The sequence below is a fragment of the Tympanuchus pallidicinctus genome, unplaced genomic scaffold, assembly GCF_026119805.1.
Source record: "Tympanuchus pallidicinctus isolate F22 unplaced genomic scaffold, pur_lepc_1.0 scaffold31, whole genome shotgun sequence".
Classification (NCBI taxonomy): Eukaryota; Metazoa; Chordata; class Aves; order Galliformes; family Phasianidae; genus Tympanuchus; species Tympanuchus pallidicinctus.
The window spans coordinates 13,814,485-13,956,990 of record NW_026294749.1 but is presented as its reverse complement, the minus strand read 5'-3'; the positions used below and the strand labels follow the sequence as shown (position 1 = coordinate 13,956,990).

General features: G+C 39.2%; 3 protein-coding genes across 11 annotated transcripts; 2 read left to right on the top strand and 1 right to left on the bottom strand.

Annotated features, from left to right (window-relative positions):
* Positions 1–20,847: 20,847 nt before the first annotated feature.
* On the top strand, positions 20,848–88,409 carry SLC12A7 (solute carrier family 12 member 7). 5 transcript variants are annotated; one of them, XM_052697664.1, is made up of 25 exons: positions 20,848–21,067; positions 38,671–38,765; positions 40,099–40,221; positions 42,882–43,028; positions 43,746–43,800; positions 48,412–48,542; positions 49,746–49,987; positions 52,464–52,675; positions 56,795–56,962; positions 58,252–58,350; positions 59,023–59,080; positions 61,233–61,407; positions 62,682–62,800; positions 63,181–63,279; positions 65,384–65,503; positions 68,465–68,569; positions 71,505–71,673; positions 74,254–74,449; positions 74,754–74,923; positions 75,055–75,186; positions 77,119–77,226; positions 80,519–80,635; positions 82,363–82,544; positions 87,390–87,523; positions 87,927–88,409. In XM_052697664.1, the coding sequence occupies exons 1-25, from the start codon at positions 20,950–20,952 to the stop codon at positions 88,016–88,018; spliced, it is 3,366 nt and encodes a 1,121-aa protein (XP_052553624.1). In that variant the 5' UTR covers positions 20,848–20,949; the 3' UTR covers positions 88,019–88,409. The 5 variants fall into 5 exon arrangements, with proteins under 5 accessions (XP_052553624.1, XP_052553622.1, XP_052553623.1 ...); XM_052697660.1 differs by lacking the exon at positions 80,519–80,635 and having other exon boundaries at positions 20,850–21,067; XM_052697661.1 differs by lacking the exons at positions 20,848–21,067; positions 80,519–80,635 and adding an exon at positions 21,679–21,700.
* Positions 88,410–95,781: 7,372 nt separating this feature from the next.
* TRIP13 (thyroid hormone receptor interactor 13) lies at positions 95,782–109,583 on the bottom strand. Of its 2 annotated transcripts, none has more exons than XM_052697694.1 (14): positions 109,256–109,583; positions 109,047–109,149; positions 107,319–107,484; positions 106,901–107,030; positions 105,124–105,179; positions 103,625–103,715; positions 102,070–102,142; positions 101,198–101,261; positions 100,811–100,897; positions 98,842–98,948; positions 97,660–97,813; positions 97,366–97,478; positions 96,562–96,631; positions 95,782–96,090 (listed from the first exon to the last, which is right to left on the bottom strand). In XM_052697694.1, exons 2-14 carry the CDS (start codon positions 109,136–109,138, stop codon positions 95,995–95,997), a joined length of 1,299 nt encoding a protein of 432 aa, XP_052553654.1. In that variant the 5' UTR covers positions 109,139–109,149; positions 109,256–109,583; the 3' UTR covers positions 95,782–95,994. The 2 variants fall into 2 exon arrangements, with proteins under 2 accessions (XP_052553654.1, XP_052553655.1); XM_052697695.1 differs by having other exon boundaries at positions 109,348–109,583.
* Positions 109,579–133,862, top strand: BRD9 (bromodomain containing 9). Of its 4 annotated transcripts, none has more exons than XM_052697682.1 (17): positions 109,579–109,684; positions 110,485–110,705; positions 112,681–112,813; positions 113,279–113,339; positions 114,291–114,435; positions 117,226–117,336; positions 118,166–118,278; positions 120,442–120,574; positions 122,402–122,477; positions 124,644–124,739; positions 125,146–125,278; positions 126,081–126,192; positions 127,754–127,792; positions 128,180–128,251; positions 129,494–129,596; positions 131,096–131,263; positions 132,911–133,862. In XM_052697682.1, the coding sequence occupies exons 1-17, from the start codon at positions 109,612–109,614 to the stop codon at positions 133,009–133,011; spliced, it is 1,890 nt and encodes a 629-aa protein (XP_052553642.1). In that variant the 5' UTR covers positions 109,579–109,611; the 3' UTR covers positions 133,012–133,862. The 4 variants fall into 4 exon arrangements, with proteins under 4 accessions (XP_052553642.1, XP_052553641.1, XP_052553640.1 ...); XM_052697681.1 differs by having other exon boundaries at positions 118,163–118,278; XM_052697680.1 differs by having other exon boundaries at positions 118,103–118,278.
* The last annotated feature ends 8,644 nt before the right edge of the window (positions 133,863–142,506 follow it).

Below are 142,506 nucleotides of genomic sequence, written 5' to 3'. Positions count from 1 at the left end.
TCTCAGGCACATCACTACCAGACTTTCAGCTCCCACATCCCACAGTATCAACAGCCAAGTTAGTATGCTCTCTCGTGGTCTTTGCTTAAATTGTTGTAACAGATGCATGGGAATGCTGTTAGACATAGTAACATATGTGCAGGAGACCATTCTTTGGGTGCCAACCCTACTGTCTGTCCTGGATTTTCTTTGTCTTTTGTGTTATCACTGTCCTTATTTCTATAGGAGCTCAAGTTCCCAGATCCTCTAGTTAAATTTTAGTTTGCTTGGCCTTCTTTTTATTCTTGGTTTCAACTTTCAAGTAGGACCCAAGGATCCTGCTGATACAAGTCCTTTTCCTTCTAATGACATGGATCTTGATTTCAAAGGGAAGTTCCATTTGAACGTAGCACAGTTTGCTCTGTCAAAGATGTAATCTTATTTTCCAGTCATCTAATGCAAGGTTTCAGAAGTTCATTTTCATCTTTTAATTCCCCCTCTAAACAATGATATGCATTAATAATGAGAAGCAGCTGCCAGATGCTGCTATTATCCTTCCTTTGGTTGCCAAAAATCTTGTCCTAATTTGTTCAAGAAGACAGCCAATTTTTGCACAGTGTTTAACAATGAGATTGCTGTACCTTACAGGTCACCATTCTTCAACAACCTGAACAGCACTTAACCACAGGGAAACCAGGCTTTCCCCCAGGGGATCCTCTTTCAGCATATTTAGGGTTCCAGTGACCATCCAACACGTAATCTTTTCTTTCTAGGCAATCCCTGTACAGCATCAACCTAGCCCAAATACAGCAGCTACAGAAATGAAATAAAAGACTTACTTACCTTTTTTGAAGACCCCAAGTAGGCAAGAATCTCCAGCTTAAGATCCCTTTACCTCCACTGCCAGCCCTGGTCTGGGAAAGGACAGATGCTGACTCCGCCCCTTCCAGTCATTTAGGGATATTGCAAACACCTGAGCTCCCCTGGGTTGGCCCTGCCTTCCCACCAGGTGCTCAATCACTGTTTCAGGCTGTGACTTGCCTTTCTGTTACACTTGGTCGCTCTCAATGACCAGAGGAGTACCATGTATTGCCACAGGCTTGGTGCGTACGCTTTGACAGTGTAGGGTTGATTTGCTCAAGGTACAGGCTAGGCCTGCAGTAGTCCACTCACTGTATCACAGAATGACCTGGGTTGGAAGGGACTTCAAGGATCGTGAATCTCCAACCCCCTGCATACCTGGCCCCTTCAGGCTGAAGGAGGTGACTTATATAGTCAATCTGCCGTCTCTGCAAGGGTTTGTGTCCTCTGGCAATGTGTCCATCATCTCCAGTAGTGGCTTTGGTTGCATTCTGGCACAAACTTCACAGTTGTGATATACCTGGATGATACCTGACATTTGGACAGGCAGTCTCCATGCTTTTACTGTTATCTGCATTGTCTTTTTGTCTGGCATGTCACAACTTCTTGTGCAACCAGCAAGCAAAGCTCTCTGCAGGTGAATCTTCTAGTCACCTGACCCAAGCCACTTCCTCATTTCCAGGTTACTACAAGGCCCTCAATAGACTGCCCAGCTGTCTGTGCAGATGTTCAACACCCCATCACCTGGCTCTTGGGTTAAAATCATCCATGCTGCTCATAATTCAGCCCACCAGCTTTGCCCATCCCCTTCTTCAAACCAGATTGTCTCAGTTGAGGAATGGTATGCAGCTACACACCATTTACTTGGATTTCATCTGCTGGGCTCATCCATGTACCAGGCTTTCTCCGGAATCAGATATTTCCCCTTTTGTAGGGGACTCTTCTCTGGTGGAATGATGGAAACCTCCTGGAGTGCATCACTGGGGTATGTCACTGGGCCAAGTGTTTTCTGCAGTTCTTCCTTCAGTGGCAAAGAGGACAAACAGCTGTGTTGCCCCAGATAGGCAACCCAGCATGCCACCATTTGAACCTGGGCCACTCTTAGCAATATGGGCCAAATCTTTCACCCACTCCTGACTAAGCAGTGTTGTTTTTACTATTACCTCTGCTGTTTGTGTTATTGGTTCTGCCACCTGCAGTATGGAATAGGTAGCCAATAAATGCTACTCAGTCATACTATATTTCTCTTCTGCTCCTTGCCATAACTGAGACCAAAAACTAAGAGGGGTATGAACAGAACCCGGTGCTGCCACAATCCCCAACCGAACCCTTCCTGAGTCACATGTACATCCAGTTTTGTGGGGAGAATTGGATCAAATATATTAAACACCTCTGCTTGTTTAACAACTAACTTTGCCTGATGAAAAGCATCCTTTTCTGCTCATTTCCGATGCCACAACTGGCCTTTCTTGGTTAATCGATATAGAGGTCTTAAGATCTGCACAAGGCAGTGTGGTTCTCCAGTATCCCAGTATGCCCAGAAATTCCTCTAGTTGTTTCACTGTGGTTGATACAGGGAATACTTGAATTTTATCAATAATAGCATTGGGTAAGGCTTTAGTCTTTCCAAATAACTCTGAAGAATTTTACTGACAGTTCAGGCCCTTGGACTTTCTATGCACTGGTAACCCATCCTTTCTCCTGCAGGTAAGCAATGAGGAGCCTACCGCTTTCTCCAGCACTTCTGAAAAAGAAGAGGAATAAACAATATAATGATGTAGTTTTACATCATTAGATTTATCCCATTCTGCCAAATCATGTGCCACCAAATTGCAGCAGAAGTTTGGAGAATGCACGTACCCTTATGGTAAGACCTGGAAGGCCTACTGCCTACCCTCCCATTAAAGGCAAATGGGTCTTGCAATTCGTCAGCAATTGCATTGCCAAAGAATGCACTGGCCAGATCCAGGACACAATGATAGGTCTCCAACTCTGTACTCAATATGTCCATGAGGGTTGCCAGAATGTCCTGGCTGATAGATATAGATCCTGGCCTGATAGATAAAAGACAGTTTCACTAGAAAGTGTATGCTAAGTTTATCTAGGTAATAGAAAGTTTATGCAAACATGAAGTGGGAAGGCAAAACACATTATTTTGCATACGTTAAAACTATGAAATATTTAAATGAGTCCCTCACTCTGTCATAGAATCATCATAGAATCATAGAATGGCCTGGGTTGCAAAGGAGCTCCATGCTCATCCAGTTCCAACCCCTGCTGTGTGCAGGTCACCAACCAGCAGCCCAGGCTGCCCGGAGCCACATCCAGCCTGGCCTTGAATGCCTGCAGGGATGGGGCATCCACAGCCTCCTTGGGCAACCTGTGCCAGTGCATCACCACCTCTGGGGGAAAAACTTCCTCCTCATATCCAACCTAAACCTCCCCTGTCTCAGTTTAAAACCATTCCCCTTGTCCTATCACCATCCACCCTCACAAACAGCCGTTCCCCCTCCTGTTTCTACGCTCCCTCCAAGCACTGGAAGGCCACCATGAGGTCTCCCACAGCCTTCTCTTCTCCAAGCTCAACAGGCCCAGTTCCCTCAGCCTTTCCTCACAGCAGAGCTGCTCCAGCCCTCTGCTCATCTTAGCATCAAGAAAGGCCTTTTAATGTTACAAAGCTGTTCTGTTAAAAGTTTGTTGGTCATTGTGAGAGATGATTTATTTCTTTTTCATTAAGAAAAGAGGAGAGGTAGTAATGCCACAGTTAGCCCTTCACATCAGTGACAGAACTATAATTTTCATCATTTTTCTCAAAATATAAGGAAAGTTGAGTTCTTTATGAGGTTGCAGTTTGGCCATAACACCTACTTCAAGGGACAGAAAATAATAACATACCTTGGCAACCCAAATATAACTTCTGCAGCATCATCTGTCTTTTCTATCTTTATCAGTACTGACAAGTTCTTCTGGAAATATTTACTAAGATTTTGAGAGCTAAACCAATAAGCTAAAGAAAAATACACACTTTTTCTTTTCAAGGCCAACTATTTTTAAGAGGTCACCACCAAGCAAAGATACAAAAACAACTTTATTAGTTTCACTGTAGATGCGATGCACTCATATGAATATCAGAAAAAATAGAGAAAACTTCTATCCCAGTGTGACAAAATATTTCCAGCAAAAATAATAATTGTTTTCTAGTTACCTACATTTAAAAAAGATAAATACATGAACATTCTAGTTCTCTGCTAAGAATTAATAATCTGAAACACTTCTGGGTGTATGCACTGAGGGACCATGTCTATATCCATGGATTACCGAGTCTGACTTCAGAAAATCATTGCCACATGAGCAGCTAGGGAAAACAGTGGCCTCTTGTTTATGCTCTACATGTTTAAAGTAAAATTAAGCAAATTTCCTTGGTTCAGGCCATCTTCCTTGTTGCAAAATAGGTGATATTCCATGACGATTTACAAGGCTATGCTCAGCACCCAACCTTTGCAAACAGCATCCCACACTGTTTAGAAAACAGCTGAGGGTGCAATGAGTGTACAGCACAAATCGGCACTCACTTCTGCATTACAGCACATTTATTCCTGTAGGGCAAAATCAGCCAGTATTGAAGAAAAGCTGTGCAAACAAGTGCTAGTAGATGTGTAAACAACAATTCTAAAACAAACCAGTATTTCTCAGCCAGTAAATTTGCAGCACACAATATCTGTGTAAAAGTGTGATCAAAGTCTATATAGCAGGATAGCAGCCACAGCATTTCATGTTTTCCTGGAACCCACCACAGCTACATTTGCTACTGATTTACAGTTACTATTATTATTTTTTTAATAAACTGAAACCTGGTTCTTGTCTCCATGCTCTTTGATGGCCAGAAGATGTTGTTCTGGAATCAGTTGCCTCTGTACTTCTTCCACAGCTGAATAATTCCATTTATTTCTTAGAATCATAGAATCAGTAATGTTGGAAAGGACTCCTAAGATCATCAAGTCAACTGTCAGCCCACTACCACCATGCCACCAGACCATACGCAATCAAGCTGTCCAACTGTAGTTTACTGGAGGATAGTATGGCATAAATGGGTCAGATATACACTATTTATGTTAAAAAAAGTAATCCACTGTGACTATGCATTCTCAACTGTTGTGAAAATTATGGAGCTTTTTTTAAAGTAAATCTAATATAGATATAAGTTTTTATACTTATTTGGCTGGTTTAATATATGAAAAAAAAATTAGTATCTAAGCATGATATAACATAATTTTAGTAAATAAGCAAATTTGAGTTTGTAATTGTAGCCACTGCTCTAGGTTATAGGGAGGTTTCATTTACATTAGGCGTTCCGTATCAGTTTGCAAGTTGAATTTGGCCAACTTTCCTAACACACAAAAGATATTTCCTCCCTTTATTGAGAAATAATTGGACAGTTTGTCACAGAAAAAGTGTAGTTCATAGAACTTCATTGTTGTTTCCGACTTTGTTTTACAACTCCTCGACTGAATAGAAAGACAGCGCCCAAGGAAAAATACTGCAGAACGAGGTCTCTCACTCACATACATAAAAGTGAACCTCCCAGAATCTCTTTATAAGCAGACACATATATTTACAGTTATCTTTGTGTGTGTTTTCAACTTGTCTGCATCACAGCTATTGACAGAGAAGCATAACAGTAATTAATGGAAGAGAGATGAACTGTAACAAACATCTCAGGATTTTATGATCAGCATTTGGGAAGAAACTCTTTTTTTCTCCTTCTTTGTTTTTATTAGTTTTTTGAATTCTCAGACGTTAGTTCTGTAATCTACAGAAGCTGTAAAATTGATAGATTTATGTGTCACTCCTAAACCACTGTGGAGTCTACAGACAGATGAAATATTCTCATCTGATGGTGATGGACAAGTTACAAGATAAAGTAATGTTCAACCAAGAGGAATCCTTGACATTATGCACACACACACACGCATGGCCAGAATAGAGGAAGCACACTTACTTTCTTGTTAACACCACAAGCATATTGTTTGATTCAATCCATACCTGATTTCAGTTTGCAAAATTTCCTTAATGCTGGTGTTTAGGATACTTGACACATGAAGAATCAGACTGTTTGCACCGGCAAACTGCAATTCAGACAAAGCTGAGAAAACCCTGATTTTGCACATCCACTGAGTGTCCTCATCTAGAAGACAGATTGAACAATATGGCATGTAACTGTCAAAAGTTTTTTAATTAGAAACAGAAGGAGCATGCTTACTTTTAGCATAACAACTTTTTACTTAGTACTTACTGTACTTCTTCAGGCTGATTCTAAACATTCCTTGCTTGAGGGGATTCAGCTGTGCTGTTCTCATATCCCAAAATAGTAACCTACATGAATACGATAGAAGCTAGGCCCTATTCTTTCTACTGTAACTACAGTACTGTGCAGTAGGGAAGTCAGGAGTCGTTCAGGAAGGGTGTATATAAGGAAACCAGACAGTACTGCTGCTCAGCAATTAGTGGTTCTTAATGGGCAGGAACTGCTGCCAGCATTAAGCATTCCTTCCTTCAGAGGAAAAACAATTGCACATTATGCATTGTTTTGTTCTTTCTTTCTTTTTTTTTTCTTTTGCTAAGCACTCTGTGTCAGCAAAACAATAAAACACAGTTAAAGCAAAGTAGTATATAGTAGGAAAGTATTATTGTAAGTCTATCAGTCTATTGTACTATTGTAATGATTTTACCTGCTATTCATTTGACTGGGTATTGCTCCTTGAATAACTCAATATGAGTTTCTAAAATGTTCTCCACACATATAGAGCATAACAGAACTTTTACAACAAATTTAAACCTTGCAACCTGGCAATGATTAATCTGCAATATCACTGCTTAAAGTCTATAGTACTGTCTCCCCTGACAGAAGCTACTGAGAGAGCACAGAGGCTATTCATTTTGTCAGAGGCTGGGGGCACAATTGCTTTAAAGACTTGAATGATGAGTGAAAGCCAGTGTTTCCCACAGTGCAGAGGTTTAGCAATGGCAAAGAGGAAGGGACATATGCAAAAGTTAAGCCACTGTACTGAGCAAACATTGGTGTTGCTACCTTCATCTTACAGACAAGTTTGTTCCACACTTTTTCTTTTACAAGAGTGGTTTTAAGATGCACTGTGTGACTTTGCTTCTCTGTAGAGTAAAAGTTACCCAGATAAAAAAAGAGAAAGAAAACAATAGCATGAAACATGGAACGGGGCTGTTATTAAAGAATTTATAGAGAGGGAAAGAATGGAAAATTTAGTTCTGCAAGAGATGTGAAACAATACAAGGAAGAACAAAAATTAAGACTCTGAAAGCTCCAAGTCAGCAGTGTTCGACTCACCAGAACACGAGTTGGCCTTTTTCATAGGAGGGGTTGATCTCATTCAGTTTCATCATCAGAAAAGATGGGACATGTTACAATTCACATTCCTTTAGTGTTTCGTGTAGAACACAATGAACTATTGGAACTTGTACCATGGTGTCCACGCAACACACCATACTGATAAAGACAGGCAAAAGTAGAAGGGAAAAGAGTGCATGTAGAGGCTAAAGGCAAGAAATAATATACTAAGCTTTTAATTTCCCCATTTTCTTACAGAGCAAATTCTCTAATTTGGGCTATCAGAAATAAAAAGAAACAAATTTAGTTTGGGAAGGTCCTCTGGCAGTGTAGCTTTCTATACTAGTGAAAAACACCACAGGTACATCATGCTTCCAAGGGCCTTGTCCAGGCAAGAATCAGGGAATAGTGATTTCCCTCTTTGGGCAGAAAGCAAAGTACTGTAACAAGGCTGGCAGGGCGAAGAACTTCATAGCCAGGGCCTGATTTCACAATGTACAAGTGAGGCAAACTGAAATCAATGAAGTCCATAGCCAAGCATAGCTGTGATGGAACTGTAAGAAAATACACCTCTGACATAGATCAGGTAGGTATCAAAAGTCCAGACCTGAACTTAACTGGAGACCCTGGACCAATGGCACGTGCATGGTTGCAACCTAGGTGTTGTGGGTCAAAGCAATTACAGCCTATTAATGCACTCAGGTTCCTGCAGAAAGTTTTGGGTATCACTCAAGATGGAGAAGGATGGAAGCAGTAGATTTCTTTGTCGTGTTTCCTCATAAATGAATTATTAGGTTAGAACAAGATCACTTCTTAAACAGCCAGCTTTGCTGGCTGAAACAAATTAAGCTGAGTCTCAAAGTTGCCTACTGTGGCCTTTTCAACTATCATACTGAACAATTCAGCAACTTTATGCAGAATTCCTCAAATTAGAACACAATATGTTTTTTTCTTTCCATGTTTCTTTGTAACTTCTAACTGTTGAGACTAGATCTTAGGATAATCAGATCTCATTTAGGAAGTTTCTCAGCCTGCTTCTCCTCCTCTGGCTGACATGACTTGCACTTTGGAAACTTCTATACTGACCAATCTCAGCTACTGTGAGTAGAAAAGGACAATCCCTATACCAGGCTCCAATGTCAGAGAATTCCACATGAAGAACACTGCACTGTTGGCAGTGACTATCTGCAACAGTTGTCATAAGCTTCTGTTTTCATGTGTTCTGACTGCAAGGCAGAGGCACAGTCCAATACTTTGCTTCAGATACAGAAAGCTACTGCAGCATCTCCACAGACACCCTATGTATGAACACCTGGGCAATGGAAACACTGACTCTCTAGATGTCCGTTGTGAAGTGCTAAATTGAACTGTATTCTAAGTGCTAAACTGAACTGCATGATTACAGAGTTAAAAGACCATAAAGAATTGGCTGATGGCAGTGTGACGTTCCTCCTCATAAAAGAGAGTTGTCAACTCAGGAAATAAAAAGCACAATAGCTGGCTTTCAAGTTAGCCACAGGATGAGAAGGTTTAGCCTTCTCATTAGAAGTCAACTGTCAGATTGGAAAAATGTAATAGTAAACTTGAACTACACTGCATTGTTTTTAGAGTTATTGTTCCCCAAGATCACAGAATTGCAGAGATTGGAAGTGACCTCTGGGAATCAAGACAAAAGCTCTGCTAAAGCAGGTTCCCTACAGTAAGTGCATAGGAAGGTGTTCAGTCAGGTCTTGAGTATCTCTAGATAAGGAGACTCTACATCCTCACTAGGAAACCTGTTCCTGTGCTCAGTAACACCCACTATAAAGAAGTTCTTCCTCATGTTTGTATGGAATTTCTTGTGTTAGAGTTTTTGCCTGTTGTCCCTTGTCCTGTCACTGCACACCACTGAAGAGTCTGTCCCATCCACTTGTCTCCACCACTTTATATGTTTTTAAAGTTACGAGATCACCTCTCAGCTTTCTCTTCTCCAGACTGGAGAGACCAGGTCTCTCAGCCTTTACTTACAAGAGAGATGCTCCAGGCCCCTCATCATCTTTACAGCTCTCTGCTGGATTCTCTTTAGAAGATCCCTGTCTTTTTAAGCAAGTAGCCCAGAACTGGACACAGTACTCCAGATGGGGTCTCACCAAGGCAGAGTTGAGGGGTAGGAGAACCTTCCTTGACTTGCTAGCCACAGTTTTTTAATGCACCTCAGAATATTGTTGGCCTTCTTGGCCACAAGGGGAACACTGCTGGCTCATGGCCAACCTGTTGTCCACCAGGACCCACGAGTCCTTCTCCATAGGCCATCTTCCTTTCCAGCAGGCCATCCCCCTAACCTGTACTGATGCATGCAGTTATTCCTCCCCAGATGTAGGACACTACATTTGTTGAACTTCATAAGGTTCCTCTCCACCCAACTCACCAGTCTATCCAAGTCCTGTTGAGCAGTGCCATAATCCTGTTGTATGTCAGCCATTTGACTCAGCTACATATCTTCAGCAAAGTTGCTGAGGGTGGAATAAATGCTTAAATGAGCTTGGAAGAATCATAGAACCATAGAATGGCTCTATGACCTTAAAGATCATCTAGTTCCACCCCTCTGCAATGGGCAGAGTTGCCATCCTCTAGATCAGGTTTCCCAGGTGTGAATGGACTGTCTGACCGCCCAAAGGTACCTTCTGACCTACAGAAGAAGTTCAGTCTGAACTGAAATGATCCTTGGTGTCACGTGCAAGGCTGCAGTTGCAGTAACCATACTGAAGACAGTTAACTTTGGTAACCATCCAAAGACCTGCATGCAGAACAAACCGTACGGTATATGGAAATCACACTGAAATGACGAAAGAACTCGGGAATGGTGGGAATGACCATTGCCTCTGCAGGGATGCCTGCAAGGTCCTGAGCCTACTGATCCCATACCTTATGGCTAATTGCACCAATCTCCTGGTGGATTGGTATATATGCAGTAAAACACTTAAATGCTCACTTTGGCTGATAATGTGCATGAACATGTGTTTTGTGCCTCATCCTCTATTCCAAACACGCTGATACACCAGGATACCATCCAAGTGGTACTTAAAATGTCAACTAACTCTCTTGGGTCCCCTTTCCTTCCAACGCTCTATCAAAATAAATGTTTGTTTCCTGCAGTCCTGATCCTTCTGATGTACTTATGGCAGCGTGCCTGTATGTGTCATTCCAATTATAAGCATTTCCTCCATCACCTATTATTGCAATCTTTGTCACTCACAGCCTTTGCTATAAAAGTCCAAAAATAAAAGTGTCAGAGCAAATCCTAATTTGAATTTGATACCAAACCAAATCAAAAGGGCTGTAATACTAGAATAACCATTGAGACATATAATCTTGTTCTGCAAAACTTAAATGTCAAGATTGTCTTTCCTTCAAAACATGATTATCATTGTCCCGGTTTTAGGTGGGATTAACTTTCTTCCTAGTGTCTGGTATGGTGCAGCTTTTTAAATTTAGGATGTAAATAATGTTGATAAAGCACTGATATTTTGTTGTTACTGGTAAGTACTTCAACTAACTGAAGGACTTCACAGCTTCTCAAATTGCTCTCGCCACCCAGGAGACTGTGCACAAAAAGCTGAGAGGGGACAAAATCAGGACAGCTACTCCAAACTGGCCAAAAGTATCATTCCATAACATATGACATCACATTGAACTATAAAACTGAGGAGGGTTGGCAGGAGGGTTGCCAGTGCTTGAGAACTGCCTGGGCATTGGTCAGTGAGTGATGACCAATTACATTATGCATAACTTACTCTGTACATTCTTTCATCTTCATTACTATTATTTTGTCTTATTCAACATTTCAATAACCCATAGGACAAGATGAGTAAATATTTATATTAGAGGCCTCATCAAAATCGTTTTATCAGATGTTTTACATTTATAGCATACTGATTATTAGCCTTAATTTAACCCTTTTTTATTTCATGTCAAATTAGATTTTTTATACTTTCACATCTCCTTACATCTGTTTTCGGATTGTTTATTTCTGAGTGCTGAATAGAAGATTCCATCTAAATCAGTTTTGTTAATAAGATTAATGTCTTCTAAGTAGGTTGCTCCACAAGTAATGCCTCCTATTTGTCTTCATGGGAACTATAACAAATGCAAAAAGTGTAACAACACTGTTTGATAGAGCAAATTTTCAGCTACATAACGCTATTTTTCAATGTAGTTACCAACATTAGCTATGTATTTTCACCAGTGATGAATGAGAGCCTGCATTCCATGCTCATAAAAAAAACAGACCAGTGGAGATGACCCACTGTTTCACAGATCTTACGATGTTGCTGCTAGAAAAATGTTGCCCACACAGTCCACCTTTCTTTGGTCTGAACAGGAGGAAGCCAGAAGGGAATAAATCCAGAATATACAGTGGGTTTTGTAGAACAGCCCAGGCAAGATTGACAATGTGCACCATGGTCTTCAAACTGGTATGGTACCTGGCATTACCATGTTGCCAGAGAAAATGACTCTTTTTTCATGAGCCTGATTCTGGAAATTCAAGCTTTCAGCTTCATCTGCATTGCGATGTAGTGGTCAGAGCTGATGGTTTGTCCAGGTCCCAGGAAGTCCAGAAGGATCACCTCCTTCCTATCCCAAAAGACAGTGCACATCATTTCACCCACTATAACCCTTTGGTTTGCAAAGGTGACACCATGTCTCATCACTGGTAATGACATGATCCAGGAAATTGTCACCCTCAGCCTTGTGTTGGTTCAGTGGGTCCTGACAAGCTTTCCTGCAGTGTTCTTTCTGCTCCTGTGTAAGCATTTGTGGGACCCACACAGTGAAAAATTTGTAATATTCCAAGATTGACACAACTGTTTCCAAAGCACTCGAGCCAATATTCAGCTCTGTACCCAGTTTCGTTATCATAATCTGATGATTCACACAGATAAGATGGCTGAACAACTCTTCATTTTCATGGCATGACTGCTGTGCATTAATTACAGAGCAGCTTTCATAAACGTCCACCTGGATCTGCTTGAATTAATGGTGTGCCTGCTGCGTTCATAGCATCATAGAATGACTTGGGTTGGAAGGGACCTCAAGGATCATCAAGGTCTAACAACCCCCTGCTAAAAGCAGGGTTGCCAGCTGCTAGATGGAGTACTAGATCAGGTTGCCCAGGGCCCCATCCAACCTGGCCTCCAGGCATGGGGCATCCACTACATCTCCAGGCAACCTGTTCCTCACCAATCTCTCTGTAAAGAACTTCCCCCTGACATCTAATTGAAGTCTCTTCCCATTTAGTTTAAAGCCATTCTGACTTGTCCTATCACTATCTACCCATGTAAAAAGTTGATTTTCCTCATGCTTATAAACTCCCTTTAAATTTTGGAAGGCTGCAATTAGGTCTCCCAAAGCATTCTTTTTTCCAGGATGAACAAGCCCAGTTCCTTTAGCCTGTCTTCATAAGAGAGTTGCTCCACAATCACAGTGACTAGCAATAAAAGAAAAGAAGGGACTATCTTGTGACTTACAAGCTGTTTTATCTTTCCCTCTAAATGGAAAACGGAAACAGAACAGTGAAAGTCCTCTGGGATGTGTAGTTTTTCTCTTCTGAGAACCAGGTACACGGAAATATCAACAATCCATGGAACTGGAGCATTAACTCCAGTCCCTGTGCTCTACATGATGTTAGGATGCAGAATACTGATTAAAAAAAATCAAACATAAAACAATGACAGGGTGTGGTGAGGGACCATGTCAGAGGCCTTGCAGAAGTCCAGGTGGATGACACCAGTTGACTTCCCTTTGTCCACCCATGCTGTCGTTCCACCATAGAAGGCCACCAGATTGGTCAGGCAAGACCTTCCCTTGGTGAAGCCATGCTGGCTGTCTTGGGTCACCTGCTTATCCCTCGTGTGCATTAAAACATCTTCCAAGAGGATCCGTACCATGACCTTCCCAGGCATAGAGCCTCATGCTCACTGGCCTGTAGTTCTCCAGGTCCTCCTTCCTCCCTTTCATGGGAGCAATGTTTCCCTTTTTCCAGTTCCTGGGGACTTTGCCTGACAGCCATGACTTTTCAAATATGATAGACAGTAGCTCGGCAACCACATCAGCCAGCTTTCTCAGGATGCTGAGGTGCATGTCACCTGGCCCCATGGACTTGTACACATTCAGTCTCATGAATCAGTCTTGAACTTGCAATGCCCTTACAGTGGGAGAGAGTTTGCTCCCCAAATTCACACTGAGAGGTTTATGTTCAGAGATGTGAGAATTCTAGCTGCCAGTGAAGATGGAGGCAAAGAACTCATGGAGTACTTCAGGCTTCTCTGTATCTGTTGTAGCCAGATACAGAGAAGCCTGTTTTTCCATTTAACAAAGAAGGTATCCTCTCTTCAGCCTCTCTCTTCCAACCTATATACTCATAGAATCCCCTCTTGTTGTTTTTAACATCCTTCACTGTCACAGTTATCTTTAGATCTAAGTGGGGACACCAGGCCCACCCGTCTGGAAAAGAAGAGAGGGGAAAAATAAAAGTGTTAACAGTTTACAGGCTGTCTGGCCAGATCCTGTGACCAATGGCAGGGGACTCGTGGGCCCACACTGTGGGAGAGGGGAGTGAGAGAGGGAGATAGAGAGATGGAGGGAGAGAGAGAGATGGAGAGTGATGGAGAGAGGGAGAGGCAGACTGACCTGCCAGGACCTCCACCTTTCTTCCTTGGGTGCAAAGTATGATGGGGAAATGCTGCTTCTCCCCTTGCCTCCAAAAACCAAACATCCAAAAAATGGCAGTCCACGGACCATCAACTCTTCAACTCCCACTGCTTTATATGATGTTCTGATGTGAAATACTGAAAGAAAAAAAAACAAAAAAAAGCAAAAAACAAAAAAACAAAAAAAACCCAATACCACGACATTCCACCCCTTATTCCACATCACTCCATCATGCTTGACATATATTTATATACAAACAAACCGTAATTAACATGCATTACACACACACATATCTATATACATATACACATGGAATTACTGACTGCACTTCCCCAGCATCAAATTCCCTTGTGGCACACACTGAACATCCCCGTTTTATTGCATCACCCACCAAGTGGACCTAGGTCCCTGAGCAAAAACAGTTCCATGGAGAGGTCTGCCCTTCCCAGAAGCTGGAAGGACCCCAACTGCTTTTCCCAACATGCTCTTTACCACAGGGACCTTATCTCCCTCTACAGCATGTAGGGAGCTGGATTGGATAGAACCAATCTGATTGATCCTCTAGCGTTGACCAACCAGGTGGCCTCTGCCAAATGCTTCTCCCAGTGCTTAAATGTTCCGCCACTCATTGTTTTCAACATAGTTTTTAACAATCCATTTTATTGTTCAATTTTACCAGAAGCTGATGCATGATAGGGGATATGATAAATCCACTCAATGCCATGATCTTCAGCCCAAATATCCACAAGTGAATTTTTGAAATGAGTTCCATTACCTTACTCAATACTTTCTGGAGTGCCATGTCACCACAGGACTTGTTTCCCAAGACTGAATTTGGTGTTTTGGGCAGTAGCATGAGGTACTGCATATGTTTCAAGCCACCTCCACCACGGTAAGCACATAATGTTTACCATCATGAGTTCGTGGCAAGGTGATGTAATCAACCTACCACACTTCCCCATATTTATACTTTTGCAATTGCCCTTCCCCCCAGAGACGTTTCATCTTCTTGCTTGTTTAGATGTGGCACATATGTCACAGTCATTAATAACCTGTGCAATAGTGTCCATAGTTAAATTCACCCCTCTGTCTCCAGCCCACTTATATATTGCATCTCTTCCTCGATGGCCTGGGGTCTCATGGGTCCACTGAGCTAGAAATAATTCACCCTTGTGTTGCCAGTCCAAGTTCTTTTCCACAGACTCCAAGCAGGACCTTTCTCTCCAGCAGCAGTACAAAGGATGCTCCTTACATCCTGTCCCATTCAACACTTGCTCCAAGGCCACGGCATGGGCTATCTCCTGTTTAATCTGATCAAAAGCCTGCTGCTGCTCAGAGCCCCACTTAAAATTAATCTTCTTCTATGTCACCTGATAAAGAGGGCTTACAAAGAGGCTGTAGTTTAGAACAAGAATTCTCCCAAAGCCCACTGCACCCAGAAAAGACTGTCTCTCTTTCTTGCTAATGAGTGGAGACACAGTAGTGATTTTGTTGATCCCATCTGCTGGGACATGATGATGCCCATCTTGCCATTTTACTCCTAGGAACTGAATTTCCTGGGCAGGTCCTTTCACTTTGTTTTGTAGCAAAACCAGTACGAATTTGGATTATTTGCTCTCCTTTCTTGAAAACTTTCTGCTGTATTACCCCACACAATGCCATCAATGTACTACAGGTGCTCGGGAGCACCGCCCTGTTCCACTGCAATTTGGATCAACCCATGTCAAATGGTTGGGCTGTTTCCACTCCTGGGGCAATGGTTCTAGTTATACTGAACATCCCTCCAGATGAAAGCAAACTGTAGCCTGCATTCTGTGGCCAAAGGAACTGAAAAGAAGGTGTTAGCAATGCCAATGGTGGCATACCATTTGGCTGCTTTTGATTCCAGTTCATACTGGAGTTCTAACATGTCCAGCACAGCAGCACTGAGTGGGAATGTGCCTTCATTCAGACAGTAGTCTACCATCAGCCTCCACTCTCCACTGGCTTTACACACTGGCCATATGAGGCTGTTAAAAGGTGAGTTTTCCTTCCCCCCCCCTCTGAGGACAGGGCCCCTATCTTGGTTATCTGCAGTAACTGGAGCAATTTAATTGGGGGTTGATCTGTTTTGCAATTCTCACTTGTGCTTGTTGTGCAGAATTGGGTTTTTTATGCCACTTCTTCATGTTTCCTCCATGTTTACGGAAGTAACTCTACAAGGCAGCATGCAACATAGATTTACTACTGTAATTTGCTCAAGCAGGAAGACATTTGCATTTGATAGCTGAGATTTTAATCAGTTTGATCAGCTCCTTCAGCAGACTCTTGATCATCTTGATCTTCATCAGGTGTTTCTGATACCACCATGAGTTCATCACAATTAATCAATAGAGACAATTCCTCCAACATACCATCCTTTTTTTTCTTCATTATTTTATCTATCATCTTACCCAGTTTATCTAGTCTTTCTGTTACCTGGGAAATGGCTGATATGGAGGCATGGGATGGTGGTAATTTTTGTTCAAAGTTTTGAAGCATAACAATCAGTTCAAAAACTGGGGTCTTCTTTGTTGGTCCTCATCAAGGACCCTATGGAACATTACTACAAGTATACCAGCGTATCTTTCCAGTGCTGTTCTTGTGAGTTTCTGCCATATATCAGATGTACTCCTAACTCTCTCAGGATCATGGTGGGTTGTTAGGAACAAACATGGGGTCATACAACATCTGTTGTTTGGGGCCATACAACAGCTGTTTCTCTCAAATACTGGATACAACAACTGGATTCAACAGTATTCCACTTTCTCATCTCAGGCTCCAGATCATCTGTGAAGGGATATCTTTCCTTCACAGCTAGTGACACTCCTTCCCAGAGGGTGACAACTCCATCCAGACATCTACTGATTCCTCTGTCAATAGCTGAGTCTCTGGCAAAGCTTCCCAGTTGATGAGCTTTGTTGCAATCTAGAAACACACTACTGGCCCTGTTGTCCCAACACCAAAGCAGACAGGTGACAATAGTTTTGTTTGGCTGCCATACGAGCTCCTTTCATGAGCCTTAGATTTCACCCATTTTCAGGGATCTATGAGTAGTGGTAACAATGGCTTCCTCCTCCTCACTTTTATCTCCACGTCTCTTAGTTTTTTCTGCTGCCTTTCTCAATTATGGCGATTTTGGGACAGGCCCCTCACCTGGATCTTCCTCTACTTCTTCTTTCCATTCTAGATTTGATGACACCCATTTCCACTTCTGCCCCTCCACAAGGGCAACTGACATTGATACTAGTGCCTCCTGTGATTGGACAGGTTTGACTCGAGATTTACCCTTTTGTTTTGCATCTCAGCTTGGAAACTCTCTTTCTTCTGTATAGATTTATATAAAGCTCAGTAAGCACAAGCCAAGCTCGTGCTTGTTTGTAAAATTAGCTACTCCCTCTGTATAGGTACCAGCCAAATATCTCCATCAGTGCCCTTAATTGGTTATACATACATGCAACTCTGAAACTGAAAATGATGAGCCTAATAAGAAACCAGTAAGTTCCAAGAAACATAATGGTCTTTAATTCTTTATATAATGCTCTTAAAATGAAGAACAGATTCATTCACAGCTGGCAGTTGCTAGAAAAGGAAGACTGCACTGACTGCACTCGTACAGTGTCCAGAGTCTTGAGAGTCTAGAGTCTTGCTGACTGTTGTGATGAGGAATACTAACAGAAAACCACAAAACCGCAACACTCACCAAGTTCCATCTGTGTCTTGTCTTTCCTAATCCCTTATCTGCAAGTCTGGACAGCATCCCTGTATTCTTCCCAGGTGTCACACTCTTGTTTCCACTGTGTGTACCTGCCTATCTTTACCCTCAGTTTGACCAGCAGGCCCTTGCCATGCCATGCTGGTTTCCTGCCTCCCTTACCTCCTTTCTTATTCTGAACATCCTCAGAAATGGAACATTCTCAGACAGGCATCCTTAAGGAGTAGCCAGTTTTGTTCACCTCCTTTGTCTCTAAGGTCTTCTTCCCAGAAGATCTCATTCAACAATTCCTTCAACAATCAAAAGATCTCTTTCTTGAAATTCAGGGCCCTGACTCTACTCTTTGCTAGTGCCGTGTTCCTCAAGATCATAAACTCAGCCAGGGTGTGGTTGCTGCAGCCCAGGCTGCCTTCAATATCAGTATCTTTAATAACCTCCTCCACATTAGTGAACATCGTTTCCAGTAACGCTTCACCTTTTATTGGTCTGTCCAAAATCCGAATCAGAAAGTTATTGTCAATGGATTCCAGGAGTCTCCTGGATCACTTGCAGCTCACCACGTTGTCTTGCTAGTGGATATCTGGTTAGTTGAAATCACCCATCAGGATGAGAACCTTTGAGTGTGAAACTTCTTTCAGCTTACAAATGAAGGCTTCATCAAAAGGCTCCTCCTGAACAGGCAACCTGTAGTAGAGCCTGACCACCAACTGTCCTCTATTGGTCCTATCCTTAATTTTAACACACAGGCTCTCTGCCTGTTCCTGGCTCTTTCTCAGAGCTCCTCCACTCCTTAACACAGAAGGCAATGATTCCACCCACTCCTCCTACGTTGCCTATCCCTTCTAAAATGTGGTGGTGTTCCAGTTTTGTGAATCATCCTACCATGTTTCCATGATTGCAGTAAGATCAAAATTTCCCAAGTGCACCACGGTTTTCAGCTCCCCTCTCTTATTTCCCATCTTGCCAAACAAAAACATTGTGGTGGTCCAAAGCAATATTGTCACAAGTTGAGAGATTTGGGTTTTATTTATATATATAAAAACTCTGATGTAATATTTCATGAATTATTAGTTAATGATGTAATGCATCGTTCCAACAGTGTGCATTTTATACACAGATCCGTACAATGTCTTAATCTCATTCTACCTTTGCTCTTCTTTCATTTCTCATTCCTAGAAGGATACAATAAAGATGATCTAGTGTTAAACCTGGCACGTATTGCAACACTATTTCTCTCACGCTGGTTGAAATGAACAACAAAGAAAAAGAAAAACAACTTAAGAATAGAGTTTCTTTTCCCATTCTCTGGTTCATATTGGGCAAAAGGAATCCGGGCGCTCAGAAATCACAGCTCTCATATGACAGAGTATCCATAATTGGAGATAATCCACAACCCTGTTTGATCTTACCATTCTTTATAGAATTACACTTACACTTCATCATGTGGATCTCCATGTTTACAACAGAATGGAGCTTTAAAAGAAATTGGTTCCTCTGTTCATTCAAAAGTTGTTCGTTCCAAAGTTTCTTATTTTTTGGCTCTTGACCTTTCCTGAACGTAGAAATTGTATCAGAATTAAATTGAATCAGAATTAAACACCACAATCCTAATTTCTCACCACTCTACCATCTGTGATAAGGTTTTTATGTACGTCATTGTACATGAGTTTCTTTGTTTCTTCCAGTGGAATTCTTAAGCACCAGATGGATGGTACTCAAAAATCACCAGTTAGTTACTTCTGATTTTCTTTTCAATGCTCATGCATGATTCTATGGACATTATTCAGCATGTTTTGAAGAGAGAGTTATAATGTTTATGTATTTTTGATAATTACATTTGTCAGTATAATTTATCATTGTTTCTGGTTTCTTAGTATCACTAGTTTTGATAATTACCTGTACCATGATGAAATTAAACTAAAATGTGCTCCAAAATATCCTTGCCTCTGCAGTAAAATTAATAACACTGTGAATCTACTGTCAATAACAAAGGCAGTATTCCACTCATTTTCTGGAGTTTGGAACAACACAGGGGAAGGACGTTCCTAAGACAGTTGTTTTTCACGTAGCTACGTTCCCATTACTGTAGTTATACCATAGTTTGAATGGGGGCAGATCTACCAAGACCATACTAGATATCCAGCTGTTATGTCTCTTTCTCTCTCCTTTCCTTGCTATGAGCCCTACTATCTCCACATCTGTGACTTCACTATCATTTTGATGGCCAGAATCAATTTCCCACCCACTTCTTTGGAGGCCTCTACTCAATCACTGCTTTAGGTAGATATCCCACTGAGGCATGCGACCCACAAACCTATCTGAGTCCTCTTACAAAAGGCATTGGTATGTACTGACGGAATTCTTCTGCTCTGTTACAGAACTTTGCTGGGAAAGGAGAAGAGCAGAAGAAGAAAAAAAAGGCTCTAGTTTCCAAACCTGCTTTTGCCACTTTTTCCCTGCACCGGGAAGGAAGTTTAGGGTAATCGAGAGCTACTGCTCATCGCAAACGCTACCTCATGAATATTTAATTTTTTGATAAGCCCATCCACTGATTCCTGGAGTTTGCTTCACCCTGGGTCAGAGCTTATATGCGCACTCTAGTATGGATGGTGGAGCCTTCCGCTGTCCTCTGAAACCGACAGCTGCTGTGTAGAGCAGATTTCTAGGAACCGTCTACATCTGACAATTCCGTAGTGTGCAGAGGACTTATTTTGTCTAAAAGTATCCAAAAGCTGATCTGCTAAGCTCCTGCTTAGGACTCGTGCATGGTGTCATCCCTTAGAGGTTCAGCGCCCTACAGCCTGGCCCTAGTTTCCTTTGGAAGTTAGCCTCTGTCTGCTGCTAACTGAGAAGCAACAGCCTGTCAGCCCTAGTGCTGCAGGCACGTACGGAAGTCAAGATACGACAAAGGAGAAGGAGCTTTTTCGTGCCCAATAGCCATGGCTAGAAAGCAAACAAACGAAACTAAATAATCCAGTTTATCTTCCAAGCACTTGGCCAGACACACCCTCCTCACGCCGCTTTCGCAACGGCACTCGGCTGGACCTATTTACCCTCACCGACACCGTATCTCGCCTTCGTTTCCCCTGCGGCGCACCCCAGGCGGCCCCCGCCGTTCGCACGACAGCCTCGGCCTAAGCGCTTTCGGCCGAGGAAAGGGGCGGCGGTAGCAGGAGGTGGAGACAGGGACTAAGCCACCACCTCCCGCCGCCCGAGGAAACGGCTCTCACGTGAGGGAGGCGGTAGCGCCGAGCTCACCCTGCCCGCTACCTCGGAGGAGGTGCTGCCGAGTCCCCGGCTCCGCGTGCGGCTCGGCGGCGCGCCAATGCCCACCAACTTCACCGTGGTGCCGGTGGAGGCGCAGGGCGGGGAGCGGGACTCGGCGGAGCGGGATGCGTGGCGACAGGAGGAGGAGGAGGAGGACAACAGGGACCGGAGCTGCGGTGAGAGAGGGGAGCGGGGTGGTGGCGGCGGGCGCTCGGTGAGGGCAGCGCCGCGTCTCCGCGTCAGGGGCAGCGACGCTGCCGGGCGGTCGAGCGGGCCGAGGCTCTCCCGGGGGGCCCCGCGCCGGCTGCTGGGGCGGATACGTTTCCTTTCCGTAGTGGGTGGCGTCCGCTCTGCCTACGCAGGTGAGGCAGTGCGCTTCGGGAGAGGGTGAAAGTCCAACGCGAGAGGCGGCTGGGAGCTTCTGTTCGCGCGCTGCTGCACCGCCGCCGGCTGGGACGAAGTAGCAGACCCGGCTCAGCTCGGAGCGGCGCTGCGGCCCGCCGAGGGCAGTGAGCGCCTGGTCCGCCTGCTATCGCCTGCTCAGGAGAGCAGGAGGAACCAGCGCCGCAGGCAGGGTGGAAGATGTGTCTCTCCTTAAAAGTCAAGTCCTGTCTGAGTATGCTAGAGCAAGAGGCAGGAGGAAAAGTTTCAGGCCGTGGAGAAAAGCGTAATCGTAGGTGGTTTGTTTCAGGGCCAGCCGTGTGCCTTTCTGCCAGCATCCGTCTCTCATTAGGCGAGGTTTTTGCTGCCTGGCAGTGCTGTGGTAGGAGCCTTGCCTTCTGCTAGGCCTCACCCCTGAAGTTGCGAAGGTGACCAGAACAGAGCCTGAGGTGAAGCTTTGTAACGTTGTAAGCAGGACGGTCCTCAGGGCAGCCTGTTTGGCGACAGGATGAACATTTGTCTACAAGCAGCGGTGGGTTAAATAAGAGCTTTTCTCACTCAGGCGGTAAGGCTTGTCTAGGGAAGCAATAACTCTTCCTTCAGCTGAGGAACTTCCTCTTTGCAGAGCATGTTGCAGCAGCAGTTCCAAGTATGGTCCCTGAACTGCTGCTAGCAGTATGAAGACTCACTGAGTCTTACGTGGTAGTTTGGACACTGCATTACAGTCAAAACGTGTTCTGAGCCCAAGTTCAGTAAGGGAGACTAAATGCTCTACTCAAATTCACGGGCTGAGGAAATGAGCAATGTATGTAATGTTTCTTGAGGTACTGTATGGATGTGTGTACTGTGTAAAGCTGTGATGCATAAGATTGTTAAATTAATGCTTTGTAATCAAATAGTTATCCATAGCTCATTCTCCTGAGAACTTAATAAAAAAAATAAAAAAAAAATCCTAAAATACAAGCTTTGTTATTGGCAGCTAAAAGGTAGAGTGATTAAGCCCATCTAAAGGCTTTTGCTAAACTGCAAGAAAACAAAACTCATGCAGTGGGGAAAAACATGCTTCTCCTGTTCTTGAAGGTGAGCTGAATGAGTGCTGCAAAAATACGATGATTGCTAGAGTTGTAACAAGGTGTGGGGAGGATACAGTGAAGAGCGGGGATGGAAATAAGAAAAGAGGTGGAATGGTACATTCCTCTTCAGATTACCCGTGGTTTATATACCTTATATGATTTTATTATTTAGGCTATCTAGAATTTTATGTTTTAGTTGAATTAGCTGATGTAAAAGGTGAGTAATCATTCTGGAATTGTCTTGTCTGCAGCAGTGGTTTCTTTTGTGTTTGGGTTGGGTTTTTTTTTGTTTTTTTTTTTTTTTTTTTTTTTTTTTTTTTTTTTTCTTTTTCTTTTTAATTGTTTTGGAAGGAAGCAGAAACAGACTGTAAGCCATTGAATCAGCAATAAAATATTCCTGGTGACTTATTATCAAGATACTTATCAACTGTTCTGTGTACTTATTCAGGCATTCTCTGCTGATAACCTATGTGATCATAGAGTAAGTTGGGATTTTCTTACTGTATTTTCTTCACTCCTTTGTGAATGTATGAAATTCTGAAATATTGTTTTTGTGTGATCCCTGTACATCTTTGAAGAGGGGGAAGTTTAGGTGAGTGGCTATTTGATTGGATTATAGTACTTACTAAGATAGGATTTGTGAGGGGCAAAGTGTAGAAATTGGTGTATGAATTGAAAGACAGAAGTGAAGGTTGGAGCCTTCCATAACTACAAAGTAGCAGGAGGAATTTGTATGTGCTTGTGTTGTTCAGTGTCCTTGTAATTCCATACAAGTGAAGGAAGAGTAGTTAGGGAATAATTGGTAAAAGCAGGGAAAAAGGAGGAATGTACTGCAATAAATGAAGTTTTTTGAGAGTTTCTGGCTTTCTTCCCTTATCTTTACATGTATCAATAGTGAATGTTGATCAATTTCCAAGTTTTGACAGATTTATACTAATTTGTTTTTCATTAGCCATCCAACATATCAAGTATTTCAGAACATAACTAGCATCCTCTGGTATTATTTACCTGGTAATAACAGTGTCTTATTTACAAAAGAATATGATAAGTAACTCCTACAAAAATTCTTAAATTGAAGACCTTCAGTTACAAGGAGTATCAGTGACAAACCTGCTCATCTTCAAGTAAGCTATTAAAAAGCACACCTTCCCCTCCCCCTTACACAGTCAGGAAAATGGCATGTCATTTTAGGCACTTTATAAACTGGCAGTAAAGTCTACTGCTCGTAGGCATATAATCTCTTGTTTATTTGTTCCTGAACTAATCGTAAAATCAAGTTAATACTTGTCAATCCCTCTTCAGATCGCTTATGATTTTATAAAGTCACAGCTCAATCCTGTCACCTTATGAACTTAATGCTAGAAACTGTTAATACGATTTGTCAAACTATGATCTAACCACCTCTCTACTCTGAGTACAACATATATGTCTCCTGTTTTCTTATCCAATTATACATTAATGGCTTATCTGAGATCTCCTTTTTGATTCTATGGCAGCTTAACTTCCTTAAGCATGTTCAGTGAATGACTAGTTGTTTTGTCAGATTGTATCGGAGATCCTTGCAGACTGTATAAATTGTATTTCCATTACGCACATGCTGGTTGATTCTCTCCTTTAGCTCCTTTTGCTTTGGGAAACAGTGTCCTTTTACAGAAGCCATTGGTTGCTTTCCCCTTTACCCCTGGAATGTTGTGTAATACAACTCTGAAATTGAAAATACTATTCCTGCTGCAGAGAAATGCATACAAGACACTTGGTCTCAGACACCATTGTTAAGTATAGGAGTCATCTTTGCTTTGAGGGGCATTGGCCATCCAGATCATCTCCTGACAAGTTTCTAGCTCTGCCATGGGACTCTAATTGATCCATTCACGTTTCATAATGATTGGAGCTATGTCAATGCACGTGTTCCTGCTCTGTTAATAGCTACAAGGGGAATTGTTTCCACCTGTGCAACCAGGGCTGGCCCTGCCCCTTTACCAGGTTCAATCACTGGTTCAGGCTGTGACCTAACAGTTCCCATACGAGTGTTTCAGAACATGAACCAATGGCTGAGCATATCAGGGTCAAGCTATCCTTTGCAGTCTGGTTCATAATTGCAATTGTGACATTTACTGTGATGCTGATATTATTTCCCATTGAGTGGATACAGTTTTTTCATCATGACTTAAAGAATCTATAGTCTTCAATTATCGTAAGAATTATAGAATATTTAGAGTTGGAAGGGAGCTTTAAAGGTCACCTAATCCACCTCCCCTGCCATAAACATGGACATCCCCAGCTAAATCAGGTTGTTCAGGGTTTGATCCAGCTTCGCCTTGAAAGTTTCCAGGATGGGGCATCCAGCACACCTCTGGGCAGCCTGTTGCAATGCCTCACCACCTTCACTGGAAAAGACTTTTTCCTTATGTCCAACCTGAATCTACCCTCTTGAAGCTTGAAGCCATTTCCCCACATCCTATCACCACAGACCCTGCTAAAGAGTCTGTCCCTTTTCTATAGCTCCCATTTAGATACTGAAATGCCACAGATCAGGTCACCTCACAGTCTTCTCCATGTTGAACAGGACCAGCTCTCTTAGATGGTCCTTACAAGAGAGGTGTTCCATCCCTCGGATCATTTGTGGCCCTCATCAGGAAGTGCTCCACCAGGTCCATGTCTCTTCTGTACCAAAGATTCCACGTCTGTACACGTACTCCAGGTGAGGCCTCACCAGCACAGAGGGGCAGGATCACCTCCCTCCACTATGCTTCTTTTGATCCTGTCCAGGATATGGTTGGCTATCTGGGGTGTGAAGGCACATTGCTGGCTCATGTCCAGCTTCTTATCCACCAGTACTCCAGGTCTTCAGCAGGCCTGCACTCAATCATTTCATCCTCCAGCTTGTATTGGTAGTGAGAGTTGCCTCAACTCAGGTGCAAAATCTTGCATTTGGATTTGTTGAACCTCATGTCAACTACACCGCACAGCTTGGTGTCATCCTCAAACTTGCTGAGAGTGTGCTTGACCCCACTGTCAGGGTCATTAATGAAGATATTAAAGAGTGTTGAGTAAAGAGTATTGATCCCAGCACTGACCCCTGTGGGATATGTCCTTCCAGCTTCTTTTGCAAGAAATATTTGAAAGTCCATCATAAAATGTCACTGAAGAACAAGATACGGTGATAATTCTTCAGTGACACCAGAACTCCTTCTGCTTCTGTCTCTGTTGGTTTTCCTGGCAAGCCATGGACCTTGGGGAGAATAGAATAAGTATTTAATTGGCACTGAAAGAGGCAAATCTGCCCTCCATGGTGAAATACATACCATATTCCTGTCCTGTGTCAAACTTTCCACTTGGACGAGGCATGTCCAGGCCTTTTATACTAAACCCTTTAGCCTGATATTGATGATTGAATAATTATATTAGGTATCAAAGGGGGAGTTTTGATCTGCTGGAGTGACATAATTAAGGTCCCCTTGGTAATGAAAATTGGAGTGTGTATTATAATTTCAGATGGCCAAGTGCCAATTTACTTGTGGTATTATCATTCATTTCCCTTCTAATAATTCCCACCGTGATGTAAGTAAGCCTCACCATTTTGGCCCCACTTGCACTTCCCAAAGTCATCTTCTAGATTCTTAGGGGCAGGGAGCAGAAGATTATTTATCACTCCAACTGGGCATCTCAGTTGTATGTCACTTCTCTTAATTTGGATCCTAAGTGGGGAGGCCCAAGTTGTTTGTAACATGCGCAGGATACTGGGTCTTTCATTCAGATCTCTCAGCGTTTTGTGTAGTCTCTTAGTCCATCCCTGCAAGGATGAATGGCCTTTAAAATGCCATTATGCTGCTCTATCAGTTGCACTCACGTCAGATTATAAGGCAGATGGTACTGCCATTCAGTGTTATTTTCCTTGGCCTACTTTCATACCATTGTTCCTATAGAGTGCGTATCCTAGTCACTTTTGATGACCTGGGGAGTCCTGTATGCTCCCATCCATTTAGTTAATGCCTTGACAGTATGGACTTGATTTGCTTTTGGCACTTTTGGATAAGCCTATGTTAATCCACTTGTGTCAATGCAGGTCAAGGCATATCTAGCCCTTTCACATAGAGGGAGAGGGCCTGTGTAGTTGTTCTGCCGTCTCTGCAAGGGGTGGTGCCCTCTGGCAAGATGTGCTGTTGTTTCTGGCAAAGGTCTCAGCTTCATCCTGGAGCATGCTTTGCGTTCTTGACATGCCTGGTTGATATCTGACATTTGAACAGGCAGTCCCCATGCTTTTACTGCTGCCCATGTTGTTTTCTGCCCAGAATGTTACAACTTCTTATGTAGTTACTGGTTGATGTTCTCGGCTGGTGAATCATCTAGCCACCTTATCCAAGCTACTGTGTTGACTTCATCATCAAGAGTCCACTGGAGGGCCATAAAGATGATAAAGGGCCTGGAGCATCTCCCCTGTGAGGACAGGCTGGGAGACATGTGTCTGTCCAGCCTTGAGAAAAGAAGACTGTGAGGAGATCTCATTAATGTTTATAAATGTATTAAGTGTGGGAGAAAAAGGGATATGGCCAACCTCTTTCCAGCGGTCTGTGGGAGCAGGACAAGGGGAAATGGCCATAAAGTGGAGCATAGGAAGTTTTGCATCAATATGCAAAGGAACTTCTTCACAGTGAGGGTGGTAGAGCACTGGAACAGGCTGCCCAGAGAGGTTGTGGATTCTCCTTCTCTGGAGATATTGGAGATGTTCAAGACCCGTCTGGATGCCTACCTGTGCAACCTGATGTAGGGAGCCTGCTTTGGCAGGGGGTTTGGACTCTATGATCTCTGGAGATCCCTGCTAGCCCCTACAATTCTGTGATTGTGTGATCATTCTCCAGTGACTGCGTGGGCTGGTGTCTGGATACATGGTAGGTGTGTACAGTTCTATGCCTAACCACGTCCCATGCATCCAACCATATGTCTCTTCTCCAGATTGGTCAGGTTTGGGCAGTCCAATCCTGAGTGGCCCACTGTGCAATCCAAAACGTAAATCCTCAGTAGACTGTCCAGCTAACCATGCAGATGTGCAATGCACTGTCACCTGGTTCCTGGGTTATAAACATTCACATTGCTTTTAGCCCCCTGGCTACTCTGTCCATGCCCTTCTTTGAACCAGATGGCCTCAGTTGAGGGATGGTATGCAATTGCTTGCCATTTAATATGATTTCCTTTGCTGGACTCATCCGTGTACCAGGTGTCTTCTAGGATAGGATATTTTTAGGACAGGATTTCCCTCTGGTGGAGCGATAGTGGTCTCTTCAGGAGCATCACTATGGTACATCACTGGGCCTAGTATCTTTTGTAGCTCTTCTTTTAATGGTGAAGACAAGTGACTTGACTTGAAGTGACAGACAGGCAACCCAATGTGCCTCTGTCTGGGCTTGGGCCATCCCTGTCTTAGGAGTATGCAATTTATCTTTTACCCCCCTTGAATAGGTAGTGTTGTTTTTACTGCTGCCTTTGCTGTTTGTGTTATTGGCTCTTCTGCCTGCCGGGCAGAGTACGTGGCCAATAACTGTTTTTCAGTTGGGCTATACTTTTCTTCTGTTCCATACCAAACCTGACACCAGAACCCTGACACTGCTGCAATCCCCATTCAAACCCTTCCTGGGTTACGTGCTTGTCTAATTTGGCAGGTAGAGTGGGATTGAAAATACTAAGTGCCTTGCTTGTTTGATGGCTGATTTGGCTTGCTGAAAAGCATCTTATTCCATCTGTCCCTTATCTCACGATTAGCCTTTCTTAATTAGTCTATACAGAGACCTCAGGATTTGTGCAAGGTGGGGTATGAAGATGTTGACTGTTTACAGGCTGCTTTGATCCGGTTCCATGACTGATGAGGTGTGGAGACCCACAGACCCATGCTCCAGGAGAGGGGGAAAAGGGGAAGGGAGATGGGCAAAACAGTGGCAACGATCTGAGAAGGAAAGCTAATTTACTAAAAAAGATAGTGGAATGCAAGATAACACAATGTAATACAGTATGATTGGAATTGAAGCTAATAAATCATGTAAAATGAGAATGTCCAAAAACCAAAGGCCTTACTCTAATACTGAAAGTGAGATGGGTATGGAGCACAGATGCTGCAGAGACAAGCAGAAAGGGAAAAAGGACATCTTGTGATTTATGAACAGTTTGATCTTTCCCTCTGAATGAAAAATGGAAACAGAACAGTGAAAAGTCTTTTGGGATATGTAGTTCTTCTCTTCTAAGACAGGCGTACCCAGAACTATCAAAATCCATGGAACTGGAGAGTTAACTCATTAGTTCCCATAGCACTACATGATGTTATGATGTGGAATACTGATAACAAAACTCACAAAACCATGACAAATGGTTGTCCAGTATCCTAGGGTGCCCAAAAATTCTTGTAGATGTTTTGCTGTAGTTAGTATTGGAAACATCAGTATCTTATTCGTAATGGCACTGGGTAAACTTTTGTCTTCTCTGACCAGATGACTCCCAAAAATTTCACTGATAGTCTGGGCCCTTGAACCTTTTGTGGATAGATAGCCTACCCTTGCTCTCATAAGGTAGTTTGATAGTGAACCTACTACTTTTCCAAGTGTTTCCAAAGAGGCAGAAATTAGCATTAAATCATCAATATAATGATATAATTTGATGTTATCTAGTTTATTCCACCCCACCAAGTCACAGGCTACCAAATTATGGCAGTAAATTGGTGAATGTATGTATCCTTGTGGTAGGACCTGAAAGATTCACTGCCTGCCCTTCCATGTGAATGCAAATTGGTTTTGTGATCCTTTAGCAATGAGGATACTAAAGAACATGTTAGCTAAGTCTAGGTCACAGTAGTAGGTTTCTAGCTCCATACTTGATGTGTCCAGGAGGGTGACAATATTGTGTACCATGCGAATTGGGATGGTGACCTTATTCAATTCTTTATAGTCTACTGTCATCCACCAGGTCCCCTCTGGTTCCTGTACGGGCCATGTAGGGGAGTTGTAGGAGCTACGTGCTGGTCTGATGATCCCCACTTTTTCCAATTCTTGTATTGTTCAAGAGATTTCTTCCTGACCTCCTGGGATTTTATATTGTTCTGTATTAGTGATCCGGCATGGCTGGGACACCCAAATGCTCATGCTTTGCATAGCCCTGCAGAATTGACTGTACTGACTGGACAGCAATACTCCTAATTCGTAACCTGAACTCTCCAAAATTAGTTTGGAGAGTCAGTCCCCTCACTTTATCTATGCCTAATATCTATTCTATCAATACAGGAATATAGTTTGTACTCCTGAGGAGGTAGGCATCTAACACCCAATTTTAATGAGGTTTGTGCCACAGGAATCATTTTTCCCCCATACTCTCCTATAATAGCCCATTTACTGGAAACTTTACGGGTCACCATGGACTATAAACATCTCAGCTCCCATGTAAACTGTTGCCATTTCTCTTTGTATATTTTTGGGGGGACAAGCATATTGCCAATTTGACGTAGGGCCGCTGTTCCTCTTTGGAGGCCCTAATCCTCAGGTGACCATGCCCCCTCTTCAAGCCATGAGTTGAGAAATCTTTTGGAGGCCCAGCTGTGGCTGCTTGGGCCCCCAGGGACATTTTTTAGATTCAGTGTTGGGGTGTCTTCTAGCCTCTGTGCCTGTGAAGGAATCTTTTTTTATAATCCTGATATCTTCCCTCTTAGTGGGTGAGAGTGTAAATTGTTGTTTCTCTGTTGTTAATTGCCTCCACAGATCTAGGAGGACATGGCTAGGTCGTTTTTCAATCTTACTAAACTGTACCTTGGCCCGTATGAGGTTATGCCACATTTGCCAGGAGTGGGGCTGTTGAATTATGGCCTCAAAGGCCACCAAAAGATTTAAGATCACTATAAATGTCCTATAGCAACGGGGAGGGAGCTTACTGTAGAATCAAGTCTCTCATACCTGCAAGTGAATTTGACCAAGTCAGGACTCTCAGAAGAGTCCTCATAGCTTGCTTCTCTCGTACCTAGCTCCTTAATTCCAGAGCTCTTTCATGGAATTTCATACCCCACTATGGGGGGTTTATCTGTATTATTAGGCCGCATCAGTCAACAGGCTGCCATAATCCATTGAATTAAAGAGTGATTTTCCTTGTTGTATATGGCAGTCATATAATCATTGTTTTAAGGCTGGTTGTGTTGTAATATATGCTAGCTTAGGAATTTTGAGGCCATTTACTACAATTCTTTCAGCTTCCATATCCCATAGCCTTAGTAGCAAGACCACTACACTTCTCTTGGCCTCTGTTGGAAATGCTGGGCTAGATCCATTCATTGGTTTGGCTGTAGTATAAGGGAAACTGTAACATGCATAGCTATTTGAGGGGAATTCAGTCCTCAGGTGGTACACTCCTGGCCTTTCTTGTTTTTTTTTTTTTTTTGCATGACTATAGGATGGATATCTAGCGGGTCCAGTTCTGCCAGGGCCTCTAGTTCGGATTTTTTTTTTTTAACAGATCTTTCCAATATTGTTAAGGCCATAGTTCAGATTTTTTTAAAATAGTTCTCTTTTCCAATATTGTTAAGGCCATAGAAATCAGATTGCTCGTGGTCCCCTTTGCTTGCAGTGGACAGGGCCCTGACTTGTGGTTTTGGGCCAGTTTGGGTGGCCTCATCTGTAAGCGCAGCAAGTTTATGCTTGTGCTGTTTAACTCTATCATGTAGTGAGTTATTTTCTTCCTCAAGATTTTGTTCTGAAATATTTAGGTGATTTAATGCTGTTAACAGAGGCCATGCTACAGTAGAAGCAGCCAGCTGCCTCTTCTTGTTTGTCGTAATTCTTTTTTTCTAGGCCCTCAATCTAAGCAGCCATGAAGGCGGAGGAGCTGGCAGTGTTTCCCTCATCTCTCACTGGGCTCCATTTTTCTATAATAGAAGCCAGCGCATGCCATGGAGAGACTAGGAATCCCAAATGTGACTGAGTAGCTCTTTCCCCACGGGGATAGATTTCCCCCATCCCAGACATCCTGCTACACCTTCTAGGAAAGCAATTGTAAGTTAGTATTACCTTTTGTGGGTGGCTCTTATTTTCTTTTTTCTTAATTAGTTTCCTTAATTAGCTATAATCTTTAGCTAACTCACAGCAATCAAAAATAAACAGTGTCCAGCCTGTTTAGGAAATCATTATGGGAGCCTTTCGATGGTGACAGTTTGAGTGGTAATCTCTTTAGAAAACATTTATTTATTTATTATGAAAACTAATATGTATCTAAAGAAAAAAAATCACATTCTCTCTTTGGAAGAAGAAAGGAAACATTCAGTTTCTTGCTTTGTGAAGAATGGGAAGTTTGCCTATTGTCTTTTCAGACTGAGAAAGGGAATTTTATAGCATTCCTCAAAAACTGCTGACATGACTGGTTTTGTGCAGCTGCTTAGCAGCCTGTGTGTGGAGGAGGCTGTTGAGGAGAGTAAACAGAAAGTGACAGGAGGTAAGATTTGTCAGCATCAGTGAGTTAAAGCAGGTCTTGTAAGAGGAACTTTAGGAAATGTTCCTGGAATGGCTTTCAGTGCTTTCTGGCCTTTCCACAGGTTGTTGGTTTTTTTATGCAGGTGCTAGGATCGTAAGGAAAAGTAGATTTCTGGTGTGATTAAAAGATTACGCCACAGGAAATAGTACGTTGTAAGCAATGGAATCAATTCAATGAATTGTAACCATTTATATGAAGTTGCTTTAGGCTAGTATAGAATATATAAAATTACACAAACTAGAAAACATTGATATTGATATATCTAATTTGAAAGAGAATTAACAACTTAGAAAAGAGGGCTTAAAAGGAATCTCTTTGCTAAAACAAGTGTTTTGAAATGTAAAAAAGAGCTTGCAAAATCATTATGATTATATATTAAAGTGTTTTATTCATCTGCTACATCTTCAGTACCCTGCACTTGCTTCCTCCGTAAAAGTAGTGTTTAGCAGCTATATGTGCTGAAGACATATTCATATGTACTTGATGCATAAACCAGCTTTTTTGACCATGGATGAGTCTTTGGAATAGGTTGCTATTATTTGCTGTTAACATTTACTGGAAGCATGTTCAAGTGAATTTATTTAATGGGAAGAAAACCTTAAGCTGCATTTATTATTAGGTAAAGACATGGGATTTGAGTGACTTGATCCTGCCCATTTCACTAAGCATAGTATTAATTGCTGACGGAAATCCTTCAGCTTAATTCTGATCAGTGGGTTCTGTGACTGTCATGTAGTTTGACTGTGTCATGTGCCTGTTTCACACTGTGTGAATCCTTAATGAGTTGTTGCAGGATTAATCCAGTACTAGTAAGAAACAGGATTTGAGGTCTTACACAAAGCTGGGAAGAAGCAACCATCAGTTTGTTTCTCTTCTTGATATGCGAAGAATCATCAGAGAGGAATTATTTGATTTTCCTTAATTATGAATGAACGAGATAATGAAGACAGTGGGCAAAATCCAAGTGAGTCTCTTTAAAACACGGTACCATAGGTCTATTGAGTATTTTACTGAAGTAGCAGATTCTGTACTTCCTGCTGCCTTGTAAAGAATTGATTAAAATTTTACAGCGTGCTGTCATTGAAATTACACTGTGCTTATTAAAATAGCTGAGGGAAAGGGAAATAGGGAAATTAAAACTTGGGGATGCAAATAAGGTGAGTGGATATAGTATTGGAATCCTCCATTACGTAAAGGGGTTTACAAGGAGCTTAAATACGTTCTGTTGTGCTTTTCAAGTTAATTTAGATAAATTGTGCTAGCCATTAATTGTTATAATGTCGGAAATCAATGATTTATTGAAAAAATTTAAACAACTCCTTATTAACAAGTAAATTGTAAATGAAGTAGATTGCACTGAATTTTCAATCTCATCCCATGTAAAAATTACAGTAGGCAGGATGTGTTCAAACAAGGTTACTGATGTCTTCATAGTTTGAATTAAAGTAAGACAGTGACTTTCAAAAGTTTGAGTCTATTTTACTACTCTTCAGTATATTTCAGTAAAATGTATGTTTTTGGAGTAGGAAGGGTAAGGAATTATTTTTTTAATATTATCTGAGTCCTTCTTGCTAATTAAAAAAATACAATTGGACATGTAGAAAGTAAATATGTATGAGATAGATGACAGAATTGTACTTTTTGCCACAGGTAATTTTCTTGAATATGACATTTTGATATTTCATATTAAGTGACTTTTAAACCAATTTTTTTAACCTTAAATTGTTTATTTATGTTAACAGTGGATTTACCCCTGTGCAAACAGGACCTCTGTGTTTTCAGTTTGCAGTGGCTAGACTGTTCTTAATCTGGCCCAGTACTAATGTCATGATTACACTACTTAAGTTTTTGTTAGGAAAGGGACATTTCATTGTATCTTGATAATCAGAACATATTCCAGCATGCATGGGCTGTGCTTTTGAGTTGCTATTTTGGAGCACTTTTTTTCTAGTTTTCAAAATCTATGCAAGCTTTTTTCTCTCCTCTCCTCTCCTCTCCTCTCCTCTCCTCTCCTCTCCTCTCCTCTCCTCTCCTCTCCTCTCCTCTCCTCTCCTCTCCTCTCCTCTCCTCTCCTCTCCTCTCCTCTCCTCTCCTCTCCTCTCCTCTCCTCTCCTCTCCTCTCCTCTCCTCTCCTCTCCTCTCCTCTCCTCTCCTCTCCTCTCCTCTCCTCTCCTCTCCTCTCCTCTCCCCCTCCCCTCCCCTCCCCTCCCCTCCCCTCCCCTCCCCTCCCCTCCTCTCCCCTCCCCTCCCTTGTAGTGTAACAAGAGATACAGGTGCTTGCTCACTGGGGCTTGTTTGGACAAAACGTATTTGAATATGAAGTCAAATAGGAACATTTTTTTGAGTGTGAGCAATAAAGAGCAGGTATAGTGTGGAACAGAAAGGATTTAGGGATCAGGCTGGAATAGAATAGCACGAGCTTGGTTTAATGCTGTGTTAAAGAGGGCTGGCATGATCCTTGGAGTAGAAAGGTGATTATTATGCTTCTTTAAATAGCACAGTTGAGCCTAATATTAGAAGGCTGTACTTGGTTTTTAGAGCTTGAATTTTTCTTGCATGTCTTCCCTTGCATGTTGTGTTTGGAAGGTGTATTAAGAAATTACAGCAAAAATTTTGAAAAAAGCCAGGTTAAATTAGAAATAAGGAAAACTTCTTTGAGATTTTTCTGCTGATTAAAAATCCTTAACCATCATCACCATCATAAAACTCTGCAATTTTTATTTCAAGTCTGAGAACACTAGGGTCAGATCTTAGCATGCTTTCTCAAAGTTGTTCTGCCTAATGCAGAAATTCTGCAATCTTTGGAAACATGGGAAAAAAAGATTAGATGGTCTAATATTTTTTTTTGTCCTTCATCTCTTGAACAAGCATCCAAGTGCAGATTCAGGACAGTCCAGCCAAGATTGATAGTGTGCTTCACAGTCTTCAAACTAGTATGAGGCTAGTCTGTTCCTGTGTGAGTATTCATGGGAAACACCTGGTGAAAAATTTGCAATATTTCAATGTTGCAAATGAATTTCCAAATTGTTTCCACAGCATTGGAGCCATTATTCAGCTCTGTACACAGTTCCCTGCCCATAGTCCACCAATTTGAGTAGATGAGTCATTGAACCACTTTCATGACCTGACTGCTGTGCATGGCTGTCCACAACGTGGCTTGTGGCTTCACATCACTGTCATCACTGCTGAAATGCACAACCTGTGGCCTCAGTATACCAACATAAATAGGCTGGTTTGGGTTGGAAGGGACTTTTAGGATCATCTATGTCCAATTGCCCTGCTATAGGCAGGGAAGGGGAATATGCCCACAAAGGTAGGAAAAGCCTGAGCTTATTTTGTCCCTCACAGTGGTGGACGCAAGTCTAACTAAGCTGCTGACTTCAGCTCTGAGAGTGACACAGAGAAACCAGAGTAGGCACAGGATCTCTGAACATCAAGACTAACAGTTTTGTAAGAAGGTATTTTGATTGTAAGAAGGTATTCTGATTGTCCTATGGGCAAAATAAAGAATCATTGTGCTTTGATGTTGTCAAGACCCTTTGACCTGGGCCTTATCTTCATTCTGCCTCTGGAGAAATGAAGGAGTGGAGGAATGCAGACATGAGCAGAACTAACATCCATCTCTGCCTGCCATCCCTGAGAACCTCCTGCTTTGTTCCTACTTATCTTTCTCTCTATCCACCTGCCTCCCACCTGCCTTTACACAGCTCCACCTGGTTCCTCCTGCCAGCAGAGCTCGGCACACCTTTGGCAGCAATGCCGCTTCTGCTCTTCAAAGCAACAGTAAGAGGAAGGCAGAGAAGAGGATCCTGCTCTGACAAATTTAAACTAAAAGACCCCAGCAGCGATCTGTTGCTTTGCACAGACATTACAGCTGCAGTCACCTGGCCTCCTGTTTTGCTGGCTGTTGTGCTAGGAGAGTCTTCACAATTTTGTTTAGAAGCCAAGGGTACAACTGTAGGGCTCAAGTAGTGGCTGCAGGGTTGATCTGGTGGAGGGGCTACACAAGGGCCCCTCTGTGTTCCTGGGGGATTTCATATGCCTCCAGGCCCTGTGCAAGCAGGGGGCCTTCTCTCAGGAGAGAGTGGGTAGCCCATGGCTTCTTTGTTTTCCATAAGCATTTAGCTAGTGTCAATGAATGTCAATGGGCACAATTTTTTCCATACAATGGAATCAAATTATGCACTTTTGCTTCACACGCACTTCCAGGTCAGATGCCATTTTCTCAGACTGCCTCTCTGCTGTCAGATACTGCAGGGCAACAAAATGTAATGGGATATGGAAGGGAATACGAATTTGATCCAAGTGCATTTTACCCTTCAAGACAAATACTTTGAATACAGGCCTAATTCCAGCGTATGTTTTATTTGTTGTATGGAAGCGTTAATGAGAAAAGGTTTAATGGCATTCACAGTTATAATGTTAGGGCTAGAACTTCAGCACACAGCCCTGGGTCATTTTGTAATTTGTGTGTTATGATGTATCTGCTGTTGGAAAAGAGCTTAGTATGTTAGGGAGTAGAGTGATACAGTAGGTATAATTACTTTTCTCATAACTTTATTAGAGAGGCATGGACAGGTGCAATGTTGGCTGGAAATGCTGAGGAAAAAAAAAAAGAATTTGAGGAATTGAAATCCTGTTTTATGTTTTTCCATTTGAAGTTTGAAGGTGTTTTTGACAAGACTTGTTTGTTAGAGATGATATTCTGAGTTTTTTCTTACTGGAACAGAACCAAGAAACAGAATCATAGAATCACTCAGGTTGGAAAAGACCTTCAAGATCATCAAGTCCAACCACAACCCAAGCATACTACCCTCACTCTAACAACCCTCTGCTAAATCGTGTCCCTGAGCACCACATCCAAATGGTTTTTAAACACATCCAGGGATGGTGACTCAACCACCTCCCTGGGGAGCCTATTCCAATGCTTAACAACCTTTTGTGTAAAGAGGTTTGTCCTGATATCCAACCTAAACCTCCCTGGTGAAACCTGAGGTTATAAAGGAGGACTTCAGTATTCAGCTATCTATAACCTAAATTATCAGTGTACAGTGCTGAGTTCATTTTACTTCTGAAAGTGTTAAGATTAATAAAGTGAATAAATATTCACAATAAATAGTTTAGTATATCTTTTTGATAATTTGTGTGGTCTAATATTTGCTGCTGAGTCATAACTCTAGTTACATTACGCCCTGTACGAATGCAAACCAACGCTTGAAATGGACCAACTCATTTTTTGAAGACTAATCCTTTGTACCCCAAAGGGAGTGTTAGTATTTAGCTAATAAGTACCACTACTAGCTGTCAGTGGACAAGAAAAGTCAACAGAACTGTGGCCTTAGTAAGACAAATATTAAGAAACCTTATCCAATGTAAGAGTTTTAGCTGTTGAATTGGTCTTGTAAGGAATGCTTTTTAAAAACTTTAACAGAAATAGCATAGACATTTCAAGGAACACAGCTGAAGAAAACAGTGTTCTGGTAATTTTGGTGAGAAACTACAAAGTTCTAGTACTGGTATGTATGCTTTAGTGTGATGATGTGAGAAGTCAGCAAGTATTTGAGGACATAGTTGTGTTTTGTTTTATGTTAACTGGACTGTTTTCTCTAAGTACAGTGGGGCTAATTAAAGGATAAAAGCCAGTTTCCCTGACAATCTTGTGCTAAACTGATACATTTCATGCCTTGTGAAAATGTACAACAGCAAAACCAACCAAATGCTGATGTGTGAGAAAGTGTGGAAAACTAGCCAGGCTGTAGGACTTGAAGCAACGTGGCTTTAATTATAATCTATAGAGAAACAAAAATGGAAGCTGGTGGATAAGATAAAACATTAGGTAAGAACAGTAGTTGTGAGTGAATTAACAGTTATTTTGGACCATGGAAGTAATTCTGGAGGACTGATGGACAATAGCTGTCTTTTGAATCTCTTATGGTACCATTGCAGCTTCTGTCATAGTGTTGTGATAGTGTGGAGCCCATTGTATGAGGGAGTGATAAACACTGCAAGGATCCTTTTCAGGAATATTTTTAGTCTTATCTTCTTGAGGTAATTGGATGTACTTCTCTCCTGTTACAACCAGGATAGTACTGCTGGTTTGTTCTGGGACTTCAGGTTGGGAGAAGTGCCCTGGAAAGGATATAGTGAAGGACACAGGGAAGAGAGGACAGTTTATTTTTTTCTCCAGCTCTTTTTCAATTGTGTAGCAAAGAGGCTACATATATTTATTGTTACTGCAATTTGTAAGGCCAAATGAGCAATTTGGAGTTTCCAGTGTTGTGACAGTATGAGCACATTCTTGCATTGTAAGGCTAGACACCAGTGAAAGTGATGAGGTATTTGAAAAGGTGCTTCGGAGCTGGTCAGAGAATCTACAGCTGCGTGTGATTGGTACCTCAACAAGAAATAGAATAAACATGGCATATCATAGAGTCTCTGCAAATTTTACAAAATAATTCTTACAACTTTTTTTTCTTCTCATAAATTCCTGTCTCAATACTACTGAAGTATTTCCTTAGGTGTGGTCATAGAGTCCCTGTGCAACTGACTCATACCTTCTTGAACTCATAACTTCTTGAACACTGAAAGCCTAAGGCATCAAAAAACAACAATAAAAAAACCCAAGTTATTTTTAAAATAGTATAGCTACCTTAAGCGACCAGTGACTTTTTCAGTGTGGTTGTTCCTTATCAGGTTAGGTATTTCATAGTTGTCCTGTTTTTGAAGTAGGAATTCGACTGCAGTTCCATTTGCTTCCTGGAATATTTTTAAAACAACATCCTGAGAATATCCTTTGTATGATGAACCTTGCTGATTTTTGTTTTGTTTTCTGCTAGGAGATGGTGTTTCTAGGGAAAGTAGTCCGTTTATTAACAGTGCAGAGATGGACAGAGGAAACATGTACGAAGGTAAAAATATGGCTCTCTTTGAGGTAAGTTCTCATTTCGTTGTGTATGTGTCTGGATGCATGTTTTGTTTTGCAATTTATATATTACTATATATATATATATAGTATGTATATATGCATTACATATATGCATTGCATTCAACCTCCCATTCTCTTGTTGTCCTTCTGTGCTCCTACCTTCTTTCTTCCAAAAATGTTAGCACAGAAAACATAATCTTTCAGTTCTCCTGTCGGACAAAAATTTGTGCACTGCTTTTCACTGAACTTTAGAGAAGATTGAACTAGGAGTCATTGATGTTTGTCATTAAATCTCTTTACCACTTATGACATTTCTTACTATTTTTTTTTGACGGAAATCATGATACCAGAGTTTTGTCTCTGGATTTATCTCCTTCAAATTTGAATTCATAGATCAGTATGCAAAACTACTTCTTGTTCAAATAAGATATTGTGTTACTCACTGTTGACAAATTGTTGCTGCTGTTTTTTTTTTTTTTTTGCTTTTTTTTTTCCCCTTATTGTCCCTAATCATCTTTGACATATATGCTTGCATTAGTTGTTTTCAACACATTGCTGATGTAGCATTGGATTTTTTTGGTATCCTGTGCTCTGTAGTATATGTTTCCTGGAGTCTTAACATTTTCAGCTGACTTGTATTTGTAAAAGATCTTTAATAAGTTCAAAGAAGTTAGTTCAAAGAACTGTGTTGTCATGACCTAATACCTTCAGGCAAAGATTAGTTTTTGTATATTACTGTTTTCAGTTCCAATCTGTTGTCTTCCTCCCAGTATTTGATCCTGCGTGCTTGACTCAATCTTCTAGTTCTGCTTCTCTTGGTATCCTTTTATTGCATGTGTTTCTTTAGGATTTTATTATTGTTTTCACCATGCTTTGGTTTTGTAGCAGATATTTGGCTGAAGAAAGATCAGCTTGCTTCTGTGTCAAGTAATATTACATATATTTAATTACATCTTATGTGAATATGTTCCAAAGCATACATTTGTTCAAAATATGTACATTGTTTTAAGAGTAGTCCATGTGGATCATGGTTCTTGAGAGCCTGAAGGTGCTTCAGAAAATTATCTAAGGCTACTTTTAGGGTTTTTTTTTTCCAGCATTCAGTTTGTGTCTAAATGTCATGACCCTGCCACTGCAATATAGGGAGGGACAGCAATATAATCATGTAGCATTCAACTATAAAGATTTACTTTTGTTCTTTGACATGGCTGGTATTTGGTCATGCTAGTTTTCAGATTAGAATGATTCAGGAATAACTTGTTGAGTGTATGTTTGAAGTAGTACCATAGAATCATAATTTAAGTTTTTATTATATGCAGTTTTCTTAAAATCCTGACAGGAGGAAATGGATAGCAATCCAATGGTGTCATCTCTTCTTAACAAACTAGCAAACTACACAAATGTGACTCAAGGTGTGGTGGAACATGAAGCAGATGAAGATAGCAAGCGAAAGGAAGTCAAGGTATCTGAACTTCTGATAAGTTACGACAAAGCTAGCCACATAAAGAGAAATATTTTTTAGCCTAAAAAGAAATCACACAGTTCTCTAAAAACAGGAGAGAGAAAAGCAGAAGTGTTCATTGATCTTGCTAGTGTGTTTTAGCAACACATTGTTGTAGAAGTTCCATATGAAATGTATGTAAAAGTCAGAACCAAAACAAGCATTACATGCATCTCAGTTCCCTCTTAATTTTGTTCCCTTCTGTCCTTGTATTAGCAACAGTAACTTTGTTTTACCTTTGGTGAGGATGCACTTTGACATTCTTCTCATTTGATGGTTTATTGATACATTTCAGTTGGCTGGATTGTTATCTGAGGTTGAAATTAGAAAAAACTTGAAATGGAGCAAGCCACTTTTTATGATCAGAAGTGTATTTGCTTCATAATATGGCAGCGGGTTTTTTGTTTGTTTTGTTTTCTGTATTAGGTCTATTGTTCCTGTGTTTGGAGGAGGCTCTCTGCCTCAAGCATATTTGCTTGAAGAGAGCAACTAAGATCTCCAACGGTTGTCTGCTGGGTGCCCCAACTGCCTATCTATACCTTTGTATGAGAGGAACATAAGCAACCTTGTCAGGCTATAGTAAGATACTATGTTGAACCTTCTATGAGCCGGAAGCTGTCTTAGAAGAAGAAAGCCAGGATCAAAACCATGTATAACACAAAAATGCAGTCAAGGAGGGATGATGAGCTGTGACTGGTAGGGCATGAAAGCTGAATGAGGGAAACTTAGGGTAGGTACTGGCAGAATGAGAGTACTGGCAGTTATTCATCTTTGAGTTTCTACTGATCTTCTGAGCTATGAAGGAAGAAGGAAAAGCAGATGAGAAAGAATAGAAGGAAAGAAGCACCTGGGAAGACGGATACAAAAAGGTGCTTGGAATTAAGGTTATAACTGGAATTTATTTTACTAGAGGAGGGACTTATAGTATTGTACCTGAATACTTGCTCTAGAACTGTTTTTGTTAAGACTTGACTGCTACTGGGAGTTGTTGGGACAATGTTGTGGCTTAACCTGACATGTAGCAAAGCACCATGCAGTCATTTGCTTATTACCCCTGCCCCCTCCAACCCCACATCCCCTCAACTGCTCCCAGTGGCATGAGGGAAAGAACTGGGGGAGGGGGGATAAGGGGGTGTGGAGTAGAACTCGTGAGTTGAGATAAATATTCTTTTACCAAGACAGAAAAGGAAGAGGAAAGGTAGTAGTAGTATTAATAATCATATATGCACAAAACAAGTGGTGTACCAGCCACCCACTGATGTCCAGCTAGTTCCCAAGTAGCAGCTGCTCCCCTAGACATCTTCTCACTAATTTTCAAGAGTTTTTTTTTGTGTGTGTGTGTGATGTCATATGGTATGGAAAATCCCTTTGGTTAGTATAGGTCATCTGTCTTGATTCTGTCTCCTCCCAAATCCTTGTGTCCTCTCAGCCACCCTCACCGGCAAGGCAGTACAATAAGCTGAGAAACTGAAATGTTCTTGGCTCCATGCGTATGCTGCATACAGCACTGCTCTGCAACAAATAAAATAGTGCTCTGTTATCAACACTGTTTGTCTCTTAAAGCCAAAACGTAGCATCATACCAGACACTACAAAGAAAAAAATCAGCTCTTTCCCAGCTGAAACCAGGACAGACAATGATCAAGGCTGTGTAATAAAGTCCGTAGCCTTTTGCTGTTCTTCACTTGTTTATCAGTTGTAGTTTCTTGTTCAGTTTTGGCTTTTGTTAATGCAGCCCAGTGTTAGCCCGTCTAGAACTAACTGGCCAAATGAACACTGTATTTACTTGCACTATATCAGCTTGTGTCCTGAAAGCATGATTTGTGTATGTTTTCTTTTTACCCTTTGGTGTCTGAAATTAATTGAGATTAAGCAATTGTCTGGTAGAGTAAAATTTTAATGGCATAATATAGTATTGGAATACTTCTACTATATGAAGAGACTGAGAGAGGCAACTATTCAGACTGGAGAAGAGGAAACTTGTGGGGATCTAATTTATACACAGTGATATCTGAAGGGAAGTTGCAAAGAGGATGGAGCCCTGTTCTCTTCAGTGATGCCCAGTGCCAGGACAAGAGGTAGTAGACACAAATTGGAAAGCAAGAGTTTCTGTCTAAAAATCAAGAAACACTTTGCTGTACAGGTGAGAAAGAACTGACACAGAGCAGTAGTTGTAGAATCTCCTTGGAGACCTTGGAAGCTGTATGGACATGGTCCTGGGCAATTTGCTCTGGGTGTCCCAGCTTGAGCAGAGGGTTTGGACCAGGTCACCAGCAGAGGTCCTTTTGAACTTAACTGTTCAGTGATTCTGTAGTAACTGAGCTTGTATACAACATCAATGTTACCAACATTATCCAGTGTGCTAAAAAATAAAGATAGAAGTCTGTATGGCATTGTGTCCTTTTATGTACTTGGAAATCTAGTGCAACCCTTGCTTGCTGTTTTAAATTGGCTGCATTTTTTACAGCCTGAGTTGTGATTTGAGATGAACTTCTGTACCTGGAGACCTAGTATGTATATTTATTGCTTCTAAGTTGAGTATTTCAACAGGAAAGGCTGACATTCATGAAGTGCAGAAGGTTAATGGTGAGGCCTGAATGGTTCTGTTGTCTTTGCTTCCAGGTTCCACGAATGGGCACATTTATTGGTGTGTATCTTCCTTGCTTGCAAAACATCTTGGGAGTTATTCTTTTCCTGCGTTTGACATGGATTGTAGGAACAGCTGGAGTTCTTGAGTCTTTCATCATTGTTTTCATGTGCTGTGCTTGTGTAAGATAATCTTTTTCTTTATTATTGATCGGTTTACTATTCTGTTACCAGAATACAGCTGCTTTCTCTTGTATAAACAAACATTACAAGCTTTTTCCTTAAGATAAATTTCTCTATAAAGTAATAATAATTTTTCTATAAAATTTCAGAACAATTGAGAGATACAGGATGGGTCTTCTATAACATTTAAATGTATGCACTGAATGTCATGTGTCCTTTCAGCATATATTGGGTTTTCTGTGATCCAGTGATAGTAAGTTTTAGCTTGAAGTATTTAATGGATTCTACTCAACGAGCAAATATTTCATGATACACATTGTATTACATTGAGACCTGAAGTCTTCCATTATTATTATTATTTTTTTTAACAACTTTTGAACAAACCAAAACATAAACTACTGGCATTGTGTCTGTAAATTCATTTTGGGAAACCAACAGTAGATGAATTCATCATAGCTGTGATAAATTGGAACAAAGAATATTTTAAGTACATTCTCAGTGGTCTGTACTCATCTATTTGAAGGCTGTCTGAAGCATCTAAACTTACTCAATCATCATGTAGAAGGTTCTGTACTCCATTTACATGGAAATATCTAACCAAAGATGATCAGTTTTAGTTGCTACGAAGTTTTATTAGTAAATTCTTAAGTGCTTTTGATCACTGTCTTGTCCCATTTTCAAAATACTTTAAATTTGTTTTGTTTCATCTTTCTGCAGACTATGCTAACTGCAATTTCAATGAGTGCAATAGCAACAAACGGTGTGGTTCCAGGTAATCAATATTTTTTTTTAATCTTAGACAAAAAATGGTAAAATGATAAATAATTAAATCTGAGATAATTTGCTGTAGTATTGAAATCATAGAATCATAGAATCATAGAATCACCAAGGTTGGAAAAGACCTAAAAGATCACCCAGTCCAACCGTTCACTTATTCCCAATAGCTCCTACTAAACCATGTCCCTCAATACAACATCCAGTCTTTCCTTGAACACCCCCAGGGTCGGTGACTCCACCACCTCCCTTGGCAGTCCATTCCATGTATCATATGAACTGTTAGAAGTAGTACTTGGAGTATTGTTTCAGGTATCTTGTAATTGACTTTTTAAGGTGAGAACTAGGTCTAGGTCTACCTAGACCTTCCAGGAGCTGTAGCACATTTTTGTTATCATCAATTATTTGATTCTGTTGAATGAAAGATATCATAATTTGAGCTAATAAAGATTGATTTTCTAAAGAAATTTGCTCTGCCTTAAATTTACAAATAAAGTGCTTTTTTCCCCCTGGAATTGCCCCTAGATTACTTTTTATTTATTTACTAACATCTGAAACAATTTGGTTTTCTGCAAGAATAATAGCCAGCATACTGGTAATAATCTCCTCCTATATAAGCATTTTAGGTTATGCTCGTCTCATTTACCTTTTTCAGGACAAGTTTGCCTGCTAAATTGTTCCTCTTCAATTATGAAACAGATGTTTTCAACACAAAATCAGTTTGCTTTTGAAGCTCTTCTAATCCTTGGTTTTCAACAAGTTAATTGAAAATATCAGTATTCTGATGTGTTATGGATCCTGTACAGATGCTTACATTAAATTTAAAAAATTGTATGTATACATACATAAAAATAAATTTTAAATTAATGAATGAATTAATACTCAGTTTTAGAGCTTTTCTAGCTTAGTAAGGTTCCAGAATGGATGCATAAGTTGTTGGGCAAAATTAAACACTACAATTTGTGCAGAATCTTGAATTCCAGTACTTGAAGGAGGCCTCTAGGAAAGCTGGGGAGGGATTTTTTATAAGAACATGTAGTGACAGGACAAGGGGTTTTGAACTGGAAGAGGGTAGATTTAGACTGATATAAGGAAGAAATTCTTCACTGTGAGAGTGGTGAGAGGCTGGAACAGGCTGCCCAGCGAGGCTGTGAATACCATCTCCTTGGGAGCATTGAAGACCAGGCTGAATGGGGCTTTGTGCAGCCTGGTTTAGAGGGAGGTGTCCCTGCCTGTAGCAGGGGGCTGGAGCTAGATGATCTTAAAGGTCCCTTCCAACCCAAACCATTCTATGATTCTGTTTCACAGATGTAGTACAGTATGTGAAATATAAATGCAGTAAGAATTTTTTTCAATTGTTTTTGTTTTATAATTAAGTATAGTTATCCTAGTCACTGTTCATCTCTTTTTCCCTCTTATTTTTCAAGTTTATTGTACTAGTATTCCTGGAACATGTGGAAGGGACAAAGTACCTACAATTGAAAGGAATAATAATAAATAAACTTTTTATTCATTACTTTGGCATTACGAGTATCGAACTTACTGCTTTTCTTCATCACTTTCAGTGATTTTGTTGCTTTTTAAGTTAAAAAGCAAGTGTTAGTAGCAGTGCATCTGTTTAAGCTGTTCATTGCATCTGTAAACTGGAAACTAATATTTGTTATTCACTTTTCAAAGGAGAGCAGAGAAAGGTTTTTGGTAAACTTCATCGGTATTCATCCTCCTTTTTATTTCCTTCCCTTTGTAAAATCTCTAGCTCTGAAAAAAACATCCAGCTTTGTTTAAGGAAAGCCTGAAGGTTTTCGGTATGTCTGATTAGACAGTTGTCATGCTGTCCTTTCTGGTTTTATTAAGTACTAATCAGTAAACTAAATCAATTTACAGTCTTCCAATAATATTCTCCTGCGGTTCTACAGAGTTCCAGTAATCTTGCTTCACTGTAAATGTTTTAGAATAAAAAATATTGGAGCTTATGACATAAGGAACTCTTTAATTCATAATATTTTTAAGGCAATGTTTAAAAACTGTAAATGAAGAATCTGCTTTTTTAATTAATAAATTTCCTATCCTAAAATTCTATCTGCCATGAAGAACTATTGATATTCCCATTGTGCCTTTTTGTTTTTGTTTGGCATAGTGATATTGCATCTCAAAATATATGTATTTTTAGCTGCTAGAACATCTTCCTGGAGCCTTATGTTTTCCAGGTTCTGAAAACACAACTTACTCAGCCTTTCTTCGTAGAGTAGGTGCTCCAGCCCTCTGGTCATCTTCATTGCCATCCTCTGGACCCTCTCCAACAGGTTCATCTTTCTCTTGCTGGGGATCCCAGAGCTGAAGGCAGCATTGTGGGGTTCTCATAGGGATGGAATGTAAGGGGCAGAATTTCCTACCTCAGCATGCAGATCATGCTTCTTGGTCGCAGCTCAAGATATGGTTTCTAAGCTGGAAGCACGCATTGCCAGCTCATGTTTGGCTTTTTATCTATCATTACCCCCAAGTCCTCTGCAGGGCTGCTTTCAATATTTGGCATTGTTGAACTTCATGAGATTCACAAGGCCTCACTTCTAAGCCTGTTCAGATCCCTCTGGATGACATCCCTTCCCTTCAACATCTTGACTGCAACACTGTTTTGAGTTTGGCAAACTTGCTGAAAGTGTATTCAATCCCGCTATGTCACCAACAAAGATATTAAATAGTAACAGTCCTATACTGACCCCTGAGGAACACCAGGCATCACTGGTCTCCACCAAGACACGGAGCTATTCACTGCAACTCTCTGAGTTTGAGTGTGGCCTTCAGCCAGTTCTTTATTCACTGAGTGGTCAATCGATAAATCCATGTGCTTCCATTTTCAAAACATGGATGTTATGTGAGACAGTGTCAAATGTTTTGCACAAGTCCAGACAGATGATGTCAGTAGCTCTTCCTTTATCCACCAGTGCTGTCACCTCATTGTGGAAAGCAATCAAATTTGCCAGGTATTATTTTCTCTTAATGAAGTCATGTGTGCTGTCGCCAGTCACCTTTGTGTATTCCACGTGCCTTACCATAGGATCTGCTTCATGATCTTGCCAGGCACAGAGGTGAAAATGATTGGCTTGTAGTTCTCCAGATCTTTTTTTTTTTCTCTTTTTTAAAATGGGGGTTATGTTTTACCTTTTCAAGTCTCTGAGACCCCTACAGTGACCCCTTTAACAGACTGCCATGAATTTTCAAATGTAATGAATAGATGCACAGGAAATTTATCCGCCGTTCCATGAGGACCTTCATGTCCATCTCATCAGGTCCCTCAGACTTGTGCATGTTAAGGTTCCTTAAGTGGTCTTGTGCCTGATCTCCTACAGCGGGCAGTTCTTTATTCTCTCAGTGTCTGCCTTTGCCTTCTGTGAAGACTGAGTCAAAAAAAACTCAGAGTACTACCTTCTCTATGTCCGGGTAACCACGTCTCTCAGTTTCTTCAGGAGAGAGCTTACATTTCCCCTAGTCTTTCTTTTTATCACTTATGTACTAGCTCTCCAACAGATTGACACCATTGGTCCCTACTAGACCAGGTTTCCCAAAGAGTACCACAGTCTAAAAAGCCATATCCTTGGCCATATCACTTGTCTGGCAACTATGAATTGATCTGCCAGATTGTACTGGTCTTCTTAAAGTCTTTTCTTTTGATTAGTAGGATTGAAAAGATCATTTATACTCCAGGGCCTCTTGACACTGTTCCAATGGTTCTATAGTCCTTCATGATACACTTTGGATGTTCTTAACAGTGTTGTTGGTGCTGCATAAAATAACAGCCATGGATAGTGGTTCTGCAAGCTGTACAAGGCTTGGTAATTTCTTGGTAACATCTGTAGTACTTACATAGGCTCATGGTAAGAGACATACCTCTCGTGTGAGTGGGTCAGGGTAGCAAATTGATGCCTTTGTACCTCTCAGAAAAGAGTCAGCTACAGCTATCACCTGTCATATTTTCTTCTTTGCACTGGTTGTTTAGCAGTCTGTAGTGCCACAATCAACTACTTTGCTGAGGACCAAGCCGGCACCAGAACTGACTGAGTATTGGCATTTATTAATGAGAACAGAAAAACATTGCAGGACTTCTGTGCAACTGCTTGATATATGATGAATTATTTGTGTAATATAAGACAAAAGCTACGAACATCTTCATTTCCCAGTTCTAGCTGTCTAAAAAGAAAAAGCTTTCTGATTTTAAGTGATTAGAGTGTTGTAATTTTATTTTCATTTCTTTAGCAAGAAATGGTCTTCGGCAAATAACCAACAAAACTGGCTAGTATCTCTTTACTTTTCATTTTTTAATTTTTTTTTTGCTTTAATTCTGATGCATGAACCTAATGCTTAAAATGTTTGGGTAGCTGATGTTTTGAAAACACTGCTTTTGTGAAAATGCATGTGATGATGTGCATCTCAAAGTGTACATTCTAACAGCACATTTGGTGTAAACATCAAATACAGGTTTGGAAAGAACATTTTAATGGAGATGCATGCAGAGATTTTCTCAAGTACCTGGGCTGATTGAATGACAGAATGTTTTGATCTCTACTGCTTTTATTAATCTGAAAAGTTGGAATCTTCTTGGTTAAATTCACAGCTGGAGGCTCCTATTACATGATTTCAAGATCTTTAGGACCAGAGTTTGGTGGAGCAGTGGGACTTTGTTTTTACCTGGGTACAACCTTTGCAGGAGCCATGTACATTCTTGGTACCATTGAAATCTTATTGGTAAGTACTGGTTTCTCATAAGTCTATTTTCAGTCTATTTTGAGAGATCACTGAGCATTGTCTAAATATAATAATCACAGATAAGTTATAATGACACCTAAAATGTATTCTAGTCCGATTTTTGAATGCTTTGGTACCACATTTGTAGTATGTCAATATTCCAGTTCTTCTCATGAATATTTGAAGAAGTTCAACAAACTTTGATTTGTGGAGCTGACTCTAGCCCAGCAATAATAATAAATGATGATAATAAATTTATGATCATGAAATTATGATCAGTATTTAAACAGTTTAACGTTTTTTCCCCACTTAAATTAGGAACAAAACAGTTCAGTAAGTGACTTTAAGTCACTTAAGTCACATTAGACAGTAATTTTACCAAATGGGATGTCTCTCTTTGCTACCTCTTCATAATATGCTCTGGTTAAAAAAAGAATCCTTCAGATTATGTTTATGCTACTGTAGTCTTATATAGTTCAAGGAAAACTACTCATAATAGTAAGATTTAGTTTTGGACTTTCTGGTGTAGGAAGAGAAGAATGAGCAATAGCTTGTTCTTTGTGTGGGTATCAGACACTACAGTGTGGCATCCTCTTTGCAATCTGTACCTGTCACATGGAAACATACTTGTTGTGTTCCTTGTCTTCCTCTGTTTCTTATTTTTTTTTCTTGTCTGGCAAAGACAAATTTATGAGAGGCAGAAACTGTTAGAAAACAGATAAAAAGCTGGACCAAAAGCTGTGTCTCTTTCTCAGTATATCCACTCTGTTTTGTCCTCTTATTTCATCTTCAACCTTGTTCCTTTTCCACTTATATAGGATGCTCATTCAGCTTTACAGTTTTCTGATAATACCACTTTCTATACATGCTGGCTTTCAAAGTAATTTATCTAAAAGATGTAGTTGAAAAATGGGAGTGGCATGTAATTAAAGCCTCATTGCACTTTAAACCTGAGTTTCTTACAATGCCTCTATACTAGGAAAAATCTTGAAAATAACTTTCTGTTGTTTCATTATGCCAGACACATGTGAGGATATTTGTTTCTGCTCTTTCTTCACTAAATAACCATGCCATCTGGTTGAACTTCTTTGTGAAGTAAGAAAACTGCCAACTGTAGTAGTTTAGATTTTAAAGTTAAAGTAAATTTAGTTCTGCATAAAATGATTGTTATTACATGAAAGGCAATTTCCATATCTCCTGCAGACTTACATTTCTCCAAGTGCCGCCATATTTAAAGCAGAAGAGGTTGGTGAAGAAACAGAGGCCATGCTGAACAACATGAGAGTTTATGGAACGTGTATTATCATTCTGATGGCCATAGTAGTTTTTGTGGGAGTCAAGTATGTCAACAAACTTGCACTAGTCTTCCTTGCCTGTGTGATTCTATCCATCATTGCCATATATGCTGGAGTTATTAAGACTGCTATTGACCCACCCGACTTTCCGTAAGTAACATATCAACATATCATTAAATAGTATAGATTATTATTAAAAAAAAAAAAAAGTAGGGGGAAAGAATAGCTACTACAACCAAATTTTAAGCTAAACTTAAAAATATGCTCACACTGATCTCAGTGGAAGGTTTCATATCTTTATGAGGCACTTATGTGATCTTCTGTTATCGTGAACTACCTATTTGAATCTTTGTAAGTCATAACTGTGGAAAATGTTCTTTCATGCTTAATGTTACTTAATGTTTTTAGCCACTGTTCTTTTCATACCTACATGCAAAAGTGGTCTTGCTGACAGTAAATATAGCTGCTTTATCTAATCAATTAAGAAATGAAGTATATAAAGTAAAATCTTCAAGGAAATGTTGTAACTATGAACAGGAGGTAGCGTACTTTAAAAATTTGTCATGAACTTTTTGAGATTTCTATTCACCCTATTCAAAATAGAAGCTTTACATTATTCAATTCACTTGCTTTACACAAAAACTTTTCTACCTTTTTGTTACTAAAGTCTAGTTTTGTTGTCACACATGGCATATTGTTTCTCAACATCTTTATCTTGTACCTTTCTTCAGCTCACTGAAAATGTGTTTGGTTATCCAGTTACCAGTATGCTAGTTTTGTTTTTGTGCATCTCTTCCTGCTTGGAGAGCAAAGAACAGTACTGCTTAAAACAGTAGTGGAAGAGATGAGAGTTGCTGTAGTGCATTGCCACCTGTTATGTCAAACTGATCCTTTGCTATACGGTTGATGCAGAATTCCATAGTAATCTGACGTGTTAATGGTTGCTGCTTAAGTTGAGCAGTTAGGCAGTATTTTTGGACTGTACTGTAAAAGATAAACAGAAACCTTTCTGTTGGCAAATAAAAATATGTTCAAATTTGACACTTCTCTGAAGAAAACTTGAATTTCTCAGAAACTCAAACTTCCACTAGGGAAATATTTAAATCTTTTATTTGTCTGTATAGGTAAAAGAGGGATTCTCTGGGTATGTAGCATTGGTAAGACTTATTACCAAATTTCTGGAAACTGCTTCTGTGATACATTACTATTTGGAAAAAATATTAAACAAAGCTTATCTTTCTATAAATAGAATTGTTCACATTTTGGTGAATCTGCCCTAAAAGAAGAAACTCAAATGTGGTTTCACATTATGATAAAGCTATGAGTAGGTCACCAAACTCACCGTCATACAGCAAGTTGGTGTAGGTTTGTAAAAATAGTTTTCTAGCTTCTAGTCTAACATTTGGACATTTTATAAAAACACCAGTTTCCCTATTCACTTAGCTATGTCTATCACCTCATTCCATCTCTGTTAGTTGTAGGCATTTTGTAGATGTTGAAATACTGTGCTTTATTAGCTCACATCATGATCTTACAGCCAAATCAAACTGGAAGAAGTTTCTAGAGGTTGAGTAGTTAACCAAATCCAATAGCAAAAATACTAAACAAGGAAGATCGTTCTCTTTAGCAGTGGGCTTTCTGTTAAATCTGCTTGATCTCCATGGATTTGCAGCTGTACCTGGAGATGTACTGGTGTCCTGTAAGTTTCCCTTCTTGTACTTTTCACTGGTATCAGAAACAGGAAGTAAAAAACTAAGCTAAGTAAACATACTGTATGACTTAGCATACTTGGCCTGATAGCAAATGCTATGTTTATGCTGTTTGTTACCAGATTCCTGAACTCCTTCAGAAGTACCAGATGTTTACTGCCTATGTGCTATATCTTACCTGCCTAACTCTGATGCTTTATTTGATCATTCCTCATTTCATCTTCATAGATGCAATGAGCCACTTTATTAAACAAGCCTGGGGGAGATATCTCCTGAATGTCTTTTGCATAGCTTAACAAAGGGTTAACAAAAGTAGGTAGTAGGTGTTTAATGTTCTTTGTTAATAACCATTTGCTTTTTGCAAAATATTCCTAGTTCTCTGAGAGTTGTAATTGCTTCTTGCATAGAACTATACAATACTTTGAGCTATGAGTTCAGAGTTTTTAAACTTTACTCTTTTCCTGGCTTACTTCCTTAGCTGTTAATCTAAAGAACTTCTTGGAAAAGTGCACAACTCTTGCTTAATTTTTCTTTTGTATTTTTTTTGGTCAAACTTGTCACTGCATTATAAATCAAATGACTTCATTTCACTTTTTTTTTTTTTTTTTTTTTTTAATAGAGGTCATGATATATTCAGTCCTATTATTTAGTGGTCAAGCTGCTTGAATTTGTTATATTTTCCAAAGAATAATCAGAAAGCATAGAAGCTGTCTTAAAGTGGAAATGTTTGACTGGTATTTTAAATGTTACTGATGATGGTTTTATATGGAGAGACTCTTCTGCTTTAGTAGATATTGTACAGCCCAAAACATAAGTGCTATAAATACTGGATTTCTGAGGAAGTCTAATGGATTAAAAAATGCTTAAATGCACACTACTATGCTGAAGAAACACTGTTTGTTTTGTTTTGTTTGTAGCATCTGTCTTCTTGGAAACCGTACCTTGTCAAAGCGCAGCTTTGATGTCTGTGCCAAATTTACTGAAAGGAATAATGAAACAAAGACCACAAACTTGTGGCTGCTCTTCTGCAATAGTTCTTTGCCTACTGCTATGTGTGATGACTACTTCAGCCTCAATAATGTAACAGAAATTCAAGGGATTCCAGGAATACTGAGTGGAGTTCTAATTGGTAAGTCAGAAAGCACAGTGATCTGTGCTGATTCGGCCTGAAGCTGTGCAGTAATGTAGTATTTTAGCCTGTCACTACTCCTTAGTAATAATATACTTGTGTTGAAAGATTGCTTCCTGGAGTCTACTTCCTTCTTTAACATTTCCGTCTGGTTTTGGAAACTTAATATGAATTGCTTTCATATGGGGATCATTAAGGTTTTACGGGCACTCTTTCAAAAGCTATTTTTCTATCACATCAAATTCAGTTATTTCAAAATCCCGTGAATTTCCAATTTACAGATGGCATGTTGAGAAGTAAAGTCCTGTTGTTTGTCCAACAATGTACAGCATGCCAGTTCAGGAAAAAATAAAGTTTTTCTAGCTATCAGTCTAGCATTTGGACAGGAGACTTTCTACAAAGTGTGTAGAATATCTTATGTTTATGTTTTTATATAATTGTGGCTGCTTTAGGTTTAAACTAATTGCACGGGTTCATAAATTTCATTTTGAACATGTAATAGATAGTATTGTATTATAGAAACAAATAATGTTTATGAGGATGAGAAGGATGTTCTGATTCCTGTCCTCCACGTTCCCTTAAAATAGAATTTGATTATAGAAATATGCAACTCTCTGTAAAGAGAAATAGGGGCACTAAGTAATATTATTACTGCCATAGTAACTCAATTTAAAAGATTAAACATAAAGTGTACAAATACACATTCAGTTCCAGCTGAAATGTAGGCTGCTTTGTGTCTGAATTTTTATATAAACTCACTCAGCTTCCTCAGAATCAAAGATGGAATCCTGCTTTTGACTAAAATGCTTATTGCAAGAACTGTGACTTGAGATTTTATTTACTGTATGCATTTTGTAAGTTAGTACATATATCTTTTTTTCTTAAATGTTACGTATCTCTTCTCATGCTAGTTTACATTCCCTCCATATGCTCAGAAAACAGTCTTGTATTCTAAGCTTTGAACAGCTGTGGTTTTTTTTGTAATACAGTACTACTATATAAAAGTGCATTTCATTTTCCTGATGTCACATAAAGCCAAGATCTCTAACAACCATTATGAGTCTGCTGAAAGCTCAGTGTAAGGGAAAAACCTTCCGGTGTTCGTTGTTTGACACTTACCTGTGGATAAATTTAATCAGTTTCTTTACCAGGCTTGGTGACTGAGTAGAAAGTTTTTGCATAGTTCTTTGCAGGTGGCTTTTGCATTCACCACCTTTGCATTGGAGAGCACAGGTTACATCCTGGTACCATTTCTTGGGGAAGTTTACTGGTGGGTTTCCTGAGCTTTTGGCTTTTCTAAACCTTTGACAGTGTCCCCCACTACATTTTCGTGAAGAAGCTGTGTGCCCATGTTTGGCATGGTTGGGATGGGCGTACACTCTGCTGGGTGAAACACTGGCTGGATGGCCAGGTCCAAAGTGTTGTGGTCAATGGAGTTAAATCCAGTTGGCAGCCAGTATCCCCCAGGGCTTGGAACTGGGGCTGCTTCTATTTAACACCTTTATTAATGATCTTGATGAGGGGATTGAGTGCACCCTCAGTAAGTTTGCAGATGACACCAGGTTGGGAGAGAGTGTTGATCTGCCAGAGGGTAGAAAGGCACTACAGAGGGACCTGGACAGAATGGATCAAAGGGCCAAGCATGAGTTTCTGTATGAGTTTTCTGTATGAGTTTCAATAGGGCCAAGTGTCGGGTCCTGCATTTTGGTCACAACAACCCCAGGCAACCCTACAGGCCTGGGGAGGAGTGACTGGAAAGCTGCCTGATGGAAAGGGACCTTGGTGTAGTGATGGACAGTGGGCTGAATATGAGCCAGCAGTGTGCCCAGGTGGCCAAGAAGGCCCATGGCATCCTGGCTTGGATCAGGAATGCTGTGGTGAGCAGCACCAGGAAGTCATCCTGCCCCTGGACTCGGCACTGGTGAGGCCTCTCCTCCAGTGCTTTGTTCAGTTTGGGGCAGCTCAGTACAGAAAGGACACTGAGGTGCTGGAGCAGGTCCAAAGGAGGGCAACAAGGCTGGTGAAGGGCTTGGAGAATATGGCCTGTGAGAACAGACTGAAGGAACTGGGGCTGTTCAGTCTGGGAATGAGGAAGCTGAGAGGAGACCTAATTGCTCTCTTCCAATATCTGAAAGGTGCTTACAGCGAGAGTGGGGCTGGTCTCTTCTCACTGGTGACAAGTAACAGGACGAGGGGAAACGGCTTTAAGTTGCACCAGGATAAGTTTAGGCTGAATATTAGGAATCACTTCTTTACAGAAAGTGTTGTTAAGCGCTGGAATAGGCTCCCCAGGGAGGTGGTTGAGTCACCATTCCTGGATGTGTTTAAAAACCATTTGGATGTGGTGCTCAGGGACATGATTTAGGAGAGGGTTGTTAGAGTTAGGGTAGTATGGTTAGGTTGTGGTTGGACTTGAAGGTCTTTTCCAACCTGAGCAGTTCTATGATTCTGTGAGCTGTAAAACTGAATATACACTTAATTTTACCTGTTGTTTTTTGTCTTTGAACCACTTTAAAATACATGTGAAATCTTTTATTCCATGTCCATCTTAAGCTTTTTTGCCCAAGGAATCTGTCAGAAACATATGGGAAGTCTAGATGGGCTAAATTCAGAAATCTACTTCAGGTATGTTTCTACCAAGGAACTTAAGTAATTCTGAGGTACAATCTTTCTTTAACAAAAGCTGTGTTAGACTTCCATGGTTCCTCAAAACTCAAAATAAAAACTTATTACATTTGAATTCAGAAGTAATACCTATGTGTGTCTTACTTTTATTCCTTGCTGTTGTTGCTGCCAGTTGTTCATTTGCAGATGCTGCTTTCAAGTTGACCCTATGCTTGCCATACTTTAACCCTTGGGTAGCAATGCAGTTTCAGCACATTTTTAGCAGCACAAGTCCTTTGGTATTCTTGGATAAACACTGTTGTGCTTGCTGAGTGTGAACATGAGTTCTGATACGTAATATTAGCTGGAACTCAATGCATAGCAAAGATTTCTCAAATGAACTCTTTCTGCACTGGTGGTTTATTTTTCACTTTGTTCAAAGACTTGCTGTAGTTTCTTTGTACTCTGCATGCTGTAGTTGGGAATTTGGAGGTCTTGCCTCATTTTCTGTTACTCAAATGTTTGCTGAAAATCCTGAATTCAGTTTTCTTGTTTTCCCTAGCTCTTGCTTTTATGTGTCTTCACCTGTACATTAGTTTGTTCTTCATTTCAATGAAATAACATGTGTAGTTGCTTTGTAGCAATTCATGTTTACCTTTCCTTTTAACCATAACTCTTCTCTTGCTTACAGTTTTTTCTCATGCATGATTCCATTTATTATTATTTCATAGCAGTTATAATAGTTCTTGGGCAAATCTGAATCTTTGGCTCCATAGGAGATTGATTTTGATTCTGAATCTTCATATTGTGTTGAAGGTAACAAAGACTTATTTTAGAATGAGATCTGTGTTTAAGTCCTTACCATCTTTTTGAGGGGCATAATTAACATTTTCCCAAATGTAAACTGTTGGAAGCTACTAGTTTATTGACCTTCGTTATGCAAACATTCGTAGGTTATATCTGGGGGAATGTGGACCATTACCTGTAGTTTGTGTGTGTTGCTTTTGTTTGTTTAAATTTCCTTTGTTCATTGGTCCTCTTCTGGAGTTTGACTAATGGCCATTTGGAATACCTTCATTGTGAACAGCCAAATCTTGAGCTATTGTCCAAATTTCCTTAATCTGGAGATTAAAAAAATTTTTTTTTTCCTTTACTGCTGTACTTTTTATGTTTTTTAGAACACTATAGCTGGTAATACATCCATACGTTTGTATAATCTAAGTGGATGTTCTAGAATATGTTAGAATTTAATTCTGTAACTCAGTCTTTAACAGAAGAAAATTTTTTTACAGCATATCTCATATACCACTACATCTCTACTGGCATCCAATGGAAATGTCCACCAGTTATGACTGATACTGATGTTATTGCTGCTGTGTCTAAATTTCATAAAGAAGCATTGGGAAATGTCATGCTTTTTATAGATGAAAAGTCATCCAACTTACAAGGGTACTGCACTCTCTCTAATATTCTGAATCAGAGGCTACAATGGCTATTTTTCCCCCCTCCTTGTAGATAATCTGTGGAGCACCTATTCGGAGAAAGGATCAATAGTTGAGAAAAAAAGTCAGCCATCAATTTCTGGATCAGAAGACATAAAAATTGGTGGACGCCCTTATGTTTTCACAGACATCATGACCTACTTCACAGTGCTTGTAGGGATTTATTTCCCATCTGTAACAGGTAGACTAAAACTGTTTTTCTTGAATGAGAATGTGTGTTTATAGCTGAAGAAAAAAGTTTGGTGTGAATATTGATGACACATGGAATTCCTTATCTGTCCAAGTTTTAAGTAATAGATTTTCTGGTGCTAGAGAGACATAGCTGGCTGCTGTTTATTTTAGGGGTTTATAGAACTTAATGGATCAGTTGACAGGCTGTATTCCACCTCTCACAGAAAAAAGAAACCTCGATGGCTATTCACAGTAAGTTGCAGCTGAATGAAAAGTTTTTGTTTTTATGTTTTAATCTTCAAATGCATGCAAGGAAACTGTTATGTACACTGTACCTTGTTTAAACTTCTAGGTTGTGGGGTTTTTTGGTTTGTTTGTTTGTTTTCTCCTCAGCTCTAACAGTAGACTTTTTTTGATCAAGACTAAAAGCTAGGTTAGTTTCCCTCAGATTTCATTTTACTGAAATAACTAGAAAACTTTTTATTGAAAAATCCCAGATCAAGCAATTCAAGATCAAAGAACAAAACAGAATTTTGATGCAAATTTGCAGCACTATTTACTAATAGAATACCAAATGGAGGTGTCTTTTCATATTCTCCACTGTTCTCACTTCTGTACTTCCCTCTTTCTCTCTTTATCAGCACCTCATCATATCCTAGCTTGTAGTTAGGATTTCACTGTGTGGAGTTCAATAATATTTTTGCAATGGAATGTGTTGACCTTAGCTACTGTTTTTTGTCTCTAGTGGTGATAAGGCAATTCTAGGGAAGAATGTTTTTATTCTACTTTTTAACATTGTGTCAGTAAAAATTTTTGTTCTCTATTTAGGTTAGAAAAACATGAAGGTGTGCCTGTGATCTCATGACCATTCGTTTTGTGCTTCTTATTGCTCCCTTCTTTTTGTTTCATTTTTGTTATTTAGTAGATTTGTTTGCATATCTTGCTATGTATGGTCTGCTTAGTAAGAATTTGTACATCTGGTCATGCTGGTAAAAATTCCTAATCTCATGTTTATAACATCCATCTCCTACGTTTTGCTTTTCTTGTACACTTTCCTGTTCTAAAAATGATCAAGTTTTTACTGAGCCTTCTGGATTTAGTTCCCTCAGTGATAAGTGGTAACACAAATTTATGAATCAAATGAATATACAAAATAAGGATTGATGCAGTAATATAATAATTTCTGTAGCTTGCTTTTTGGTTATGATACAATAAAAGTTAAATATTCCAGTTCTATTAGTTATTTAAGTGAAGTTAGAATTCATTGGTTTTATGACATACAAATTTCTTTTTCTTTAGGTATTATGGCAGGTTCAAACAGATCTGGTGATCTTAAGGATGCTCAGAAATCTATTCCTACTGGAACAATTTTAGCTATTTCAACTACTTCTTTTATTTGTATCCTTTGTGCTGTGACTTCTTTTTCTAGTCCAAATTCTGTAGGCATGGTATTGATTTTTTTTTTTTTAAAGTCATTGAGTAGCCTGAGTATAAAATTAATGAAATCCAACCTGAAAATAAATCTTTTATATTTATAAATATATTACGTATTTATAAGCATACACATATATTACATGTTTTATATATATATAGCTATAAAATATATGCACATAGATGGTTAAAATGTCCTGTTTTCTACTAAGGTTTCAAACTCCAGCTTACAGCAAACTCCAAATTACAATTTATTTATAGTTAACCAATAGAGATTTATAGCATATTTCAGTTGGCAGATTGCTTTGTACTCAGTACAGCCACTAAAAATCTTAAAGCTAGGTAACAGCAGTAGAAATTGTTATTTAATCAGTAACTAAAAGACACAAATATCTTTGCATGAGAAATTACATGTTCTGTTTCGTGATGCATGAGCTGTTTGCTTCCAATACATTATAAAACGATTGTGGATCAAATGCAGGACATATGTAAAGAACATAAACTAAACATTTGTATAATGGGAGAATAATAATAATAAAAGCAAAAAGAAAAAGACTGAAGTTAGTTATCATTGACATTTAAGTTTTTCTCTATATAATTATTTATTTACAATTTATCTTCCTTCAGTCTCAATAATAGATCTTTCTTGCATAGTGTTGTTTGGTGCCTGTATAGAAGGTGTGGTATTAAGAGATAAGTAAGTTGCATTCAACTTGTAATTCTATAGGGGGCATGTATGATCATGAGTTTTGTTAATCAGATTTCATTTCATTAATGGCTCTTCTGGGAAACATCCATGTGGAATATTAGAGGAAGCATATAGAGGAAGCATCCGGGATAAATGTTTGTGAAGTGGGACTGTTCCTAATTAAACACTCTTGAGAGACAAAAGCATAGTTGGTATTTGTAGAATTGGCTGAGATGGAGATAAGTGTGTTTTTATTAGGTCAGGAGAGGTAGTATGCTCCTGAGGAATAAAGATGAAAATTTTTTTTGACACCTGTATGACAAGTGGAGTTCATCAGAAAGAATACAATATACCATCTAGTGGATGCAGGACACCTCTTGGTTTTTAAAATGATCACTTATAAATCAGGACTCATATTAGGACAGATTTTGCAAGCTGAATGCAGGTAATCTGTCAGAGTCATAAAAGGGTTTGGGTTGAAGGGACCCCAAGGTGCATCAAGTTCCAACCCCTGCCACAGGCAGGGCCACCAACCTCCACATTTCATAGCAGCCCAGGCTGCCCAGGGCCCCATCCAACCTGGCCTTGAACACCTCCACGGATGGACGGGGCATCCACAGCCTCTCTGGGCAGCTGTTCCAGCACCTCACCACTCTCTCTGTGAAGAATTTCCCCCTGACATCCAATCTTAATCCTCCCTCCTTGAGCTTAAAAACATTTCCCTCTTATCTTACCGCGAACTACCTGAGTAAAAAGTTGATTCCCCTCCTGCTTATAATCCCCTTTTAAGTACTGAAGTCTGCAATGAGGTCTCTTCGCAGCCTTCTCTTCTGCAGGCTGAAGAAGCCTAACTCTCTCAGCTTGTCTTCATAGGGGAGATGCTCCAGCCCTCTGATTGTATTTGTGGTCTGGACCTTCTCCAACAGCTCCACGGATCTGTTGCTAGAGCAGAATGCATTTGCAGCAAGATCGCTGATCCAAGATTGTTGATAGTTTCGTTTACAGCTGCCAGTTCATGTTTTTCTGAAGTCTAGCATAAGAATGAAATGTAGCAGGATTTGTCTATTTCAAAGTCTGTTTTTCTTTTCATTGTGGGTTGTCATATTTGCAGTGGGAAGAAAAACCTTGTACATTCTTTCACATTTCAAGTTTTCTTAATGGAGCCAAATTCCAATACTTGTATTAAGAATGAGGATGCAGCTCAGAGAAACATAGCCTGTTTTTCTCCTTTGTATTTAAAAGATGTCTTTTCCCGTCTTCTCATCTGCTGAAGATAGTATGTGGCTGTACAAGCTTTAGAATATGCAAGAACTTGAACACTTGTTTACAACTGATCTGATTATTATGTCTCTGAACCTTGTCAAGTAGCTGGTCCAAATAGAGAAGTATTTAACTTTTCTTAGCCTACAGCCTTTTCTTTTCTCTGGTGTTTATTAAAATAAATTTTAAAAAGTGAAGAAGTTATATGCTACCACAGTACCATAGAGCACATGTTCTTGAAACTGATTTTGGTTACTTGCTTACAAAGCTAAGATGAACTACCAGAGGCTTACTTGTTTTAAAAACAAAATCATTTGGGGAAAGAAAAAAGAAGTTTTTCATTCTTTACCCAACGTGTCCATAAATGAGCATAAAGTCAATTATCTTTAGGAAGAAGAAAAGAGTAAAAGAAAAATCGGTGGCATTGGATTCAGTGCTCAGTGCTGTATTATGAAAGTTCTTCCTTTTTTTTGATACTCCCTTGTTAAAGTTGCTCTTTTGAATTGCATTGGGTGGCATAATAATCGGAAGACATGAGTAACTTGGGATGGTTGTATCCAGTAGTTTCTCTGTATCTCCTTGTCTATATATTAGTACCACACTACTAAAAGTGTGAACATTAGTTCAACAAATCTTCTGTTTATGCACTGTATGTCTTACATACAGGTGGGACACAGACTTTTTCCTTTTTTTTGGTATTGTTAACTTTGTAAAGTTTGCCAAGATAGCTAATAGTGACTGTGTCATCTTAAAAGGCAGCATCTAAGCATCTAAGATTGTCCAAAAAGATTGAGATATGGATTGTGAAGCTATAAAAGAAATTGTTTTAGTGTTTACTGTGGGTTGTTGTTGTTAACTTGTGTTTACTCCTTGCTTTTGTGTTGTTTTTCCCTTCTCTAAGGTTTGGTGAAGCAGTTGATGGAAACCTAGTGGTTGGTACACTGGCCTGGCCTTCTCCATGGGTTATTGTGATTGGTTCATTCTTTTCAACATGTGGTGCTGGTCTCCAAAGTCTGACTGGTGCACCCCGTCTGTTGCAAGCCATTGCAAGAGATGGCATTGTACCATTTATTCAAGTGAGAGAATACTTTCATATATTTCAAGTGTGGCATTTATTTTGTTGACAGTTAAAAAAAAAAGAAGCATTATTTCTGCTGTTCTTCCAGAACTAAAAAAAAAAAAGATTTGAAGTCAGGACTACTTATTTACAGCAATATAGTAAGTTATTGCAGACCAAAGTTCAGTTATTTCAGTGCAATTTAGTTATTTTTGTCTGTATGTACATACACATATATAAATGTTAGTAGGTCAAGACTGAAAAACTTATGTAAATTGAAATGAGCAATCAAAGAGACAACTAAGCTTTCTGACTCTAGACAGTGCTAATGATTGGTGTTTGTAAACTGAGTTGATTTAATTTCATGATGGAGATGAATATCACTTCTCACATCAGAGATACAGTTCTCACTTTTATTCATTTTTGGAGGCTGAGTGAAGTCAAGAGTAACAATGTAATTCCCTCTTATGACGCCATATATCAAGACTTTTCTTTTTGAGGGATTTGAGACTTGGAAGGTACTTGCAGTTTTGGAGTCATACAACTGTTGCATGGGCAATTGGGAACGAGAGGAGATTAATATGGGGACAACAGTCGGACATCTTTTAAGAATGAAACAAAGGACTTTCAAACCATAATCAGGAAAAAACTAACATTTTATTATAAAGAAAAGTAGACTTATCAATGAGTCATGGAATAGAATACAGTCACGAAGGTTGAAAAAGAACCTCCACGATTGTCTTGTCCATGAGAGAAAGCAGAGGGGAAAGGAGAACACAGAATAAAGAACGGATGAAGTGAACAACCTACATGTTCGAGAAGGACGTAATTATGGAAAGTAGCAGTGAGTGTGTAGTGGTTCTAAGTGTGGAGGGGAACCCAGAATAAACTAAACTCAGTCCTCTCCAAAGAGCATGTATTGATCAACCACAGACTTGGTGCCTGTTGTGTGTGATATAAAAAATAATGCTTTCAACTGTGTTAGCATGTTATAGAATAAATGCAACTGATGCATGCAGATTTTAAATTACTTTAGATTATTTCAACAGCAGCTGCTGATATACTTCAATGTAATGTAGTCATTGTTTTTTTTACTAAACATTTTTCTTCATATTGGAGATAAATGTTTTTACACTCCCCCTTTTTTTTTCAACAATTTTTTTTTGTTTGTTTCTTTTCCCTTCTAAATAATGACTGGGTTTGGTTCCAGGTAGTTCACTGTCTGCACTGTGTTTTAAAACACTATAATAAGCAGCTTTTTCCCAATTTTACTTTATACTTGAATTGAACTAGGTATTTGGACATGGAAAGGCGAATGGAGAACCAACATGGGCTCTGCTCCTCACTGCTGCTATTTGTGAAATAGGAATTCTGATAGCTTCTTTGGACAATGTTGCACCCATTCTTTCAATGTAAGTATGAATTTGTTATTTCCTGTTCTTTTACCTTAATAGTATTTTATGTTTGAATTCACTAGGCAATGATTTTTCTCTTTGGAGTAATACCCAATACACCTAGTTTTCTAACGAGTTACACTTCTATCTGATCTTTGAGATAGTCTGAGACAAAAATCTTTTAAAATCACAATTAATTTCTAGGCATAATAAACTTTCCTTGATGGATTTCTTGAATGCTAGCAAAAAGGTTTAACTTTCAATAAATAAATGAACATTTTCCCTACTGAAACAGTTTCATATTTTAGGGTATGAATGGATAACAACTCTGTCTTGGAGGTTTATTGCATTTGTTTTGGGCTGATTTTGGGCTGCATTTGTTTTCTTTTCCTTAATAGGTTTTTCCTGATGTGCTATATGTTTGTAAATCTGGCTTGTGCAGTTCAAACGCTCTTACGAACTCCCAACTGGAGACCTCGTTTCAAGTATTACCACTGGTAGGGGATATTCCTTCATTCAGAATAATTAAAATTGCATATAGAGCCTTGATTTGTTAATTTTATTGCAGACATTAATCAAAACAGACTTTCTGACTTAATTGACTTAATGTTTGAGTGCATGAACAAATTTCTCTAGCAGTAGCATTTACTTTTGTCTGTCTAGAATAGAGTTGTAATTGTGAGCCTGAAAACACGTGACTATTATAGAGAGTCTGGGAAAGGTCTACAGGGTAAAATGTTAATAATCCAGGAGACATTGTGATTGGGTGAAAATGAAGACGAAATGGAGTATCACTTTTTGTAGAGGGGGCAAAATGGTAAAATATTTTGGGAATGTTGATTTTTTTTTTTCTTTTCATTTTGGTAATGTATATACAAAAAAACAAACCTCTACGGGAAAATATAGTAATTAATATACACCAGTTTGTTCTGTAACTGACAACTATTTTTAAAATATGTCATGCTTTGAGCATGCATTTGGAAATAAAAGTACACAGTGCACAAGTGAATACTTGACAAAGTTGGTAAAGGTCAGTTATACAAAAAGTTTTTTTTTTGTTTGTTTGTTTTTTTAATGGATTAAAGGATGAAGAAGTTCAGAATAAGATTGGGAAAGTTTTTAAATTTTGACCCAATGTTGAAAATGCATCTGATTTTTTTATTAGCTGATTCTACAGAGAAATTTTAGTGCCAAAATGCCTTAAAGACTAGAACCTTTTGGAGATGAACAGGCCTGATTCTAGTATGGAAGAGGGTTGTTTGTTTTTTTTGTTTGTTTGTTTTGTTTTGTTTTTCCACTTTAAATGGTAAGGAGGAAGTAAAATGCTATATTTTCATCCCTGAAATATCTTTTTGGGCATACTCAGTAAATACTTACTAGTTTGTCGCCTCATTCCCAAAATATTTCAATGCTAGTTTTCAAGTCTTATCACTTCCACGTCAAGAAGAAAGTGGGGAATTGTCTTCTTATGATTGTTTGGTTGTTTTGCTTTGTTTTTAAAGCACCTGCTCTCACAAATAATGGGATTGTGTGAGAAATATTAGGAAGTACAAAGCATAGAATCTAATGCAGATGGGAGGGTACCAAGAAGAGGATGGACCGTGGTAAGGAAGGAAAAGCAGAGTTGTAAAATTTGGCAACAGTTTTCTTCCTATCCCACATTTTACCAATGAGCCAACTGACTTACTGTGTGAATACGTGATCTTTTTTTTTTCTTCAGAAAAAGCAAGTGTCAAAATGCTTGTTCAGAAGTGGGATGGGACAATTTTTTAAGTGAAACCAGTATCTTCAGTTGGCTGAAATTATGAAAGAGCAGCTGAAAAATATATTTAGACTGATGTACTCAGAAAAGAAGACAGCATTTCTTTGAAATGAAACTGGATGCATTTGGTCTCAGTACTTGCATGATAATAAAAAAGCAAACTAAAGGAACAAAAAAAAATGTTGTTTCTGCCTTCCTTGTCAGTACAGCGAAAGCAAGTTCTGACTTTGAAAGCAGGTGTTTGAAATTCAAGCATCTAACTAAATGTAACCAGAAAACTGCCTGGTTCTGAGCTGAGCTACATCTGTCTGAATTATAGTGGAAGCAAAGCAGGCACATAAACTTCAGTCTGGACATGCTTCTATGACTTTTCTAGCTCAGTCATTCTTGAGAGCCTTTGAAAGACAAGCCTTAAGCAAGAGACGTATCACAATGTAGGTGGAAAAATAATTTGTGAGTCAAAATTAATTTAAATTAATCAACTGTTTTTGCTCCAAGTAACATAATGTCCTTCGGATTGCTTGAGAAATTTCAACCAATCCATAGTAAGTGATGACAAAATAATTTGAAACTGATCCTACTTGGAGGAAATGGTAAGAGTTTCAGAACTGACAAGTGTATTAAATTTGTTATGTGTAGTTCAATTGCATTTGTTTCACACAAAAGACTTCAGAATGTAATTTTTTATAAACTAAAGTTGTGAAGGTGTATTTTTACTTATATTTACCTATGAATTCACATTGGAAGGTAAGGAGAGGTCTTCTGGGGAGTTAAGTAAGAAATTGACTGTAGAATATATGCATGCCTATTTAAAAAATGGAAAAAATGGTTTCTTTTAGGACTCTTTCATTCCTGGGAATGAGTTTATGTCTTGCCTTGATGTTCATTTGCTCTTGGTACTATGCTTTGATTGCCATGCTAATCGCAGGATGTATATACAAATACATAGAATATAGAGGGTAAGACCAAATATCTTATTTATTCTATATTTAATATATTTAATATTCAGCAAAAAGATTTTTGTTATATAAAATAGGTACAACTGAAGCAATAGAACTAAGAATATTCTTTGAAACAAGGTAAGATTCCATCTACATTAAAGGTTACAAGTCTGAAAATTCTTACTTCTCTGGAAGCTCAGTTCCAAAACACTCAGCAAATATAACTAATCAAAATAAGAAGCAATATACCTGGAAAATATTAATTTAAACAAATATTGTGGTGTTTAATTCGGTAGTAGAGGTACATCACAGTTCTGGGCTCCCCAGTTCAAAAAAGACAGGGAACTCCTAGAAGGAATCCAGCAGAGGGCTGCAAAGATGATTCAGGGAGCATCTCCCTTTCGATGAAAGGCTGAGTAACCTGGGTCTGTTCAGCCTGGGGAGAGAAAGACTGAGAGGGGATCTGATTAATATTTATTAACATCTACAGGGAGATGGGCAGCAAGTGGATGAGGCCAGGCTCTTTTCAGTGGTGTGCAGTGATAGGATGAAGAGCAATGGCCTAAAACGTGAACGTAGTAAGTTCCATGTAAGCATGTGGAAGAATGGAGCATGGAACAGGTTGCCAAGAGATTTGTGGACTCTCCTTCTATGGAAGGACCTTATTCAGATCTGTCTAGGTGCCTATGTTTGCAACTTACTATAGGCTACCTGCTTTAGCAGGGGGGTTGGATTCAATGATCTCTTGAGGTCCCTTCCAACCTCTTCTGTGATTCTGTGATCATCTTTTGGCACCAAGCAGCAACTAATACAAAAATATAGTGAACTTCTGTGAAAGTGGTAAAACTCTGCTCTTTTGTGTCAACTTCAGCACTTTTTAGAATGGATCAAAAAAAAACACTTAAGAAGCCAGAACACCCACTGAAAATGATTTATTTTTTAATGCCTAGATAATCTTTAACTTGCAATATACTTTTAGAGCCACACCTGTCAGAAATGCAGGGAGGTAGGGGAGTTAAAGAGCATATTCAATTCATTAAATAAACACATACATAAAATTTAGAGGCAATCTTGATCAGTGTGTACATTTTCCATTTCCAAGGAAAAGACATCTGGTGACAAAAGATGCTAGCCAAGAAAAAGACCAAGACCAGAAAACTGAAATGAGTCTAGGTATTTTGATAAGTAATGAAGCACAAATGTTTGTAGATCAACTGATGTAAACTACTCCATATTGTAGATTCTCCATCTTTTCATATCACTATCTGCAGAATAAATGTTCTCCTGGATAGGATTTTCCTGGATTGTACATAGGTCACTCTGAAAGTAATGCCTCCTATTTATTTCTATGAAAACTACAACAGATAAAAAGAGCACAATGACACTATTTGATAAAGCAAATTCTCAGCTACAAAATACCCTATTTCAATGTAGTCACTACCACTAGTTATGTATTTTTGCCAGCAGTGAACAAGAGCCTGCATGCCATGCTCGTAAAAATCTGTGTGGCTACCTGGAACATGGTTTGTCTTTCATATCATTGCCATCACTGCTGAAATGTACCATTCAGCACCTCAGTGTGCTGACATCCAGTATTTGGTCTTCATAAACATCTGCAAGAATTAAGGAATGTCAGTGAGTGCAAGTTTTTCTGCATGGAGAAATTCAATTCCACACATTTGATTCATATGCTCATCTACATCAGATGTCATTTTGTCAGACTTCCCCTCTGCTGCAATCTGTTGCACAACAACAGAATGTAACAGAATACTCAGGGAAGGTTCAGACTCTGCTGCCATACCACCAATATCCATTAGCTTCTCACATTGTGGACCGATGTAACAAAAAGGAGGTGTTACTTTTGAAGCAGCCCTCCTAACAGCTCCTTGTTATTAGATTCAACAGGAAATTTCTCTTGTCTGTTTTACCTTGTCCAATGAAATGATCAGTTCTGCTGATGTGTGTCTATTGGTATATTCATATTGGTATATTCATTGGTATATTCATTAACATTGTACATACATCCATATTCAAGCACAGACTCTAGAAATTTTGAAAGGTGGCTGCTGCATGTACCCTCTGGAAATATTCTATTTTGCTCAAACTCAGTCTCTGTCTTTATAAATGCAGAGTCTGATTTTTGTGGGAGGAGTGAGGGGGAATAGACCTTGAAGCATCCTAAAAACTGTTACCTAGGAAAAAAAAAGTTTTAATTTTTGGGTAACTGAGTAAAAGAAACTTTCTGTCTATCTGTCAGTGCACATTATAGTTGCCACCTTGTTCTCTAAGGTAAATTTTGACTTTCAGTACCTAAATTTTGAAAGAGGTCTAGAAATAACAAAGGAAGGTGAAAATTCATGAAAGGAAACAGGGAGGCATGGTGAGATGAGAAATGGAGTGGGGCAGAGAAAGAGGAAAGGAGGGAGAAGGAAGATTGATCTAGCCAAATTAGCATTTCCATAAAAGAGTGTAATTGCAGCATTAGCCTAACATTTCTGTCCTTTGTCACCTGGAATAGTTTTGCATTGGGATGAAGAGAAATCAAAAATGTAGAGGTGGAAAGTGTTTGGGGAAGAAGGATGAAGATCTAAGTTTCTCTGGAAGGAGTTGAGAAAGAAAGGAAATAGAGAAGGTAGTAGGGATATGGGGAGAAGGTAGAACACTAATACATAGGAAGTAAAATCTTGCTTATTCTAATGCTTGAAAGCAACTTAGGAGGCTCCCATTATTACAAACAAAAACCTTTTATGTATAACATAAACCAGAATATTTAAAAATATTATAAACAGATTTCTTGAAAGGACCTGGGATATAAATCTGCAGTATGAGATTTTTGTTAAGCCTTCATGTTTAAAAAAAAAAAAAGAGGGGGGAGACACAACTTATTTTTGATACTTCTTACCTTTCACCTGGGAAAATATTCTTAATTTGTATAAATAAACTGCACCATGTTAATTAAATCTCTTCTGCATTCCAAAGAGCGGAAAAAGAGTGGGGTGATGGAATACGAGGACTCTCTTTGAATGCAGCTCGCTATGCTTTGCTTCGTGTTGAAGATGGTCCTCCTCACACCAAAAACTGGAGGTAAAAGTCCTGTGCCTTCTGAGTTTACACATAATTCACACATAAGGCTGAAGCTATTGGGAACACTACTGGTAATGCTAATGACCAAAGTGAAAGTCAACATTAAATTCATGTTTTAACTTGAGTGTGGAATAGATATAGTTACAATTCTGTAATTTCACTGTAAAGGAATATTATTTATGAGTAGCACGTAATCAGCCTTGCAGATTGCTGATTACATGGATAAAATTGAACTGACATCCATGCATTGTTGACATGGCTTTCTAAAATGCAGAATATAGTTTAATTAGAGGTTTCCAGATTCAAAGCAAGTTACCTTTGATTCTAGAGTATCTGTGAAAAACATGTGCTGCAAGTGCATAAGGCTCTTTTGCTTTTATATGTCATTCCCTGTGAAAATGTCCTGGTTTCAACTGAAACAGTGTTAATAGCACAGCACTGTTTTGGGTATTGCTGAGTAATGGATGCATGTCTGCAGCCAGACCAGGTCACTTGGCAGGGAAGAGCTAATGCCTTTATGGTGTGCAGCAGAACTAGCCTGAGGACACCTGGCCTGAGTTAGTTAAGAGGCTATTCCATACCATGTGGCCTCATAGGGAAGGCTGTAAAGCTGTGGGAAGCAGGCCAGGTCCCTGTGTAGGATTAACTGGGCATAGTTCAAAGGGTGGTGAGATTTTGCTTTGTTAGAGGGGTGACAGTGGTGAGTATTGTTAGCTAGGTGTTGTTCAGTGGGTTGGTGAGTAATTTCATTGTGGATATATATATATATATATGTATATATATATATATATATGTGTATTGTTATCATCACATTTTTATTTCTGTTTCCCTTTTTCTATCTTAGTTTATCTCAACCAACAAGTTCTGTTTTGTTTCCTGTTCTGTCCCTTGTCCCATTTGGAGGGGAACTGTGTGGTGCTTAGCTGCCTGCCAGGTTAAACCTCAACAGAAATGTGTTGTGAAAACTTACAGAGGAATCATTATTTCTAGAACTGCTGTTACTGTAAAGTGATCAATCAAGAAACTCTCTGAGACTCACTATGGAGTGTTAGAAAGTAGGCATTCTTTAATGCCAGTGCTGGATGCATGGGATACTGTCCTCCTATCGCATGTACCTTGCACAAAAAGGTCTTCAATTTATATACATGCAGAGGTCTTCCCAGATGTACGTACACATTCCATACAAAGTCGTTGAGCCTCCCTTATTTGTTCAGTACAAAGACAGACCCTTCCCATTATCTGAACAAGCTGCAAGGTTGTCCATTAAGGGACTTAACAAGCTGCAACTTGTATCAGAACTTCTTTTTAATACCTATTATAATGTAAGGCAGATTTCATTTAATAGCAGCACTTCTGAGAGTGGTTAGGTCTCATTAACACAAAATTTTACATTTGGAGCTTTTTTGTATCTAATGGGAGTAAGTGCCCATTGCTATTTTTCCAGTTAATTCCTTTTACTTGTTAAACTATCAATTTCAACACAAAGAATGACTTAAGGTTTAAAAACAAATGCATTTTTACACATTGTCACTCTTAATTTATGCAGCAAAAATTAACTCTTTAATCAGTGAAACACACGAAAAAAGAAACTATCACAAGTTGTGATTTCACCCCTGTGGAAGCAATGGTCTTCTGCCCTTCAGTGCAGCAGTATTATTTTATCTTTAGTTGTGGAGCTGTTAAACATGAGCAGCTTCTATGTGTGAGCCACTAGTCTTTATACTTTGTGTGAACTGACAAGCACTGACAACCATTAGTGCAACGTGACAATGCTTCCATTAAATGTCTGCCATCACTTCAGTTCCAGATGACTTATTCTCTTGTTTTGTTAAGAACAAGACTTTCTTCCGTATTAAAATCTGATGTTGAGGAGGGAAGTACGTTCAATTTCTCTTGCAGCTCTTTTGAACTTTTGGTAATTAGAGGAAAATCCTAGATTCAGTTTGGGGAAAGTATGCAAATTATACTCTATATACTATATATTGAATAAAGGAAACGGAATGCAAACACATTTAGCATGGAGGCTAAATTGAACTTGTGGTGCTATCAGTGCAGTCAAGGGTATGACTATCTTTAGGAAGGACCTAGTCAGGTGTAGGAATGAGTCAACGTGAACATCATGAAAATCCAGGACAAGTTCAAAGTCATGTCCATGGGACATCTTTTCCTAGTGCAGTGGTACAGCATGGGAATGATGCAAAAGGATCTGTTGTTTCCAGTGAGCAGTAAACAATCAGTATGACTTGGCATAAGTAAATATTCCTCTTTACTCAGCACTCTTCAGAGTAATGTGGAATATTTCACCCCATTTTAGGCACCCCAGCATCAACCAGACATCAGTAAGCTGTGACATGTTCAGCAGAGTACTAACAGGATGGTTGGGGCACTGGAGCACATCCCTTGAAAGGAAAGGTTGGGGCAACTCGTCTTACACAGCTTGAAGGAGGCTTAAGTGGAACCTAAAAGCTAGTATAAATAGCTATACATATCCAGTCCCCAGGAGATGTTGTGGAGCAAGATCCTTTACAGCACTGTATGGTGTGAGAATAAGAGAAAGCGATACAATGGGAAGAGGTGGTAGAATCTCTGCCATGAAAGTTTTCAAGATCCAACGGGACCAAGACCTAAACACTCTGGAGTACAATTCAGTATTTAACTGCTTCAAGCAGCAGGTTGCACTAGAAAACCTCCAGGGGGTGATAATTCGGCTTCAACAATTTTCTTGGTGGTACTGGTTTGGTTTGGATTTTTTTCAGGTTACTCATGTACCTGGATTGTGGCAGCCACTGCTCATTGTGATTTTTTTTCTTACTTGATGTTGATGCTTTTGCATTAAGCACTAAATCTGCACTTTATTACCTGTTAATTCTATTTTTTCAGTTCTTTACCACTTCTGTGTATGTATGCATCACATGTAATTTTTTTTTTTTGGCAGACCCCAACTTTTGGTCTTGTTAAATTTGGATTGCGAACAGTTGGTGAAGCATCCGCGATTGCTTTCTTTCACTTCTCAGCTGAAAGCTGGTAAAGGGCTGACTATTGTGGGATCTGTGCTTCAAGGAACCTACTTGGATAGATGTGTAGAAACTCAGAAAGCCGAAGAGGTGTGTAAAAGTCAGCTTACAAGCCTTCTGTAAATTCTATTAGTATTTAAATATTGAATCTGATATCTTGAATTCAGGTACAGTTTAAAAAAAAGCCTTTTATAAAAATGTTTTGATTGATTTGTTTGTGTATTTAAATTAAAAAGTTTGCTCTACTGTAACAAAATGTCTTTCAGAATTTCCCAACGAGTCAATACTGATGCTGCTTAATTTTTCTCAGCATTGAGGGCCAGACGGGCTCAATTTATTTTATATTCTTGTAAAATCTGGGTGATATATTTCTAAAAAAACACTTCATAAGAAAATTGATTTATTCATTTAAGAAATGCAGATGTTGGCATAATTTCAACTATGTGGAAGAAACCTAAAAACATCTGAACTCCAAGATCTCAAATCTGTCACTGGAATGAAAACTGGAAATTAATACAGAAATTCTGAAGATCTGTTTCAGAATCCACTGATCAACTTTGATTTTCAGTGCCAAGCAAGTGTGCATTCCTGTTCTATCTCAATCAACTTGTTTACTACTTTGTACACCCCAGTAGTTCCAGTGTTGATGCTTTGGTAATGATATGGATATACAGTTGCTTATCTATGCACAGCTCTCCTACTCCTTACAGAGCACAGTGAAACATTTTTAGAAAATACCATGTAGGCTTTAGCTGTTATGTCTTTCAGAATGGTTAATGGAAATGAGAATCAGTTGAAATGTCTGCTGTTTCGATTGAAGAATTTTTCAACTCTATGTAAAGATTCCTGTGAATTATTCAGACCTGATATCTCAAAAATAGATCCAAGAGCTGGAAATGAATTTAAGGGAAACCTAATCCCCCTGATCCTCTGAGAAGTTAGACCTGCTGGTGTCGAAGTCAGCTGTTGCTTTTAAGATAGAATTGAAGACATTTCAAAGGACGGAGTGTCTGAAGGGCTTGCTGATTTTTGGAAATTTTCTGCTAGAAAATAGTGTTTCTAGAAGACTTGTGGAAAACCATTTTTTTTTCTTTTTCAAGAAAAATGAGAAAAGCCAAGCATTTGAACTGATCCAGCCCTAGAAATACTGTTTGGACAGGCAGATTTGTTAGCTTTACTTTCGATTTCTTTGGAGATTTTTTTCTATATAGAACAAAATTTCTCATGTGAAACACACTAAGCTTGCACGAGGCGTTCTGTAATCAAATGTCTCCCTACTGGTGTTTTATAGGGTTCTCTTGGAATTGCACTTTTTGAGTGGGAGTCTTTGTGTGGTCAGGCATAGGACCTAAGAGCAGATAATTGTCTTGCTTTTTAAACAACAGTTCTTTTGTCTGGCCTTCTGGCCTCCAGTTGTCATGGGGAAGGAGAGATGGAGATATGCTTAAAGAACAGCACACAGGGAACTGGATGAGAACTTTTACACAGTGAGACAGTTACGAGTTTGCAGCTATGAAATGAGGAGTATGAAGGGGTCAGGAGTTGTTAGGATTAAGCTCTCCTTCGTTGAGAATAAAACAGAAACAAGATGGTAAGTTAGGGATAACCTTTTTGAGGAGACTGTGGTCAGAGTGAACTGCATGGTAATGGTCTGGTCAAATGCAGAGCAGAATTGATAGTTCTCAGCATTCTTAGTTTCTGACAAAACATCCAAGCCAGTGAGCAAACCTAGTGATTCAATCTGTTTTACAAGCTGCTTCAGCTCAAAGAATATAGGAATGTTTTAGTGCTATTGCATCTGCTGGTTGTTATTTTGTGAACCCAAAAATCTATTCCTTTGAACCTCTGAATGATTTCCCTAAAAAACAAACAACAACAAATTTTGAGTATTTTGATGCTTGCCAAAATTCCAAGTTTTGTTGGTTCGGTGTTTTCTTTGGAAACTGTGCTGAACTTCCATGCAAATCATTAATGATGGGATTTTCAAAGTCATGCTGTTGGGGAGCGTGGGTAATGCCAAAACTGTTTTTTCCTGCTCAACCTTGATACTGTTTTGAATGGTGTTTACAAACTGTTTGGTTATGTGTCTATGTCAGTGTTTAAATGAAGGAGAGCCATACTGAAATCAAGGGCTATAGGATTTAAATATAGTCAGTTTTTGTCATTATTCAGCCAGTGATTCTGATTGTCTGCACATCTCTTTTTTCCATATTGGGAGCGGATAAATACAGAATCAGCCTCTCAGTATCAGAGCTCTCAAGGACTCCTGAAGTCTTTGGCATCCCATTTCCCAAACCCTTCCGATTCCAAAGGAAAGGATCTATCATCCCATAAAAATGTTTTTTTTATCAATCAATAAAGTTTTGGCTTCACCAGAAGCAATGTTTATTAGCTTTATAAATAAATAAATAAAGCTTTGTCAATGTGTTTTTATTCATATCTTCTTTGGAAGAGAAAGACTAATAACAAATGAAAACCCTCTGGTGTCTTATGTAGTGTTATTTGAGGCTTTAATTGTAGGATCAGTTCACTGCTAGGGAATTAGAGTAGCATCTTGTTGGTTGTACGTTAGTATCTAACGTTTTGCTTATATTTGCTGTTACTCTTCATGGTATTTACTATCTGTGTTGATGACTGTATTTCCTCATGTGTAATCTTCCTTTTCCACAGAATGTTAAAGCTTTAATGGGAGTCGAAAAGACTAAAGGATTTTGCCAGATTGTGGTATCTCCTAGTTTCAGAGATGGAATATCACATTTAATTCAGTCAGCTGGCCTAGGAGGAATGAAACACAATACAGTTTTGATGGCATGGCCACAGTCCTGGAAGCAGACAGAAAATCACTTCTCTTGGAAAAATTTTGTTGGTATTTGTTTTTTATTTTCTCTTACATGATTGTAAGACAACTATATGACTGATGTATGACTGATTTCCTGTGCGGGGGAAAAAAGATGTGAAGATGAATATCCAGTTGACATTCAGTACTTCCTGAATTCTGACTTATGTGGAGTGGGTTTTCTCAGTCCTCAGTCTCTTTAACTATTGATTTCTCTTTTCCTCTTAAGCAGATTAGTCACTAAACTCAGGTGGATTTAAGCTTTTGAATTTAAAACAAACATTGTGAATGAAAACTAGAAGTTCTTGATCAAATGTCTTATTTTCCCCTGCAGACACTGTACGAGAAACAACAGCAGCTCAGCAAGCTTTATTGGTGGCTAAAAACATCGACTTGTTTCCAACAAATCAAGAACGTTTTACTGAAGGAAACATAGACATCTGGTGGATTGTTCATGATGGTGGAATGTTGATGTTGCTGCCTTTTCTTCTTCGTCAACACAAGGCAAGTACAATAAGAAACAGCTTGGATTCCATTTTCTTATAGCAGGTCTTCATAAAGCTCTCCAATGAAATATGCTCAGAGTCTGCAATCATTGTAATATGAACAGATAAAAATAAATTATTTTTGGCTAGGTTTGGAGAAAATGTAAGATGCGTATCTTCACGGTTGCTCAAATGGATGATAACAGCATCCAAATGAAGAAAGATCTTCAGATGTTCTTGTACCATCTTCGCCTCAATGCTGAAGTGGAAGTTGTTGAAATGGTATGTTACTACATTTTTTTTTAAGCTGAAATTAGGACTAAACTTGGAAACCGAGCATGTTAGCCCAAATACAGTGCTGCAAGAAATGCAAGACTTCAGTCCCACCAAGAAAAAGAAGTTGTTTCATAACACAGTGCTATCATACCATGCTGCAATGCCAGATGTGGTAGTGAGTTTAATGGTGTGTCAATTAGAGGTAATTTTGATATGCATTACTACTTACTTTATGAAGATTGGTCTGTAGATAAGAGTTCATTCAAGAAGGCAAAAGCCTGAATTGCTAGTAATTGTTGACGTGCTAACATACGTTTCTCCAGCTGATGTACAAATATATCTCTAGAATAAAAAATCTCTGGCTTCTGTGTCACTGCCAGTCTCTTTGGCAATGAACAACAAGACTACATAGATATGGATTCACAGTTCAAATGGTAACAAATTGAATTTCATAACTTCCTTTTTTCTTTTTTAAACACTGGTTATAACCTGATAAAAAGAAAGAGGTAAAGCTGTAACCTGCACACTCATCTGGCAAATAAGGAGAAGTGTGATTTCATTTCCATTGCTAAGACTAAACATATCTTCTACGCCCTCATCTGAAGTGTAGTGAAGGGGTTGTGGGAGTGAGTTGCTCCTCCCAGGACCTGGTGTTCTTAGGAGCTTTTTGAGCCGCGTACCTCTCAAAAATGTTCATCATGCCATAAAACATATATAGACTGTGACAAGAATCACTTAACATAAATAAGTGTGGCATGCACAGGTGAAAGAAGCTTGAAAGATTGAGTGCCATTAAAAGACTCCCTTAGTTACATTTAAAGCAGATGGGAAGCACATATAGGAAGCACAATGTATTTCTTTCTTATCTTGCCTATATTTAAGCACAGGAATCTTCCAAATTATAAGAAATACTTTAAATGTCAGTGACATTGGTAAGAGCTCTAGGTTGTATTTTAGATTTAGATCTGAGAATCACAGAATGGCTTGGATTGAAAGGGCCCTTTAAGATCATGTAGCCCCAATCCCCCTGCTGTAGGTCAGGACATCCATTAACCAGGTTGCACAAAGCCGTGTCCAGTCTGGCCTTGAACAGAGGGTAGGGGCATCCACAGCATCTCCAGTGTCTCACCACCCTCACAGCAAAGAATTTCTTCCTAATATCTGGTCTAAATCTACCCTCTTCCAGTTTAAAGCCATTTCCCCTTGTCCTGTGACTACGTGCCCTTAGAACAAGTCCCTCCTCGGCTTTCCTGTAGGCCCTCTTCAGGTACTGGAAGGCTGCCATAAGGTCCTCTGAAGCCTTCTCTAGGCTAAAGAGCCCCACCTCCCTCGTCCTGTCCTCACAGGGAAGGTGCTTCAGCCCTCATCTTCATGGCCCTCCTCTGGACCCGCTCCAACAGCTTGTTGTGCTTACTGTGTTATGGGCCCCAGAGCTGGACTCCAGGTGGGATATATGCTGAAGTTGCTTCATTAGTGCTTCTTTTTGAACAGTTCTCACTGGAGAAAGGACAGTGTGTTATGTTGTAGCTCTAGACTGTTTTCAAAGACACCATTATGCAAACATCCTCTGGAGTCTGCAGTGCAGGTAGTTTAAACGAACAGCTTCTACCTTACCTGCTTCTGTAGGTATATTGGAACAGAACAGTGGAAAGTCTGTCATGTGAATCTCAAATTCAGCTGATACTGCATTGCTGTTAGTATTGTATAATAGTTAATGGTAAAAGATTGTCTTCATTCTTAAAGCTTAATCTTCAGGTAACAGAAATGATCAATGAAATATACTCTTGGGATTACTCTAAAGCCATTCATGAATCCAGGGTTCAATGAATGCAAGAATAAGTGGGGTACAAGTGTCTAAATGTTTTTAATTGCTTTTTTTTTTTTTTTTTTTTTTGAGTAGTACTTCTGATATTCTTCTTATGTCAATCATTTTTGCAGTTTGAAAATGATATTTCTGCATTCACATATGAGAAGACACTAATGATGGAACAGCGATCCCAGATGCTAAAACAGATGCAGCTATCAAAAAATGAAAGGGAAAGAGAGGTAGGAACTTCTAACTTGGCAAGATGTTCTGTGAAAAATCTAAAAATTATTTTGTTGTTTTTAATCCAAGATTTTAATCTGTTTCTAACCAGCTTTTATAGCTGCATTCTATCTTACTTTCTCTGCAGCAGGTTTCACTTACAAGAATAAAAGAATCTTAAACATAACTCCTTTTGCATTTGGATAAAAGTTTCTAGAGTTTTCCAGTTCATTTTGTTAAGCTTAGTGCAGGTATTTGAGTGGCAGTGTGTAGAACATCTGGAACACTTCCAAGATTGAGATAAATAATGCTAATAATGAGATATGATTGTTTAACTGGACCAATTAGCTTTTTTGTTTAGCTTACTTCCTGGAGCCAAAATTAGGCTGAGTATCTTAGGACACGGTTAGGTTGTGGCTTGAACTGGTGACTGAGCACCTGGTGAAAGGGTTTGTCTGGCCCAGGGAGCACAGGCAGACTGTTTGTAGTGTGTTCCTGTGACAGGAGAGAACCAGAGCGGAGGCACCTTGTGCTCATGTAAGGGCCAGCTACAAGAGGGAGAGGACCCTCTGTTGGACCTAGCTTTCTAAGAATGCTGTGTAGTCAGAGAGCCGCCCTTCACCAGTCGGGTGAGCTCGATGCTTTTTCTGTATGTGTCTATTGGCCTATCTGTGAGTACCTGGTGTTGCCAAGTACCTGTCAGGAGCAGTTTTGTGTCTTTGTTAGCAGAACACTAACTATAATCCTACATGTTTGCTCTTCTCCTGCTCTTACTAGTTTGTAGTGATGTTTTGCATTCTGTAGTAACTAGCTTCATGCAATTGTGTTTTCCCCAGTACTTGTAAGTTTTTAAAATATGATCCTTTTTCTCTTTTGATTACCATCCATTCATTTATTCTATTAACCACTGCTAACACTTTTTAGTGGTATAAAAGTTACTAAATATTTTGGCATTTCTGTCATTTGTGGTGTTTTCTGTCCTGTGCTAAAGAAAACATCTTTATTGTGTTAAGCTGCTCATTTATGAAATAACTAGATTTTTTTTTTTGTCCAATAAAAATTGTAGCTTATTTTACAGCTTAGGGGTTTTTTTTGTGTTAATTCGTAATGTCTGTGCACTTCCTTTATTTTTATCCTTATTTATTCTATTCCTATTTGTAGGATTTCCTAAAGGTGCCTTGTAATGCTATGTTAATACATGGCCATAAATTCTCCTTTCTTTATTGGTTCTCTTTTGGACTGAGCCTATGTAATGCCTTTTTAGTGAAAAAGACCTCTCCTGTATTTCTTTAGTAAACAATTTTTAATCTTAGTCATTCCTTGCTTTGAATTACTGACCACACAAACAATTTTCCAGTGAAGTTGAGTGATTAATCAATCTACAGCAGGCTCTAGGATTTAATTTCTTTATGAAAACTACAGGCAACCTAAGGATACTGCAGGGCTCTATAATCTACAGCTTATAAATTTGTAGTGGAGACAAAAGACTTCCTTGGCACTGTGATTTAGTTGGAATCTGCACTATTCCAGAGTGGTGGTCACCTGAAATCTTTCAATCCTTTGTTCTGTCCTCCTCCTCTACCCTGTTCTCCATTGTTTTTATTACTCATTTCTGTCTGAATGTAACCATCACCATTACAGTTTCAGTTTCTTCCTTCGTATCTTGGTAATTTCAACAACCAGTATTATTTGCTCTCCCGTGAAGTCTTTATTCAGGAATGATAATAAAAACTAATTCATCTGTTGTTTCTGATTAGGAAAACTTGAGCCTTGCTCAAGTTTAATGATAGTCTCTAAAATAGTTTTCTCTTTAGTATCATAGAATCATAGAATGGCCTGGGTTGCAAAGGAGCTCCATGCTCACCCAGCTCCAGCCCCCTGCTGTGTGCAGGTCACCAACCAGCAGCCCAGGCTGCCCAGAGCCACATCCAGCCTGGCCTTGAATGCCTGCAGGGATGGGGCATCCACAGCCTCCTTGGGCAGCCTGTTCCAGTGCCTCACCACCTCTGGGGGAAAAACTTCCTCCTCATATCCAACCTAAACCTCCCCTGTCTCAGTTTAAACCATTCCCCTTGTCCTATCACCATCCACCCTCACAAACAGCCGTTCCCCCTCCTGTTTCTACGCTCCCTCCAAGCACTGGAAGGCCACCATGAGGTCTCCCACAGCCTTCTCTTCTCCAAGCTCAACAAGCCCATTTCCCTCAGCACTGCAGTAATGTTCCAGCTTTTTCAGTAGTACATGTAGTTCTATTGTTTCTTGTTACCAACAAAATTAATATTTTATCTGTTTTTTTTTTTTTGTGTTTGTACATCTTCAGACCAGGTTTAAACCTATACAAAGAGAGAACTTGTTGAACAGTGTTCTTTTGCTGTTTTTCACGTAGGCCTGTTCCTATATCTGAGTGATCACTCTTGCCCCTCTCCTTTTTTTCTCACTTGTTTTTAAAGGAGCTTTGTTTGGTCTTGACCCTGTGATGGCTGGGTTTTCTTGTGGATTTGGAGCACAGGGCACTTCTTCCTTTTGTTTGCTCTTTTCTAATTAGTTTTGAGCAAGCTTTCTTCTATAAGTGTAAACGCAACAAATGCCTACAGAGCTTAAGATCTGCAGACTTAGGCCCATGTGCCAGACATTTATTCAGTTTGATAATATTTCTGCAAATATGAAAGAAACTGTAGAAGCAGATTCACTTTGTTGCTACTTTGCTTGATTGCAGTTGTCTTCCTTCTGTGACTAGTCCTAACTGTTGGGCCAGGTAGCAGTTATGTTGAAGCTGTGAAAAAGAAGTCATCCATCACAGCTCCGCATTGTATTGAATTGAATTGTATTGAACTGTTGTAATTGGTGCTCTGTAGATTGTGGCTGCTAGGTAAGATTGAGAGAAACGTGGGGAAATTATAGTTAGTGAACTGTTGGGGAATGAATCAATATTTAGAGCTGAAAAGCAGTTTTTTCATCTGTTTATGTTTTGTCCATGTTTTGATTGTGAGTGAATGAAACCTGTTCATCTGAATCATGGTATGTAAGAAAGGATGAGACTTGCATGCATGTGTACTTGAGGTACTCATACAGACAAAAGGATTTAATATCACGATTTACAAAATCTCTGTGTAGAGACTTTGAAACTGTTAGCAGTTAGTTATGAAAAGAACCCCACAATAAATAATGTGTATAACAAATATCATGCTTGTGAAAACAAACCAAGTTTATAACAACCTAAGGGCTGTTTAAATAAAGGCAATTTTTATTTTGAATGATACAGTCATCTTATCTTGGGCTCTTTTTTTGTCACTGGTAACCTTTTTGTCCCAGATTCAGAGCATCACTGATGAATCTCGAGGTTCTGTCAGAAGAAAAAGCTGCTCTAGTCCACAATCCATTGGCCAAGATGTACAGGCACTGCTGAATAATGATTATGAAAAGGAGGAGGTAGCTAGAAGTAGCACTCTGTAGGTTTTTCCATTGCAACGCTTGAAGTGCCACTGTTGCAAACCAGACTAGCAATGAACAAGTTCCTTTCATTGCCCTCTAAGCAGTCCTTCATAAACTTTTAGTACTCTCTTAACTGTACCTTCTTTCTCTAGATGATGTTTATGACAGTAATGACATCTTTATTTGGTCACTATTAGTTTCCATAAAAGAAATATTTGTTATCTGAGAGCATGTTTTTGTTAAAAGCATAAATATTTGTTTCTTCTCTTAAAAATGTTAATAGTGGGTGTTAGATTAATATTTCATGCTTTCAAAGCATTGTTTTTCTTTATAGTTGCTGTACCGAAGTGCTGAATTTTCTAAGTCTGTATAGATGTATTAGGATTTTTGTAAGTAGAAAAGGCTTCTTTGCATATTGATATGCAACTGTTACTCCATAAGAGTCACAACTACTTTTCTACATAGAGAGTTTGAAATTAAATGGACTGCTGTAATTAATGCTTTTAGTGTGCACTTCAAGTGTTGCTTATCTGGGTAGATTCAGTGCCTAGTTTGTAGAAGTGGTGCATTCCTTTGTTTCCCTTCTTGAAGTGTGAGAAGAATGCTTTATTCTATATAATTAATTTGGCTACAAAGTAGCACTGAAAAAATGTGCCTTTTTTATATATGCAGTTTTATGAATATTTGCTATAGGTCCAGATTTTTTCTTGGGCCCATCTCTAGCTTCTATTAAAGCACAGTTGAACTCACCTCACAGCTTTTAGTTTTAGCACGTTGGTTACTGCTCTGCAGCATGAATCTGCATGAATTTGTTAACTTGTTCTGTTGCAAGAATTGCTGCTTTATTCACAAGTTATTCACAGTAACTTGTGATTGGTAGACTTGACTCATCATCAGTCTTCTGCGAGATATGAAGACTATCAAACAAGTGGTGTTTATATGTGAACCACAGAATTGAACTCTAGGATTTAGGAATCCTCGAGGTTAGACTAGGAACTAGAGAAATAATTTAGGAAAAACTTAGGAGCTTTTAGACTGTTAAAAACAGCTGAAATTACAAACCAAGAACCACTGGGGGAATCAGTATTTAGAGATGGAAAACAGTTCTCTTATTTGCCTTCATTTTATTCATGTCGTTGTGACTGAAGGAAATAAATTCTCCTGAGTTGTCACGTGTATGGAGGGATCAAAGTGAACACGTGAAGCTCTTGAATAGAATAGAGGACTCAGTTCATGATTTGACAAGTCGCTGTGGAGAGTTCAAAACTATTAAAACTTTAAAAATAAGCAAAATAAAAACTCCAACCAAGAAAAACACCACAAAACCAATCACTGCTCCCCTAATGCCCGTTCATTCAAACTGTAAGAGTCTAAGGTAGTGAACTTGTTCTGTTTTTGATGGAAACTACAGTGTTTATAACAGTGTCAGAGCAAGTTAAAAATAACTGATAGTGCATTGTCCTAATGACTAACCTCCAACTGGATTCAGACTATTCAGTATGTTGTAAAAATCACATCCCAGCCTGAAGTTCACCTGCATAGATAAATAACTGGACTTCTACAAGCAATTTCCTTTCATGCCAGTGTCAAAACACTGATGTTTGTCTCGTATTTGTTCTCAAAAAACTCTTTTTTTTCTTCTTTTGCTACATTGCAGTGAAATTGCATTTCAAGAATTAATAACCTGTAACCTACAATCTTATTTTTTTTCTGTGTGTGGCCAGGCTCAGTTGATCCATGACAGAAACACAGCCTCACGCTCAGCTCCAGCTGTCAAAGCAAGTGTGGCTGCTGCCATGCCAGAAAAAGTGCAAATGACCTGGACTAAAGAGAAGTTTGTAGCTGAAAAACATAAAAACAAAGACACAAATGTGTCAGGTTTTAAAGATATTTTCAGCATGAAGCCGTAAGTACACACGTGGTGGTTGAAGCCTGTCTTTTTTGTGGGGGTTTTCTTGTTTGCTTTCTGTAGGTGTGTCTGTGTTGAGTTGTACAGTCTGTTTTCAAGAGATCCTGGTTGATTTGACATTGACTGAACATATGATCTTTCCATGAACTTAAATGCCATCCTTGTGAGATGGGCTGGGTGGGGTAACAGTGTTTCTAATGAACAGTTAATATGCACCTAAAATATTTACTAGAATGTCATGAATGAAGGTCGAATGCGTCAGGCTTTCAAGATTTTCAGCTTCTTGATTGAAGTGTTTTGTTTCCTTCCTCAATACCTAATTATTGTATATTATTTGCCTTAATTTTTTCTGGGGGGTGCAGCAAGTACAAAGAAGCAGATAGGAATTCTTCAAAATATTTAGTTTCTATGGTTGTTTTTTCTTGAAAAAGACATTAGGTTTTCATCCTGTAAATTAAGTGTATAGCCACAGGTTTTATACTGCTCTATATGTATGTTTTGATATATTCAGTCTTTTCTGGTGAAACTGTTATATTCCTTAATGTCTTTTTCAAACAGAAGACACTCAACACGAGCTGCTTCCTGTGTCAGGCCTGATATAGTAGGCATTCGTAACTAAAGAAGGGACATCAGCTTGTTCACTTCCTTCTTTTTTTTGTGATTCAAGTTGCACGCGTGCATCTTTTCTGAGGCCTGTAAGAAAGGAGTTCTAGGCAGGGTCGAGTCAATTTTCTACACATGCTTAAAGCGAAACTGTGAATGTGCCATGCTCTTTGCAAAGAGTTTATCTTTTGTAAATTCCAGACACCTTGCAAAATGAGGCCATCACCTTCTAGAATACCTTTATTTTATTTTATTCTGGTCTCCATTATTCTCTCATTCTTAGGATTTTTTTTGTTGTTGCATGTTTAATTTTTTAAAAATAGGATCCTGTAAAGATTTCCTCTTATTTCTTTAGAATTGTGCAGAGTGTGGACTTCAACTACTCTTATTTAGAAACTACTACGTATCATTGGGAGTATAAATTACAGTTTGAACTTGAAGTGCTTGTACAGTTATTATTACTGGTGAATTAAAATGTTCTCGATACTATAAAAATAACTTCTTATGCATTTGCTTCCCTCCCATATAGAGAATGGGGAAATCTGTAAGTCTCTAAATTTCCTTTCATTTAAGCAATTTAGGCTTTGTTCCCTGGCTCTTGTGGTGTTGTTCTTTGTCTGCATGTTCCTAAGCCATGATTTGCAGTTTGTGTATTGATTTGTATGTTGTTTTCTATGCTGTGCTTTAGCATTTATCACTGAAAAACAGTTTGCATCATGACCTGTTAATGGCTTGGGGTTTTTTTTGTGTAAATATTATCAGTTTTCTTTTCAAGGTAAGTTACAGAGGAATTACTTTAATGTCTGTAAGAATGCAAGACTTGAGTGCTCTTCTCCACCAGAGTAATATTTAGTTTTCTAATTAACTACCCCTAAAAACTGAATATATACTTAGTCTGGAAAAAATATTCCCTCATGTAACAAATTCCATCCTTATGGTCCAGCTAGCTGTATCAGAAAGAGCTTTAACTTTCCACTGAATGCCAATTCTGGCTTTTCTACCATCCATGTATGGATATACATTGGGTGTGACACAAGCAGATGAAAATTAAAGAATTGAATCATAGTATCAAAGATTATTTTATGTTGGGGTTTCTTTAACAAAGTTTCTTTACTTTCAAGATATCAAGTTGGGTTGTCAACTTAACCTACTGAGTCCCATTAGCGCCACTATCAAATACTTCCAGGGAGAAGGAATCCACCGCTTCCCTGGGCAATGCATTCTAATGCTTGACCACATTACCATGAGGAAGTTTTTCCTAAAGTCCAATCCAAATGTCCCATGGTGCAGTTTGAGACAGTTTCTGGCTCTCTGTCACTGTCACCAGAGGAAGGAGACTGACACCTTCCTTCCAGATAACTGTAGAGACAGTGACATCTACCCTCAGCCTCCTTTCCTCTAAACCTGGCGATCCCGCTTTCCACAGCCAGTCCTCATGCTTTCTAGTCCTTTCACCACCTACGATAGTCTTTTCTGCATATGCTTGAGTAAATTAATATCCAGGAGAATAAAGTTGTCAACTGTCAAAACACTTCACTAAAATTTTCACTACTAGCCACATCCTGCTCCTCACCTTCTAGGCAGATCATCTTCTTGTTGGAGGAGATCGTTTAGTCAGGCAGGACTTGCCTTTCATAAACCCATGCATCTGATACACAAGGACTTGTGACTGTGTGTGTATTGTAGTTGCTTATAGAATTTGTCTTCTTCCTCTTCCACCTAGTTGGGTGATCTGCAGTAGACTCTCATCATAATACCAAATACACCTTGTTGACAAGCCCATAACCAAAGATGCACTTCTCTGACAGGAGGAATTCATCAGTGCCCAGTAAACCAGGTTTCTTAAAGAGAACTGTGGTCTAAAAAGCCAAATCCCTGGCTGTAACACCAGTCCTGCAACCATTGCTGATCTGCCAGATTCAAATAGACCTTTCAAAGGCTTTTCCTTTGGTAGGATCAAAGAGAAGACTGTGTGCTCAAAGAGCATTTTGCAGTTGCTCAGAGGGGTTCTATAGCCCCTCATGACATGACTGGGATGCTCCTGACAGTAATTGATGCCCACGTGATAAAACATCAGTGGATAAGTTGTCTGTGGGCTGTTCAAAGCTTGGTAATCTCCTGGTGATGTTCCTAATGTGAGTCCCTGATATGCTGCAAGCCTCTACTGAGATTAAATCAGGTTGGCAAATGGGTGCTTCTGCTCGCCACGAAGGAGAAGCCCCTATGACTATCACCCATAATACTTTTTTTGTTTGCACTGTTCAGTGTACTGGGAACAGACCAAGTGGCTCAATTGACACTGGAGTCTACTGTGACACGATGGGTCCTTCCTCTGCAGTCTTTGGAGCAGTGAAGTAGTTCTGCAAGGGCTTCTCAGGCAGCAGGGAAGGTCTCATCCACCTTCCTACAGGTCCTTGCCATAACAAGCTTACATTTTTCTGTGTTTTGAGTGTTGTTCCTTTCAGTGTATTTTTGAGGGGGAGTTTCTGGTTGTAGGTCTGATGCAGACTGTGCATGCACACACACAACTCATTCTCAGGTTCCCTGACGTGCGAACTTCTCACTGCCTATTGATGCTCAGCTACCTGCTGCAGGAGATTACTGTCTGGGCACGCTTCTTTGCAAGCAGATCTGCTCCCTGTGCCTACAAGAGAAGTTCTAGTTGTTTCCTGTACTTCCCCTTCAGCCACTGTGTGGGTAGAGGCATCGAACAGTGCTGCTGTAGTGGTATAGACACTCCAGCTTCAACTGTAGCCTTTATGATTGCATACCATTCTGTCTTCAGAACAGAGAAGGCTTGCCTTTATCAGTGCACATGGTTGCTGCACTTTTGGACATTGCATCCCTTTTTGTACTTGGGTAGAACCAGCTTAAGACTGCTCTGCTTTTTGTTGTTGTTGTTGTTTTTTTCCAGAGGTCAGTGTTGGCTTCTTTTTGTGAATTTGCCAGTTTGAGCAGCTTAAGAAAACTAGGAGGCTTACACTGTGTTCCATGTATGACTTCAGTTCAACTAGTGTTTGAAAGCTAAGTGAGCCTCAGTTCACACTGTACACATTGAACTGTTCTACCATTTATTTCAGCACTGAAATCCTGTCTGCCCCACCACACATTTATGCTCTTCCCATTTCCCCTGCATTTTATCTGTATTTTAAGAGAACTTCAGGACTTATACATCTCTTCAATTACTTCTATCTCTCTCCTCGTAGTTCTTATCAAGATGCTGTTCTGCTTTGAAAAGCTGACCTTCAAGTATTGTGTTGTTCTATATGTGCTCTATATACAGTTTGTTCTTGTTTGGGACGTATGGCCCCATGACAGGGCAGACTGATAAACTTAGCTTTGGAAATGTTACCGTATTTCTTAAGGAGAACTGGAATTGGTGGGATTGGCCTCCATTGACTGCTAAGTTTTCAGTCTTCCATTTTTCATCTTTTTTCCTCTATATTTGCACCTGCAACACTAGGGATAAATGCACACTTCAAGATGTGCTGTATGAAGGGAATGTGTGAAGGGAACAGCAGTTAGTAGGAAAATGGGGCTTAACTATAGAATAGTAATATCAGTAATTTCTATTGTTTCCTGATCTGAAACAATGCTGGAGCATTTCTGCTACATTTTTGACTGCTGTTACTGGAATTCAGAAAACCGTATGGACTCGGTCAGGCAGTTCAGAGGATGTCTCATGTCCTGCTGCTACTAACTTGCCAGTCCACTCCCCGACCTAAGACAGTCTGTGGGTACTGCAGAGTGGAGCAGGGTTATGCTTTAACCAGCAGTCTTGCAGTAGAAGTGCTAAGGAAATCGCATGGGATATGGTGATGCATTTTGTGTCAGCCTGTCAGTTCTGCTCTTGAGATCTGCTGTCACCATGTGTTTCCAAAGTTCCCTTTTGGAGCAACTGCTTCAATCGTAAAGGATCTGCTTTAGGACAGTGGATGCCTTTGATAACTGGGTATTTCTGTTGCACTGGTTCATGTGACTCATTTCCAGTTCTGGCTAATTTTGTTACATAAATAACAGCATGACTTCCTCAGGAACTTACAACAAGGAAACTTTTTCTTCTGAAGAGAAAATAAGTCACAGAAGGCAGATGCTAAAATAAAAAAATCCCTGAAGTTTAAGCTGAAGTTTAAATGCATTTTAGATAAAATTAAAAATTCAGATGTATGAGATACACGTGAGTTTATTAATTCAGTTATGTGAGTATTGTGTCAGTACCTAAATATATTTGTGTGCTAGGAATCAGTCAAATGTGAGAAGAATGCACACTGCTGTGAAGCTCAATGGAGTGGTGCTTAATAAATCACAACATGCTCAGCTAGTTCTCCTGAATATGCCTGGACCTCCTAAAAACAGAAAAGGAGATGAAAACTGTATCCTTTTCAATATTGCTTGTGTACTTCTTGGAACTTGATTCCACGTTGCTTTAGTTTGCATTTCACACACACAGAAAAGTACTAGCATTATCAACACTTGGAATTATCAACCACGGGTTTTTTGTCAACTGAATTGATGTAAGAAATTCCTCAGTTTTTAACTTGTCCTTTAAATTACTTTTTTCTGTAGGTAAGTAGGGTAGAACAACATGTTTTCCCATGGAAATCCCCTAAATTAATCCTCACTTCCATCTGAATAAGCAGGTGGAAGTGCCTGAGCATAACAGACAGTAAAGGGGAAGCTCCCTGATGAATGTGCTGTGTAATTGTACATCAGGTCTTGAGTCATTGGCTGCTGTTTTGCTTCTGTTCCGTGATCTTTGACTTAACAATCCTTCAGACATGGAGTTCTTGGAAGTTCTAACAGAAGGCCTGGACAGAGTTCTCCTAGTCCGAGGCAGTGGACGTGAAGTCATCACCATTTATTCTTAACCTTGGTTTTTTTCCTTTTTTTTTTTTTTTTAAATTTTCTTTCGAATGAAGGGAACAAAATGTATAAAGTCTATCTGATGTAATTGGAGCAGCTTCATTTAAGAGCTTTAGCACATGGGAAAAATGAAAATCGAGGTGTGCTTGTTTTCCTGCTAAAATGTTATATTTAAAAGTATATTTTGAAGACCTGTGAGAACACTTCTGTAGTGGGTTAGTAAATCCTGACTGGATTAGGATGTGTATAGTATACCATGATGTGTTAATCTGTGCTGAAACAACAAATCGTAATGCTGTGTTATTTTTAAACATACAGAAATATAAGGAACTTCTGTTTTCTTTATCTTTGTTCTGCTTCTAAATAAAAGGGAAAGTTTGCTTCCTCACTTACTAAGATGCTGCTATGTTGCTTCTGATGGGGTTAGTCCCTGGTTCAGGAAACTTCATTTAGAAATGTATGAAAGTAATCAAATTTACATGTTTTGCATACTGTAAAGTATTTCCCTGAAGCTTATGATTTGCCACGTCTGTTTTAAATAACATTCTCTGTTTAAAATACTTCAGGCAAGGAATTAAAAGGCTCCAGGTGAGGGTAATAGTAAGCTGCAAGCGTTTCTTTCACGTGAACTACTAGCAGATTAAGGAATACTGCCCAATTAAGACAGTGTAAGTCATAGGAATTCCATGATGCAGCATTGCCACCTGCTGGAGATAAAATTACAGCAACTGGTAAACAATTGACCAATGAAGTGTAATCTCATTTTCAAATGTGTGTATTTCGATCAGAGTTGCATGCATGTGCTGCTATGAAAATACAGTTCTTCTGAAAAAAAATCTCGGATCTGTTATTTGTACTCGGTAAATAGAATCATAGAATCACCAAGGTTGGAAAAGACCTAAAAGATCATCCAGTCCAACCGTTCACCTATTCCCAATAGCTCCTACTAAACCATGTCCCTCAATACAACATCCAGTCTTTCCTTGAACACCCCCAGGGTCGGTGACTCCACCACCTCCCTGGGCATCCATTCCAGTGCCTGACCACCCTTTCTGAACAGTAACACTTCCTCATGTCCAGCCTGAATCTCCCCTGCCGTAGCTTGAAGCCATTCCCCCTGCTCCTATCACTGATGACACGAGAGAAGAAGCCGACCCCCAGCTCACTACAACCTCCCTTCAGGAAGTTATAGAGAGCAATGAGGTCTCCCCTGAGCCTCCTCTTCTCCAGGCTGAACATTCCCAGCTCCTTCAGCCTCTCCTCATATGGCCTGTGCTCCAGACCCCTCACCAGCTTTGTTGCCCTCCTTTGAACATGTTCCAGGGCCTCAATATCTTTCTTGCAGTGAGGGGCCCAAAACTGGACACAGTACTCGAGGTAATAAATAAATAAAAAATAAATATAAATAAAAAATAAATAAATAAAAAATAGTTTGAGGGCTGAATTCTTCTGAGGAAAAAATTGCCCCTGTTGACATTCATTGCTGCTTGCTGAACATTTATGGAGACCAAACAGTAGACGTGAGCATACCGAGGTGCTGGGTGGTGTGTTTCAGCAGTGCTAGCAATGATGAGAAAGATGAGCTGTGCACCATAGCTGTGCACTGCTGTCGCACCACAAAAGGAGCAGTGGCTCCTTCAGCTCATGTGTGAGTCAGTCCATTACGGCCTGGAAGCTGAGTATGGAGCTCAGTATCAGCTTCTGTGTGCTGGAAGCAAAGGTGGCAATGTTGGAATATTGCAAAGTTTGCACCAGTTGGTCCATGAATGCTCACACACGAACAGAAAGAACACCATATTCACATCACTTCCTCAGCAACCGGTGTAATACTAACAAACACATTAGATGAAGTTCATTTGTTGGTTTTGGTTTTTTCTTCTGTTTTTCTCTCTTCTCCTGCTGCATCTTTGGGCATGGAGTTCTCACAGGAAATACTATTTTATCATCCTACTCAGGGAAATGGATCAAAACTACTTAACCAGTAGCAGTAACAGAAAATAAAAAATGATATGAAGTGTTGTTAGAGGTAAAAAATTATATAAATTCACATCTCAGGTTCTAGATAGTTCCAAAATGAATTAATATTGCTTTTAAAAGTAAACATTCAAGGTAAATACATGCGGCTTTGCTTATTTGGAAGGGTAACAAATATATAAATTGCTTACAGTGAAATGAATATTTCAATAGAAAGCAACCAGAACACAGGGGCTCTAATCTAGTTCCACCTTGCTGCTCACCACCCTCTGGGGGAAAAACTTCCTCCTCATATCCAACCTAAACCTCCCCTGTCTCAGTTTAAACCATTCCCCTTGTCCTATCACCATCCACCCTCACAAACAGCCGTTCCCCCTCCTGTTTCTACGCTCCCTCCAAGCACTGGAAGGCCACCATGAGGTCTCCCACAGCCTTCTCTTCTCCAAGCTCAACAGGCCCAGTTCCCTCAGCCTTTCCTCACACAGAGCTGCTCCAGCCCTCTGCTCATCTCAGTGCCTCCTCTGGCCCCGCTCCCAGAGCTCCACGTCCTTCCTGTGCTGGGGCCCCAGGCCTGGACGCAGCGCTGCAGATGGGGCCTCACAAGAGCCGAGCAGAGGGGGACGATCACCTCCCTCTCCCTGCTGGCCGCCCCTTTTTCATGCAGCCCAGAGCACAGCTGGCCTTCCGGGCTGCAGGCGCACACTGCTGCCTCATGGCCAGCTTCTCGCCCACCAGGACCCCAAGTCCTTCTGCGCAGGGCTGCTCTCAAGGAGATCTGCCCCCAGTCTGTATCAATACCTGGGGTTGCCCCAGCACAAGTGCAGCACCTTGCACTTGGCCCTGTTGAACCTCATTAGGTTTTCGTGGGCCCACTTCTCCAGCCTGCCCAGGTCCCTCTGGATGCTTCCCTTCCCTCCAATGCATCGACTGCACCGCTCAGCTTGGTGCCATCTGCAGACTTGCTGAGGCTGCACTCGATGCCATCGTCTGTCACTGATGAAGATGTTGAAGAGCACCGGTCCCAAGACCGACCCCAGAGGGACACCGCTGGTGACCGGCCTCCACTCCAAAAAGAGAGTAAATGTAAATGTATATATATTTATATGGGAGCAAAAAGTTCAACGTTAACACATCTAGGTTGTAGGAAACAGCAACTCAGAAGAGTTATGATTATCAATGGAAGCAGAACAAAATATTGTGTAGCAAATTGCCAAAGCTAATTTCTGACTCTCAGGTGAGAAATGTACTTCAAATGAAGAAATGTACAAATGTACTTCAACTTGCTCTGCAATTATAAATTGTCATGAGAAATATTCTGGGGTTCAGTGTTTTAGGTGGATGACCTTGGCGCCCGGTCTTTTGGTTCAAATATTAATCCCAACCCCCATAGAAATAGGGAGGCTGTAATGTGTGCCCTTGCACTCTTTAATGTAGAAATTTCCCATGTGCCATAACATCCAATTTCTGTTGTGGCACAGGGTGGAATTTCTGAAGTTATAGCAGATTAGGAAAGCAAGAAATTATCTCGCTCACACACACTGCTTATGCAGCAAGCTTTTATGAACAGTTTCACTCCCTAAAGATGTGAGGGAACTTTTTCTAATGAAAAACACAAAAGAAGGAGAGGGGCAGGAAAGAGTGGGTGGTGGAAGCGCTAGCAGTGGTGCAGCTACGTATTGGCTAACTGAGCAGAATGTTAAAAAGCAGAATATGCTGAAGAGATAAAGGAAAGCTTTATAATCCACATGGCAAATGGATTATATGGGACTATTTAAACAATCTGAGAGATATTTATGCATTCTAACAGGAGAGGAGCAATTGTTTAAGCAAGCCAAAAGGAGTAAGTGTCAGCCAGTGAGCAAAATACTGTGCAAAGTCCTAGCCAAATATCAGGGGCTCGGGCTGCTTCTGAAGTAGTCGGTACTGAAACACAGCTCATTCTGGCACCTCGACTGCCAGTGCTGAACTGGATGTTTAAAGGAGAGGTTTCCCCACACATCTTGCTACTGATGCCACTTGGAGAAAGTGGGTTGCACTGATTACACAATGAGTGTGGATGGGGAACCTGAGCCGTCCAGGAATCCTAGAGGTCATCATGGACTGGCCTGAAGGTAAAAAGTTTGGAATATCACCAGCAGAAGAGGTAACGTGTGCTAAAGAGGCCTCACCATACAGTGAACTACCAGAAAGTGAAAAGACATTTGCCCTGTTCACTGCTGGAGCATGTTTGCATTGTGGAGAAACACTACAGATGGAAATCTGCTGTGTGGAGCCCTACACAACAAGTTGCAGAGGCCACTGCAGGGAAAGAAGCCAATTTGCAGAGGTAAAGGCTGTCCAGCTGGCCTTAGATGTTGCTGAGCAGGAGAGGTGGCCTTTATCTTTACACTGACTCATGGATGGTAGCAAATGCCTTATGGGGGTGGTTGCAGCAGTGGGAACAAAACAACTGGCAACAAAGGGATAAACCTATTTGGGCTGCTGAACTGTGGAAAGACATTGTTGCCCAAATAAAGAATACGGTTGTAAAGGTGCATCATGTAGATGCTCATGGGCCCAAGAGTCGGGCTACTGAATAACAAAATAACCATCAGGTAGATGGAGCTGCCAGAATTGAGGTGGCTCAAATAGACCTGGACTGGCAGAACAAGGGTGAATTATTTCTAGCTTGGTGGGCCCATGAGACCTCAGGCCATCAAGGAAGAGATGCAACATACAAGTGGGCTGGAGACCGAGGGGTGGACTTAACTGCGCACGCTATTGCACAGGTTATCCATGACTGTGACACATGTGCCATCATCAAACAAGCCAAGAGGATGAAACCTCTCTGGGGGGAAGGGCGATGGAAAAGTACAAATATGGAGGTGTGGCAGGCTGATTACATCACCTTGCCATGAATCTGCGATGGTAAGCGTTACGTGCTCACCATGGTGGAGGCAACCACTGGGTTTATTGCCACCAATATTCCGTTCCATGTTGTTGCTGTGTGACAGAGGGCAGCAGAAGGGCAGACTGACAAAAAGATGTCTGACACGGAAGTGCAGATGAAGCAAAGGAGTAGAATTGAATTTCTCCACGCTGAAAAATTGGCACCCATTGACTTTCACTCGCTGAATGTTTATGGGAACCAGCAGCGGATGTGAGCACAGCAGAGTGGTGGGTGATGTGTTTCAGCCGTGGCGACAGCAGCAGTGCAGCATACAGCCTGCTGTTCACTGCTGGCAAAAATGCATATCTAATGGTGGTGACTGTGCTGAGAAGTAGCGTTTTGTAGCTGCGATTTTACTCGATCAAGCAGTGTTATTGTGCTCCTTGTTACCGTTGTAGTTCTATGGAAACGTAAGAGACGTTACTTCTGGAGCAACCTTTGTGTTTGCAGCCTAAGACAACTCCTAGTCATTCAGTGTGGCCCAAACCAGCAAAAGGCTGGACACTGACATGTTAAGGCAACGGTTACAGTCATGGGTTACAGTCTTAGGATTTGGGTTACTGTGAGTGTTAGGATTAGGTTTAGGGTTATAATTACAGCTAGAGTTAAGGTTTGCAATAGGGTTACTTGTTAGTTCTAGTTTATAGCTAGGTTTATTACTAGTTTCAGGGTTACGTTTATTATTATTTGGTTATGCTTAGAGTTACATGTTGGAGTTGTGGGTTAGGGTTAGTGTTAAGTTTCAGTAGGGTGAGAGTTATCTAAGGATTATTAGGGTAAGGAATTACAGTCAGGTTCCATTTAGGGAGAGGTTAAGGATTAGGGTAAGGGTTAGATTCAGTATTTGTCTTATGGTTATGTTTGTGATTAGGTTTTAAGATTAGGCTTGGGGCATTGGGTTAGCTTTAGGGTTTACCTTTGGTTTAAATTTAGGATTAGGGTTCAGGTTTAAATGGGTTTGGACTACCTATATGGTTTATGTTAGGGATTTGCATTAGAAATAGAGATGGAGTTAGTTACAATTAGCTTTAGGCTTAGACTGTTAGGTATTTCTATTAGGGATTTTCTTTAAAGTTAGATGTATCTTTAGGTTTAGGGCTAGTTTTAAACATACTGGTTAGAGCTTAACATTAGAGCTATAATCAAATTTAAGAGTTTTTATTTGGTTTTACTGTTAGAATTATGTTAATCAATTTTGGGTTAGGCTGTCACAAACTTCTGTGATTAGAATTGTAATTAGGATTATGTTTAGTGTTGTGGTTTTGGTATAGTGTTATGGTTTTGTGGGAAATGAAAGTGTTGTTTCTGCATTGAACATTGAAAAGGGAAATCGATCTAAAGAATTAAGCTGTTACATATCCTTAGAAATAGCTGATGTAGAAAGTAAGAATACCATACGTATTAGTAACATATTTTAGAAACATAATTGCTACATTACCTAGTAAATATTTCTCACAAAGCTGCAAAGATTTTGAATGTTCTAAACAATATGAATACAGTATGCTGAACTAGGAAACATGTTGTAAGGCTGCTCATTAGACCAGCAGAAATAAAATACATTGAACAAACTTTCAAGGAGTCAGGACCTTTACACACAGCACAACTGTCTCACTCTGTGGGAATGTTAGGATGCCACAGACAGGCTCCAAGATACTCCCCTCTATCCTCCTTCTGAGCTTATCTCTATGCAAGGGCAGATGAATGACCAGAACAATGAAGCACACTGTGAAGGGGCACAAATGTTAGGGGGTAATTAAGCAGTTGAGACACTATGTCTATGTTTATGTTGTAAAATGACATCCAAAAAGTTATGACCAAAATGTTTGTTAAGAAAACAATTGCTAGAAGTCAGTTAAGACATGTTTGAGAAGCCAATATCTGTGTCTACTTGGTGTTTGTATGGTTAGTGAAGTGTCACGAAAGAGTGTGAACCTGCAGTACTCAGCCAATGAGGAACCAGGGGAGAAAGCGACCAGCGGCGGGCAGTAGGGGATAGAAGATGCAATGCTGTTTTCTCAGGGCTCTCCTTCTTGCAGGAGGCTGCCATTGCAATTGCAAATAAAATCTGCTTTATCAGAGAAACCGTCCTAGAAAATTATTTGGATATTTCCAACAGTTTTGTACAGGATTAGTATTCCATATCTGTCAGAGATAGGGATCATCATTAGTGTGAAATTTACAGTTAGGGCTTGGGTTTAGAATTAGGATTAGATTTGAAGGTTAGAAGTACAGATTAGGGTTATGTTTAAGAGTAGGGTTAGGATTACTGTTAGGGTTAGGCTTATGTTTAGGGGTTAGAGTTATGTATATGATTTGGGTTACAGTTCAGATTGGGGTTGATTGGGGTTAAGGTTACACTAAGACTTATAGGTTAGAATCCTGGTTTTAGTTAGGGCAGAGTTGATCTCTTCTTCACAGTGTCTGGTATGATGCTGTGATTTGGCCTTTTGAAGAAGAATATTTTAGTTACTTTTCAGTGAATTTTTTTTCAGTCTGCTTGCAGCAACATAAAAAAGTAGCATTACAGAAATTCAGTCAAGTGATCTCTTGAGTTAAAAACTTGGATAGGGTGTAATAAAAAATAACAAGCCTTGATATTCAGGTTCAGGATAAAAGGATGTCAGCATAAAACATCTGCTTATCACTGAGCGCTTTAAGTCTTTTCTAGGTTCATTACTACTTCAGAAGTAATTATTAGTACATTTACTGCACACATATCAAATACTGAATTTCTATTGCTTCCAAGAATTGGAAAGAAACTAGAAGTATAAAAACTAATCTATGGATAGAAAGTTAAGACACGAGGATCAGAAGCCTGCTCACTTTTAATAACTGCAAGTGATATAAAAATTCTTCCTAGAAGGAACATTTTCAGTTGCCTCACAGCACTGAAATAAAATTGCACAGTGTGCTGTAAAAACTGTTTATTAATAAATGTTTTGAAAAACTGGGTTAAGCATTCCAGGGTTTGTAAGGTTTTGACAATCTGTTTTATAGATGCATAGAAATTGCAGTTTGTATGCAAAGTTAAGTATTTTTCAATGGTAACAATACAGAAATGCATAAAGCAGTGAACTATCACTCACAGTCTGCAAGTTTTTTTCTTTCTTCAAATTGTTTGTCTACTACAAGTGAAAGAGCCTGAAGAAACGTTGCCATTGTAACACTGGGGGACTGAAAACATGAAAATATCTTGTTAGATCCATCACAGCAATAGGCATACAAAGCATAGTTATTTGAAAAGGAAATATTTGACTGTCATGTTACAAAGCACTCAAAATGCTAAACCTCGTACAAACCAGCTAGCATAGTTTGACTTTAACTTTACTATGTAAAGACTTGAGTCAATCAACATTGCTGAGAATTTGCTTCAACAAACGTTTGAACACATCAGTATGATGTGGGCAGTGACAGGGGTTTCTTTCAGCAATGAAGCACGAGAGAACGAATATGAATGGTTTGTCACAGCCTATCAGTAGGGATATCAGTCTTCTTCAATTTCATTTTACATTATGGCAGTAGAAAACTGTAGTTTAGATTAGCAAAAAGTTTTAGGACTAATTATTTACTTCAGGCAAGGATTCAAAGGCCTTCCTAGCTGGCTCAAAATCAAACCAAAAACATATAGAATAGAAAAAAGCTTACTTGGATATAAAGTGCATGTGCTAGGAAAGGGAGTTTTCTGAGGACCCGGCCACTAAGACCTTCACTTTTTCTATAGTAAAAGAGAGACATAAACAATGCTAAATAATCACTCTGAAATGCTAAATATTCACTCTTAAAAGATGACATTTCCATTCTCCTTCACCCATAAATTACTCTAATGAAACTCAAGTCTTAATACCTTGTTTGCTCACTTGCAGTAGTTTTAAAAGAAGCTGAAAATGAACAGATATTGTATGGGAGGCCACATGGTGCAAGAAAGTAAAAAAGGGTACAGAAATAGCATAGTCACATTTGCCTACCAAAGCTTTCATCAAGCCCCTCCACAGTCACTGTGACGCATCTCATGAATCTAGAGGAGAAATCTATTAGTCAGGATTTGCAAACAGCTTGGTTTGGAAGGGACCTTTAAGATCCAACTATGATTCCATGATATCCACTGAAACTTCAGGCATCTCAGTAAGTCAGACAGCAATTTGTCTAGAGAATTTCAAAGGGCAGAGCAGAAACCAGTCACATTTGATACCAAGCAATATTTGCAAATCCCGATCAATCCCACTTCTTATCTGCTGATGTTTTGCACTAGTCACAATACCAAAAAAAAGCCAACAAACAAAGACCCCAAACAACTAGTAAGCTCAAGATGTTTCAGGGCTCTAGCTGTTACTAAATACAATTACTATTAGACATAATTTCACAATTGTATAGAAATATATATGCATATATAGAAATATGAATGCAGACACGCACACATACACTCATCGTGTAGAATTTAAAAAACATTACCTTGAGATTTCCTTTAGTACCAGACTTAACCTGGACACGTTGTTTTCTACAAATCCAATCATTTCTAACTCTCTGAGTGACAAGAGATGCTGTCGAGGATATATTATTTGGCACTAGAAAGAAGAGTTACACGTTGAGGTATGAAACCTTGAAAAAATCATTGAAAATTAAATTCTAAGAGTGTAAATATAGAGAAGGAATAAAATTTGTGTGTTTCTGTTATTTAGGAAGTTTGAGGAAAACATCATCTTTAATAAAAAAGGATGTTTTATAGTTCTGCTTTCAAAATATTACCTTCATCAGCTCTTCCAGGCAAGAAAGGTATATCCTGAATATTGCTGCAGCAGATGGAGGGCCAATGTATTGCTTTATGTCTGCTCTGTCTACAAATGCCATGTCAATTTTCTCTGTAATATTTGAAGTAGTCAGGATAACCACATTGGGATACCTTCAAGATAAAAGCACATTCTCAGGTCACACGTACATAAATGGGCTCCACTTGGCACTGGCAAAGAGATACCTTCCTTCTTAACAAAACGACTCAAGCCATTTCTTGCAATCAACAGCCACGTCATTCTTATCAGCTAATAATTACATGCTCTTCGACAGCTTTCACTAATCTACTTCAACACATAGTCTCTTCCCTTCAGCTATTTTGCAAGTATAGTTTCTCAACCCTATTTAGTAGTAGTACACACTGGCTACTTCGCATGAAGAGAGCCTACCAGCACAGTTTCACAGTTTTTGCCATAAAGTTACAAAATTAAGACTTGTAAACTGCAATATTTTATCCATGTGTTTTCCATTTCATTTCAGAAGGAAGTAAGTAGTATAACTGCTAACATGACACATTCAACACTGCATGACATTAAAGTGAGCTTAAAAGAGAAGTAACTCCTTACTCTAACAAAAATATAAAGAAAAGGTTTAACCACAGCAGTTTTTCAATGAAGCTTTTGTACTGTGTTTGAATAAACTCTACTTACCTTTAGCAGCAACACAGGGCCAAATAACAGGACACCTGTCTTTGTGCTAGCAGGGCCAAGTCTGCCCATATAAAACAAGAGATGTGCTGTATTAAATCCAGCAAAGTGGACCAAGAACCATTAATGACTGCTTATAAGCAACGCATTGTACAAGTCTGCTTTAGACTGATACTCTGAAGCTGTTAATGACAAACACATTCTTCACTGATCTTATTCTTATCTCTCCAAAGTAGATATGATGACCAATCTGTGCTGCATCCCTCTGCAGCTTTAATGGAATTGTATTATCTGTAGTTTATCATACCCAGATTAGTAGATTAGTTCACCTACTAACAGGCAAAACGTTCTTGTGAATGATTCAAATTTCTTTCATAATTAGCACCATTAATGAAGAATCGTTTGTTAACCAATTTGGATTAGCGTTCCAAATGTGAATTAAGATTTAGAGTTACCACAGTTACCTTTTGCCCTTGCAATAAAATGAATTTACCTTTTAATCTGATCTATTTGCATCAGAACAGCATTCACTACACGAATAGCATCTGAAGGCTCTGTGCCTGCCTTGAAGGCACTGCGTGCTGCTGTGAGGCTCTCCACCTACAAAAACAAAAAACATAGGACTTCCAAAAAATAGCAAAACCCCAACCCTAAGAAACAAACAACCCCAACACTCACATGCAAAACACGGCACATTTGGAATGCTGTCAGTAAGCAAGGAATTCAGTATACTTTCAGATCCAATTTAGTATCTGAAATTTCACCTTCAAAATCTTTTGTTAGGTAGAAATTAAGGGAGACAGTGAAGAGAATATCAAGGGAGAAAGGGAAATAAAAAGGATATAATTAATAAATTTTATTTAAAACAAGCTTTGCAATGGGAACTTCAAATAAGAAAGCCAATGAAGTACTGAAGAACTAAATCAGGCACATGCAACTCGCAGCCTGGCTCAGTTTGGCAATGCTTCCTGCCCGTCATGCACTGTAAAGGCAGTGGCTCTTCTCCATGGAGTGACCCCAGGCACGCACCCATTGCTCAGCAGCAACCAGTGCACCACCAGCTGAAACCAGGGTGTGAGGAGTAAAGTGCTGAGCAGTGCTGACTCAAGTGATGGCAAATAACTGCATGCATTTCCCTCTGCTTTGTCAACTGCACCACTCAGCTTGCCAACTTGCTGAGAGTGCACTCATTCCCACTGTCCATACTACCAACAAGGATGTTAAACAGCACCAGTCCCAGAACTGATCTGTTAGGAACACCTCTCGTCACTGGTCTCCAATTGGACACTGAGTCATTGACCTTAAGTGCAGCCAACCAGCCAGCTTTATCCAGTGAGTACATCAAATCCTTTTTTCCCCAGTTTGGTGACCAGGACGTTGTGTGGAACCATGTCAAATGCTTTGCACAAGTCCAGGTGGGTGACATAAGTTGTTCTTCCTTTATCCACTGATGCTGTAACTCCATCACAAAAGGCCATCCAGTTCATCAGGCATGACTTGCCCTTGGTGAACCCATGTTGATTACCACCAAACACCTCATCTTTATCTTCCATGTGCCTGAGTAGGGCCTCCAGCACAATCTCTTCATGATCATCACAGGCACAGTGGTGAGACTGACTGGCCTGTATTTCACTGGATCTTTTTTTCCCTTCTTGGAAACGTGGTTTGTTTCCCCTTTTCCAGTTAGTGGGAAGTTCACCAGACTGCCATGACCTTTCAAATATGATGGATACTGGCTTGGCAACCTCATCCATCAGTTCCCTCAAGACCCATGGATGAATTGCCTCTGGTCCTGTGGACCATGTTTTCAGTGATGAGGAAAAGGAAGAGTCAAAATTCATCAAAAAATCTCTGATGACACCTGGAGATCTACTAAGAATTGCAACCACTGCCATCAAACATCAAACCAGACTGATGTGTTAATTTCACAAAAAAAAAAAAAAAAAATCAAATCAAATATTCCTCTAGTTTTATGTTTTTCTTCCTTTTTTTAAAAGGTAGGTAAAACAAAAATATTCAAAAATGTAAATGTTTTGTTACTTATATGTTACTGATATTGCACATTTTGCGAGGGCTGCCCCAAAAGTAATGCTTCCTGTTTGATTGTACTGGCCCATGCTGTCCAAGGTGGATTCAGTAAAGGCTGAAACATTCAAACAGTAGATAAGAGCACAGCACAGTGAGGCAGTAGGCAGTACATTTCAGTGTGAACCAGGGGTTCACCTCCACTATCTCACTAAGACAGATTTTGCTTCATTTTCAGCTGGAATACGTCTGCTAAATCACAATGTGTCCTTTTGAGATCTCTCAAATCTTCCAGTCAGTGCTAAAATTCATTCTTCTGTAGAAAATTATGTGGTTTACAAAAAAGTCTTATTATTTTAATGTCCTTTAAGAATTCTTACCCGTAATTAAAAACTTTCTGCTAAGTTTTACATACTTCAATACTACTAGAGTCATACCTCATCGATCAGTACAAACACAAGAGCATCTTTGTCATCAATTAACTCTTGAATCTTCTGGAACATCTTGGTTACAAGCTTGCCACTCTAGAAAGAGGTCATATGCATGTATTTAACTATTTCCTTAGCAGGCTTTTCAAGTCTTACCATGTTGAGCAATGGAAAACTACTTTTCATTTGTTTATTTTAAAGTAAATCTCAAATATAGCTTATATTCAACTATTTTCAAGCACATTAAGTATCCCAAATAATATTTGATGCAAACACTAATGTTATGAACCAAACTCAATAGATACAGTTTAATTTATACTGTCAGAGTCGACTTACTAATTACTATCAATTTTACTATCAACAATTAATTACTTACTATTACTAATCAATACATACCTCAGAAAACCATTTAGAGAAAAGACTATGGCTGTTTATTTCAATTAACTGTCCATATCTATACCTAAAATACGAAGGAAAAAATAAGCATCAACTCTACTGCACTGTAAATAAGTCAGTGAGGTCAGTAACTCCCCTCAGGCTTAATCCCTCCACTTCAACCATGGAATTTTTTTGAATTAGTACTTCAATTCACTTCTAAAAACACAACATTTGGTTTGTTTTTAGTTATAATTTCCAGAAACTATTCTCACTAGCTCTTCACAATAAATCCCTACCAGGATTCCTTCATTTTTTTGATTTGTTACTTCTATACAGTTTAGTAAACTGTTTCCATGTTAATGAGTTCATTCCTCTGTTCATACAACATTATTTCCAGTATACCAAGTAAGACTGTGAAGTTTATTTACTGTCTGAAGGTTTTTCAACAAGCTACTACTTGATAAGAAGTTTATAGTTAACTTCATCACTTGTCTGATATATCCTACATACAGACTGACTTCAGCATTCAGAGAATTCCAGTACAAAACACACTGGTAGCTACTAAAAGCAAGTTTTCTTGAACATGAATATACAAATAACAGGCTTAACACTCCGTGATACTTCCCTCTTTAACCTTCACAGATGTATATTATAAGCACAAACAAATGACTATATTGCCATTTGCATTTGTTTTTCACAATTTGACACAAACCATCACACATTCAGAAGGATTTATAATACTCTATCTCTCTTTTATATTGGATCAATTTTATTGCAGATGCAGAGCCATGAATGTCAGCACTTGAAATCAAGTATTACACATCTTTGGGCTACTGAGAACGAACAATTAAGACCAATTAGCTAAAGTGAAGAAATTCCAGAAAGGTCACCTGTACGATAGTCGTATCGTCAGCTTCTGAGCCAATGCTTTGCAGAGAGAGGTTTTACCAGTTCCAGGAGGGCCTGGATTCAAATCAAATTCATACATGTATTACAAAGAATCTACATCAGGTTGTTGATAACAAAATAACTATTGTATCTCGTTAAATCACTAATTGCAGACAACAGAAGACAAGGACTGGGAATATCAGGGTATTTTGAGAAGATACCCAATTACCATTCTAGAGCCATGCTCCAGAATGAAGCTGCATCATTTTTGATATACCAGCTTGTGTACAGACACCATAGAGTTAAAATAATCAAACAACATTAGAACAAAGTTTTGCTCTTGCTGGGCTTTTGTATGTTAGCATTCTCAAAAGCCTGTGCTTAAACTTCTATCTTTCTGAAATGCAGCCTGCTAGCATGCGTAACTGAAACCCATCATGTCTGGTTTGATCAACTGTTCACATTCCTGTATCTCCACTATGAGGCAACTAAGAGTATCTTAGGAAGCATACTGCACAACAAACCTTTTGTTGTTGCCATGATGCCCTACAGAAAAGCCACAGAGATTTTCTCTAAACAGAAAAACGTAGTTAAACAGAGTATGAATGTATGGAGATTGACTTTTGGGTTCAAAACAACAGATAACAGCAGATAGCTGACAGAACTTCCATTCAAAGTTAGTACTGCCTTTATAGCATAAATGTGGTATTTAGCACTAGAGAGTTTGGGATTTTCCAGTATTAACTTTATTATGGTCGCAATAAAGAGCTCACGACTACAGTTTCACACGTGTGTATATATATACACATAATGTGTGTGTTTGTATGTACACATATACATAAGGAAAATCTTGGTGCATTAAACATCACAAATTACGTAGAATTAAAAGGTCACTGTGGAAATGTTTGTTATGAGTGTTATTTTTTGAATACCAGTCCGGTTAACAAAATTGTGGTCAATCAATAGCAAGCTGCAATTTGCAGCAAAACTGATTCAGTTGATGCCAATCTCATTTATAATTAATATTATAGTAAGCTTGGATTGACTGAACATTACAATTTCAGTCAGAGTAATAATTAAATAAGTGAGAGTGCAGCCTTCATACTTGACAACAAAATGTGATATTACAACACTTGAATAAATTTCTGAGTTTCCTCCAAAATTTTCATAAAGGAGACATAATTAAGGAATTTTAATACTGCAGAGAACTGTCATCAAACTGGTTCCTGATATGCACAATATCTGCAATATTTTTTGCAGTTTATAAAAAAAAAAAATCTTAAAGATTCAGATGAATAACACTGATTATTGTTATTCCATTTATAAAATGTTACTACTTAAATTTCTGCAAAACATAGTAAGTATGAACACTGATTTGATTCTGACATTACTTTTCATAGTACTTTGTGCTACAGAAAGAATATGTCTAGAAGCACTGCTTACTGTAACACAGGAACGCATGATTTCATTACATGGAAGAACTACACAGGTTTTTCCTGAAGGGGAGCATAACAGATTGTCAGTGCATCAACTTATTTTAAGACACACAATGCTTACCATGCAGCAAAACAACTCTGTTCCATGATATCAGGTTGCTGTTGACATTTCTGTCAGAAAATAGTAATGTTGTCGTGACATAATCAAGTAACTAATAGATGAGCAGGGGAAAAAAAAAGACACACAAATTAGAGACATATCAGCAAATACAATTACAAATGGATGCAAGCTCCTAATTATCTCTGCTGCGTACCCTAACAACAACAAAAACTGGCTTCAAGTCTTTCAGTCTTAGACCACAGTTTCTCTGTAAAGGCTGGAAATTCACTTCCTGCCTGCCCTTGGGAAAAAAAAAGAAAAAGCATGCACTGGCCACAAATGGATTTCAGAACCTTTACATCAATAAACTAATTGCTTTACAGACGGGAAATTATGTTCATTTGTCACTGTCCCCCTTGTAGTGTATGCTCAGTTCAGTTCCCAAGTACAGTCAGAGACTCATACTCTGGTTTAATTGTTATTGCAGCTACACATCTGTTCAGTCTGCTGTGATCAACTCACTAAGCAAAGCAGTTACTGCCATACTTTAATTGCTTTTGTGTTTCTATCAGGTGTTTGCAGACTTGTCATCCTTCCAAATGAATAAAGTTGCATATAATTTCCTTGAATGTTTACTTCTAAATAAAATGCTAATTCACTGCAGAATTCACAAGTAGAGAATTCCTTCAATTACATGAATATTCCCATGAGGTATGAATCTATTCAGATTGCTACCTTCATTTAACACCTGACATCTTTTTATTTTATTACTGTTACCTGTAATACTTCTGACCACCTGAATTAGTAAGACAACAAAATAGCATTCCTGCCACAAGATGGAGCAATTACAGCAGGGAAAAAAAGAAGAAAAAAAAAGCTGAGCTTCATCGAGCATATTTGCCAGCAATATCCTGAGAAAGACAGGTACTATTTTGAAACTCAACAGGAATCATTTCAGAGTCTGGAAATCCAACCACACTCAGCCAGCTCCATGGCATAAAAAAATGAACATTCACCCAAATAACTTTTACAAAAAGCTGCAGAAACGAAGTCCCTTCACTTTTTTAATTAATAGAGCAAACACATCTGAAGAAATGAAGCATAATTTCTGGGATGATCATCAGTGAAACTTCTAACATGGAAACTAACATATATATATATTTTTTGTTTGTTTTTTTCTGGTGCAGGCTTTGTAGTAGTATCTACTAATACACATTTCAGATATGATGATTAATCTTACAATGTCAATTTTGTCTTCTTTTGTTATGCATACAACAGTTACATTTAAGTACAGAATTACTAAAAATACACAGAAATTTTGATAAATTATAAAGATTTGCAAAATGGCTAAAACTATGCCACTCTTCACAGTGTAGGAGTGTATACTAAGCAGACATCAGAATTCTCTCTCAAGCTGGTTATTGCCAAGAAAATTCTCCATATGATGAGACTACTTCATGCTGGATACATTTCAAATCTTACTTCTCCTCAAGCAATTTTGTTACCAATTTTCTACTTACGTGTGATTTTACTTCAGTGTCATATATAAGACTTTCCCAGAGGCCATGGAATTCAGCTGTGAAAGCAATACATTACACAGCTGTTCAAGGCAAATCAATTCAGGATCTCGTTATCTACCATTGCATTGCAAAGCAGTTTTCAAATTATTCTCAGACAAAATTAAGGATCAAGAACAGATCTAGGACAGCATTCAAAGTATATGGAAAAAATAAATGGATTATCTTCTCATAAAGCAAACCCTACTTTCTAAGGGCTCTATACTTAAATTTATATATATTACATATGCATATATAATAATGCATGGAATATTATATATACATAGTGCATATATATGAACTTATATTCAACATTTCTTAAAAATAACATCAACAGGTTGAGGAAGAAAATAAAAAGCAGTTAAATAATGTATTTTACAAAACTACAGTTGTGACCAAATCAACCGTTTCCAGCTGTTGCTTTCTACCTTACAGCAGGAAAAAGTCAAAAAGGACTGTGATGAAGAACTATAAACCATAACACAACGGGAATGTCCCATTATGGACTGAATTCTCCTCAAGGAGGAACGTTGTAAATATTTACACTTTTCACAACATGAAAATATGAAATATTTTCACAGTATGAAAAGCACAGGAATTGCCAGACTCGCACTCCTTCTTTGGCCTCAAGCTCACATCTATACTTCTTCCAGATACAGAGTCCAACCTCAACAGGCTCTAGACAATAATAACTGGCAGGCCTTGCTCTGTTGCAGAAGAAACCATTACTCTTTCCAGAAGCCTTCTGAGCATGTTGTATCTCTTCAATTTCTTTGCTCCCTCTTGGGGAAAAAGCTTACTTCATACACGTGATGTAAGCTTCACATTTCCTCTCTAGGCAAATTACTGTTCTCTTTAGAAAAACAATCTGCAAATTCACTGAAAGCGAGATATTGAGTTACTGACAATAATATCTAATTCAAAACTTGTTCCAATTTTCTTTGCAATGTGTTGTTAGCACATGGCTTTATGAACAAATGTATTTTATGATTTAGTTGTCAAAAGAAATTCAGGATAGTGTTATTTGTTTGAAATCTCAGGCTTTTCCCCAGAATACCAGGTTCAAAACACAATCATACAGGAAGCAAACTGAAATTATTTCAGAAATCAATTCTCACAGAAAAAAAAAAGAAAAAAAAGAAAAAAAAAAAAGAAGAAAGAAAAAGAAAGGCAAAAGATGCAAGAACCAGGAACCTACAGTGCATCATGTTAACAAGGCACTTCCAGCTCTTGGACCTTTTCTGTTGTGGTTTTGATAAAGGTTTTATACAAGAGAGATTCAAGTGTTGCCAGACCACTGGCTTCTATTTAAGAACACAACAGCAGCACTGCCTTGCTTGCTGCTAGCTAGCTGTGGGCTTTGGAAAGCCAGTATTTAAAATGATGAATTTCTTGTAGGTCATCAAATTAAAATTTGATGCCGGCAGAGTTAAGCATTTGTGATTTTGACTGTATATTTTCAAGCTTTATTCCACAGGATCAATTACTTTGACCACAATTACAGAAAAAAATGGCACTTTGGAGGATCACCTGTAGTGACTATATTAGGAGGCAGTGCAACCAGTGACTCAGTCAAAACCACTAAAATAATTCCACAGATTGGTTCCATCCACAAAGGACAAAATTATGCAGTCAATGCGCATGCTATCTTTAAAAAATGACCCTACAAACACTTCTAGCCTTTCCATGTTTTCCTTTCATTGTAATCGCTCTGGATCTTTCAGAATTATCAGGCAGGTACCTGCAGGTAGCACCCAGTGGTTAGCTGCAACAATATCCTCATTTTCTTCTTCCAAGTTTTCAACGCTTGGCCCTTCTTCGTTCAGATGAAAAATATGAATGGAAAGACTGCTTTTGCTCAAATCAATAGGCTAGGAGAGATGTAAAAAGACTTTCAATACATCGTTATTTCTCACTTCAGAGATAATTAGAATGTATGAAAGTTACAGTGCTCAGCCAACATTCAGTTTTGAAACCTACTGTTTCTGTTTCAGATCTTAATAATGAGTGTGTAAGTTCAAAAAACTTTTCCCTGTTTGTGCCAGTTGGTCTAGTACAAGATACTACCTTCTACACATCCAGCATGTGTTCTTAGGCTATCACTACTCTACAATTAGCTCATATGCATATGAACAAAACTGTACATTTTTGATTGATACCTGTCTTTCTTTCAACTTCAGCTCTGTATCCACAATTGACACAGATTGCACATTGCTGTTAAGGAAGCCATCATCAAATTCTGTCCACTTGTAATCACCAAACACAATGTTATGTCTGTTCAACAGTTTTAGGACACTCATCCTGATATCTTCTTTCTTTGCCGTACTAATAAGAAACAAACAGCGTTATTTATGGCATTAACCTTTAGAAGGCAAGTAATATCTAATATCTGAAATATCAGAGCGTTTTATCTACTACAGTAAGCCTCCCTCCATGGAAAATAGCCTCCATTCAAAACAAACAAACAAACTGCCACACACACCAAATGCAGTAACATTCTGCAGAAACAAACAAATAGATTTAGTTTGTTTGCAAAGTAATAACTTTGATATTACAGAAAACATTGCTCAATCTGTTTGCAATCAAATCAGGGGTCGTGGAATAACAAAGCTAGACATTTTCAAGAGCAGAAATCAATATGTATCAAAATGTTGACTGTTTTACTACGAATAGTAAACAAACTCAAAGCCAAACTATTAGTCTGAAATTAGCTTGGAAGCTCAATTACCTCCTCACTCCTATGAACAACTGATAGCATGCCTCTGTCTAGAGATATAAGGAGAATTCCAGTAAAACAGGTGAAAACTACAGGAAAAGGAAGAGTATTTTAAGATTCTAGAAAGGTGTTAATTTTAAAACTTGAGTGCAGAATCTTGTCTTTCAACCCTGATGAAGATTCTCTTCTTCAGAGCAGTGGATATTTTTTAGCAGGGCCCTGAATATACTCACCCATTTAATCCCAACAGCCAAACTGGTAAGACAAGGAGTGGACAAATGGACAGGGTGCCTGGACTGTCCTGTTCAGAGTGATTAGTAGTCCAAGGGGAGCAGCAAGTATACGAGGCAGGGAGGGAGTAGGGAATGATTAATGTTGGGACCAACACTATTTTTGCATCTTCATTAACACACTGGACAATGGGATGGAATGCAACTGCATTAAGTTTATGGATGATGCTAGAGCAGAGAGGATTATCAGTATATTAGAAAGCAAAGCTACCATTCAGACAGACTACTGTAGGCTAGACACAAGGTTTAGCAAAAATCTCTGGAAATTCAACAAAAGTAAAAATGAAGTCTTGCCTCTGCATGTATTGCCCAGATAACAGAACAGACCAGAGGTCAACTAGACAAAAAGCAACTGTTGAAAAGGACTAGTGATTCTGGCTGTTTGTTAGGCCACACCTGCATTACTGTGAGTAGTTTGGGGCTCTGCTGTAAAAGATTTAAGTGTACTAGAGCAAGCCCAAAAGGCAGCCACCAACAAGATGTGAAAAGAAATGGTTTTGTTCAGCCCCAAGCTGCAGAAAAACTTCACAGACATAGAAGAACTCACTGATGTGTTAAGAGAATGCAGAGCAAGACTGCTGTGTGTGCAACAGACACAAGCTGCCGCAAGCAAAGCAACAAAACACAGCTCCTGGCGAGGCAGGAGGGTCAAACACCTCATCAGCTGTCCTGAGTGACTACGTAATCTCAAAACATGATTAATCAATAGCCTGAAAGATCAGAAGGCTCTGCCTTCAGACTAAATTGGATCAGGGCAGTTTTCAGAGATCCTTTCCAACGCACCTCGTTCCCTTTCCCGCTTTCACGCACATACGCTTTTTCTATTATTCAAACGAAAAATTCACAGCAAGGCGCCACAAAGCCTAAAAGCCGAGAGAGACCTGTTTGATTTCTGGTGAACTTCCACGTGTATCTGAAGGGTATCGCACGCGCTTGGAAGGGCTTGCTTCAAATCCCCAGCCGCTTCATCCATCCTTCTTGCTCCTAAGGAGAAAGCGGCAACAAACAGGCTTTCAGTGATGCTGCAGCCAGCAACGCGAACAGCCCCTCTTCGCACGGGAACACCACGTCCCCCAGTCCACCAACGCACCCCTTCCTTCCTTCCTTCTTTCTTTTGCGATAAACAGGCACTCGGCCCGCTCCTCGCTCAGCGTTAGCGGCACGGAAGGGAAAGGAGCTCACGTCGGACAGGGCCCCGAGGACGGCGACCTGAAGTCGGGCGAGCTGAGGAGCGGCACCTTCTTCGTTCCCTCCGCGCGCGGGCCGCTGCGAGGGCTGCCCGTTCTGGGGCACGCGGCAGAGCCAAGGCGCCGCCACCGCAGCCGGATTCGAAAAGCGGCGCGCTGCCCCGGGAGCCCCGCCTCGCGTCCCCTGACCTGGATCTTCCTCCTCGGAGAAGGAGCGTTTCCGGAGGGGGAGGGGAGGTTGCGGCCGTCGGGCTTCGCGATGGGGAAGAAGCACAAAAAGCATAAAGCAGACAAGGCGGAGTGGCGGTCGGCTTCTACCACCGCGTACAGCGGTAAGAACGCGGGGCGGCAGCGGGAGCCGCGCCTGTCTTCATCTCTTTGGCTGCCGGCGGAGCTTGGGAGCCCTTCGCCGCGCCCGAAGGGAGGAAACCCTCGTTTACGTGGGTGAAGATGCTGCGAACGATCTTTCCTGGGCTCCCGTTTTCGGGACCGGGGGTGGGGACAAGAGAAAAGGCGGGATTCCTCTCGATAAGGGGGGAGCGAGGCGGGGAGCAGCCTGAGCGTGAGGGCGGGGAGCTGCGGAGACCGAGCTCCTTCCTGGCTGTTATTGAGGGAGCGTTCTTCAGATGTCTGTGGGGTTTTCGTGCCGCTTGAGGTGTTAAGCTGTGGGAGAACACAGCTTTGTCGTTTAGCAGATGCGAGAAAATCTTCCAGCAGTCCAAACTGACAGGAGAAAATTCCGCTGGAACAGTTCCCGTGACTGTCGGTTTTCACTGTAAGGACTCGGTTTGCTTGATTTATGCGTGGATTTTCCAGCAGTGGTAGGTTTTGATTTTTGTTTTTGATTAGGTTTTGACTGCTCTAAGGTTGGAAGCAGGTTGGTTGGTTTGTTTTACAGGCGGTGGTTTATGGTGGGGTGCAAGAACTGTGATATTTTGGGGCATGTGGAACAGCTGCTTGTTAATTTGGATTTGTGATTCTTAGCTGATGCTTTATATTGCATACACTTTCAAAGTGATTCAGATTCTTACCAATAGCGTTTCTAGAACTAGCATCACCTATATGCTTCATTGATAGCATGCTATCACTTTCATCAGCATCTCCAACTTTTTTTTCTTTTTTTTTAATTTAGATTATGTAGACAAGCCTTTGGAAAAACCTTTGAAGCTGGTTCTTAAAGTTGGAGGAAGTGAAGTAACTGAACTTTCTGGATCAGGACATGATTCTAGTTATTACGATGACAGATCAGATCATGAGCGAGAGCGGCATAAAGAGAAGAAGAAGAAAAAGAAAAAGAAATCTGAGAAGGAGAAAGAAAAGCACCTTGATGATGAGGAAAGAAGAAAGAGAAAAGTAAGCTGTGATTTTTAGAATTTAGACAATACCATCATTCAAACATGTTCACTTACCTGAGATCAGATAAGTGTGTACAGGTCTGGTACAGTCTAAAGGACCCCCTCAGTTTTCCCCCAGTTTTTTTTAATATTTAAGTAGGAAGACCGCTGTTTGGAGGCAGCACCTCAGAAGTGGCCATCATAGAAGGCCAATCTGGTGGCCTTCTATAATGGAGTGACAGCATCGGTGGATAAGGGAAAGGCGACCGATGTCATTTACCTGGACTTGAGCAAGGCCTTTGACATGGTCCCCCACCACATCCTCATCTCCAAATTGGAGGGATGTGGATTTGATGGGTGGACGACCCGATGGATAAGAAACTGGTTGAAAGGCCGCAGACAGAGGGTGGTCATCAATGGCTCTGTGTCCAGGTGGAGGCCGGTAATGAGCTCTGTAACATCTTTATCAATGACAGCGATGTAGGAATCGAGTGCACCCTCAGCAAGTTCGCTGATGACACCAAGCTGAGTGGTGCGGTCAACACGGATGAAAGAAGGGATGCCATGCAGAGGGACCTCGAGAGGCTAGAAAGGTAGGCCCAGGTGAACCTAATGAGGTTCAGCACGGCAAAGTGCAAAGTTTTGCACTTGGCCCGGAGGAATCCCAGGCATCCGTACAGGCTGGGAGGAGTGGTCCTTGAAAGCAGCCCTGTGGAGAAGGACCTGGGGGTGCTGATAGATGAAAAACTTAACATGAGCCAGCAGTGTGCTCTTGCGGCTCGGAGGGCAAATGGAATCCTGGGCTCCATCAGGAGAGGGGTGGTCAGCAGGGACAGGGAGGTGATTGTCCCCCTCTACTCGACTCTTGTGAGGCCCCATCTGGAGTACTGCGTCCAAGTGTGGAGCCTGCAGTACAAAATAGACAGCTGTTGGAGAGGGTCCAGATGAGGGCCACTACGATGATCAGGGGACTGGAGCACCTCCCCTATGAGGACAGGCTGAGGGAGCTGGGCTTGTTCAGCCTGGAGAAAAGAAGGCTGTGGGGTGACCTCATTGCAGTCTTTCAGTACCTAAAGGGAGCCTGCAGAGGGGAGGGGAATCAACTCTTTGAAAGGGTTGATATGTGTAGGACGAGGGGAAATGGTTTTAAGTTGTGGGAGGGGAGATTTAGGTCAGACATCAGGGGGAAATTCTTTACCCAGAGAGTGGTGAGGTACTGGAACAGGCTGCCCAGAGAGCTTGTGGATGCCCCATCCTTGGAGGTGTTCAAGGCCAGGTTGGATGGGGCCCTGGGCAGCCTGGTTTAGCATTAAACGTGGAGGTTGGTGGCCCTGCATGTGGCAGGGGGGTTGGAGATTCATGGTCCTTGAGGTCCCTTTCACCCTGGCCATTCTGTGATTCTGTGAAGTGCAGAAAATGCCCATCCAGGTTGGTGCATTTCTGCCGTTTAGAAGAGTGATCAATGTGTTGATTTGTTAAATAATGTAAATGCTTGTTCCTTTTAACTGATATTTTTCCTATCCATTTGTTTTGTGTATCGTTATAAATACTTCTGTTTTTAAATTTAATGTTTCGTGTTTCAGCTGGTTCAGAAATATGCTTTGCTATCCTTTGAATGAAAGGTATTTCCAGCCTTTCAAATCTAGAATGAACTTTGCTCCGATATAATAACTTGTTAATTAAACATAACAGTTTCAATGCCTACAACAGCTTTTCTTTTATAATCTGATTTTACATGAGTTCAGGATACATTTGGTGGAAGTTCAGCGATTAATGAGAGAACAATACTTTTATGTAGTGCTGCTTATGTTTTGCCTTTGTGTTTAATCAGAGTGGAAAAAATTGGAAAAAGAGACAATGGCAGTCACAATATTTAAACCATATCGTGAATCAGTTGTACCTTGAGTATGCCAAATAAAAATGGCTCTTATTTTTCTGTGGCTAGGATTGTGCATTTGAAGTATGTTCTAAAATCTGTCTATTTGCTGTTGTAGGAAGAGAAAAAGAGGAAAAGGGAAAAAGAGCAGTGTGACACTGAAGGCGAAACTGATGACTTTGATCCTGGGAAAAAAGTGGAGGTTGAGCCTCCTCCAGATCGTCCTGTCAGAGCATGCAGAACTCAGCCAGGTGAGCTTTGTGAGAACTTATGTGCTTAATCTGCACGTTAAGTGGATTCTTAATCCATACCTGTCTTCCCAGTGGGTCTGCATCTATCTGTCACTCTTGTCCTCTTTTTGATTGGAAAAAATAGGCTGTATTTCAGGAATACTAATTCCATGGGTGTTATAGGAAAGGACCCATTAAAACTGCACGAATGAAAACATTACCAGAATGGGGGCATCCCAATCATGCAGTTTGAGTAGCTAAATATCACTTTTCTTTTCTGTAAAAATGGATAACACCTTACTTTTATTTTACTAATTTAACCTATTAGTAGATACTAAGTTAAATTTTATTAAAGCTATCTTTCAAAAATGAGTTTAAAGCTCATTAAGTAAGAGAAATAGTTATTGTATACTTAAAGTAGGTATGTTTTGATAGATATATTCATTTGTTCCTTTAATTTGCCTGTGTTTCCATCTCAAACTGCAGCTGAAAATGAGAGCACACCAATCCAGCGATTACTAGAACACTTCCTTCGTCAGCTCCAAAGGTATTAATATCTTGTCCACAGCTGTGTTGATTGTGTCTGGCACACACGTGTTAGATTACAACTCCTTATTCTGGCTTTCTGTTTTAAAATCATGCAGAGACTGGCTTTAATATATTGGGTAACTTTTCAACTGCATCAGACCTCATAGTTTTTAAAGGTTAGTTGATGAATATTATTACCAGCAGTGCCATTCTAGCCTGGGGATAAGCAAGGCATAATTTGGGGGTAGACTATATTGCTGTTAGAGATTTATAAAGCACTAATAACTGAATTTAAAGAATAAAAAAAATGTGAATTTTAATAAAGATTGGAGTCACGAAATTGTTGTATTTTGCATTTTCTGTCAGATGCCAAAGCAAGTTTATACCCACTTGCTTGATAATATTCTGATGTGGAGAAATGTTTTAAATTTGTTTTTTCTTGATGTTAACTCTGTAACTCATATTTTTGAAGAGAATTACCAACATCCTTTTTTTTTATTTTTTATTTTTTAATTTAATAAATACAAGAAACTGAATTCACAACTAGATCTAAAATAGAAAAGACTACAGGTACTTGTAGAGGATTTCATGAACAAGAAGATTTGAAGAAATTATTACTTGTAATTACTACTATATAAAGAAATTATTACTAAGCCAAAGCACCCATTTGGAGTGTAAGTGGAGATACAGATAGCATATGAGAAATAATTAAGTAAATCAGGAGCTGGTTTCATCTTTTTCAAAGAAGTCTGCATGTGCAAAATCAAAACTCTGTTCTGTAGCAGGGAACTTTTCAAATACCTCACTGCTTAGTGAAATTGGTTTTGTTTAATATGTTTTTTTCGTTTTAAATAAGGTACTACTTGTTTTATTCTGTTTGTGTGGTATAGAAACAACAATCATCTTGTTTGCTGATTTAAATGTTAACTCTTCCTTTCTTTCTTTCTTTCTTTTTAAATTTTATTTTTAGGAAAGATCCTCATGGGTTTTTTGCTTTTCCAGTCACGGATGCCATCGCTCCAGGATATTCCATGATAATAAAACACCCCATGGATTTTGGAACTATGAAGGAAAAAATTGCAGCAAACGAATACAAATCAGTCACTGAATTCAAGGTGAGTTGTTAGAGATTCAGTTACTTCAGAACACTTCAGTAGCAAACCTCAGATTCATTTTGACTTCAGAAGTCTTTCTTACCTTAATTATTTTAATGTGTGCTCGTTCCAAGCTCAATTGCCTGTTCTGCAAAAGTTCACTACAGGTTACTGTGGAAATGAATAACATGCTGTAAAGACCTGTGGAATTCATGCTGCTAGACACGATATTCCTACCTATATTTAGAGTTTAAGGAATTTCAAGAAACTTAGATTTATTTTTTCTATCTAGACTTGTTTAGATTGATTAAATGGCAGTTTAAATGTATTTGCATGACAATTGGAGATAACGAAACATTTTTTTAGTACGTTACAATAACAGCTGTGTATTTTTCATTTTGAATTACCCTGTGTTCCATACAACTGCCATTTCGGATGGTGTTTTGGCAGAAACTTAGTTAGCAAGGTTATTGGCAACTTGCCTTAGCTACACTGGCTGTTGACACTGCAGTAATACCTTGTTGAATGCATTGTCATTCTACAGGCAGGCAGTGCTGTAAGTTTTTTTAATTTTTTTTTATTTTTTAGTATTGTCAGCTCCTGGAAGGAAAGAAATTTTATTTAACCTATTCATGAAGTTCTATGAGCGGCCTTTAACTTTCATTGCTTTCAGCTGTAGAAGTGATGTAACGAGTCTTCACAGAGGACATTGGCTTGTTTTTCAGGGTTGTTTTTTCTCCTATAGAAAATTCCAGCAAGGTGAGCAAAGAGCAGCTTAGATTTCCTATAGGGGCTTTGGCAAATGTTAGTCTGTTTTGTTATGTGTGAATTGGGATTGTTTGTTTGTTTTAAATGGAGACTTTCATAGGAAATAAGAATACGTATTATCATTGCAATCAGCCAGCCGTGCCATCTGGTGTTTTGAAATCTTGTTGACTTGTCTTTCTGAGTCATTTTAAAAAGATGTTTGAATGGGAGCTCCCTGGCTGTATTGACATACAGTTATGGTTACATTGATAATGCCAGTAGGAGAGCAATCTTAGAAAATGAAAATTACTGCATTGTTCAGACTAACAGATTCTTTTTCTCTGAAGGATTTGTTTTCTGCTGGCACTCTTTGAAGAGTGATAAATGTTTGCTAGAAATCTATCACTGTCCAGTGTCCAACCTCTTTGTCCAGTGACAGAGGTAGGACTTCCTTTCTAGATGTGAGTATATGCTCATGCTTTTGTAATTGTTAAATAATACAGAAATGTTCTTAAGTTTTGACCTCTAAAAAGGAGTGCTCCGATGGTTGTCTTTCACTTCTGATAAACCTGCTTCAACCAGCTGAGGCTAGTCAGAAGCCAGTACCTCCTCAAAGGGAAGACTCCCTGTGAGCCATATGCTGTATTTAGCAGTGGATAAATTGCTGCAGAAATACCAAAGTCGGACAAACAAAAATCTTTGTTATTTTCTGCACTATTTCAAAGACCATCACGACATGCATTGCTCCCCTGCTCTTCCTTATTTCCTTTATATCTAATTGTTTGCTCCCTCGTGCCACCTTCCCAATTCCTGTTTTTGTGATGGTCTCCATAAATGAAGGCAGATAACCTAAATGTCACAGGAAGTCACAGACTAGCCTTTATAGCTCTTTATCTACTTAGCTGGTATGGAGCTAATAGTAGTAAATCATCAGAGGAGCACTGCTCTGGCATCACTGCAGGGGAACAAGACATAAAAACAACTTTTTTTCCCCATATATGATCAGGAATGCAGCGGGACAGAATTTTGGTGTATGTATTAATGTTTGGTGTCAGAGGAAGAATTCAGGAGGAGTCTCATCAGAAATCTTTGTGTCAGAAAATCTGTTCTGTGAACATGGTGGGTTAACTCCCACCATGGAGTTGGATCTTTACCACAGAACAAAATCATCATCAAATATACTAGACTCCTGCACAGACGGTGTTTGTATTTGTGTCTTGAGAAAAACTAAAGCTTAATTGCCTGAACAGTCATTATTTCAATATTGAGAAGTCACTGAGCAACAAGTATGTCCTTAAACCATGCCCCAGTCTAATTTGTTAGTGTCCAAGTTGTGAAGTGCTACTGTATGATTCTTGGTTATTGATTTGTCAACTTCTTAAATTTTCACAAGACTGCAATACTGTCGTTCCAGCTCAGTGTTTCATAGAGCTTCTAATAATGCTTTCTATTCTTTACTTAATGGACCAATAATGTTTGGTTAAAATAGTCTTCCCTCAGGGAGGAAAAAAAAAACAAACAACAAAAAACCTCTCATGATCTGCAATAAATGTTTTTGGTTCAGCTTGCAGTGGAATGTGTTAAAGCTTATTTCAGCAAGTTGCATCAGTTAAAAATTGCCTGATAGTGGATGTGATAGGAGAGGACAAAATGGCTGGTTTGTTCTCTTGTTGCATGCATTGAGCGTTTGTAAAGTTGTTTCTTAAGTTTTGAAGGCTTTTGTTGTTGTTGCAGTTTAAGCGGCTGAAGGTTACAACGAATTCCTACAAATAAAATTATATATAAGATACTTTATCTTCTTGCTATTGTATCTCTCTAACCTATTCTGATTTGTGAGGAAGGAAAAACATGCAAATCTGTACTTGGTCCCTCAGTGCTGTTACTGATTTTTACGTTTATTTGTTTGGTGTGTATGAAAAAGAAGGAGATGTTGGCACGTAGGTTAAACTTGTTTATATATTAAGAAGAATACAGAACAGCCGTGGTAGTGTGCTGTGTGCAAGTTGTGCAGTAAAGGAGTTTGGTATTTGAATGGGCTTTTTTGTTTTGTTTTGTATTTTACAGGCAGATTTTAAACTCATGTGTGATAATGCAATGACTTACAACAGACCAGATACTGTTTACTACAAGCTAGCCAAGAAGATACTGCACACAGGCTTTAAGATGATGAGCAAAGTAAGAGACCTTTTAAAAACAAAGCAGAAACTCTTTGTTTCGGGGATTCTTTTTTTTGTTATAATTAAAAGGAATGTAATTAATAGCTGTGTTAAATGTTATTTCATCTATCTGCCATTACTTATAACTGTGTCTATTCATATTACTCTGCTTAGGGGCTCGATAGCATTCGTGTTATAAACACAGCTTTATTTTCCAACCTCATCTGCACCACTGAGGTCTGTGGGAGCTTATTCTACTGGCTTCAGTGGAAGCAACTGGGATCCAAGTGCCAAAAGCCCAACTATGAAATGTTGCTTTAACTTTGAATGCAAAAATCTCATCTAAGTCATAATTTTGCATAAACAAAGAATCTTTACATTTTCAAATGTGGTGGGCATAGGGGAGGTTTCAGAGATTTCATAAATGCACGCATACAAAGCTAAATTTATACTCGAATACAGTTCTTGATCTGCAAAACTTGAGTTGTTTTTGTGAGCTGCTTTGTGTGTGCATGTGCTTGTGCTGCTGTTCTGCATGGTAAGTCCTGTATGAAATGGGTTGTTGTCTTTGCATATGCATTGTTTGTTTGTTTCTCTTTCTTGATAGTTGGTCTGCAGAAATTCTGATGCCATGCTACCATGACAAATCATGTTGCATCGCCATTGAAAATGAGGCATAAAGAACAAAATAAGGCCATGGCCATTCCCATCCCATCCCATTATCATAGCATCTTGGCTATGAGGGAAAGGTTAAGTCCCTGCCGCTCTGTCCTTTCTGATTCTAGGAACGGCTGTTAGCTTTGAAGCGCAGCATGTCGTTTATGCAGGACATGGATTTTTCTCAGCAGGCAGCTCTTTTGGGTGATGAAGACACAGTGGTTGAGGAGCCTGTTCCTGAAGTTATGCCTGTACAAGTAGAGACTACCAAGAAATCCAAAAAGCAAAATAAAGAAGTTATTAGGTAAAGGTTTTCGTTGGTGTGCTTTCTAGGCTGTTGAAGTTTTTGTAATATAAGTCAGGAGCAAATAATTGAGAAGAAGAGACCTCCTTTGGCCTCTTTCCTCGTGGAATGATTGCATGTTCTTTTAAATGATACCTTGCATTTAATGTGTATATGTGTAAATGTTTTATCATGTCTTTATATTTGCTGAAAATATAAGCAGTTCCTTCTTGTGGTAGTTAGAGATGTTGGTTTTATCCTAGCCACAGATCTTTAACGTTTTGAAGAAACTTTGTTCTTCTTTTTTTTACTTTAAACTTGTGGTAAGTGCCAACTTACTTGAAGGAAAATCACTGAATTAAATCTGGAACTTAATTGACAAATTTTATATTAAAAAAAAAACAACAAAAAACTGTAACAAAACATTGCTAATTAGATATTTTAACTACTTGAGATCTTCTTATATATCTGAAGTTGGGGGGGCGGCAAGAGCAATCTTACCTCAAAATCATGCTTTTTTTTTGTTTGCTTTTGTTAAAAACAAGTTTCACAGTTCTCAACAGCCACAGGTTTAGTGAAAAAAAAATAAATCATAATCCTGTTTCTCTGTGAAGGAAGAGCAGGTATGTGTAGTTGTTTTGTAGCAGCAGGAGACAGCAACGCTTCTCTGCAAAAATAATTCTAAACTGAGTAATTTTTTGGGTGTGGAGCTATGGTACCACCGTACAGAAATACATCTACTGCTGTGTAGCAAACAAATTATTCTTCAGTACTTGTCTAATAGGCATGTAGGAATTAAGTACCTTTCTGTAAAGGGGACTTCATGCAGATTCTTTCTGATCAGTCTGTGGTTTTGTTTGTATCGTACGTATTTATTTTCTGATTAATTTCTAAGTAAACTGCATTACAGAGGTCTATTTCTACTTTGCCACCTTCTGTGTTCTTGTTTTCAAAGTAAACAACTTGGGAAGAGAGCGAACAGATCAAGAAATTGAGACTACCAAAGAACACAGTACTGCTTTGTCTTCAAAATCAACCATGATTTGTAGTCAAGTAGAATTGTCAGCTATTCTTAACTATTCTGCTATCCAGTTTCCTTGGGATCAATTATGCTGTAAACTTATTTTCTTGTTCTCTTAAATATTTGTGATTTTAATACCCAGAACTGTTTCTTTTCTGATTAACTTGACCTTTAAACCAACTGTATTTTGGCATCCGTGTGATAGTCTTTTGATGTACAGCAGAGCTTTCATTAGATTGCTTTCATAACTGCTTGTTAAAAGCAGAGAGCTGAAGGTCATCATTCTGGAAAGTGTTAAAGTAATTCAGACCTCTGTGTTATTGTTTAAAAATTAGCTTGATCATCTTAGAACAGAATTCTTCTTTGAAACATTCACTCAAACTTCTTGTTTGTTATGCGTACAGTATAGAAAGCCTCTGATGTAGCAAATTTTACTGCTCTTCATAACCTTTTCTGAAGAATAGGAATGAACAGTTCCTGAATGAAACAAAAAAACTACCACAGGATCATGAGAGAAATGTGTTACTTTTTAATTGTCATTAACAGCAAAGCTTTTTTGCATATTCAGTCTGAATTTCTATACAGAGAAAAATTCTTAGCTAAGAAATGGAAAAGGTACCTCAGGTGAGGGAAATGGGTTTGGTATGAGGAGTAGTACCCGAAATGGTTGGTTTTAGGTCTAACCTTAGTATGTAATGCTCCAATAGATTCTGATCTATGAAGTATTTCTTTTATATTGAATGATGACTCTCACAAAAGCATCGAGTGATTGGTTCCCCCCACCCAGAAATACAGACTCTCCATTTCCTTATCATCTGTTTTTTTTTCCTGCATCTTTTTATTTGGAATAATGGCATATTCACACATGTATGAGACATATGCATCATTTACCTTGTAACGATGTAAGAAATCTATTTCCAGTTTATGCTTTCAAGTACTGTTATTTTCACTGAAGTACAGAAACAACTAAATTTTGAAGTTCAAGAGTTGACTGGTTCTTCTGCTACAAAACTTCATTTTCATAGTGTAACTGTAATTCCACTGAAATGCTGAATTGGACAGACACTGGGAGAGCAGTGGGACTATTCTGTTTAGCAAGCTCAGAATTCAGCCTCGTGTTTTGTCTTTTAATTTCTACAACTACTACTCTTTTCTTTCTTCAGTTGCATATTTGAACCTGAAGGAAATGCTTGCAGCCTGACAGATAGCACTGCTGAAGAACATGTCCTGGCACTAGTGGAACATGCAGCAGATGAAGCTCGGGATAGGATCAATCGATATCTACCCAACAGCAAGGTCTGCTGCATGACAAAGTTCACAATTCCATGTTGTGTCTAACTTAAATGGATCTCAAGTTGTATCGTGTTTTAAACATCTTTAAAAATTCACTTGCAGAAAACACTGAATCATCTTCAGTCTTTGATCTAGCTTCCTTGGTTGCAACTCTTAGCATTGAAAATGATTAAAATAACACAACACTCACATACAGGACAAGGGAAAATGGTTTCAAATTAAAAAGGGGAGTTTTAGATTGGCTGGAAGGAAGAAGTTTTTTATGTAGTAGGAGTGAAGAGACACTGGAACTGGTTATCCAGAGATCTGGATGCCCTGTCATGGGAACTTTCAAGGTCAGGCTGGATCAGGCTCTGTGCAGCCTGATCTAGCTGCAGATATCAGTTTCTTGCAGGGGAGTTGGACTGGATGACCTTTAAGGGTTCCAACTCAAACAATTCAATATTTCTGTTGCAACCATAGAAAGCAGACTTTGGCATAGATTAAACCATCATTAGGATTCCCTCTCCCTAAAAGAGTTGAGAAATTCTGAAGTATGAACTTAATGTTTTCAGTGAAAAGTCCAGAATCTCTTTTATATTTGTACCTAGCGGTAGTAGCTGTCAGTTACAGCATGTTCTTGTGTCAGTCACAAGGCAGCCTTCAGTAAGTAGTAGATAACTATAACAGTGCCTGTGTTGGAATTTTGGACACTGCTGACTGCAGGTTTAATCACCTTGAACATGATGCTGGTACTGTTCCAGACGTTTGTTTTTTGTGCTGTTCTGAGTGCTAATTGGGAAAGCTCCTTGGTTCTCAGTATGGTTTTCTCAGCATGACCTGTATGTGAGCTGTGGTTTTCCTAGATATGTGATGCTAATGGTTTCCTTTGCTATTTTGTGCTAGGGTTTGGAATTAATGCTGCAGACTTTCCTAACAGGTCTATGTTGTGATAAACACGTTACTCTGTTTCCCTTGCATCCTATGGAGTCTTTATTACCGCCATTACACATTGGCCTCATATCTGGCCTCATATCATTATTTCACATTCTGTAGTAACTGCTTCAATTTAAGAAAGGTTCAAGATATTACAACATCCTACATTTTTCACCTAATCTTATAACTTCTGTTGCAGAAGAAACATCTGCATTGAGGTGGTGGTAATGTTGTTTTCAAACTCAAGTACTTGGAACTATGGCACTTGACTATGATCACTTCTAGGTCAGCTAGATTAAGAAGAAAAGCCTCAGAGTAGAAGCTTTAGCTTCTTCAGTGTATTTCTGAAGCTAGGAAGAAGACTTGCTAAGAGCAAACGTCATTTGGAAACCTATAAAGTAAGGCTGTTTTCTTACAAACCATTTACAGCAATACCAATCTACTACTTGCTAGCTATACTGGAAAAGCCTTTCAGGATGCAGTCACTTCTGAAGAGAGCAACTCAGTGGTATTCAAGGAAGAGTTTAGATACTCTGTTCCTCATGTCTGGGCTGTTCATCAGCTTGACAGCCCACTGTAGATTCCAGTTAAGTACTTAACACTCAAGTGTGTAATCACATGTGTGTTCCAGTAGGTCTGGCATGGCACTTGTTTGTTAAGAATTTGATAGCATGTGTACAATAGTACTTCTAAATGCAGAAAGTTGTGGATGAGATGCATGAATGAGCAGTATATTTGCTAAAAGGTGATAAGTAGTTATTTCTAAAAATTCTCCATGCTAAAGAGGGAGTTCATGCTGGTGTTCAGGATCTGAATATAGCTGAAAAAACTTTTTAAAATCTTCTGTCTAAGCAGACATTTCCTTTGAGATTAGATTCTTTGAATGATTGTATGTCTTTGTGATTGTATTTACAGATTGGTTATCTGAAAAAAAATGGAGATGGAACTTTATTGTTCAGTGTAGTAAATTCATCTGATCCAGAAGCAGAAGGTAAATCTTTATGCAAACCTTTCTAATATTGAATGTTGTAGTAGAGTCTTAAATGTATGTTCACATCCTGTGTGTGATAAATGAGTTGTTCTGTTTTTTCAGTTAATTTGTATTTCCACAATGGTTTTTCCCCAGTAGCTTGTTATGGAATTATTAGAGGAATCTATCTCTCAAGTTTTCAGTCTCCAGATTTGAACTCAAAATACATAAGTCTAGAAAGCTTGTAATTATTAGGATTGTGTAGTCTTTGTGCTGCCATCTGTCCTGTTGATGTAGTACTTCCTTCTCTGTTCATTTTGAGATTGGAATTCATTCACAGCATAGCTATTGCTGCATTGATGAATGCATGAGCCCTTTTGGCAAGCCATGTTTTTGTTGATTTATTTATTTACTTAAATTATTGGGAGGGGCAGGCCTTGTATCCTCTGATTGTCTGAATTCTTTTTCATCTTGAAGTAAACCATTCTGGAATGAAACTGAGCACTGTGGCTGCATCATGCACTTAACTATTTTTGAACAAATTAGATAAATGTGATTAATACTTCTGCAGTCAGTCCACTGAAAATTTAGACAGTGGTGGCAATAGGAGCAGAACAAACCTCCAGTATGAGTTGTCAATAGCAGTACTACTTTCTATGTTTCACTGCTCCAGACATTCTTCTTTATTGTTTGTATTAATAGTAATTATACTAGATTTATAGCTACTACTACAGTATGAAATTTTGTTCTACAGTTGTTTTTTTTTTCCATACTAAGGTTCTACAGATAAATTTCCTTTTTTGTTTTTCAGTAATTGAGCATAGCTGCTGGATTTGTTAACATAATCAATGAAATTTAATGTAACAGGAAATGTTCTAAATGCATACTTGTTTTTTTTAATATTATTTTTCTATTTTCTTTCAATATTAAAAACACTCCAAATGATTTGAGCCATTTGAATTAAGCAGTTCTCATAACTGATCATAGAATCATAGAATGGCCTGGGTTGCAAAGGAGCTCCATGCTCATCCAGTTCCAACCCCCTGCTGTGTGCAGGTCACCAACCAGCAGCCCAGGCTGCCCAGAGCCACATCCAGCCTGGCCTTGAATGCCTGCAGGGATGGGGCCTCCACAGCCTCCTTGGGCAACCTGTTCCAGTGCCTCACCACCTCTGGGGGAAAAACTTCCTCCTCATATCCAACCTAAACCTCCCCTGTTTCAGTTTAAACCATTCCCCTTGTCCTATCACCGTCCACCCTCACAAACAGCCGTTCCCCCTCCTGTTTCTACGCTCCCTCCAAGCACTGGAAGGCCACCATGAGGTCTCCCATAGCCTTCTCTTCTCCAAGCTCAACAGGCCCAGTTCCCCCAGCCTTTCCTCACACAGAGCTGCTCCAGCCCTCTGCTCATCTCAGTGCCTCCTCTGGCCCCGCTCCCAGAGCTCCACGTCCTTCCTGTGCTGGGGCCCCAGGCCTGGACGCAGCGCTGCAGATGGGGCCTCACAAGAGCCGAGCAGAGGGGGACGATCACCTCCCTCTCCCTGCTGGCCGCCCCTTTTTCATGCAGCCCAGAGCACAGCTGGCCTTCCGGGCTGCAGGCGCACACTGCTGCCTCATGGCCAGCTTCTCGCCCACCAGGACCCCAAGTCCTTCTGCGCAGGGCTGCTCTCAAGGAGATCTGCCCCCAGTCTGTATCAATACCTGGGGTTGCCCCAGCACAAGTGCAGCACCTTGCACTTGGCCCTGTTGAACCTCATTAGGTTTTCGTGGGCCCATTCTTCAGAATCAGATTCAGAAGGAAGAATTATGCTGCCATAGTGCTGTCTTAAAAAGGTTCTTCATATGAATGGGTTTCGACACACGAGCTACTGCTTAGTCAATGCAAGAAGTTGCTTTTATTGTTTTTGTAATATCTGGATGTTGAATGTTTATGAATTAGCTAGTAAAAGAATCTCAGATGATGCTAAATGCCTTAGAAGTAAAATAACTTAGTACTTAGAGCTGGAAATCTATTTACAGCTTGTATTGGAAATTAAAATGGAGAACCTAGATTTATCTACCTATCCTTAATAGAGCTATACAGCTTAAAATACTTTCAGCTTTTGTAGTGACTTTTAAAGCACTGAAGTAAACCCTAAACACAAGATTTAAAAAAAAAAAATTATATTATTTTTAATCAATTTATTAGAGGAAGAGACTCATCCAGTAGACCTGAGTTCACTGTCAAGCAAATTTTTACCCGGCTTCACTACACTGGGCTTTAAAGATGAACGAAGAAACAAAGGTAAATGCCAGATCATATTTTAAGGTAATGGTAAGCGTTTGAACAATTTCCAGATACAAAATAATTTGGGATTACACTTGTGTCAGAATAAAAGTTCGCTTCATTATTTGTAAAATGTATAATTATTGAATTTATAGCTACCTGTTCTCCACAAGCACAGGAATAGAAAATTCAGGAAAAATTTGGGAGGTTGGGCAGAAGTTTTCAAATTAATTATTTGTTTTCTAGTTATGTATGCAAAATTGTTCATGCTGTTACTGATTCTGGAGTCCAGAAGCGTCCTTGAGCTCTTGGTTTCTGTTTGAGAAATCAATAGTGCTTCACAACAGAAGAAATCTTACTTGCTTTTCACCAATCATTTACACTTTTGTTAATTAATTGTTATCTGTCTTTTCTACCTGCCTAGTAACCTTTCTTACAAGTGCCAGTACAGCCCTTTCCATGCACAACAACTCTATTTTTCATGATTTGAAATCAGAAGAAGTGGAACTCCTATACTCAGCATATGGTGATGAAACTGGGATACAGTGTGCCTTAAGGTAAGTGCTTCAGCATTTTTTATTGCCTTGCATCATCTCTTTTCTGTCGTTTTTGACTAAAATAAGCGAAAGGTTAGCTAGAAGCCACAAAAATTTCCACCTCTCCCCCACTTGAATCTCTAAACTTTGCCAAATCAGTAAAACATGAAGCTGGCTACCTTTCATCCTACCTTTTTTGTTTTTGGTTGTTTTTTTGGGAGGTGGGAAGTGTTTTTTTGTTTTGTTTTTAATTTGCATTTCTGTTTTGAGTTTGTTGCAAGATGGTTTGTTAAGAAATATTTTGACTACAGGAATTTGTGCATTGCTAGTGATTTAGCAGTTTGCTTTAAACCCCAGCTGTAGGTGAGCTTGGATACAAGTGATGAATTTAAATACTTGGTTTAAAGCAGTGGTGTTTTTCAAAGTGTTTCAAAGCACTCATAGCTTCCTGAGAAGGAAAATACCACTTGGCATTGAATTGTTGGTTTTGGAGTGAAAGAATTAATCACAGACTTTTTTTTGTTTTCTTAACTCTTTTTTTTGGTTTTGTTGCTATTTTTTGTTTAATAGAAGGAAATAAATATTCAATCTTGTCTTTCAAAATTGCTAGTAAATCTTCTCTTGAGCTGTCATTGATGATGGAAATAAAAGAAAACAACCCACAGCATCTTGAAAGCTTTAGTTTCTTCTGTAAAGAAGCATGGAAAAGTGAAAGAATGAGGAAAATGCAGTACAGCATAGGTGGAGAAGACCACATTAGAAATTGAAATACCTTTTATGAACATAAACATTTTCTGTAATGCTTATCTCCCATTTCTGCTAGCCTACAGGAATTTGTGAAGGATGCTGGACACTACAGCAAGAAAATAGTAGATGATCTTTTGGACCAGATCACAAGTGGAGATCATTCCAAAACTGTATATCAGCTAAAGCAGGTGTGTCTGTTGATGCACGGAAATGTCACAGGTTAATGAATACACAGAAGGACCCGTCTGGCTTTTTAATATTGGCTGAGAGGCATTGTTTTGTAGTGTCACTTTAAGCTGCGCATGCTTAGCTGTTCGTACAGCAGCACGATGAACCAAGTTAGGAGCAGAATTAATCAGCAGTGAAGTAATCTTCCTTTGTCGTTGCCCCAGCTCAGTCAATTCTGCAGTCAGGTGGTGAACCTCACTGGAGAAAGGAAGAGGCTGAGGTGTGCAACTGAGTGGAGGGAAACTGACCAGATGAGGCTGTGTGGGCAGCCTGTCTCTTGATGTATTGACTTAAGTTTCTGCCTCAGAGTTGCACTACAAAGCTTGATGTAAGGATTTGTTTTCATTTGTTTAAACGCAGAATGCACTCCTTGCGGAAGAAGGTTTAATGCTTAAAGTCTTGAAATAATGTTGGAGAATAATGCTGTAACTGATACGTATTGCCTATGAATGGTAACATTTAAATTTGTAAAGTGTGTATGAGGGAAAAGCTTGTAGCTTGTTAGTGAATTCCACCTGAGAGATGGAGTGCTTTCTCCTAAGACTGGAGAAGAAATTTGCTCAAGTGTCAGGTGGGTGTGTAATAGTAGTGAGCACATTTGCATTGCTAAGACAAAAGCACAAAATTTTGTTTCATGTTGTTTTCACTCTTAATACCTCTCTTAATTCAAAATAATTGCCTGTTGCTTAAAATGTTCAGGCTTTGAATGATTGTAAAAGAAGGGAAGGTATGGAGGGACCGTGGAGGGTTGAGATGAAGAATAGTCAGGCTTCCTGATGTCCTGGAAATTAGATTATGCTAAACCTTTGTAGCATGAGCAGTAGGATGAGGTGGGTGATGTCTGGGAAAAAGGAGACAAGAGAATGAAAAATAGAGGATTTTAAAATGTATTTTATTTTATTTTTTAAGTCTGCACTGGAAAAAGTTTTGCATATGAAACCTCGCTAGTAGGAGAAAAATGAAAGTATTAAAAAAAAAAAAAGGTGTTCTAAAACAATCTTCTATGTATTTTTGTACAAGTAGAGACGTGTGTATGCAGCACATATAACTTAGCTTGAAAATAAAGCACATACTTGACAGCTTCTTCTTTAACACCTAGTTATATGAATATTGTTTCCAATGAGAATTTCTTAGCGGAGAATTTATTCCTTCAAATGATCTGTGCCTCGTCATACTTTGGAATGCTGTTCAGTGGTGATATGCATATATATACAGGTTTTGTACAATTGAATGTGTTTCAGTAGTGGTGTGCTTTGGTGTGCTGTGCTTCAGTATTTTGTGCTGCTTCATATGAGTAAGAATGAATATCTGCACAACCTTGAGTGATCTGGAATCAGAAGTCAGTGAAGTAGTGACTAAGATATTTCAAAGCAGTAACAGCTGAATTTTGATTGCAGATGCTTGAAAGTTTACTGTGTCTAGCATTTCATGTGAGAAGCTTGAATATACTTGAAATTGTATGGAAGAGGGACTTCTCTAATATGTTGACTAGAAGTAATTGTTACTCTTCTTTCTCTTCAGAGACGAAACATCCCAGTAAAGCCACTGGATGAAGTTAAAGTAAGTTACTCTGTTTTTTAACTGGAAAAAGTGTGTTGGTCTTTACTGTTAAGAACATGATATTTTCTCAGCTTTCCTCATTCCGATCCCTAATTTTATTTCATGTGCATCTCTATTCTGTATAATATACATTCAATTTATTAACCTTTTTAATATTTTGATTAAAAAACAAAAAGCCTGTTAAAATCCTAGCTAGTTCTCAGTTTTTTGAGTATATGTATGATTATCCGTTAAAGAGAGTCTAGTCTTCATTTATTACTTTGTTTTTAAAGGATCTGTGCAAACATCACAAAACAGAATAGTGTTCTGTGGTGGCTTAGGATCTGATCACAGTAAACCAGTCTGTGAAATGCTAAGATCTAAAATATGATTTTTATTTTTTTTTAGGCTCTACCAGTTCTCATAAAAGAAGAACACAAGCTACGTAACACCTGTCCTGATTCTTCCAAACAGATCATGGTAAAATGGTTTGTAGAAAATGGGGGTGTTGAGTACATTCAGTTTTGCTTCAGTTCAAGGATGTGCATCCTCTGAAATAGAGCTTTAAAAATTCAGTATCTAGAGTAAGTTTCCTTATTACTACTGAGAAGGGATTCTTAAACACTCTGTTATTTTAGTTAGTGTCTGTTAGTCCTATTATTCTGTATTCTCCTGTTTAATTCAGTACATATGGACTAACTCAGAAGCTTAGGAAACTGATAGTTGGTCTGCTTATGATGAGTACTTGAGGTTCAACTTGCTGTAAAAGTGGAAAAAAAAAGAAAATCAGTATCAGTTTTTGATCCATTGCAAATGTCTGTTGGAATGTAGGGGAAAATAATGTTTATCTCAGGCTTTTATAGTTACTAATCAGCTAATCTTTCTTTTAAGTGGTACTAATTCTGTCTTGCAAATTATGTGATAACAGAAGATGTGCTCTGTATTCCATGACAATTCACGTAAAAATTATACAGGTTATGCTGAGGAGAAACTATAAAGGGTTTGTATTTCTCTAAAAGATGACTACGGTAGGTTATTTCATCAAACTGCTAAGGTATTTTCAAGAAGTGTAGGAAAGAAATGCCAGGTTGCATATTCCTCCTCCATATTCCTGCTAGAACAGGCAGCTTTGCGGAATTCTGATAAAACATATTTTGAGGCTTAATGATTTTTTTACTTAAGTTTTTTTGCCATTATATGGAAGCATTGCAGTTGAAATTAATTGCAAGCTGCATTTCATTATCCGAAAGTATGGAGCAGCTGATACTGCTTAGAATAGGAAGGCACACCTCACAGATTTTATTACTTACATAAAATTTTCACTACATCTAGAGATACACTGAAGGAAAAGGGATTCTGGAAGTTGTTACCAGTTACGCCCTCACAAACATTTCTCCCAAGGTTCTTTCATGCAACTGGGATGAATTTGGCAAGAAATTCAATCCCCAAGGATTTAATAATACTGGTTTTAGCAGTCCCAGATGTTGAGATGAAAGATATTTAGACTGCTGTGCATGTCCCTTGATGGACTCCTGGCCTGTCGTGTGACAGAGCCTGTCAAGGAAGCGTGTTTAAGCTGCCTGTAAGCTAAATGTTGACCAGTATGGTTATGGAAGTTCCAGTCTTAGGGACTGAAGGTGCACATGCCTTGAGAATATGGATTCATGCTCTTGTTGCAGCTTGCCACTGTTGTTAGTCTTTATTTCTTGAATTTTTATTTAGGTTGGAGAATCTGCTGGAGACAGTAACGCTTCTGAATTGGACTTTCTGTCTATGAAGTCATATTCAGATGTATCTCTTGATATTTCGATGTTAAGTTCATTAGGTAAGTAATAAAGTATTTAAACCATTATGGTTTAGTTGTACTGTTTAGGCAAGGTAACAGCTGCATTTGCAAAGGAGTAAAAGTGCTAAAAGAAAGTAGTAACAAATCCACAGCTGATTTAGCTAGAAGTCTTAGAGATAAAGAAGACTTAGTTCATTTTATCTTTGGAACATCCATTTTCTAGGTAAGGTAATTATTCCTGTTGTACTGAATAAACCAAAGAATTTGTATCTTGCAATTTTGATAGCTTTGCTTGTGTTTTTTGTGTTCATATTAGCCTAAGTAAGCTAATAATAATTAGGAAGTGCTATGAAGTTACTGCTTTGGATGATATCTTTTTCAAGTAATTGGGAACTAGGTAATAAAAAATATGAAGCTCAATGATAGCACCATTTGAATGTCCCAAAACAAACAAACTAAAAAAAAAAAACAAAAAACAGAAGAAACATCAGATGTTGCAAAGATTTCATCTTCAATTAAGGTGACTGTATAACGTACTGGGATGTTGTGTCAAACAAACCTACAGACTAGGCATCCCTTTTTAAATACTACAGCAAATAACATTCCCAGTTCTGCTGGCTGATGATCTGATCAAATGTCTTCAAGAATGTAATAAAAAAATTACAGTTTAAGATGCTTTTTCGGTATGTGAGAGATGTCATGCTACCTATTAAAAAGCATAAGCAAGGTGATTGGAATATTAAAAAAAGCTACAGGTTTATCCCATAAAAAAAGCAATTTAAGCTCTGATTATTACTGTAGTTCAGTAAGAAGATGAATAAATAGCTGTTTTATTGATGATGGTTAGCAGTGTCAATCTGGCTGTGAATTCCTTGCTTCATTGAAAACTGCTGTTGTTGTTTTTCTATAAATATACTTCTAGTTTCTGAAGAGTGATTGTTGCATGTTGTTTCCCATAATTATTGGAAAGTTAGGTGACATCCATACAGAAGACAGCCCAAAGAGATGGGAAATGCTTTATTTGTTTGTTTATGTCTTCACATGAAGACATTATGTGCATGGAGACTGTTCTTAAAAACCTTCTGCAATGGGGATTTCTTCACCTCCCTGAACGACACATTCTATTTTAACTGTATTTTAGGTTAGATATTTAAGTCACCCTTCTACTGGCATCATTACCTTTGCTGCAGACTAGATCTGTTATTCCTTGTCTGGAGATCTACAGATCACAAAGAAAAATTAAGCTCTGTTTAATTAAGCTGTTCAAATACTAAGAGTCAATTCCATTTCCCTGGGATGTGTCCTTTGTCCTCTCATTTGTCCAAATGCACATCTATGTGTATTTCTTGAAACTGAAAACAGATCTACGTCTGATACCTTTAAGAAGTGCAAAGGAAAGTGCAAGTTTCAGGTTTCACTCTAATACAGGATACTTGCTTTCATTTAATTTAGAATTTATTTGAAGTGACTTAGTAATTCATGAGTCAGTCAACGTACTGTACTTTTTCTGGATTTTGTTGTTAACTTGTGGACTTTAGGGAAAGTGAAGAAGGAACTAGATCATGATGACAACCATTTACATCTGGATGAAACAGCTAAGCTTCTGCAGGACCTTCATGAGGCTCAAGCTGACAGAGTGGGATCCCGACCGTCATCCAACTTGAGTTCCCTCTCCAACACTTCTGAAAGAGATCAGCATCATCTTGGTAAGGTTAACTGTGTCACAGAATTTGCACTATTTCTGCTCTAATTTGAAACTTCAATTTATAAATTTTACATAAATCTTTTGCTAGAAACTACTCTGATAAAATAGTGTTCAAACTGCAGGATAACTTTAATTTTGAAGCATGTATGGCAAAAGCAGCTGAGAAGACACTAGTTACAGTTACTTATTTTAGATTTAGATAAAGAACAATTGAAGTAATTGTGGAAGGTGATGAGTTAATGCTGGTTGCCAGGTACCTGCTAAGCCCTTCTCTCACTCCTCATCCTAAGCAAAACAGGGAGAAAATACAGTGGAAGAAAAATTAATCGGTCAAGATAAATACAGAGAGAGATTCACTAATTACCATAATGGGCGAAACAGACTTGAATTTAGGAAGGTTAATTTAATGTATTGCCAATTTTAATGAAAGAGTAGGGTAGTGAGAAATAACCCTTCCTCATCTTCTTTCCAGGCTCTGTTTCTCTCAGTTCTTCCTCCCTAATGAGAGGTCTAGAGAGATGAGGAGTGGGGATTGTGGCCAGTCCATAATGCTGCTTTTCTGCCATTCCTTTCTCCTTAGTGTCTTCCCTTACTATGAAATACAATCTTTCACAAACTGCACCAGCATGGATTATTTCCATGGGGTGCAATCCTCCATGGGTCAAAGTTCATGACAGAAAACTTGTTCCAGGCTAGACTCTTTTCCATGGGGCCGTAGTTCCTACCAGGGGCTGCTCTTGTGTGGGCTCTTCACAGCCTGTGGCTTCTTTTGGTGCACATCCTCCTGCTGCAGTGCTGCATCCTTCATGGCCAGCAGGAGATGACTACCTGATTCACCTTCTCTAGGTTGCAAGAGAAATCTCTGCTCCAGTGCCTTGAACATCACCTCCCCCTCCTTCCTCACTGATGTTGGTTGATGTCTGCATGGTTTTTGTTTGCATTTTTTTCAGTCCTGCAGCTTGTGCAAGGCATTTTTTTTTATTTTTATTTTTTTTTTACCATTTTGTAAGTGTCACCACAAGGGTACTGGTGGCATTGCTCATTGGCTCAGCTTTGGCACTGGCAAGCAGCTGGTCTGTTGTGGAGTTAGGTGGAACAAACTGTGTCCAGCACAGGGGCAGCTCCTCATCTCTTCTCAAAGATTGCAGTGCCCTCTGATAACAAAATCTTGCTATATAAACCCAATACATGAAGTAAATCGATACCGACTGGCTCTTGCATTTTTATGCTCTTGGGAAATGCTAAGGAATATATTGAGTATTTTGATACTACATAATAAAAATAAAAATTTCAATGTGCTTACATGTAGGAAGTCACAGATACGGTTCCACAATAACCTTCTGTTTTCAATTGTGTAGTTTAGTGATGGGATAGTGGGGTAACAAAACAATTTGGTGTCACTTTTAATATTATCCAAACAACATCTCATACATTCTTAAGTTACATCTTGTGTAATTCTTCAACTCAAAGTGATAATAATCATTGCTTTTTCAAAAAGGATGTAAATTCCTATAAATCTTGTGCTCTCTTTTTCAGGCTCTCCCTATTTAAATTTCATTTCGATGTCTCTCACACACACACACACGCAATTTTTCACTTTTTCTGTACTTATGAAGGTTTTGATATCTTTTTTTCCTCTTTTCTTCAGGAAGCCCTTCTCATCTGAGCGTTGGAGAACAGCAAGACATAGTTCATGATCCCTATGAATTTCTTCAGTCCCCAGAAACCTCAAATGCTACTACTAACTAATTTGAACTTCTATATATATTTTGTATTTTAAGTGTACGGTTGTTATATAAATTTTTGTACTTGGCAGAAGCCTCAGTTTGTCCTACTTTGTATGAGGATTCCAGTATAACGTTGTATAATATACCGGTCAAAAAAGCCAAGCCCAAAGATGGAAGGGTACTCTGGTGCATCATGGTGTCTGCTTTTGCTTTGTATGTTAGAGTGTGTCTTGTCTACTGGTGTATGAATCTTGACTGAAAAACAAGTGCTGTGTTAGAGAGTTTCTGTTCTGTAAGAAGTGATCATTGTTCCACCATCATGGCAGCGATCTTGAAACGTCTCCTGTAGAGTTATGTTCCAGTTTCTCTTTTGGTCTTAACTTGGGCATCCTCAAGGAGGAATATCTTGCTTCCCCAGTGACAGAACTGAATGAACTGAAAGAACTGGGGTCGTTTTTTGCTTTCCATCTTGTACCCTCTAATCTGTACAAATAGTTTGTGTTTCCCTCTCTTTGTAAATCTTTCATTTTATCACCCTAGAGAATATTTAATATGAGAAGAGCAGTACTTGTAGTTGCTTTAAAATGTTTAATTCTGCCTTGGATCTAAAAAAGGTGGATGTTTTTATGATCCCTTTTGTCTTGAAAAAGGAAGAGATTACAATACTTCTAATTTCAGTATTTATATTTGCTCGGATGAAAAGAATTCTGCATGCAGCTTGCTTTTTGGTAATTCTAAGGTAAAATCTTTGGAATTCAGTATTCTTGGGGGGTGTACCAGTGGTATGCGCAAGGTGGACATGTTATAAATTCACCATGTTTTGTAAATTTGTAAAAATAAAGAGCGAGGAAGAGGAAGCAGAGCTCTCATCCACATTGCCTGTACGGTCTTGCCTATACAGCCTTTACTCTATCTGTCTTTGCCAATTATTTTACAAACATCTTGCTTATAAAAGTTCTGACATCTCTTCTTCTCTCAGAACAGATTTCTGCTGCAAACCCTTCTCATGCTGTGCCAGTACATCTTTTACGGTGTCTTCCTTTAGTAGTGAACAGGTAACACTAAGATTTTTATGAGGTACTCACTTGATTTATCTGTCTTGCCTAAGTAAGCCTTCTTTCAGATGAAAATCTTGTTTCCACAGTTCATCCTGAGGCCAAAGTTCTGGAAACAAAACTGAGTGGCTAAGAGGGCTATTTTTCTGTTAAAAATCAAAATGTCTGAAGCTCTTCACATTGGACTAGAAAAGTTAGAATAACAAAGACTAGAATGTGCAGAAGAACTGGTGGAGGCTAAGACCAAATATATTCATCAAAGGAGTCAATAGGCTGATTGATTTCTGTGAATATAGTAAACGTGTTTCAAAACACAAATGTGTAATTCTGTGAAGGAGAAATTTTAGTCGTTTTTCTTTACTTCTGACTGGAGATTTAATAGGAAACAACTTACATTAAATTTGTGGAAGGTCAAATGAAATGCAGATGTTAGGTTTTAAGTGGTAGTGGATGTTCAGGTTAGTGAGGTAAAGGTTTAGGATTCCCTTCCCCCACAACACCCTTCCTGAAGAAATCCTAGATGCTTACTGTAATACTTGAAGAATTGGATTTCAGGATTGTTTAATGAAAAAATGTTACAGAAAGAATTGAGAATGTAAATTCACCTAATAGCATCTTTTGAAGCCAAGAGGACCACACTTTACAAATGGATTGTTTCTATCACATTTTCATATTTTAATACCACTTTATAATTAATGCTTGGTTAGCCATAACCTCTGGGAAGAATATTTAAAAAACAAACAAAACAGTTAAGCTCCCTCTTCAGGTACAGATTATAAAGTGAAGGGCTTCCTCTTCAATCTCTCAATTACTGAATATTTTTATTGAGAGGTTACAGTGTTTCTAGTATTTTCATATATATGTAAGAGAAGTTTTTTAATTATTATTTTTTTGTTTTTAAATTCTCTTGTTACATGCTGTATTGGGAAAAAATTCTTAAATTGCATCACAGAATGACTGAGGTTGCAAAGGGGCTCTGGAGGTTCTCTGGTCTCACCCTCTTCTTGGACCCTAAAGGCACTTTCCTAGGACTGCATCCAGACACCTTTTGGAGATCTCTACATCTAGGCTACCTGTGCCAAAGCTTCATCACCCTCACAGTAAAGTATTTCTTGATGCTTAGATGAAACTGAGCTATGCTTATGTGCCCACTGTCTCTTCTCCTGGCTCTGGGCACCACTGAGAGGAGCCTGGTTCTGTCTTCTTTGCACCCTCCCTTCAGGTATTTGTGGGAATTGTTGAGATGCCTCCCTCAGCTTCCTCTTCAAGCTGAATAGTTCCACTTATCTTTGCCTTACCTCATACGAGATCAGTCACCTTTCTGCCCTTTCTTTGTACCCTCCAGTATGATTGTATCTTGTATTAGGAGCCCACAATACTCTGCATGTGATTTCATCAGGGCCAAGTAGAGGGGAAGGATCCCTTCCCTTGGGCTGCTGGCAGTACTTTACCTGGTGCAGTCAAGGATATCCTTGCAGCCTTCTTTTCAGCAAGGGTGCTTTGCCAACTCATGTTCACTTCAGCATCCACCATGATATCCAGTTCCTTTCCTTCCAACTTGTTTTCCAGCTTATTGGCCCCCAGCATATATCAGTGCCTGATGTTGTTCCTCCTCTTATGTAAGGACTTGGCACTTCTCATTTAAGTATGTGAGGTCCTTGTCAGCCCATTTTTTCGGCATATCAAAGGTTCCCCTGGATGGTAGTGCAAATCCCTGTTGTGCTAGACATTACATTCCTACCAATTTTGTGCTATTTGTGAACTTTCTGGGCATACACTCTGCTTCATCATCCAGATCATTAGTGAATATCATTACTGGACTCAGTATCAATGCCCCTGGGATATACATCTAGTTACTGACCTCCAGTTAACATTCACAAATGATCTCATTTTTATAAAATCTACACAGTTTGCAAGAGATAGTAACTCGATTTCTATTCTCTTTAATCTGTAAAAAATGACTCTAAATTGAGTGCAAAGGCCAAATAAATAACGTGGAGACAACAGCTGTATCTGAACTGTGCAAGTGGGACTCAGTATTTTCTATGTAAGTCAAAAAGATGATTCTGCAGTGTGAGTTGCGCAGTCTGAGTGGACAGCTTATTAAACAGCAACCTGATGTGCTCCATAACCAGCAGTGCAGAATTGTATGTAATAACATCACTAGGAACAGCACTGGTTTTGTTTTTTGTTTGTTTGTTTGTTTGTTTTTTAAAGCAATGATACTACATGAATTAACACCCCTCAGAGACAAAAACTTCTCCACTATGTAAATCCTGGATATTTTTTGCATCCAGGTCTTCAATGGCTTTAAAGTGATGGGCTTTGGCCATCACTTTAAATACTGTTTCAGAATTTTATATGTTAAATGTTGTTAAGGGGGCATAAAATTTTGAGGGTTGCATAGATCTCTTTCTCCTTTGCTCTCAAAAACTGCTGACAGATCTTGCCTCAGAATTTGTATCTGCACTGTTACAAATGGTTTTGCTACTGTGTGTTTAAGCTCTTCATACCTTTTCCACCCACTTTCTCATATGTCTTTGAATACAATATGCTTAACATACTCACCTTTTTAACCAGTTTCTCTTCAGCCTTCAAAACACAGCCATGGTGTAAAAGAATAGGTCAGAGTTCCAGGATCCAACTTTCCCTGAAAGCTGAAAGGTAAAAGTTGCCTCTTTGTCAGGGAGAAATTTTTTGAAGCACTTTCACAGCCGCAGGATAAAACCTTGTATTTGGGCCTAGATTCAGAGCTGACACTGACATATCCTTGTGAGCAGGTTGTCAGAATAACTACTCTCCCAATCACATATTGTCCTGTCAGTGGGCACTACTGAGAAGTATGCTTCCTTTCTCATTCATTAGGTATTTATACACATTTTCTGAGACCACTCCCCAACCCTGAGACTTCTCTCCACTCCAGTTATGGTTGTCTCAGCCTTTCCTCCATCATCACTGTCATTTTGTGCTGAAATCACCTCACTCTGTCTATCTCTCCTGTAGGGAGGAGCACAGAACAGTACTTCAAGTGCAGCCTCACCTCACTCTACTCAAGTGAGTAGAGAGGAAGGATGTCGTTTATTGATCTGCTGACAATGCACCCCAGAAAAATAATGGCCACTTCTGATGCAAAGGTGCATCTTGTGGTTAGCTTGATGTCAACCAGGATGCCAAGAGCTCAGGATATCAAAAAAGTGAAACTGCAGGATTCCTATCTTTTTTAAAAAAAGCAATCCTGTTGATTATTTTTGATTGGCTGTAGAAATCACCTGCCCATAGGATAATTGCAGTCACCAAACTACGTAGCAAGGATTTAAACACTAGGAAACACCAGGAAATTTAGATTACTTGCTCACCTTTTAAATTACAGGCTAAGAGTGGAGAACATTAATTACACCAAATTTCAGTATTAAAATATTTGTTTATATTTGTTTATAAGTTTTCCTAAGAAAGAGAAAACACATTGAGGAACAAAAATCTATGATTCTATGTTTCTTTGAAACCAACTTCACTTGTGTGGTGCAAGCATTCACCACACAGGCACTTAAAGCAAGATAAATAAGCTGGTGCTGGTGTTTTGCATTGCTTTTCAAGCCCATAAAAAGGACTAGTGATGATAGTTGGATTATAGTAAATAATCTGTTGTTCCTCAACTAAATCAATCTTTCACTGGTTTGTACATTAAAACTTTTATCAAAATAGATTGCTCCAATTCAGAGTAGTAGGGGCTTAAGTGATTGTGCAGCCTGACTTTTAGGGAACTCTTAAATTGTGAAATGTTTTCTTATGTCCTAGAATAATCTATATTTCATAAGACAGTGGTAACATGCAGTAGATGAGGATATAGAAAAGGAGTCCTGGGAATGGCACAAGAGATCCTGAAATCATAGCAGTTGTCAATCCTATGTAATTAGATGCATAGTTAGATGTCCTGAAGCTACTGTTCAAAATCGCAGAATGCAGAAGACACATTACAGAATCATAGAATCACAGAATCATTAAGGTTGGAAAAGACCACTAAGATCATCTTGTCCAGTTGTTACCCCAGCCCTCTAGTGTCCCTAAGTGCCCTATCTGCTCTTTTCTTGAAAACCTCCAGGGTTGGTGACTCTACCACTTCCCTGGGCAGCCTGTTACAATACCTCACCAATCTTTCTAAGAAAAAATTTCTCTTAGTATCCAACCTGAACCTCCCCTGGTGTTATCATCGGTTACCTGGGAAAAGAGGCTTACCCCCAGTCACTACAAGCTCTTTCCAGGCAGTTGTAGAGAGCGATACCATCTCACCTGAGCCTCTTGTTCTCCAGACTAAATAGACTGAACTGTTCCCTCAGCTGCTCCTCGTAAGACTTGTGCCCCAGACCCATTACCAGCTTCATTGTCTTTCTTTGCATGCACTCCAAGGCCTCAATGTCTTTCTTGTAGTGAGGGGCCCAGAGCTGAGCACAGCACTTGAGGTGTGGACTCACAGTGCCAAGTACTGGGAGATGATCACCTCCCTGGTGCTGCTGATTACACTGTTACAAGGCAGGATGCCATTGCCCCCCTTGCTCACCTGGGCACATGGCTGGCTCACGTTCATCCAGGGCACCCCCAGGTCCTTTGCACAGCTTTCCAGCCACTCTGCTCCAAGCTGGCAGTGATGCACAGGTGCATGAGGTTGTTGTGACTAAAGAGTAGGACTCTTGATCTTGATCTTGATCTCAGCACTTGATCTTGTCAAGCTCATGCAGTTGGCCTCAGCCCACTGATGCAGCCTATCCACATCCCTCTGTAGGGCCTTCCCACCCTCACGCAGATTCCCAACTTCCTCCCGACTTGATGTCATCTGCAAACGTACTGCGGATGGACTCAATCCCCTCAGTTCAGGTAATCTGTAAAGATATTAAGCAGAGCTGACCCCAATTCTGACTCATGGGTAACACCACTAGTGTTGCTGGCTGGATTCAGCTCTATTCGCCACCACGCTCTGGGCCCAGCAGCCAGGTTTTTTCTTAGCAAAGAGTACACTTGTGCAAGCTTCTCCAGGAGAATACTGTGGGAAACAGAGTCAAAGGCCTTACTGAAGTCTAGGTAGGCTACAACCACACACCCACAGACCTTCCCTCATCCACTAGGTGGGATCATAACTCAGCAGTACTTGACTATCATTCCTAATTTCAATCCTTGCACAGACTGTTCTTATTTTCTTTTTCTTTTTTGCTATTCTGATACCTTTTCTGGATCACAAGTTTGTTGAGTGCTAACTGGTGAAGATGGAATAAGTTGTAAAAATACGAGTTTTGTTTTTTTTTTTTTTTTTTTTTTGTTTTGTTTTTTAATGATGATGATGGTGATGATGACTGGCTTCTTGTAGCTGCTTTTATGTATGAATGACATGAATCACTACCTCTGCTGCACGCATGTTTTTCCCCAATTTGCCACAGTTTTAAAGAAAACAGTTTGACTTTTCTGTTTTGGGAGTTGTTAGAAGTATGTGTGTGTGTTTAGCAGTGTGGCAGTGTGTTCAGGTTGTCTGCTACTGGTGCACACATAATGGCCAGTGTGTGTTCCTGGAAGTAACAAGTATGATCTGTTGCACTGTAACAGTGTTCACTGTTGGAAAGTCTTTACATGGACACACAGTCTTGCTTTGGTCAATAATCTCTAAGAGAATAATAACTGAAAAATATCTTTAAAGCTAATGCTTTTTTTGACCCTAATCCGGCAGGCTTAATTTCTCATACTCTATATGTAAATGTAAATTGATTCCTGTAATATATGTTAGTAATTACAGCTGGTGAGGAAATTTTTAGTGAAACTCTTGTTACTGTTGCATTGCTCACCTTTGTCCTTGAATAAAATCCACTCTTTTAAGTTCTCATCTAGAATGATGTGCTGGTGTGTTTGTTTTGCTTGCACTGTTTTTGTAAACTATAAAAAAATGAAATAGCATACAGTATCTTATTATATTCATCTTGGATTGCAAGCAGAACTTGTTCAAACAGTGAAATTCTGTAAATGAGCCTTTAAGCTTCTGTGGTTTATCTGTGCAAATGGCTGTGAAGTCGTCGTGTTACTACTGCTCCAGGAAGCACTTTGTGCCTAGGAAGGTTTGCCTGTTTGTTCAGCGTATCTCACCCTTGGGCAGTGTCAGTTCTGTGCAGTAATGTCGAGCTGCAGATCCTACAGCTGATGGACAGCCCTTTTCATGAGCCTACTAACTTCTTTCTTGAGAGGAGGGAGGAATGGGACACAGCGCTCTTAACACAAAGCCCTCCCCAGAAGCAAATTTTTTTCTTGTATGCTACTTTGTCTTCCCAAAATGGCAAATGTTGACTTGAATTCTGCTTTCTGGGTGTACTGACAGTGCTGAATGCCTCAAGAAATCTTTTACATGGCTTTGAGAAATCTTTCCCCTACACTTTCTAGAAAGATTGGACTCTGTGATTGCATCATCTCCTCTCTTGTTTATTTTTTTAATAAACTAAACATATTTTTTTCTTAGAAGGAAAAGATGCTCCATGTATTAAGATAGAGTGACTAGTTTCTGTTCAGCTTTTTTTGTAATAATGCTTTTTTTTACTGATTCCCAAGATCAAAAATAAACCCTCTCTTCTATTTCTGTGCCAGTAGTATGCTGCATTTCCTAGTTAATTCTATTCTAGTTCAAGAAAAGCTTTAGGAAGCAATTCTGCCAGTCCTGTCACTATTTATTTGAAGCTGGGGAGGAAACCTAAGCCATGTCTCATTTCCTCTTGTCTAAGAAGTATAAGATCATATTAAAGACATTGAAAAGTTTTAAGGAAAAAAAAAAAAAAAAAAAAAAAAAAGCTTATACTTCTGTAAAACATTAAGAATTTGAAAACTTATAATTAACTTAATTAATTAATTACTTTTTAAAATTATTCTTCACTGTGCACAACTTCAGTACATGCTCTGCAGCCCAGCTAGCAGTGCTGGAAAGAGATGAGTTGTGAGCAGCTGCTGTCCATCACTGGATTGCACCCAAGAGTGGGCTTGCTGCTAACTAAGAGTCTGAAGGAAGCCAGGTTGGAGTGAATTTCCTCCTCCGTTTGTTTGAAACAAATGAACAGAATTAGAAAGCGTGCATTTCAATAGCTGCACATGCTGGTCCTTTCATGTATCAAGGCATCGTGACACCTGCATAAAAGCGATTTACAGGATGTCCTCTGCTGCCCCTCTGTGCCCTGCATTCAGTGCTACATTGCAGAAGTAACGCACAGCAATCCAGGTATGCTGTCACCATTGCTAGGGATTTATTACTGGGGATAGACAACAATGAATCATTCTTTATTCTTGGCGGTTTGGCTGACGAGGAATTTGAATGGTAAAACTGGATATTATTTTCACAGAGCAGAACAGAGACGTAGTCCATTGAAAAACAAGATGGCCAGATCTCTGTTTGCTCATGGGACAAACAGTTGCAAGATTCAGAAACTGTCAATCTGTGTTGGACTTTATGAACTAGCACTAACTTTATTTCTAGAAAGGGTATCTTTCAGTAACCTAATCTGATTTCTTGTCTCTGGTAATAAAGTACAAGACATAGCAATGTCTGAAGTTCCTCATTACGTCCCAGATAAGAATCTTCCCATTCAAAAGGGAGAGGGAGAAAAATTTAACAGCAGTAACAACAAACAAAGCATTGATAGGCAGTATCTTGCCCACTTTTTATGTACAAAACATTGATTGTTGCTAGGAAATGATAGGGTGTCAATGAAATGTTCTTATGACAGCACAACAATTCTTGTTGAAACAGAGGTTGAGTAGTCAGCACAGCTGCCTAAAGTCTCTTTACAGTGTGTGTGAGAAAATAGTTTATTAACTATGTCCCTTCTCTTTCTTTTGGAAAAAGAAGGAGAAGTTTAAAATACACCAGGAGAAACAAATTAGCAAAATAAACACCACAGGATACTGGTGAATACTATGTCTCTACAGCTGCCTATTTTAGCAGTCTTGCCAAAGATCTACAGTCCTGTTTTTTCTATCGTGTGCATCTCCCATATTATTTCTGGAGGACTTGGCTTTAATTGTATTATGTTCCACAACAACTTGATTAGTTTTCATGTTGAGTCATGGACGCACTATCATGCAATCAATGCTTTTATGTGAGTCTGGGGGGAAGAAGCTGAAAAGTATTGTATTCTTCTGAAGTCTGCTTCTGAAAAATATTGTGTATAAATGTCTACTTTTTGCAATTGAAAATGTCATAAGAATCTACAAATTGAGAAGGATGTGAATGCTGGTAGGTATTAGTAGTACAAGCAGTGTTGCATTTACAGGAGTGATCTAGGAAGCCAGAGATGTGTAATTCCAGTACTGTGTTGCACTTTTTTGGGAATTTTTGAATCAGCAGTCAGATCAGGGTGTTCTTTCAGAGGTCACAGCTGCAATCCAGAATGACTTGAAGAGTCATACTTAATGCTGTGAACCCTGATTTCTCTTTATGCTGCTTTTCA

What these genes read in the sequence shown, in the direction of transcription:
- SLC12A7 (XM_052697664.1), top strand. Translation starts at nt 20,950, where the DNA reads ATGCCCACCAACTTCACCGTGGTGCCGGTGGAGGCGCAGGGCGGGGAG. An exon ending in TTTTCATGTGCTGTGCTTGT is followed by an intron (nt 43,029 to 43,745) that starts GTAAGATAATCT and finishes ATCTTTCTGCAG; the next exon opens with ACTATGCTAACTGCAATTTC. An exon ending in ATTGACCCACCCGACTTTCC is followed by an intron (nt 49,988 to 52,463) that starts GTAAGTAACATA and finishes TTTTGTTTGTAG; the next exon opens with CATCTGTCTTCTTGGAAACC.
- TRIP13 (XM_052697694.1), bottom strand. Translation starts at nt 109,138, where the DNA reads ATGGATGAAGCGGCTGGGGATTTGAAGCAAGCCCTTCCAAGCGCGTGC. An exon ending in TGAAGTTGAAAGAAAGACAG is followed by an intron (nt 107,031 to 107,318) that starts GTATCAATCAAA and finishes CATCTCTCCTAG; the next exon opens with CCTATTGATTTGAGCAAAAG. An exon ending in ACACTGAAGTAAAATCACAC is followed by an intron (nt 103,716 to 105,123) that starts GTAAGTAGAAAA and finishes CTCATCTATTAG; the next exon opens with TTACTTGATTATGTCACGAC.
- BRD9 (XM_052697680.1), top strand. Translation starts at nt 109,612, where the DNA reads ATGGGGAAGAAGCACAAAAAGCATAAAGCAGACAAGGCGGAGTGGCGG. An exon ending in CAAAATAAAGAAGTTATTAG is followed by an intron (nt 118,279 to 120,441) that starts GTAAAGGTTTTC and finishes TTCTTTCTTCAG; the next exon opens with TTGCATATTTGAACCTGAAG. An exon ending in AGCCACTGGATGAAGTTAAA is followed by an intron (nt 127,793 to 128,179) that starts GTAAGTTACTCT and finishes ATTTTTTTTTAG; the next exon opens with GCTCTACCAGTTCTCATAAA.